At 40.0% G+C, this 144,179-nt stretch overlaps 3 protein-coding genes across 8 annotated transcripts in view; all 3 read left to right on the top strand.

Annotated features, from left to right (window-relative positions):
- The window catches only part of sorcs1 (sortilin-related VPS10 domain containing receptor 1), a 344,624-nt gene extending 317,329 nt beyond the window's left edge, over positions 1-27,295 (top strand). Inside the window, exons 21-28 of one of the 6 annotated variants that reach the window (XM_074686250.1) lie at positions 2,525-2,651; positions 6,304-6,416; positions 9,568-9,702; positions 15,424-15,523; positions 15,985-16,090; positions 18,381-18,406; positions 19,267-19,420; positions 22,479-27,295. In XM_074686250.1, the coding sequence (XP_074542351.1) occupies positions 2,525-2,651; positions 6,304-6,416; positions 9,568-9,702; positions 15,424-15,523; positions 15,985-16,090; positions 18,381-18,406; positions 19,267-19,406 (747 nt within the window). In that variant the 3' untranslated portion in view covers positions 19,407-19,420; positions 22,479-27,295. Of the gene's footprint in view, positions 1-2,524; positions 2,652-6,303; positions 6,417-9,567; positions 9,703-15,423; positions 15,524-15,720; positions 15,827-15,984; positions 16,095-18,380; positions 18,407-19,262; positions 19,421-22,478 lie in introns of those variants that run through there. The other 5 variants (XR_012599518.1, XM_074686239.1, XM_074686234.1 and 2 more) reach the window with 5 other exon arrangements.
- Positions 27,296-72,907: 45,612 nt separating this feature from the next.
- Positions 72,908-103,148, top strand: LOC141785256 (alpha-2-macroglobulin-like). The gene is made up of 36 exons (XM_074663446.1): positions 72,908-72,993; positions 73,164-73,344; positions 73,923-74,076; positions 75,424-75,476; positions 75,713-75,733; positions 75,840-76,005; positions 76,083-76,167; positions 78,155-78,299; positions 79,770-79,887; positions 80,028-80,137; positions 80,222-80,398; positions 84,345-84,545; positions 84,949-85,012; positions 86,698-86,843; positions 86,932-87,081; positions 87,230-87,379; positions 87,472-87,565; positions 89,566-89,719; positions 89,966-90,191; positions 92,018-92,144; positions 92,247-92,368; positions 92,798-92,849; positions 92,965-93,048; positions 93,927-94,103; positions 94,373-94,448; positions 95,674-95,830; positions 96,446-96,520; positions 97,114-97,276; positions 97,565-97,752; positions 100,184-100,396; positions 100,708-100,832; positions 101,929-102,019; positions 102,098-102,166; positions 102,253-102,358; positions 102,691-102,729; positions 103,126-103,148. The coding sequence occupies exons 1-36, from the start codon at positions 72,908-72,910 to the stop codon at positions 103,146-103,148; spliced, it is 4,368 nt and encodes a 1,455-aa protein (XP_074519547.1).
- A 5,956-nt stretch (positions 103,149-109,104) lies between these two features.
- LOC141802780 (alpha-2-macroglobulin-like protein 1) lies at positions 109,105-140,812 on the top strand. The gene is made up of 35 exons (XM_074686510.1): positions 109,105-109,206; positions 109,706-109,797; positions 109,973-110,153; positions 110,642-110,795; positions 112,040-112,092; positions 112,330-112,350; positions 112,458-112,623; positions 112,701-112,785; positions 114,271-114,415; positions 115,848-115,965; positions 116,238-116,347; positions 116,431-116,598; positions 121,019-121,264; positions 121,522-121,585; positions 123,173-123,318; positions 123,414-123,563; positions 123,712-123,861; positions 123,952-124,045; positions 126,008-126,158; positions 126,414-126,639; positions 129,376-129,502; positions 129,605-129,726; positions 130,485-130,536; positions 130,665-130,748; positions 131,970-132,146; positions 132,408-132,483; positions 133,686-133,842; positions 134,581-134,655; positions 136,269-136,431; positions 136,722-136,909; positions 138,629-138,841; positions 139,151-139,275; positions 140,374-140,464; positions 140,544-140,612; positions 140,699-140,812. The coding sequence occupies exons 2-35, from the start codon at positions 109,712-109,714 to the stop codon at positions 140,810-140,812; spliced, it is 4,347 nt and encodes a 1,448-aa protein (XP_074542611.1). The 5' UTR covers positions 109,105-109,206; positions 109,706-109,711.
- Positions 140,813-144,179: the final 3,367 nt, after the last annotated feature.

Here is a 144,179-nt window from a genome sequence, read left to right as displayed (position 1 = left end):
GCTGATCGACCCGACAGAGTTAGGGTTTCAGAAAATATCATTTTGGTATCTAACCTTCAAGAGCATATTGCAGGTCAATAATCTTTTTTGTAAATTTACACTAAAGATTGTCTGATAATGTCTGCAAATTACTCAAACATTGATTTTATGTTTTAGGACAGAAAAAGGCACAAATTTTGAGAAAGAAGTGACTTTTTTCAGATTACCTGTATAAAATCCCCTTTTTTTCAACACGGCGTCATATGACGGAACAAAGGGAACTTGTGTTCTCTGACTTGGGTTTAACCCAATGTGGGTAAGTGAGTTAGAGTGGGCATTGTATGTTTTTTCCTGTGTAGAAATAAGTTTGGAAGTTCATTAAGATGGTTAAATATTGCATTTGCAGCAGAATTACAAGATCAGAGTCATGCAACATGCGGCTCTTTGACTCTTTAGCAGTAGCTCCTTTTCGCTTAAAAAATGTCATTGCAATGGGGATTTCAATTCAGTATTTTTAATTTTTGAAAGTTCGGCAATTTTTTATAAAATAATACAAAATGATGCAATTTTTGAAGTTTGAGCAAATTTTTTAAAAATCCCATTTTTGGGATTTTGAATATTTCACAAACTTTTTCAATTTTTTTAATAATCTAGGAAACTTCATTTTTATTTTTGCAATTTTTGAATCTGCATTTTTTTTTAAGTTTCCCATTTTTCCCTTTTTTTTTTTACATTTTTGAAATTATTGCAAATTCATCAGGAGAGAAAAGATGTGACTTGTATAATTTGATAAATTAAAATAAATTAACTTCTGGTTAATTGAAAAAAATCTCTGATAACTTTTCACTAGATTTGAACTACGTGTAATTTTATACACTTTATACTTTTCATTTTGAAGATAAAGAAGATTTTCTCCAAAACTGCAGTCAAGGTGAGCTGTGGCAAAATGGCTCTTGTGAAAGTAAAGGTTGCAGACCTCTGTTCTAGGTTAACAGGAAATTGAGTTCTCTTTTCCCCAAAAGGAAGAAAAGTGGAGTAAGCAGTCCTACTCCGGCTTCTTTTGTGTAAATAAAAAGATGGGACTCTTTTTCTGTGTCGGTCATAGAAACGTGGCTGTCTGTGGTTCCGTTTTTTGGCAGGAAAATTATGTGCCTGGTGATAAGATGGAGTTCAGGATGGGATACCAGAGTCAGGTCTGGGTGAGACTGATGGCAGGTGAGGTCCTGTCAATAAAGACAGCTGCAGGTTCACCAGCAGCAGCCACAGCAGCCCCTAGCCTGGCTCCTGGTGGCAGATGTAAACAAGGATTTGAACGAGATTCAACCTATCAGAAACATGAGCTGAGTTTTTAGTTATGTTTTCTGCTCTTTGCCTACTGTGTCACGTTTTCTTCTTTTTTGGATTTATTAGTGGGGTACACTGTGTTGTGTTGCTATGGCGTCATACTATTATGTAACTCATGCAGCCATCAGCATCTGGCAAATGCAAACAGGACCAGGCTTAACCGAGCCAACCTGTACCAAACCGTACCGATCTAAACAAGACTGCTTGGTGGAAATAAGACTTTACACTTTCTATCTATTTTTTAAGTTAATGTTTCTCATGTCAAACTTTAAATATGTTAATGTGAACACAGCATTATGCTAAATATCACAGCGCTCACTCACTGGGACACCTGTTCCATTCTCCTCTGGTTCCCCTCACACCACAACTCCACTGCTCTCCTACGGCCGTTATGCCTCCTAATCCTGCCCTGTTCTGGTTCTCCATCTTTCCTAACAGGCTGATAATTATAACCCTGAGGACCATCATATGGAAAGGAACACAGATTTTCTTCCTCTTCATTGGCAGGAGTGACAGTCTTTTTATTGTTTTCTTATAAATGACTCAACTGTTGTCTTCAAGCAGCAACATGCTCTTTTAAGATTTTAAGCACATAAGTCAGAACGTATTCTGTCATTCAGCGACAAAGAACAAAAACAGAGTCATCTGTGGCACAGGTTTGTACGACAAGAGGAGGAAGAGGAATGTGCACAGTTTGCAGAGGCTGTTAGATGATGTTGAGACTCTAAAAGAGCGACCTCTATCTCTGTGGAGCAGCAGATTTAGATGCACCAACGACTGCAGGTTCTGAATATAGCTCTGCTGCACTCTCACTATCTGTCTTCATAATTGTGTAAATGTGTTTGTTCAGCACCATCAAAGGCCTTCCGCAAGGACAGCCTGTTATGTCAGGTGGTAATAAAGCACGGCAGCATTAGCATCTTATTGCTATTTGAAGAACAAATGGAGACGTGAGTAATGACAGGAAGGAGCTGCTGGTGTCACAGAGGGAACTCTCTGTGGGCCGCAGCACTGTATGAGGCGTGACACAGATTGTTGCAAAGCTCCTTGCGTGTGTGTGCCTGTGTGTGTGTGTGAGTGAGCCAGCAGGCTGACACCTCTGTAGTGTAAATAACATCAGCGTGAGACCAGCCGTTGATGAGGGTCCCTCACTGCCCCCCCCCAGACTCTCACACTCTCTGTCTCTCCCTCTTTCTCCTAGCAGCCTCTAATCACCCTAGAGGGAAGTGTGGCGTGCACGTTCTCCCGGGAAGGCATCAGTACCGTCACGGTGCAGGTGTCTGCAGGGAATACCATTCTGCAGGACAGGAAAACCATCGCTGTCCACGGTGAGCCAACTCTACAGCTGTATCTCCACAGGGATTCTGTTCTGTCCAATATATATCAATATATACCATGGAATAGAATATTTTTTTTCTTTTAAATTTTTTTGATTTTACCATACAGAACATCATTAAATCAGCCTGCTGATGTCACTCTTTCCCCTTCCCCTTTGTCCTTCCCCTTCATCTACCCCTTTACCTTGGCCCTCTGTTTTAAGAGCCAAGGGGAAGGGATGAAAAACTATCTCTCTGAAATGAGACCCCACTCAAACCCAGCTTCATCACCCCTAGATGCTCGCTGGCTGTTGTAGGCAGAGCAACTGTTTATCCACCCACAAACAAAACACATTTATACAAACTGATGATGAACTGATGTCAGATCAGGGTGACAAACTCACAGCAAACAGACACCACCAGGATGCACCACTTCCAAAAGCAACAAGACAGCTAAGCTATGGAAAGTGAACGTTAAATGAATGTTACAGTATGCAGAAGAAATATTTTGTAATTTTTGTAAAATATTTTACCATAACTTTTTCAAAGCTTGTGTAGCTGATGTAGCCCCTGAATGCAGCTTAGCTGTCTAATCAGTCATGAAACGCAGCCCACTGCAGTGAAGTCTGTTGGCTGAGTATCCAGCACCTGGTCTGACATTGGTGTAGTTATTAGCTATAGCTGTAGGTGTTGCTATAGCAGCATTAGCTAGATCATTAAAAAGAATGATTTTAAAATGAAACCAACAGTTCAAAACATGGCTAATATTTACTTGGATTAGCAAAGTATTGAATATATATATATATATATATATATATATATATATATGGAAATTATGGTAAATTTTTCATACCTTTGATTTCAGGTAAGGTCCTGGTTTGTCTTCATTTCAAGGGCTGTGTAGCTCTCCCTTTTGATCTTACAGAAAATTGGGACAATCCTTCACTACTTTGGCTTCACGAGTAAATCATAAGATAAATGAAACAACACAATTAACAACCAGACTAAAATACACTCAACACCAATGGTTATTGCATCATATTGTGTTACATCACAGAATCGTGCATCATCCTGTCGTATAATGTTTTATTTACTCATTCCTTATCAAATTGGTAGGTATCCTTTTATATTATAACACATCATGTCATGTCATATTCTTACCTGTCTCTAATGAATCATATTGTTTTGCATGATATTGTATCGACCATACCTACAACCTATTTCATTATAAAGATGCACATGCATTTTGGTAATGAGGCAGCATTTAGCTCCATTTATTCAGACAAGTTGGTTTTCTTAAAGTTCTGAATTTGAAAAGGGACCAGCATTAAAAGTTAGTCTTATTGGATTTTTTTCTTCCACTTGTTAATGTGGTCAGTCATCAATGTTCAGTGATTGTTGGCTAACAGTCTTCAGCGAACAGGGTCACACTTTACACTGAAACATCTGCAACATCTGTAGCTGTGAGCTGTTAAAGTTAATTTCTATATCAACTTCAGTTAACCAGGTTTGACTGTTAAGAGGTAATATTAACTGCTAATACTCTAAATTCAGTTTTGACTTTCTGCAGTTGATAAAAAAAATGGTTTGGATTTGAGATTAGGTCCAAATCTGACACTTTGGACTAAACACTGAGACTAAATGGTAAGAGGAAGTTTGGACAAACAGAAAGAGATTAAATGGCCACATTAAAACTACAGTGTGTTATCTACATTGTTGTCTGGACATAGTGTTTTGGCTCTTTTGACTCACTAAAGGCTTTTACAAAGATCTTGTTTCATTATTCAAAAAACGATATGGGTCTGCAGATTGACGCGTAGGCGACAAAGACCCACCGCAGCCCCCTACCACCAGTGGGCCTCTGAGCTCCTCTGATCACAGTTTGCTGCTTGTTGCTCGCTTCAGGCATTTAACTAAAAGAGAATCTGCAGCTGGAATCACATCTCCTAAACTTTGGAAGTCCCTCCCTTTGGGCTTCAGATCTGTGGATCCTGTAGAATACCTTGTAGAGTCGCTGAAGAGCCACCTGCTTGGCTTTACCTTTCTTTGGTGTTTGTATTATTTTCAGATTCACTGATCAGATCCACTGCACAAGAAGCAGATCTAGTTATGTGTAGAAGAATACCACCAAATGTATATTTTCTAACCGCTTTTCAGCTGTGATAGTCTGTTGACACCACATTTGTCGATTTATTTATCCAACATCTGTTTAATATCTACGGTTTCCACCTGGGATTTGTATTACACATTCAAAGCTGAGATTTTCCAAATACACACTATTGTATTTATCTTTAATTGAATCAAAGTGTTTTAGTGAGAAAAAAAAAGAAAAAGGGCAGTCATTTCTACAGAGTGGCTTTAGTTTCTTTAAGTAGAATAATTTACTGGTTACTGCCTTTCTGTTGATTTTGAATCGCTGTTCAGACAACAGTGCATGTTGTCAACTTCCTGTCGTCTAAAGATCAAATGTATTGTATATTGATTCGAGTTAGATTAAATTGTACAGGGTGCACATAGTCTTGTGGTCTAGGCCACACCCATAGACTTTGAAAAATTGGACTTATCTCACTCATCGCAAAGTGATGTCCGCACAAAAAAATGCCCCCCCCCTAGTGGCTGGCTGCAGTATACGTCAAAAACTCTATCACTCAGTCATTTCAGATGAGCTGTGGTTGGACTTAAAAAAATAGATAACCTTCTAGAAATGTTTCTTATACCCACATACTGTGGTAATATAAAGACATTATCGGGCTGCATTATGTTGAAGTTCTCTTTTTTTCTGGAAAGTTTGGAAAGTTAGTTGATAGAGTCAAAAATAGGGTTTACGTTGTGTTTAACTATGTTTGACAGCTATTGTTCTTATGTAGATTTTTCAGAAACGTAGGGAGAAACAAGTAGGGAGAGACAAGAAGAGATTAGGCTCTCAAAAGAAAAAACAAAACTTGTATTGTCTCCCAGCTCTTCACAAATTCTTTTCTGCGCAGACTCTGGCTGTGCAGTGGTGGCGGCTACTATCATGACTTCAAAACCAGACAGTAGTAAAAGGCAGAGCCACACCCTCCATTCTACTATACCCAGTCTGTGGCTGTGACTCAAGAGGTCTACCCTCAAACGCGTCACCCGGGTTCCTGTCCAGCCAGTGGCTGGTTTTCAGAATGTTATTTCACAATTTCACTGTCCTATTCTCTTGAGTTAAAAGCATAAAAGCTAAAAAAAATGGGTTAATTAAAAAATAATAAAGCAAGAAAAGAGAACAAAATGTACCAAAATTTGCCAAACTACAAGTAAAAATGAATCACAATCAGAATCAGAAGTAGTTTATTAATCCTAGGGTGAAATCTAGCTTTACCATTGCTCATCACACAAATACAACAGTTGGAAAAAAGAACAAAAACAAACAACCAAAAACAAAAAAAGGGTGCCAACAAGACAAGAATTAAGAATAAAAATAAAGAATAAAAATGAAATAGAAATGAAATTTATTGTGAATTTTACAAGATTCGTGTTTGACAGATATTACTTTGAGATGGAAAATACTCAATGTACTGACAAATGGGCAGACAAATATACACTTTCTTGAGTTACATTAATGTGTTCTGGTTAAATAAGTGTGTCCATATGTCAGATTAAAAATGAAGCCATGCATTATTTCTTCTCCATGCAGAATACTTTCAATCCCATCTGCTCGCCTTCTCATCAAACCTGGACGACCACAACCCTGATGTTGCAGAATGGAGACTGGACGTGAGCCGGGTCATCAAGAACTCCCTGATCCAGGTAGAGCTCTCTCCTAGGTCTCTTCTCACGGAAACCGCTCCTTTTACTCTGGTAAATACTGTCCGTGCTCTGACAGACCTCTGACACACTATGAGCACAGCGTGACCTCCCTGAGGCTTCGAGACATGAATTTGACTTTTATGATGACAAATGACAAGGCAAGAGGGAGGAGAGGGGGAGACAATCCAGTTCAAGAGCAATTTGATTGCTCACACATGCTCTGTGAGTTCATGGCCGTACAGAGGAGGGAAATGTCAGTAAGCTCCTCGTGTTTGATAGACTCTGACCAGGAGAGATGCTCAGAGAGGAGTGCTTTGTAACCTGTTAGCTGTAAGACCTGATCCCAGCCCACACAATATTTTTCCGAGGGAAGAAGCAATCTGCCGGCCTTGCGTCATATTTTCACACTTTTTGATCCTGCAAAATCAAAACTGATGCCAGAAATATTCCCCAGCTCTTCAGTCTTCAGTGAACATGTCTGTTTTGTTATTTGTTACTGACATCATCTTCTCATGACAACCCCGGCCTGGAAGGCAGAACATTAAAAAAAAGAGAAAGAGAAAGAGAAAAATTCAGATGAAAATATGACATGATCGCTTCAAACACTCGCAAGATTCACTGCAGCAAATCCACGCAAGAGCTGGGACCAGAGGCAGATGTAGCAGAAATCAGTGACAACACGGTAAAAAACATTAGCTTTCACACAGGAAGCACAACAACAACAACAACGTCAGTGCATCAAATCAGCTACAGGGCGCTGCTTCCAATTTAGTGTCAGGGTATCCAGAACAGGAAACTTTTGGCTGGAATGGCAGTTTTTTTTTATTTTATGGGTTTAAAAAGTGAAAAGATATCTGGTTTCACAAATAAATTGCAAATTACTAAAAGCAAATTATTTTAAACTGAACTAAAAATAGCATAACGGGGCTGCTTTTGTGTGGACAGATGGGAACCTCTATCATGTTATAAACTCCTCTTAACTCAGCAAAGAAAAGTAAATCAAGGCTCAGCCTTTCGATCCACTGCTTAAATCTGTTCTCTCTTTCACACAGTGTTTCCAAAAAACAGGAACGCCACGCTGTTCGCTCACAAAGAAAATGACAAGATTATCAGTCAACACCGCGTCTTTGCTCATCTGCTCCTTTTCTCCCATATGAGATTTTTTTCTAACACATCTTGCTTCAAAAATCAGCTTCTCACTCACCGTCTTACCAAAAGTGCCAAGGGGGAAAACGATACTGTGCATCATCAGTCTTTACCTTAAGGACATGTTCATTTACAGCAAGTTATCAGGGAGCATCTGTTTTCAGCCTGAACTGCTTCACTGCTGTCTTTGTGCTCAGGTTGGAGAACTCTGAAAATGACTCCAGTATTTAAGTAAAAGTTTTTTTAAGGGAGCAACTAGAAAGCTGAAAGGACAGGGATGGAGGAAATAGTTGAAGAAGGATAATGATTTTTTTGGTTTGTTTGTCAATATGCACTGTGAGCTTATCTATATGAGAGTGTACTGCCCCTATCTCTGCTGAAAAATTCATCCCAACTTCTTTTCACGAACACAGGTTGTAACATTTACAGGACTCCTACAGGACGTCCGCATTCATAAGGACATCTTGACACAATCATTGCAGAGTGGCTGCTGCATGAAGAGATTTTGTTCTAATGAGTGAAATATGAAACCTGAACTCAACTCCCAGATCTACTCAAACAACTCACGGCTTAGTCTATTTATAGATATCTGCCCTCAAGGCTTAAGCATTATACAGAAATGAAACTGGCTCAAATTTCAGTATTCACAAAGTAAAAATATATTGTTTTACACTTACATACCTTCATAGCCTGAATTTTACTAATTTTAACTAAAGAAACAAGAGGTCTGACTTGTAAGCATCATATTAATCTTAATTATCGTGACTTGCTGTTTGTTTGTCTGTATATTTGCAGTTATCTTTACCAGGGAGTCAGAACTTTTTCTAAAGAGGGCTACATTTGATTTTGTTAATCAAGACCAGCAGCTCTCACTTACATATACCAACCATGACAGTAACATTTAAATGATATATTATTCAACCATTCATTTTTGGGGATTTCTGTAAAAATCAGTCTGTCAGTGAGCTCAAACATCTTTGTTCCATCATCACAGACTGATGAAATTAAACCTCACCTGTCCTACAGGTGTCTCTAGATACTAAATGATGGTGGTCAGTTTTCTGCAGTGTTATGTGCTGTGTAAACATCATCATCATTAAATCAGGGACGGAGCCAGGATTTCAGACACATTATGGCTGGGCCTTAAGTTACAAAAGTTTGTAGATCATTAATTTAATCAATAAAAAAATGACTGACAATATACTGATGTTACTATGTGTGGTTGAAAGCAGGTTTGGGTCTTTTTTCACCTTTAATTTTCATTTTTGCATTGTAAATTGTAAGAGCAAGGATGTTAAATAGGATTAAACAGAATAAAATAAATAGAAAAACCAAAGTGTTTCCTGAAATAATGTTCTAATCCTGCCCACACTAAGATAAATGTTTAATGACATTTTTGTTTTTTTGTTTTTTCCCCACCAGGCTAAAAACATGTCTCATCTACAAAAACATTGCTCATCTACAAAAAAAAAAAAAAAAAAAAAAAAAAAAAAAAAAAAAATCAACTGACAAAATTTTACCATGCTCTTTTTAAATTGATTTAAAATGTGAAAATTATCAGAAAAGTTTAGGGTGGCCCTGGGACCTTTGGGCCCATCCATAACACCGCCCCTGCATCAAACTCTGCTTCAAGGAAAATCCACAAGTTGTTAAAGTTTCAGATTTCCTTTTTTTGTTTTTATCTTACTCTGAGTCCCATGATGGTGGAGGTTGTGCCTTTTTATTGCTTTATTCTATTGCTTGTGTTTATTTTTCATCACTGTCATCACTTTAACAAATTGGGTTTTGTAATCATTTCTGCAAACGTACTTTTAGTTCTGGTTCTGTTCTGATGAAAGGTTTAATATGAATGGAAGCAAACCCCATAGGACAGCTTTTCATGTTCCTTGTTTCCTGTTCTCTGTGTTGCAAATGATTCCTTTCACAGTTTGCTATCCCAAGAGCCCCTTACCTACTCATTTTTCCTGAACCCGCTCTTTGAAGCTTTCTCCTTTCTGCTCCTCAGGCCACGGCAGTGAGGGAGGATCAGCTGCTGGTCACCGTCCTCCCAGGTTTACCCACAGCCGCAGAGTTTTTCCTCCTCCCTGACAAACAGCTGACAGAAGGGAAACCAGAGAAGAGCTCGGCTCATTTAGATCAGGTAAGCCGACGACTGATCCGTCTGCCGCTGTGTGTGCATCGTTCTCCTCTTGAGCCCTAGACAGAATTTGTGTAGGTGGATGGATTTCAGCTTGTTATCCTCGTTCTTATTACACCCTGACCTCTTGTACAAGTCTGAAGCATTGGTGTGTGTTTTTTTTCTTGTTCTGTGAGTCATGGCTGATCCTTTTTCTAACAGCAGCAGCTTGTCCAGTAATTGCTCCCTAAGAAATAGTCCCTGTTTAGAATTCCTCCTTCCTCCAGCAGATGTCAGTCTTGATCCACTGAAGCATGTCCTGGTCTTTCCATGAGTCTAATTCGAGCGCACGCCTGAGGAATCTCTGCAATAGACTCATCAATAAGCCTGACAAGTATTAACAAGTTATCAGGGGGAACAGCTTTTTAACTCCCCGGAGTCACATCCTGTGGGGGGCTGAGATGGGAAAGAGCAAGAGAAAGAAATTTTCATGGTTGATCAGTCCACTAAATCACCAGCGTTTCAAGATGGACCAAATTAGCCCTGAGACTCATATAATAGATAATGACTGATAATAACGTGGGGTCCGTGGGAAGAATACTGCGAGGAACTGGGCTGGAAATCAATGTGAGTTTCCTCTTCCCCTTCCTGCTCTCACCTGGTTGATCGGCTGAAAAGATCCTCTCCTCTCACACGCCAGCGATAAATCTTCATTCAAGGCTGGCATCTGAAAGGTGAAGAGCTTGCTTCTGCTTATTAGAAGCTATAATAGATTTACTGACCCTGGTATACAGTGGGAAAGAGGAATTAGTCAGACCAGAGGCTAATTTTAAACTTTGAAGGAATGTAAAGGGGAGGATGAAGAGCTGCAGAAATTACTCACATCACAATTAATTTGGCAAATGAGGCAGATGAGATAGATGAAGCCTCTGCAGAAGAAAAAGGAAAAGATCCGTGGAGAGTTATGAGAGGATTGTTAAGTGTTTTGTCTTTTCTCTGCAGATTTTAATGTTTGTTTCATGAGTGCAAATTAAAGAGAGAAAATAAACATTTGAGTCAGTGTTTAAGGATCACAGCTCAGTTAAGAATTTTACAAAGGGTTAATGAGAACAACATTATTTAAGAAACAGGATGAGAGCAACATAGGTTGGACTTTAGCTTCTTTGACTTCACCTTGGGGTAAGGGTAATCAGCCTGATTTATATCAAAGGCAGACGCCCTTGTTGCAGAAGGCTACATGCCAGTCTGGAAAGCAGAGATCAAGTGTAACCTCTGCATTATGCATCATGGTGAGAAAGTCCTACAGACACTCCAACACAGACAGGAGGAAGAAGGAGGTCATTTATGAAGGGCTTGGCAGGACAGGGAAGTTACTTTGGGTCATGCTTCAAAATATTCAAAGCTAAAATAACCTTGAGATTATTGAAGCTGCTGGAAATATGGCGCAAAACTGTACAAACCCATGATGTTGAAATCCAGACTGTCAATTAGTATCCAAAACTATCTAAGAGATACTAAATGTTCCAGTAAAGTCTGAGTCAAAGACAGCTCTTTTCTGTTTTAAACAGTTTAATAAGACTTTTTCTGGTGTAGTAGAGCACCTTTAGTTTGACATCTCCCTGGCTCTGCATTCAACCCTGGCTCATGTAAGAGCAGAGTTCAACCCTGAAGGGTCTGAGGGAGTCAACTGAGACAGAATCAGAGGAGGAAGCAGGAGCCCTGCTGTATGCTGGACTGTTTCAGCTGGACTGGTTAAAGGGGCTGTGAGGAGTTTCAATGTTATTTTGAAAAAGTATGCCTCCTAGATGTATGCCTGATCGTAATCCACACTTTAAAACAGCATTTTCAGCGCCAATATATATATAATTTACTGCACATCTAAGTCTCTATGACAACACCACACTGGCTGAGAAAGTTTGGTCGAGAGGGTTAATCTGTTTGTGCTAATGTTTATTCCAACCCACAGCCAGCAGTTATTCTGCAGTGGTCTGTTCAAACTTGAGAGTCTATCAATAAAATGAAGAGTGAGGTTACGTTAACTCTGCTTGGTAGATGACTGGCAGGACATAAGCAGGATTCACTAACCAGACACATTACAGACATGTGTTAGAGCATCAGGCTAGTTAATCCAGCCTCGTACTAAACTATGGTACAAACTGAGTTTACAAAGTTCGACTTTTTTCATGGTTCCTACCTTACCTTGTCTCTTTGCAACCTGGGAAAAGTTGTCTTCAACAAAGAAACGTAGTGTCGCAAAGAAAACTTGCTCTCCAAAACAAATGCACGCCTAGGTAAGAACTATGTCTTATAGCCCCTTTACACTGGAACTGGGAAGTGGAGAGTGGGAATGACGTCACCTCCAAGTTAAATGCGTTCCAGTTGCCAAGTCTGAAAAACTTGCCAAGTCACCAATATTTCTATTGATAACCATCAAAAGGCACTTTGTAACAGCTGATTTAATATGACAAACACTAGTCTAAAATGCAAAAATAAACTGGATATTATAGGACCTTAATTACTGTTTACACCTGGTAGAGATGGGTACCTTTCATATTAACAATATGGTACTGATACCCGGTGCCTGGCAATGGGTACTCAACAGTACCAATTCTTGGTACTTTTGTGTGTGTTTATGTTGAAACAAATTCAAATTTTGTTAAATAATAATAATAAAAAAAATTCTCAATTTAACATATATATTCAGTAATAAATAAACTTGCAACGCTGTGTTCATGTCCAGCATGGAAAATAACCTACTCTTCCACTCTCTCACTGCCACAAGACCGTGATTAGGTACTTAAACATGATACCTTTTGATTTAATGTGAATCCATTTTGGTACTACAGATAGAATTTGGTTTGTACTAATAAAAGTTCCTAATTCGGTACCCATCCCCAGCACCCCATGCAGTCATCTTTGATTGTAAACTCCGGGTTGGTGTGAGTCCACCTACTTCCCAGTGGGAAAGTCCGACCTCATAATTCCCAACTTCTGAGTACAATGTACCCTTAATGACAGTGGGCAATGGTGCTCATGGAAAATTGAGTCTTTTTCTCTGAAAAACAGTATTGGCTCCAGCCAAAGGTGTCAGCAATCAGCTGGTCTAAAGCCGACTTTAATGGCAGAAATCCTGCAGATAGAAAATAAACAAGTGAGATCAAACATCAGCTAACCCAGATAGCTAACCTCAGGTTTGAGTAATCAACTTTGACTTCCAGTGGCTTTAACAGGAGCTGTGAATGACTCGTCACCAACATGTTTTACCTGAACCACATATTCAAATTTCATCTACTTCTGTTTTGTTTTGAGTACAAAACAGAAGTAGAGACTCTAACCATTATAAAACCTTTTTTTTTTTTTTTTTTTTGTCATGTGTGTGTTTATGCATCTTAACTGGTTTAACTCAAAAGAAGCCTGTTTGGTTTTAAAATCCTCTTTGGTCATCCTCTTAACTGGTAAAATATCAAAGAGTGTCCTGTTCTATCATCTAACTAGACGTGTGTGTTGAGTGACAGCAGCTTGCAGGCTGCCAGACAAGATGAAAAACAGGATGGAAAAACATTGTGTGGGGGGGGGGAATAGGAAACAAAATAAATAGGAAAAAAAAATAAATAGGAAACAAATTCAGTTTAATGATAAAGACATTCCGCAGTTGTGGTTTTAAGCTCTTCTGCTGCCTCCCAGTGGCTAAAATCTTGATTAATTCAGCTCTAGATTCAGATGTTTGCTGCTTTGACCCAAACCAACATCTTTGATTCATGATGTACTCCTATATTTTTTTTTAACCCAGCTTTGCCATCATTCACAAAGTGACAGGCAAATATTCAAAACAGAGCACTTCTCTGGACACTTTCAAGGGCAACTGATGTTTGGACTCAATTATTTTTCAATCTCGGGTACAAAATACGATCCATCTTTGTAAGCTGAGCAGGAAAACAGGCGTTTGTATTTTGAAAGGAACCAACAGATTAAGCAAATGACAAGTCAAGGCAAGAGATGGATGATTTTGTGGTTTGTAGATCTATGGAAGATAAAAAGGGACATAATTAAATGAATTTTAACAGCCACTGAATGGTGAATGCTGATATAAAAAACCACTGAATTCATGGCACTGAACTATCTTGATACGAAAACTATGTACCTGAAATTATTTGTCATGAATTCACCAATTATAAATTCAGATCCAAAATATTCACTTATTTAAAATTCAGATCCAAAAATTAAAGTTTCCTAACTCAACAAAAAGATTCAGGTCATTCAAACTCAACTTGTCAAAATTCAGATCTGAAAATTCAAATCGAAATTTTAGTTTGCAACATCCAGGCTACACAGGACAGAAAAGGCAATACATCTTTTTTCTTTTTAAATAGAATCTGAAAAATAAAGTCTGTGTTTCAAATGCAACTCTGATGACAGCTATGGTAATGGCCATACCTTCGCTATGTTTCTCAGTAAACTCACACACCCTTCTGTCAGTCTCTTGGTAACAGCCGCTTTAGGGGCCACGGTGAGTTTATAAAAGTTCATATTTTTCAGACGCTTCTTTTGGACATGTGATCTTCGGACATTACACTATGTAACTCTATATTTTTTGGCTTCCAGACAGTTGTTTAAGGTTTCTGCTGCATTGACCATCATAACTACGCCTCAGTTGTCAGTTTGGTCCACTCTCTGTTTTTCACCTCCTGTCTTTAGCTCCCAGCTCTGATAGCTCCTGCCACTGCGTCTCTGACAGGTCACCACGGCCGCAGTGAGGTCACTTGCTATACAGAAAGCTGGTGCCCTCTGCTGTTGCAGTCGTGTAGCAACCCTAGACAGCTAATAGCATGTATCAACGGTTAGACCTCGATTATAACGACCCTGTATTTCCACATTTTTTTCAACAGAAAACATTTCTTATATTTGTGTCAATACAGTATATTGAATTTCCTGTTCTGGGTAGCCCAGATGTTGCGAAATGAATGTTTCAACCTAAATATCTAGATCCAAATTTAGACGAGTTAGATTTAGAACTGAATTTGAGCGACCCAAATCTTTTTGTTGTTGAGTTATGAAACTTAAATCTTGGGATCTGAAATTTTAATAAGTGAATTTTTGGGGTCTAAATTTTCAAGAGGTGTATTCAGGACAAAAAATTCAGATACTGTTATGTCAGTTCAATATTTGGACCCAAAGATAGACACTGTCTGGAAACTGAATGGTTTTAGCCTCTTCTTTTTTTTTTTTTGCAGACAAACTGGTGGCAGGCAGGAAACTTGATTGGCTGAGGTAGACAGGGAACGATGAGCAGGACAGGTTGAGGAGTTGAAGGAGAAGAAAAACAAACAGGCTGCTGAGGGCTGAATCGAGACAGATTGAACTTGAATCAGGGTTGAACTGGCATGGAGGATCTGAATTACAGAGATAAAGTTAACTAAAGTCTAAGAGGAGCACCAAAAATGCAAAAACTGTCCAAAGTATTTGAGAAACAAGGCTTGTATGCCTTTCATAGCTAAATAATTCAGTGCCATTAATCCAGTGGTGTTGTTCAGTCTTCAGTATTTACATTCTGTGGCTGTTGAAATTCAAATAATTATGTCTCTTATTTGCCTCTGTATAGATCTTAACAGGGAGTCAAACCAGCAGCTGCTGTCTTCTTGGAGTGTCATACTTGAATCTGCGTCCCTGTGGTGACCTTTCTAAACAGTCATACCCTGTGCAAAATAAATATGTGTTGTTCTCACCCTCTCCCTCTTTTTCTTGCAGCTCTCTGAGGTTTTGCTCAGCGCCTTAAACCAAAACCTTGTGCAGTTCACGTTGCGGCCAGGGGTCCAAGTCACGGTTTATGCAGCGCACCTATCAGCAGGTAAACAAACACAGCTGAATGTGTGTTTAGGTTCGCCCAAGGGGAGGGGGTTGCTATTGTGTAGTAAATGGGACAGAACATTAAGCATGACTATCAGGAGACCTAGATACAGCAGACAGTCAGGAATATTTTTACTATTTCTGCTGCCCCCTTCAACTAATAACCACCCCTGTGTCTGATTGGCTCCCACCATGTAGCTACACAGGGACATTCAGAGAGTGAGCATCGTTACAAGTATGTGTGCCTCTTCCTTTTGGGGATGCTGCTACTGTCCTAATCCTAAAGGGGCTTATAAGATAAAGAGTAAGAGAAGTCCATATATTAAAATGATTCATCTGTGATTTACATAGGTCTCACTTATCCTTGACTGCTCATTGCATGACTCAGCTGGATGTAAATACAGCCTATGCAGGTTGATATGCTACTAATAACCTGTGCCTCATGTCTCCCTGTGTCTGCAGCGCCCCTAGTGGACACCAGTGAGAACCACAGTGGCTCTGCAATGCTAATGCTGCTATCAGTAGTGGTTGTGGGTTTAGCTGTATTTGTCATCTACAAATTCAAGAGGTAAAGTGTTCACGAAATGTCGTGTCTATAAAGCCTTCACGCTGTGCATGATAGGGAGGCGTTGAGGAGGTGTCAGTGCAGCCAGACAGCTCAGTAAACAAAAGCTGTCTGCAAGGCTACACGGAGGGTTGATAGCTGCCTGTCAAACAGCACTCTGAAAGAAAAAGAGAAAAAAAAAACAAGTGGTACTAAAAAGGAAACCAGCGTTTTACCCTCACACATCGGTGGAGCCTGAGTGGAAATTCTTTTTTTCAGGTCATTCTTTGCAAAAGAAATGTCAGTCAGCTGTCAGCTGCTATCAATATGAAGCCCTTTGAACGTCAGCAGTTGACCTTTCATCAAATGTTAAATCTTGTCTCCTCAGTGAGGTGAAGTTCTAAGGGAAAAGGGCATCAAGGGTTAGGAGCTCTAAAGACTGGCAGAGACAGAGTTGACCTGGACATCTACAGACCTAATTGCTTTTTTTGTTTGTCAATCCAGATTACTCACAGAAGGTCTTCATGATATCATCTAAAGTGGGGGGGATAAAAACATTCAGATTGAGGTAGCTGAGAAAATTACTCTTAATAACAAAGATGCACTTTTTTTAACAGGAAAACCATGAGGAGATTTTAACTCAGTCTAGAATACTTTCATTATACACTGATGCCTCTTCTGTTGAACATTCAAATGAGATTATCATTGATAAAATGGCCATTAACATCACATTATATCACATTATATCACAAACTCGTGAATTAATAGTTGTAGAGTGTGGCACAAACACACTGTAAACCCAAAAGTTTGAATTACTCAATTGGATGAAGTTATGAAAACTTAAAATCTGTTAGTAAGTTCAATTAAGTCAATGTCTGAGTTTTCAGTGTTGAAACTGATGATTTTTGAGTAGATTTAACTTTTGCTACTGTTTAAGTAAGCACAGCTTAAAATCATTAGTTTCTGAGACTGCATTTTGTAACCGTGAGTGAGAAGGGGACGCTGTTGATATGAGACACTGCTGTACTTCCAGATGTGCAGCAGTGGCACAGGCTGTCTGTGCTTCACATGACGCGGACTGTTTATCTGTGCGTCACAGCATAGACCAGCTGTCCGTGCTCCTTGTGGCACCATTCAGCTGTCTCTGCTATATGTGGTGTGGACTGGCTGCGTCAAAAATTAATAATGTCTCAAAAGTCAAAAGGTGCAAGACCCTGTGCCATGGAGCACGGACCACCAGTGCTGTGGGGCTCAGACAAACTGTGCCCCCTGATGAACAATATTTCAATGAACAGCAGGGTCTCATATCTGCTGCCTTCCCTCTTCACTCACAGTTTCTAATGCTATGAAATTAGAGCTGATTTTTGGTGTGACTGCGTTTGTAACCTTGAGTGAGGAGGAAACGCTGTGGACATGAGACCCAGCTGTACTTTCAAATTTTATTTAATTTAGTTGTTCTGATCTGCTTCAATTTTTTTTATTACATTTACTTACTTCATAAGGCAAATTTATTATCACATCTTTCTGTTTTAAGTAAGGTCAGCTTATTGTGTTTTACAGGGATGCGCAACGTTTTTTAACATGACTAAATATTTTAATTTGAAACAAAGAAGCATCAGGTTTATTTGATTAAAGACATTCAGTAAAACAATTTTCCATAATTATCGCACTTACTCAAGATGTCGAGTTATATTAACTTAAGTTTTCATATTTTATTGCTTAGTATTTTTTAAGGTAACTGGTTTACAAGCATTTTTAAAGTACACTCAACTTATCCGGGTTTTCAGTGCAGACTGTTCTTTATATTAAGGTTTTCAGCACACATCATCAGTCAGGGGAAATGCTTAGGCCTCTATGAATTTTTATTTTTGGGGGGAGACAAAGAACTGCTCCAGAGACCTGGAAGCTTTGGCTTTCATTAGGGTCCCGGGGCAAAGCAGAATCCCCTGTGTTACAAGGTTTCAGCTCCCACCTTTGAAGCGATCTCTCATGTGTCTTGTGGGTATGGAGTCAGATCAGTCTCAAATTTACAAATGCAAAATGTGTGTTTGTGTGTGTGTGTGTAAATGCATCCACAAATACGTGAACTGATCAGCAAATGTGTAAAATTTTTACAAATGCGTTCACCACTCCACAAATGCACATGGAAGGATTCACAAATGTAGAAAAAAAAAAAAAAAAGGAAAGGTTTATCATTTGCGAACCTCACTGCATTTGTGGCCTTTTGAGACTCCTCTGACATGCTTCAATCCACAATTGCATTTTTTTCTTCAGGGAAAGTCTGTAGCCAATCAGATGTCTCTCTCCTTTTCAGCCAATCACAGTCGCGTAGATTCGAGGGTATGTTTTAATGTGATCCCTGTTGCAGCATCAGTGCATACATAAATACTAACAACGGCATGTACTTCACCGTGAAATCACAACTAAAATCTGTCCATAAACTATATAACTTTAGACACACATCTTCAAAGTATTCTGTTTGACATTATTCAGTGGTATGATATGAATGCCATAACCCTTTCAGTACAAAAACAATAAATTATAGGGACAGAAATGAGCTTAGCACATGTAGCTAATGCTAATACAGGATAACACTGGTTGTTTGTCCTCAAATGAGGCGTCAGTGATCAGGTAGGATTTCTGTAAATAAAACAAAATAGAGAAGAATTGTTCAGCACTCACCCAGAAGTGGTCATTGTGACATCTCTGCTCAAGGAGGGTCCTTTTTGGACTTTTAAGACTAAAGACTCAGCTTTCCTGTACTTTAACGTTAGGCTGCCACAATATGAGAAATGCTGCTTTGATGTGACATTACCAAGGGCATGATAACAACACCAGGTCAGAACTGATCAAAACCAAGGTTAACAGATGACTGGGATTTTTTTTTTATGTTGAAGAAATTACCTGACATAGCCAAAAGACGTAATGTAAACCCATCTGTTGTGAAAGCAAGGTTGCACTTTTTTAAGCTTAATTCATTTGAAAGAGTAACATGTTCAACCCTCAGTCTTTACTAATAATATTCTCAAACTGTTTTTACGATACCTGTTTGTTGTCTTGCACAGCCTCATTCGAGAAAAGAAGTCATAAAGAAGTTGTCTCATCATGAAATGCATCCAGCTGCTTTTCAGGCTTTCTTTGTTTTAGTTAGGCTGTTGTCTTTATCCCCTTGCCTCACTGTAAATCTTTCCTCAAGGAAGATCCCAGGCCTCAACGTCTATGCGCAGATGCAGAACGAAAAAGAACAAGAAATGATGAGTCCAGCAAATCCAACAGAGGCCCCGCCCAGCTCACAGCAGGACATGGTGCATTCTTTGGAGATTCTGGACACAGAGTTTAACTCACGGCCCATTGGTGAATATCCTCCTTTTGGTCTGCATTTTCATTTCTATGTCTCCATCGTTCATTTCATACCCCACTGTGTGCAGTCTCATGAGTCATCTCGTGTTTTCTGTCATTTCCCAGAAGTGAAACAGTCTGGTCGAGCGGGGAAGGAGAACTTAACTAAAGAATAGGATGAAAGTAAAAAAAGTCCACACTGGCTTTTGTGACTTACTTCTTTTAATTAATACATCAAAATTCTTTTAATCCCCTGGAATTACAGATGGGTGACAGATGAAAGACATATCCAAGATTAAGAGTACAATGATCTGATTTACTTTGTGGAAGAATGAAGCAAACAAAAAAAATAATGTTGAGAAAATGTGTCCTGTAAAAGTTTAACTGAACTGATATCTTTCTCCATGTAGCCATCAAACCATCCAAAGTTCTCATTTCCATGAGTCACTTATTGAACCATTTTTCCTTTAATCTGTCACTCATCTGTGTATTTTAACATCTCTCTGTTAATGCACTAACATTTCTGCTTCCAGACCAACTCTTGAACTTTCCTGCAAATAACTTAATTTATTTTTTTTCAAAGATTGATACATTTTGTGTGTTCTTTCTACCTCTTTTTCATTCTTTGTGGTAGGTAATTGAGCAGTTTTGTAATCCACACTGGCTTCCAAAAAAGAAGACTTTAAATGATTAACTATAGAACACACATCACAAAGTCACCTCACTGACTTTATGTTTTTTCACTAACTAGACCTAAAAGCACAGCCTCAAAAAATGTAACTTATTTGTGATGGCTGATCTAAAGAAAGAAAAAAACGAGAAGGTCAAGATAAAAATCAAGAGCATTGTAATTGAAGACCTGTGAGATAGTTCTAAATGTTGAAAGTAGAAACAGACTGGATCAAATCAGGCAGGAGACCATGGAGAAGGGCAGCTGGTTGGTGGACCACGGAGGCTTAACTGGAGAGTGTTGATCCCAGAAACAGCTTGACAGGAAGATCCCAGTCCATTCCAAATCTTGAAACTATCTAACTATAATAAATTAATCATAAAGTGGACAGGAACACAATCAGGGTGGCTAAAGCTGACGTAATATTTTTCTTGTCTTGATTTGTGGTCTGGTCTGGTCACTTTTATTTTAGTACATGTTAGTACCCAACATGAGCTAACTTGGCTAAATAGGCTTTATTTTGTACTTGTTTATTATAGCATTAACCTAAATGGTGATTGAGATATATTTATCCACTGTTAAAAAACAAAACAAAACAAAACAAAAAAACAATACTGATGAACCCACAAACAGTTATAAAGACACACTTGCCACAGACATACAAAACTGATTAAGACACCAACAGGTTTCAGTTATACAGTGGTTATTTAGGAAGTGTCCCCTGCTTTTGTCAGAAGATTTATTCACACGTCCATCAAATGATCAAAGTGATCAGTGTTTCATACCTGTAGCAGCAAAAAGACCGCCTCACCAAGTGGTGCATCACATCTGTAGATCAAAGTCATAAATTCATAAATGTAGTGTATCAAACAACAGTTTTCACTGACTTAAAACAGCCTTTCAGTTTCAGTCAAGTGACATCTGATTTGAACAGTGCAGTTTCTTTCTAAGCTAAACTACAGCTACATCAATCACTCCTTCACAGCCCTCTACACAACCTCACATCAGGACAAAAAATACTCTGTCACAGTGAGAAACCAACCCACAGAACACAGTTTGTGACTGTGTACACAGAGCAGCTCCCCTCGTGTTTTAGACACTCCATTTTATAAATCTGTTATTAAATCTGTGACACCTGAACACCCCTGTTTATAGTTCCTGAAAGTGTGACGGCTCTTGAGACTACAGCTGTGGACATTTTTTGGGGGTAAAAACAAGAGCTGGATTTTAGAAAGCAGCAGAGACTTAAGGAAAAAAAAAAAAGCTTAATTCCCTGTGTGTTGACATTAAAGGGGCTGTGAGGAGTTTGAAAGTTATCTTGGAAAACGTCTCCTTTCTAGATATATGCCTGATCAAAATCCACATTTAAAGGAGAGATTATCAGCGCAAACATTGGTTATTTTAAAATGCTACTGCTTAGTTTCTTCATAGCCTCCCAATCGAGACTGAGTTGATGCACTGCACATCTAAGTCTCTTTGAAAACACCACATCGGCTGACAAAATGTATCAGTGAGAAAAGAAATTTGTGTTTTTCTGTGCTTGAAAAAGATTTTTTGGAATACTTTTGTAGTGATGGTGGATTCAGGAACTGACTGTCGAACAGAAAAAGGGCAGAAGAGCAGAAGAAAGATAAACAGGAGAGTGATACAGCCTGAGCTGAAGGCTAACACAGGGGCTAAACTGTTTGTGCTAATGTTCACTCCAACCCACAGTCAGCAGTTATTCTGCAGTGGTTTGTTCAAACTTGAGAGTCTATCAATAAAATGAAGAGTGAGGTTACGTTAGCTCTGCTTGGTAGATGACTGGCAGGACATGACTCACAGGATCGGGCTGTCAGTAGCATTACATATGGACAGCTGCTAAACTACTGTAAGAACTGAAAGTTAGCTCGTTGTCACGTTAGCCTACAGATACACCGTAGCACCAGGCTGCTATTAGCGCTACATTTAGCTGGCTCCTGACATATGGTACAAACAAACAATACCTTCTTGGCATCACATTTTAAACAACAGTGCTACCTAACTGTACTGATAAATACCTTACCTTGGTCGCGTTGTATCGAGTAAAAAGTTAACAAAGAAAATTTTTGTTGTTGCCACATCTTAACAACAGTATGTGTGAGGGCCAGAAGGTGGCAAGGCAGTACAAGGATCCTTCTCATAGCATATTTCATAAAAAGGTCAAAATGATCTCTTAAGCAGCCTGTGAAAGGACTTCATAATAAGCCTGGAACAGAAGATGATAACATGTCCACAAATGTTGCCATGTTCCTCTCTTTTCTCTTCATCTCAGCGCTCCTTGTTGTATGTTTGACTTGTTCAGAATCTAATCTGTAACATGATGTTTGCTCCAGGACAAATTATCCTCTGACAGCTGTTTCTTTTCCTCTTTTCTCCCCTCAGGGTGTATGAAACCTCATGTACATGTGAAATTCTCCACAGAACTCCCCACATACATCGTCTAAACTCTGGACTGGATTATGGCTCCAGCTGCATCATGGATATTTTTTTACCATTTGGGACACAATGGTTTTGAGCTTTATACCTGTGCATGTTGGACCCTGCTGACACATACTGTGCTCCGTTCAAACCAGAAGAAACTGTGTACAGGTTTTAACATACTGGATCTTTATTTTACCATACAGTACGTCTGATAAATCCAACCCATTTATTTATCGGGGTCAGATCATCGTTAGGAGGGGACGCCAGCATGAACTCCGGAGGGTAAAAAATAAGCAATGTTTGGGTTTGCTTTCAGTTCTGAGGTTGGTTTGCTGTGCGATGCTAACAGCAGTAGTGTATTATTTATTCATATGGATATACTTTTATGAAGTATGTTATCGAAGTGAATTACACATTTATTTTGTAGATCATGAATGTCTATGTTATAAATTTGTGTATTTTAATAACAAATGTTCAAATTAAGAGAAGTTCTGTTATAAAATATTAATAGGGTACTTTAAAAGCTTTTGGTCCATTGTCTGTTGGAAAGCTGATTTATGGCACAATACACATTTTCTACTGAATATTTCATTTTTTCTGATTTTGATTTATCCACAGAAATACAGGGTTTCTGGATTATTTTAACCTTCGCTGTTAATCAAACGCCTCTGGTACTATTTATGATACATACCAGTTTGTAAATGTTTTGTGCTCCAGATAAAGACACTTGATGGCTCAGGCGCTTCACTGCACCTTCCTCCTGCAAGTGATTTCCAAATATCACCAAACCCTACACCATTAACGATCAGAGCAATCCGGGAATGAGGAGGACTGTCCAACAGAGAAAAAGTGAAGTCCAATGTCAGCCACACCCCAACCACAGCTCACAGCCAGAGTCAGATTGCGATAATCAAGGCTCGGATTTAAAGGTGCCAGCTGGAATGAGAAGCAGGAGAATCCATGGAGAGGTTAAGAGAGACGGAAGAGTGCTTTTTGGGGTTGTCATGCATTAAGAGCATCCCGTTGGACGGAATAAGACGAGGTTGACTTCTTGAATACTCAATGTGGTCAGTCAAGCTCAAGGCTGGCTAAGGTTGGCGACACATCCAGGCTAATGTCCCCAACCCGCTCTTGGGTAGCACCCATTTTCATCCCGGCTCATTATACCGAGCTGTAGAAGCAGGAGAAGTAGAGCGCAGATGCTACGAGGCTACGCGGATGGTTAGCGTGTTCAGAGGACTGTCAAACCCTGTGGTTCTTTGCGTGGGAAATCTGACAGATGTAAATGTCTGATTGATGCCTTCAAGTCTGAAGAGGCAACTTTACCAGATCCTTTTGCTTCTTTTTAGTTTGAGGAGGTGTGGAAGAGGAAGGACTCAGTTGTTAGAAATAATACCACCACTGAAGTAAATCATAACTCTGACTGTCCCTTAGAGCAGTGAGAAACATGCTACAAATTTAAACTTGTGTATTCATAGAAAAGCCTCTTTTGACCACCATAAAAGTAAGGCTGTTGAAAGTCATTTCATGTGAGACACGGATTAAAACACTTGAAGAGTCATCGGATATCAAGGGGAGTGTCTCTGATCTGGGTGGAATAACAGAAAGAGGTCAAAAGTGGATAATTTTCCAAAGTTCAAATTTGTCTAACCAAAAATAAAACCCAAAGATTGTGACAGCAATGTGGGCAGATCGAACATTTTGACTTCTGAAGGAGAAGATCACAATAAACCCTTTTGGAAAAACTCTGCCTTTAGGGTAACATATTCTAAAACACACGTCACCTGGAAAAAAAAAAAGATTTTAAGATTATAATTTAAGAGAGTACACTCTTTTTTTAATAAAAAAAAAATTGTAAATTTATTAGAAAGTCATTTCAATTGTCAAAAACTTAAGCCTTCAGTTAGTCTGTGAGTCATTTTGAAGGGAAAAATCTGAAAAGCAATCAGCTGACTCATTACCTGGTTATTAGCTCGTTAGTACTACATTATCATGAGAATCAGGATCCTGCATGGACCATACTCGGAACTTAAAGTCTTATAAAGAAGTGCAAGTTTAAAGACGGCCTGTGTATGCCTCAACACCCATCAGTTGTCTTAGATGTTTACATGCAGGCAGCTGGCTGCACTTTGTTAGTTTGAGAGCAGCCTAGGTTCCCACTGCCCTATGTTCCAAGAGCCCTTTGTTCACACATTGTTGGGATTTTGTTCCACATTCTGGTTTTGTTTGTCTGACACCAGTAAAGAAAGCAAGCGTTTGGTATCTATAACTTCTGCTTCAGCCAAAACCCTTTTCAATCTTTCTGTTTTTTGTTTTGTTTTTTGTTTTTTTTCTTAGCATAATTATGGTTGTATTAATTTTTGTCCGGGCTAGGGGGATATAGAGCCAATTTGTCCAAGGGACAAAAAAAAAAAAAAAAGAAAAAAGTTTTTTTTTTGTTGTTTTTTTTTAGAAATGCGGGCATATAGAGTGGATCTTGTTAGTTTAATACATCGTAATACATAGCCTATAGTCTCAGACTTCTTCTGATCCAAAAAATGAATTGACATTATCTTGGATGTACAACTTTATTCATGAAATCGTTTTTGTCCTAAATTTGACAGTTTTTGCCTCATCTCCAAATACAAAGGAAGTTAAAGAATTTAGCTGGATTAAACCATTTGATTTATGTTAGAGATTATTTAATAAGATAGTATTTTTTTTGTCAGTAAAGAGATTGATAGTTTCCACTGGACTTGCCATTCTTTGGTCTACAGTTCTTGAGATTAGGGATTAGGGATAGCCACATAAAAACGGTCATGTGATTGTGACCGATCAAAAGAGGTGATACTTTGCTCACAGGGCAGACTGACCAGAAAACCTAGGGCCGCTTACACGACAACTGGTTTTAGATGAAATACAAAGGTAATGTTGCGTTTTCAGCCTCCCCTCCCTTTTTTTTGTAACACAGCTGCCACTGCAGCAGTTTAAACACCAAACTGGAGTTTACGGTGGACTCCACTAAACTTTCATTGTGGCAAATTAAATTACCATGAGCAAACCGGACAACAGCAGTAATGATGGCGGACTACCGAGTTGTGTTTGTGCTGCTGAATATGCTGACTGCCTTTCAACAAAATGTGCATCTGTTGCTCCACTTTTGCAATCAGAAAATACACATTATATACACCAGATGATCAGCTCACCTCTACTTCTGCAGAGGACTAACAGAAGCCTCTACCGCTATGTTGCCAACTACAGGTCTGGCATGCATACTACACTACTACACTATTAATGCAGATGTTTTTTCCCTCTATGTTTTTGTGTTTTTTCGGGTGAAACATTGTCATGTAAACACCCCTGAAGCCTTGTAATCTTACTTTAAAGTCAAACACAAATAATACTCTTTGCAACATTTATTGAAATTATAACAACTATAAAAATGTTGTTCGTACTTTGTGCAGCTTTTACTCTTAGATAAACTGAATTGAAGGGCCATGGTTTCAAGCTGAAGCAATCTTTGCAAGCTAACAAAAATAAGCTACCGACTATTTTGCAATCGCTAGCTTAAATGCTACAACTTTACCCTCACATAACACACAGTGCATGGACTGAAGAAGTCCTAATAGATCCCAACTGTTCAGATTCTGACATTTAAAGACCCTCAGAGCTTATGAGTACTCTGACTATTTACTACTCAAAGAAGTTACAATGAAAGAAAGAGCAGCTGACAACCACCTTGCTCTTTTTGTTTTTCTTAAACCAATAGTTTTAAATGGCAGTTTGTGTGTGAGCATGCCAGAAGGAATCCACATCCTGCTGAGTCTCTTTTGACTTTTCCAAGTTTTGTGCATTCTTCAGACTTTTTACTCTCTAAATGGTGAGTCTTTTTGGGGCGAAGTGTTAATGTTGTAAGCTGCATGATTCTGGTAACACTTTCCGACCATCCTCGTGTCCACTGCAGCGGTGTGAAATCCATCTGAGAACAGCATTTGCACTCAGGTACAAGCGGATTACTGGTGTCCCATTGCATGGTCTAATAGGGTCATTTTAATACCGGTGGTTGGATTTCTTTAAAAAAAGAGAGCATTAAGGATTAAAGTAATACCAAAAGCAATTTGATTTTTATGCTTTAGGTGGTTAAATGATTTCTTTTCTAGCTTTGCAAGCAGAGGTTGAAAGTCATATTTTGGGGGTATTGGGTCCCTGTTTCACACTAAGTGATCTGGCTCTGGTTCAACAGCCTGAGGGAGACTGACAGTCATAGCCGGAGCGCTAATCCTAACCTTAACCACAGGGAAGAAGGCATGACGCCAGCCAAACAAGATCAGCGGCTCAGTCCTGATAAAAGCACCGCCTGCTTTGAGTGTCACTGGGAGAATCACGGGTCAAACAGACGGGAACATGAGCGATCTTTTAGTCAGGCTGAGCTGTGACGTGACCGCAACCAAGGTTTTTTGGAAACAGTGTGAAGTTGCCGACTAGCTACGAGCTAAACAACCGTCCCTCTCTCCTTCTCTCCATCTCCCTGCAGACCTAGCCAGATTATTATTTTTGTAGAGAAATGAGAATAATGAAGAAAAAAAAAGAGTTTTATTATTGTACAGCTTTTGTATAAAAAACAGACGGTAAGGTGTTACAGTGTTTTTGTTTGACCTCAACTGTGCTGTGTGTAATTGTTTTATGCATTTATAATCATATTTATTAAATGGAAAGACGTCTGTTAACTGTGTTCTCATTTTCTTACAATATTTGTAAAGAAATACAATGTATTTGCGGAAGTAATATTCAACCTATAAAGAAACAAAAACAGCATGTGTTGGGCTTTTCTTCTTCATGCACTCTAATCAACGTTTTATACTATTTGTGTATAGTATAAGGCTGTTTGTTGGCCACCACAGAAGCAGCTCTGACCCACTGAGGAAAGAACTCCAGAAGACCTCTAAAGTGTCTGTTGGGACCTGAAACTGGGACATCAGCCATCTTTGTTTACATAATTTTATCTATGAAATGAGGACGTCCAGTATTAGACTTGTTGTTCCTTCACTTTCCATAAATGCTTGATCCACTTGAGAATTTGTGACCAGATCATAAGCATGATTGGGGATCCAGGAACTGGGGGTCCATCCCTGTGAGCTAGGGCCTATTTTATAATGGTTATTTCAGCTCTGAGTTGTGTTTCTTATCATGTACAATCTCAATTTGACATTGGAATGCAAATACAGTCAGTCAGTAAAGATGGTACAAACAAAGCAGAGAAAACACAAGATGAACATAAATATTAACAAATAAAACAGTTAAATAAAACTACACATATGGCATTCAAAGTACTCCACAGTCCTTCAAGTCTTAGCACAATTTTACATTCAGAGCACTGACTACTTTTCAGGTAATTTGCACACTATTAAAAGCCAAGTTTCTCAGTTCCATTTCTCAGTACCTATGGATGACCTATGACCTAGCTCCTCCTTCCACCGCAAACTCCCTTCAACAACACAACCCAGGCCAACAAAGTTTAGCAGTGAGATCAGTCTTTTTCCCTACATAAAAGGATTACTTGGATTTATTTTATTGTAATGTTGGACACAGGTGCTGGTCTGTCAAAAAGAAAAAAAATCAGAAGAGCAGGAAAAGAGCTGAACAACAGAGTGATAGAGCATGGGCTAAAACATGGGTTGAAGGGATTGTGAGGACTATCTGGGAAAAGCTGATGTTTTTCCAGGATAACGACCCCATTTTCCATGAGCCTTCAGAACGCGCTTTGCCGTCATGAATGGTGTATTCCATGTACATTGGAAGTGGGGAGTGGGAATGACGTCATCTCTGAGTTAAAAGCGCTCCAGCTGCAACGTTTGAAAAAAAAATTCATAACAGCAGTATATCTATGTATCAACATCCAACAAAACTATGTATACGGCTGATTTTGTGCAACAAACACTAGTAAAAATTGCTAAAACAAATGGAATGTTACTGTTAACACCTGGGGCAGCCATCTTTGATTGTAAACTTGGGAGTGGTGTGGATCTGCCAACTTCCCAGTAGGAAATTCCGACCTCAGGGGGGCATTCCATAACAGAAAGAGTCATGTGCAAGGCATGACTCTTACACAGGCATGCATTGTTTTAGGGCAAATCACAGAGAGGGATTCCTTTTTACGGCTAATTTTCTTTGTTCAAGACTCATTCCAGGATGCAAAGCAACAAGTTAAAGGTTTTTTTTGTTTGTTTGTTTCGTAGAGCTTTGTTTAAAATTTGACAACAGTCACACTCAGAGCTAATGTAACTAAATTAGTAAAATAAAAAAAGAAGGGAAAAAAAAGAAAATCAGTGACCTAAGTAGCCGCCCTTCTTTTAATGAACAATTTAGAGAGGTGCACTGTTTTTTCTTCACTGTAAAGCTCTCATTTCAGAAGGGCCCACAGGTTTTTACAAGTTTTAGGAGAAGGAGATATGTCATTATCCTTTTATCTGTAAGGTATTTTACTGGCCGACAATTTGGTAGAATACTTCAGTTAATGCTTTGGAGCACTATCCTGAATAAAATCATGTTCTCATTAAAAGATGCAGGCTTTTTCCTGCATGAAGGCTCTTTATCCACCAGCATTAAGGAAGTGTCTTGTAACCTGGCACTTGGTTTGGGCGTTGATGTCAAGTCCACTTTTATCAACCCCAAAAGGTCCAAGTAGCTCATCTTTATTTCTACAAGCTCAATCCAAGCCCCCATATTCAACTTACTGAGCTGAAGCTTGGAGCTTGGCCCATCCACCCAGCATAGCTAGCAAGTGTTTACCCCTTTCCTGCTATCCTCCTGTACAAGTATTCTTCCATAAATCTCTCGTATTGTAAAATTAAAAAGATAAAAATATAAATCCCTCTACCTCCCCAAACTGAACTCTGACACTAGATTCGAGACACCTGCCACTTGCAGTAGCCTGGCTGACAGTTGTTGTAAGGTTTGGGCTGACAGCAAACAAGCTAGCAACAATGATACACGGCTTCCTCAGCCATCAAAAAACTACCTGCAACAAGAAAAATTCATCACATGGAAACATCTCTTTGCGGATCATAATCATGTTTCTGCAATGGGCCACTGATGTGCCAGTGTTTCAGTCCAGCATCACCTCAGTTGGCTGAAACACAGATGTGGAGGTACAGGCTGAGGACAGCAGTGGACCATCAACTACAAGTAAAAACAGAGGACCTTAAGCAATGCTGTTGGAGGAAACGGAGCAGGTATGCTCATCATGAAGACGTTGAAGTGGAGTTTTTCCACCCACCTGGGCCCAACATTCACTTCCATCCAAGACCAGGCTTTGTACCAGCCAAAAATATTACCCTCAAACTGACGTAGCCATCATCACCAGGTCCTGCAAGCGGGGCAAAGAAGATCTACAACCTGTCTGATAGAGTCATGCACTTTATAGAAGAGGAGCATGTTGGTTGCCTACTTCTGCTAACGATACCTAAAGACATCTGGGATTCTTTCATCCAAGAGATCCATGGATTTCAGGGTTCTGTTGTTCACCCTTATGCTGCGGCCACACCAAACGCAAACTCGTGAATTTATTCGCGCGAATCGCCTGTCACGCACCACGTGAAGACCCAAGTCTTGACGCTGGACTATTTTGACAAGCTGAGGGGCAAACACGCGTTAGCACGTTCCTGCGCATGTGGAGTAGAGAGCTCGTTCATTTAAAGACTGAAAGTCCAAAAGAGCAGCTGAAAAACAATGAGCTGTGGTTTCAAAAGCACGACAGGAGAGTGTGTGAAAGCTTTAGAGATCACAATCAAGGTCTGCTGCCTCTCCCTGGTAATCCACCTCCACCAGCCCTGCCTGGCTGTTCCCTGCGATCTCATCCTCGATCCCCCGAACCTCCGACCCCCGACCCACGTTCTCTGAGGTCTCCCTGGGGATAATGAAGGGGTCGAGGAAAGAGAGGACCGCAGAGAACTTCCATCTTTTCCCTGGATCTGCCCCTGCCCCGCTCTTTCCTCCTCTCTATCAGGCTCAAAACTCCACTAAGGAAAACACAGTCGGACTCAGTGATGACCCGTGCAGGCAAATCCAGCTGGGAACGAATATTTACAGAACTTACCTTCATAACCTGTCTCCTTAGAGACTTTCAACCAAGCCTGCTCCTTTTTTTTCTGGTCTCTGTAGAGTACACACATCTTATCGTATAACTCTGGATGATGACACACCGCACAGATTATTTTCTCCTCCATCCTCTGGCGGAGTTGGAGCCAGAGCAGGTGGCGGTTTCCCCACGTCATCAAAATCGACGACGTTGTGGGGGAATGTCATCTCTGATTTGCGGCCACGGCAAGCCTTCACGCGAATTTGCGTCAAAAGTTCGATATTTTAACCTTGAGCGAATTTGCGTCTACTGCCAAAATGCGTAAACGTGTGAACGCTCCAAACGCACACCCGAGGCGAATTGGCGTCTAAACTCGTCTTTGCATTGACTTTGTATGTCATCGCGCCGCGAATTCGCCTTTGGTGTCGCCGTACCATTAGACATTGCTGTTATGATTGCTGATATTTATCATTTATGTTACACATACATTGTCCAGGGCAAAATGTAACATGTTGAGCAATATTGCATATGAAGTTGTTAAACAAATAAACTCATTTAAGAAGTGAAAAGATTTGGATATATTTGTTGTGCTTAGCCACTGACACTACCATCAGAACTGTGTCACCAATATCAGGTTTGAGTCACCACTGTCAAGTCATTTTTTTTTTTTTAATGAGAATTTTGACAATGGTTTATGTACATGCAGGATATTTGTTAAAATAACTTTTTTTTTTTTAAATTAAATAAATAAGAGTTTTTTATGTCCAAAATTGTCATTTTGAAAATTAAATGTAAAAAAAAAAAGGTTTTAGGAAACAACTGTTTTTAAAAGAGAATGAATGACACTTTATAGAATATCAACAAAAGTAAATATTTTACATTTAACAAAAAAGGTGTGTAATTATCATTGAAACAGAGTGATATAAAAGCTCCATAAAATTTACTGTTTATTATGTCTGACGGTGTTGACAAGACTTTTAAAAAATGGCAGGAAAAAAAACACTTTTGTGATCAAATTAAGGAATGTTATATAAATCATATTAACTTTTAAAACAAAAAAAGAAAATCAAAATTAAATCTTGTTTTATCCAAATATTCCGAATCAGTGGTTTGATGGTTTTTTGATCACATCTCAATAACTTTGCAAATTCAGAGGTGCTGCATCCCTCTGTAAGACTTATTAGAACTTTTGACTTTTCAGCATTAACAAATCTCTTTTTTGGTCATTGTACATGAGGAAAAATCTGCCTGACGCTTTAATCGAAACGAGGGAGCAGACAATACAAACACCACACAATGAGCAATATAGGGAGAGGATGCAGCGCTGCATTTGGCACACAAAACATGAATGATGGAGCACTTTTGGGGCACAAATGCAACTTTTTGGAGGATAATAAGAATTTACTTATACTTATATGGATTAGAAAAACTGTGAAACCTTGACTATTCGATTCAGGCCCCATCTTGTGGAGGAGTAGTCAATCCATGTTTGTCTTAAAGCTCAAGTCACAGGAAGTTGGAAAGTTCCTTTAAAGTTATTAAAACACTTAAAAAGAGCTATTCTTGTATATTCCCATGAATTATTCGTAGGCAACTTAGTTGGGGGAAACTTAAACAGCCCCAGCAGTAATTTAACTCAGAAAAAAAAGCTTGGTCCTTTTTTCTCTAATCGGCTCAGGAAAGTTTAGACCAGTTTGTCGAGCAGAAAGGATCCGCTCATAAATAGGGATGAGTGTCTGAGCTGGAGTCATTAAAGATGAAGATGTTAATTTCAGCATGGATATAACCTTAACAAGTCTCAGTGCAGAATATAATGATGCTGAAGTGAGTGATAGTGCATGAAGGATAGAAGTAATTATAGCTGGCGCTCTTACACTTATTTATGTGCTTCCTAAAATAGCTGTGGTGGGAGCAGCGGTGATAATAATGATGGCTACTGCAGTGGCAAAACCAACACAGACTGATGTTTGAGTGATTCATGCCGTGGCACGCGAGTGTACGAGATATATATCCCAGCCGAGGCATTCAGGGAACGTAAATCAGCTGAGGAAAGACGATGATGAGAGAGTTTCTCATGGCGAGGAGTCATGGTAGTTCACATGATGCACATTTCCGAAGGCCCACGTTGTCCTTAACAAAAGAGTAAAGGGACAGGCCACAGGGCAGTGTCATCGCTCGTGTGCACTGATGCTTCTGCTGCTGACGACAGTGGAGGGGGAAACAGATAGAGCTCCTGGGAGTGGAGCATAGGGAGGAAGACTCTTTAATAGTTCTTAGTCCGAATATGCTCGGCTGCCCCAGGGAGAAAGAAGATTACCAGGAGATCAATTCCCAAACAGGGCTGGCTCTGCTGACATCTCAAGGTAGTGCTCTGCAGTGCCCCCACGGGACCAGCTGCCAATACAGACTGGTATTACTGTGGATTTAGTGTGAAGGAGACTCAGAGAGAGCAGAGGAGAGGCTCTCTGTGGAAGTAAACAGGAGGAAGATTACATAAAACCGTTACAGTGCTAACAGGGGGAGGACTCCAGCCAGCAATACATTTATAGCCGCACAACATCAGCTCTGACAGAAGTGAGGACAGAAGCAGAACAGACGGAGGAAAATAACTGAGGTCATAACGCAGTAAATCTCCTTAGTAATGAAGAAGTGTGAAGGTTAAAGAGAGAAGGTGTAAAAGAGTTTGACAAGATCAAATCCATCAGAAGGTGAAAAATAAAATAAAATAAGATTCTGGATTTGAATCCACAGACTGATGGACAATCCCTCATCTATCATTGATTTATTTCAGTGCTTAATGTGTGTGAATTTATTTCGATGATATCTAACTGTAAAGAAGTTTCAAGTTTTGTCTCCATCATGTGAGTCACACTAGAAAGCCTGCACATCTACACAGGACAGAATGAAGGCCCATTTATGCTGAAAGTGAAATAGGACCGTATTTCCACGCATTTCTATAAAACTTATCCCTAATTCACACATAAAGTCTAAGTGCAGCGTCCATAGCAGTTGGATACCCAAGATCACAGGAGAACCACTGTTGCTGCAGGAATCCCACCCATGAGAACGTACTTCCACGGTGATTAACTAGCATGTTAAACTCACCTGGCCCTCCTAAAACTTCAGCAGCTTCAGTCCATGCCTTCTCCTGTCTGTTGGTGTCTTTATAGAAAGAATGTGATGTGTGTATAGAATCATGAACTTTTTCACCATATAGAATAATGTTTCCTCCGTAACATCAGTTTTCTTCCGGATCTGACCTGCTGATGACTTCTGGCCATGTGCCAGTGACGTAGTTTTGATAAAACAAGGATGAGATTTACGATCGGAAGCTGGAACATGGAGCTTCGTTTTGAAATAACCAGAGTCTCAGATTTTTTTTGTGTCTGATTTCCTGTTTGGGATGATCTGCTCTGCAGAGATTGACAGCGCACTCCAGCAAAAATAGACTTGCAGCTTAACAGCCGCACACAGTTAGTGATCACAGCGCTGGCGGACCACAGCGTGTGCTGTGTTGATGCAGTGATTGGCTAGAGTGGTTTCCAAGTTCAGCGTAGTGCGCAGCACTCATACTTTATGTGTGAAATGGGGGTTACAGATATGGGCCAAACTGACCAGTACCACCAAAAACCTTCGGGCCAGTGTTGTTGTTACTGCCAATACCTGGCCCTAGTGAGATATGAAGACGGAATAACAGTGGAGGTATTTTGTACAATAAAATTTGTGGGGGTTGGTGAGGAACTCCAGGGGCTCTAATTTCGTGGCGCAGCGCAGGGGGCGCAAGCCTGGCGCAGCCTGCGCAGTGCTAATTTCGTGCGGCGCACCGCCGTGCGCTGCCAATTTGACAATTTGGTAGACCGTCTGCGCAGTGATGGGTGTGACTGCGCGCCAGGGGGAGTTGACGGCGCACTAGGGGGAGGTGTCAGCAGATTCATGTTGGCGCAGTGACAATTTCGTGCCAAAAAAGTGCGCTGAAAGCTCGCCAGCTCCAACCTGGTCTATCCTCAGCGCAAGGCGGAGCGCACCCCACGCAGCTGTAATTTGGTGACAGGCGCACATGTGCGCACATGTCAACAAAGCCTCAGAGGCAGGTTTCCAGAGTGTCAGGCACATTTTAATGCAATAAACAATCACAGCAATCACTATTTACTGTAACTGTCTGAACCAGCATATACATTTGTATCTATATTAACTGTCCCGTCACATCTGATGTCAGATTAAAGCCGTTTGTCATAATGGAAAGTTAACCTGACGGCAGCTGGAAGTTTGATGCACATCTTACAATTAAACAATAAACAGCCTCAACATCTGATACTGAGTATATATCTGGCTTCTCTCATTTCATTTAATTCAAAGAAAAGAGGGAGAGAAAAGATGAAGAAAAAAGAGACAAAATAAATTTATGTCACTCAGGATTTACCCGTGATTTCCCAAATTTCTCTGTTTTAGTCTTTATTTTTAACGTGATCTAAAAAGATGGAGTACATTATTGTAAGGAGGATGAGGTGGAGACACTGGGAGAGTATACAGTATATCACCAAAGGCTCTGCTTGGCGATGACAAACCAGAAGTGCAGGTGGAATGGATAAGCCAGCTGTGTAACTGCCTCTTAATTTTTTACTCCGGATAAAGACAAAGGAACAGATTAAATCTGTCCTGGGAGCTGGCCCACAAGGTGACACGTGCCGTGTCCTCCGATGCGCCCCGCTGTTCATTGACCTGCAGCAGGCACAGCGGCTCTGACCGTCGCTACCTCTCTCCACGGTGCTGAAGATCACTCAGACCAATCAGACGCTGCGCCTCGGCCGCAGGGCATTTAAAGGCGAGGAGAGGCGCTCATTTGATTGGTGAAAACAGCGCTCGGCTGTGTTAAACCCACTCACGGCTTTTCTCCTCCCTCTCTGCCATTTGCGCAGAGGGAGGCGTGGACGCGCAGCTCTGCGCCTGGACTGGGCCTGGACTGCGCATCCCTTGGCACTGCAAGAAACTTGCAAAGTGCGCCGGTCACGCCCTGTGCGCACGGCGAAGGCCGGTGCAGGGCAGGTGCGCCTGCGCCTGGTCTACGAAATTAGAGCCCCAGGTGTGTCCTTACTATTTTCTCAACTGTTGAGCTTCATTGACAACACTGCCATGTACCTTTTCTTACAAATAAATGGTGAAATCAGCCTATTGCTGCTATCTGGGTTCATTTTAATGACAGACAGATCTGAAAGTATTGACCCTGTTTTGCCTCCAAAACATGATCATGAAACATGTTGCTCTGAGCTCAACAAATATCAGATGAAGTGACTTCTACTGTTGGTTCCAACTTTATCTACTTTGGTGGTTTGTCCACTTTTTACAGCAGTTACAGCAGCACATGTCTTTAGCATAGTGTCAGTATGAGAATTTCAACTTTAATCTTATCCCATGTCTTCTGCAACTCAAGCCAAAGGCTTTCCTTTGAATGTTCAATAGATCTGTGCAGTTTGTTTTACAACTCCTCTAAATCTGCTGGATAGGGTTGAGGTCTCGATTTCAGAGGATCAGTCCATTATTTTCTCTTTGAAAAGAAAGAATGGCCTAAATCTACTTATGATTGCTTTATTCTATCGAACTATCATGACACACTGATGACACATTTTAAAGTTCCAAGTGTACTAATAACCTTGGCCTCTGTTTAACTGAGCTTGACAAATAATATTAAAGAGAAGAAGCTTCTGCCTCTATGACAACAGTTTAATTTATCTCCATGAAAAAGTAGGCTCAAGATAAAGGTCCCATATTATGCAAAAATCACTTAATGGAGTCTTTTTGTGAAATTTATGGGTCCTTGGCTTTCCTCCCAGCCCCTAAAATGTGATATTCAATGACAAAACCTGTATTTAGTAGTGCTTGTGAATGTAAAATCCTGACCTAAAACGAGCTTTTTGGATTTTGGGGATTTGCCAACATCAGCGATTCCCTGTTTTGACCAATCAGGAGCAAGTCTGACCTGATTGGTCCACCAGAGCAGATACCCCCAAACTGATTTATTGGCTTTTTGGACCAAAACATGTTACTACCATTTCATGAAGACGTCAATGATCCATATTAAACTGCAGAAAAGGAGCAGAATACGGGACCTTTAAATTTCCCTAAAGCTGCTTTGATAAATTCATTCATTTGTGGTTATCTGATGGAGGAAAAATCATGAACAGTGACATATTTAAGAGTTGTTGGTTGGTGTTCTTTAGCTTAAAAACATCCTGTTATTCACAAAATAAAATCATTTATCCGTTATTGTTTTCTGTTTATTAGTATGTGAGTAAACTGCAAAAATATCTTAGACTTAGCTGTATTCTCACATTGACTTGCCCGTAAACTGTTTTGGTTAATGTCAAAAAAGAAAAAAAAAAAAAGAAAAAAAATCTGCATGATGTTGTGCGTCTATCATTTTGTGGAGCTGAGACGTTAAATCGATAAAAATAAGGTTCATGTGAGAGCAAGCAGAATAAATTCAGTACCTGACCTGAAAAGCTCAAATTGGAGCACAATGAGACTGCAATGGGACTGAACTAAAAGCATCATCACATTATTTTAGGTTGGGTAAGCTTGAAAAAAAAAAAGTTAAATCACCCAAAAAGAAAGCTGTCCTCTTGACCTCACTGTACCTTATATAACCGCTCCCTCATGCACGCGACTGTGCACCTGAGTCGCCATCTAACAGTCTGATTTTAAAACTGTTCAAAGGTATTTTTGAAGGTTAGAAGTAGAAAAAATTTCCCTTTAGGGAGCACTTTGTCCTTCCTGTAAACACACACAGGCTTTTATGTAGATCATTCTCAGGCTGGGGTCAAGATATTCCTCATGTTTGTTTTTAAATGCTCTGAACACTTACACCATGCGCTAATACCACAAGGATACCACTATCATTAACAGTGCATTTCTTCTCTCTGATCCAATTATCCCACTGAAACTGTCTGAAGGTAGTGCTCTTAATGTTTTTTGAAACACTTGGTAAAGCTGAGATAATAATTAAATCACTTCTTGATGGTTCTGAGGAGTTCCTGTGCAGCTCAGTGGCTTTGTTCATAAGCCACACTGAGCGCAGCTACAGCAGCCGCCGTCTGGATATTGGATATGGTAGCTGCCTCCAGCCTATAATGAACACTGAGCCTGTTTCTGTCCCCACATTCCTTAGGCCACCTCTGATAATGACAGATTCAATGGCCCATGACGTCATGTTCAATTAAAAGCTGAGCTTAATGACAGAGCTGAGAGGACTGCAGGAAGGAGAGCTAATTGCTCAAGGAGCAAACTTTGAGAGGGAAGGGCAAGAAGAGGACAGTGTGTCACTGAAGCTCGGGGTTCAGTGAGTGTCTGTTCTCAGGCTGTTTCTGTGTGTTGGTGGCTTTGGTGCTGATGCTCATGTATTCATGTGTGTGGGGGAAAAAACAGACTGCCTCAAGCTTTTGCCAAATTGCGTGTGTATCTGTCCGTGTGTGAGTGTGTTTGTGTCCTCTGCATTAGTCTCATTTCTTATGTAAGTCTCTTACTAAGGAAACATTGAAGGAATAATTTCAGGACCAAATTATTAAATTAAGGTCATCCGGTAAATGAATGCAACAAAGATAAAACTGGTTTGAGTTTGTTTGCAAACAGATATAAACAAAGAACCTTTGCAGACCGATCTCTTTGTTTTTTAGACAAAACCATTTGGGTGTGAGTTCCCAGGGTATTTTTTTAAGGATGTCTTTTAGTTGTTAATTTTACAGAGAAGTTGGCTAAAATCAGTTATGTGATGTCAAAGGCAGGAATATGATGCCATGATTCACATGAAACCCTTAGCAACTTAAAGATGCTGTATGTAGGATCTGTTTTAATTGGACTGCAGCGACACCTATTGGCCCAGTGACTCACGTACACTGTCATGAAGATGTGACTTTTAACAAGGGGTGTGTTTGTTTCAGAAATTAATGTTGATCAGATCTTGTTTTCAGAAGAAATTTTCTTTGTTCAAGACTCAACTTTTTAGCAGATACAACACAACAAGGTAAGGTATCTATCAATAAAGTTATAGAGCGCTGTTGTTTGAAATGTGACAAGTAAACACAAGTGTGTACCATAGTTTAGCTGCAGGCTATATGCAGCAGTGCTGGTAATCTGGTGCTACGAGGTATCTGTAGGCTAATATGCCAACAAACAAACTCTGTCAGTTACGCGTTATTATGGAACCCACATCAGTTCTAGGTAAACCCCATCCCCGCTGCTCTCCAGCCCTGGTGACACAGTCAAACCACGCCTGCAACACGCTAACGCCCAAGTGCAATAAAACAAACTGAGATGTCAAATGCTAAATTTGTCATGCAAGACGCAACGCACGGAAAATACACTAGTAAAGAGCCCCGGGGGACTCTGCTAAACTGTCTGTGGTTCAAGTGGTTAAATAAATGAGCTGATATTAGTCAAAATTAACTTGATATTTGTGTTAAAATTGCCTGTTTGTCTGAATTTACCTGCATATGCAATTGTGTTGATTCCCGCGCAACAATGTTGATTCCCGTTCACTCATATTGTTGTCTTGGCTTTGCAATGGAGTGGAATAATGTACATTTATGTGATAAGCATTCTGTCGGGATGCTTTCATAAATATATCCCACTTCTCTGCCTTGAAGGTAGGCTACTCATACTAGCAAAGCCGAAACATTTTACACAAAACTATTCATTCAATCTCACACACACACACACACACACACACACACACACACACACACACACACACACACACACACACACACACACACATCATCTTAACTTTAAATTCATAATAAAAATACAAAAGTCAATGTAACGTTCAGAATGGAGGTGTGTTCTGCTGCGGTCATGCAGTGAGAAAAATTTACTTTCAGAAGAAATGAACAACCTAACAAATGTATCAGATGCTGAAGTCTGTATGAGCAGCGATCAAAACACACAAGTGGAGTTTGGCTGCGTCACTCACGGTGTGGCCGGGGTTTGGCTGCATCACTAGGCCGGAGCAGTGGGGGCGGGGTTTACCTAGAACTGATGTAGGTTCCATAATAACGCGTCAGTTACGTAGCCATCTGTATTTTTGACTGGCCGTCTGTAATGTGTAACGTTAGTGGTTATCTATCAGAGATGACAGCAGTTGCCCATCATTCCCCTGTAAGCCACCACCTCCACAGGTGGTCTCCTGTATCCTGTCTGCTCACAGGTGAAGTTCCTCCAATGTGGCGTTCATGTCCAGTGATAGCTCTGTTAGCATGATGCTACTCTGCCTTCTGATTTAGGCAACACAAGAAGGTAAAGTTGTATGAAAGCCGTCTTGTTAAGTAATCTAAAAAACAATCAGGGGAGGCTGGAGCTGAGAGCTCTGCTGACATTATCCAAACTGTTGACATTGTTTACTCACAGACTTTATGATCCCTGGGCTTCTTCCATCATTACACCTCTTTACTGTGACCCTCGGACATGAACTGAGAAACATGGCCTGAAACTAGGTTTTGTTTTGTTTTTCTGTGAACTGGCTCACTCCCTCAGCGGAATAACAGAAACCCACTAACTTATAACACCTTTCAACCACAGTGACTTAAATGTTTCTGACTTAATGCTCCAGCACCTTTGATCAGACCTTGAACCCTCATTATGAGCCCTCTCATTCTTAATCTGCATTGTTTCAGCGCGTACAGGCACATCCTCTCTTCTGTTTTTAATGCATTATGTAAAGCAGCTTGAGTTGACTTTGCCTTTGTGGGCCGCTACACCCTTTTATGCTAATGGAGCGGTGACTGATGAGAACTTGTGTGCCCTCTCATATCACTGAGCTGCCTGACTGCACAGTCAAAATAAAACCTACTGAGCCCATGAACTCATAGTCGAAGTGCCACAGGTCACAAGTGGAAACCAGCCTGAGAACTACACAAATTTAATCACATCAAGCTGTCACACTCACCATCATGTGTCTCTGGGCTGATCTGCAACACATCTGACTGAATAACTTTGAACTGGGAGCTGCTGAAGCCAGGAGGACATCATTAACTTCATTTTTATGAAGCTGCCTGTTTTCGATTTCAAATTGACAGTCAGATCCTTGAGCTCTGCTGTTGGTTTACACTCTGTCATTACTCTAGAATGCATGCCTTCCATTTATTAAATATATGTTGGTCCTGACATTTAAATGGCACTACTCTGCACTACACCAAAGAGGGTCATTCTACAGAGGATGATCTTTGATGGAGGAGCTGAGTCAGGCAGAGTTGGGGACAGCAGCAGCAAGAAATAAAAACAGCTGCAAGTGATGGCACACCTGCACAGAGACAGTTGTGGAGCATATGGCAGCCTTAATGGCATATTTCCATGTTTCCTCTCCTTAGAGGACACTTTATCAGTGTCTCAACAGGAAGGGCATCCAAGAGGGCACATTATCAAACCCTCTCTACGGGAAGACCAAATGGTGTCTCCGTAGAGAGAGGACTGAGGGACACATCATCATGTTTTCAATGTAAGGGTGAATTATCAGTCTGGAGGTGCATTCACATATGCGATAACTCCTGAAACTTACAGAAATTGATAACATGGGGTGCATGTGTGAATGTAAATTTGTTGTATATTGACTTCACAAGGTTTGTCTCCCTGCCAGCCCGCATAGAAAAATCCCTGTCATAAATTTGATGAGCCAGTATAAGGATGCAGCAGGTATAAATATGAGATTACCACCAGGGAACAGGGGATTATCACATTCATATCACCTGTGTCACTGTTGTATATAATGTAATAAAGCTGCTTCATACCGCTCATCATCTCGTTTCCAAATCTAAAAACTTGTCAAAATTTTGGGTCGTTCATGTTAAAAGAGCTGCTCAAAGAATCACTTATGTAATGTTGATGTACTATACAATCATGCAGATGTACTGTTATATTTTTTTCATGTGAACCGTCTTCACCACAAAACAAATTCTGGTAGATCTACCAATCTTAGAAGATTTTAAAGGAAACATGTCACAATGCTTTTGATTCAAGGAGAAAATTAATAACATTCTCATCTTGAATCACAGGTGGAATCATCCTAGAAATGCAGGTGATCATTGCTACACTAATCCCTTTGGAAATCAAAAAAAATCAATAATTATTTAATAATATACATTTATCTCCTCTTTATGAAACAAGTTTGAACACAGAGGGACACTAAAGTGCACACATATAGCAACATTTAGGTTTATGTATTATACCTCCTTGTTTGTGCAGTATTAGATTTTTTATGAGTAACATTGATTACACCAACTGACATTTATCACTTTCACCAACTGACCACGTCTTTCAACCAAACATTTCTTTGCAACATTATTTTAATATCCCAATAGTTTGTGACACACTTAATGCACTTAATGTTTTCAAGTTAAGTGTTTGTATGAAACTCTGCTTCTGACTTTCATTATTTCAAACACAATAAAATAGAAAAGTTGTTTTCCATAAGTTAAATGTGTTGAATATTGCAATACTAAATCACAATATTGTGGTTTTGTGATATTATCGTATCATGAGGTTCTTGCTGATACCCACCCCTAAATGTCTCATATTCTCAGACTGGAGGTTGCTGCTTGGGTATGACACGTGGGAAAAGGGAAGTAAACATTGGTAGGCAACTTAGGGGCTGATGACACAACAACAGTTTTGGGTGAAACGCAAAAGTTTTGTTGCGTTTTGGCCTCGGGATAACACGGAAACGGCGTTCTAGCCGACCTAAAACTCAAACTATTGAAAACGGCCTCCAGAGTGGGATTTTTCTGAAACGCTGCCGACACTGTTGCTGTCTAAACAGTAAGCTGGTGTTTTCAGAGAAAACGCTGACATCCAGTTCCGCTCCTCACGAGCACATACAACAGTCTGACAGAACTGCTGTAACGATCGTCGGGGACTACTGTGTTGTGCATGTATACTGCTAAATCTGCTGAATCTGCTGACTGTCTTTTTACAAAATGTGCATCTGTTGCGCCACTCTGATCTTAGTTTTTACCCAAACATCAGATGATAGATGATAACTCTACTTCAGTGGAGCTCTACCAAAAGCGGTGTCCGAACAAGACGGTTAAAGCGCCAACTACGGGCCTGGCATGCTTTCTACAGTGTTTTCAGTCCCCCAGAGTTTTGGTGTAAACAAAGATTTTTTTAACTGCATTTTAGCTTTTTTAGATGGAATGTTATCTTGTAAACTGGGCCTTAACCAGTAAGACAAGCCCGCACACAGGTACATTTATTTCTAACATTTTTATTCATGTATCTTGCCCCAAAAGTCCCAGTGAGCAAGACAAAGCCCTGAACTGGGCTTAATCCAGAGTATGTGTGGCGCCTGGTTGGCTTAGCGGGTCAGTGAGGGTGAGCAGGGACCATCCAGTCTTTATTTATGTTGAAAGTAGAGTTACAGAAAGAGGCCGCGGCTAACAAGCCAGCCCTGCTTACAGTGTTCCCTGAGGACAGGGGGCACAGGGAAGGGAGATAGAGCTGAAGCCTGGGCATCTATCAAAGGAATGTCATTTTCCTCTCCAGGGTAATTTGCATGCTCTAATATTAATTGCTATTGGAAATGCTTGATTTGATTAAGGGAGGAGTCCCAGGGGGGGAGGGCATCTCTCCTTCTCTCTGCAGCTGCAGAACAGGGTGTGCTGCCTTTGCTCTTAACCTTGTAATGTTGAAAGGCAGCTGCTGCAGTCAATAATGCACTCAGCACACAGCTGTGTGTGTGTTTACACTTCCCTACATGTGTTTTTTTTACAGATCAATGGCACGCTCGCTGTTACATAGGAAAAACTTTACACACAGATGCACAGATATCCAAGCAGACTCGTGTTTAATGAATAATTTGCATCCGCTGAACTACATTAAAATTTTCGTCATATTATCACACTCATGCACATACAACAAATCCAACATTCAGACACAGCTGAGGAATTGATCACAGGGTTTGATATGGAAACGCAGCCTAAGCAGACTGTCTGAGCCGTGCGTTTACAATCTGCTGATCACTCCTTAATTCATCGCCAAGCTTTCCTCTATACATTTCCATTATTTCATTTGCAGCAGGCAGCTCGAAAGCATCTTTTGTTTTGCCTGCAGAGGGTGTATTTGCCCCATGGCCTCGGCATAAATAGGAGCTGACAATAAAATATAGCCCATAGAAGAATTTACCAGCAACGGAGAATGAGAAGCGTTGCTATTGTATTGCCACCGGCTCATTTGCATAACTGTGCATCTGTGCTGGTGTTTGTGTGTGTGGAGTATGTGTTTCAGTGAGACTTCTTTATGATGCAAACGAGCCAATGCATGTGAAACTGTAACAGACACGACTGAACTCCTGCTTCTGTGGAAAAAGATGCGATGGAACATTTCATGCAAACTTTCTAAGCGTGCCTCTTTCAGTTTTGACCTCTGCTTGTATTAGCGCACAGGATTTTGCAGGACTCCAGCAGGTTTGCCTTAATGGTCTTCTTCAGGGGAAACTTTTAGGTAGAGAGGCAGTGTTGAACTCACTGAACTTTCTTTGCAGAAAAGTTGAGTGAGTTATAGTTGTATAATTCTTCCAGGAGTCAGTAATTGTCTTAAAAAGGGCAGAGCATCCAGATTTAGGATTTTGAATTTAAAAGGCATCATCTGAAATAGATTTTCATGATTTAAAATTGAATTTATTCGCTTTGAAACTGTATTCAGCATTTCCTGTTTGCACAATTCGGATTTAGCTTTACATTCAGTTTCAGGTCAGCATGGTATGACTGTTACATCATCAGCGTCTGGCGAAGGAGAGTCATCGAGCACAGGTTCACGGAAATCCTTGGTCTGTGGCAGTACTCCTCACCTGAGCAGACTGAGTTGAGAAAGTGTCATTTTCATGACGTCTGACCTCCAGGGACTGAATTATCACATTTGCTTGAAACTCAAAATTATATAAACAACCATCCAGCTTTTTAGTGTAACACCTTTCAAAACACAGTTACAAGGGGAGGGATGACGTCATGATGCCGAGTTAGATGGCGGCTTAGGTTGGAGGCACCACTATCTACATTTCTTGTGAACATACTGGCTTTGGCTACTTTCTACATTGCTTTTCACTGACAAGTAGTCGGTTATGACCTTTTCTCAGAGAGGAAATGCCAAATCCCCAGGAAATCAATGCAAACACACCTCAACGACAGCACAGTGCCAGAGCCAGAGCTGGTTAGCCTGAAAGCTAACCAGGCCTCCTGTTCATCACCGGGTTGGGAGGCTGCGGACGAGTCCATCTCTACCGCTAAAATGCACAAACTTCTTCAAAGGAAAGTGGACGACCAAGCTAAAATCCTGCTCCCTGCATGATCAAGCCAAACATTTTGCAGCAGTTGTGGCGATTGAGGCTAAGCTAGCCAGAATGCGAACGCTGATAAATAGAGGAGGCTTGTCAGGATATGCTAGAGGAAGCAGAGTCAGCACCGTGACTCCCCTCCAGCTTTAGCTGCTGAGGTTGAAAAGCTGAACTCCAAACGAACTGAATACAAGGATCAGGATAGGTGAGTGAATCTTCATATGGTTCCCAAGAACATGTTGAAGACAACTATTCCATGTTGTTTCTGAAGGCTACTCTCTCCAAAAGTCTTCAGGCTGACAATCACGGAGGGCTGCATTTAGAGCATGCTCACCAGTCACTACTATCAGTCAAACCCAGAGCCACCCAAGGCCTTTCATTGTTTGCTTTCTGAGGTTCCAGCAGAAGGAGTGGGTGAGACAACTTGCTAGAGAAATCACAAGATAAGTTTCTTCTTACTAGAATGTTACTGCCTGCTTCGTTCAGCTAAAATCTTGGTTACCCTGCTGTTCTTTTATTTACAACGGTAAGCGGGAATAGCAATAACTTGACTTGGGTGAACAGCCTCAGTTGTGTCAAACATGACAGGACAACCTTAGTCACCTGGCATCAAAGGACAGCTGAAAATCACAGATTACCCCTAGGTTTGGGGCCTCTTCACAGACATAACTCAATATAGCATTGAGGGTAGAGGCAAGGGTGAAGGAGAGGGTATTTGCAATGCTCAAACCAAAGCTAGAGAGGATCATTTTGAGAACTTCAGATTTGGAGTTATCAAGTTGTAAAATAATTCTGGACATCCAGTTTTTGATGGCAGAGAGACGGGTCATTATGTTGGAAACATCTGTTGATCCAGGCTTAAGAGGAACATACAGTTGCATGTCATCAGCATAACAATGGAAATGTATACCATTGTTGCAATTTGCCCCGGGGGCAGCATATAAGCAGAAAAAAGAAGGGGATCCAAAATGGTCCCCCACAGGAAAGAGGAAGCACAAGAGGAGAACGACGGAGAATGATATGTTTAAAAGTGTGAAAGGAACCATTAAAGATATATAATTGTGTTAATTGGTAAATGTTGGATGGTTTGTTTTTTTTTTGTGTGTGTGTGTGTGTGTGTGTGTGTGTGTGTGTGTGTGTGTGTGTGTGTGTGTTTGTGTGTGTGTGTGTGTGTGTGTGTGTGTGTGTGTGTGTGTGTGTGTGTGTGTGTGTGTGTGCGTGTGTGTGTGTGTCGGTGTGTGTGTGTGTGTGTGTGTGTGTGTGTGTGTGTGTGTGTGTGTGTGTGTGTGTGTGTGTGTGTGTGCGTGTGTGTGAAGTTTCCCTTCTTTCTTTCCCCTGAGATTGGGTGACTCACTTCTGCACCGGCTCCTCCTGCACCTGCTCACCTGTTCCCTATTAAGGCAATCACCACCTGCACTTAAGCTCTGCTTAGAAACTGTTACAGTAAAAGAGTGCTCCAGCTTCTCAAGCGGTATTATGGTCGACTCACTTTAGAGTTCTTGTGCATCTGTACAATTGTATTTTCTAGTCTTTTCGAGTTGTTTTTTTTGTTTTGTTTTGTTTTATTTTTTTGTTCCTACTGAAATAATTGGTTGCTAACCTTAACAATAGGCGCAAGTAATACATTTATCTCATGTATAGGAGAAAAAACAAACAAACATAATAGTGACATAACTGTAAGCCCAAGTATTACTGGATTGATTGGGACTACTTACTAGTATGTTCGAGAACTCTAAAGAAACCTGGACAATCAGGTTAATAATTCAAATTCAGTTTCAAGTGGCAGGAATCTCAGCCCGTACCTGAGTGCCAGGTAGGCTGACAGGGTAAAGAACAAATCACAGAAAGAAGAACTAGTTTGCTGATATTTCATTATACAGACCTGATCAAAATCTCAATGACCAGTATAACAATTGCTAGGTATTACCTATTGGTTCTTAATGAGATTTTAATTAGAGCTACAATATGCAAAAGCAAGAAGGGGGGTGTGACGAAAACCACTTTGAAAAATGTATTGAAAACAACAAGTAAACTGACATAGGCTGTTTATCAGCTGATCAAAAGTTTAAGACCATCGCTCAAAAAATGACAAAAAATAAAACCTTCCCAGGACCAGAACAAAAGATTTTTTCAGTTGGAGTCAGTAATGAGTAGCTCCACCATTCTTGTTCATCACCTCAAAATTTGGGCATGCTTGATGTGAGTGTTTTCAGGAAGTTTTTGGAAACATTGCTCCAAGTGGTGGAGATGGCTTCACAAAGGGCATCAACTGTCTGGAATTGACGGCTATTTTTATAAACTTCCCTCGCCATCCATCCCCAAATGTTCTCTATTGGATTTAAATCAGGGGAACATGCGGGATGGTCCAAAGAGTGATGTTAGAAGTCCTTCATCTAGGCAGCATTGTGACCTGCAGCATTGTCCTGTTGAAAAACCAGCTGTTACCACACAGACCAGGGCCCTCAGTCATGAAGGATGCCCGCTGCAACATCTCCACAGAGCCAGCCGCAGTTTGACCACCCTGCCCCACCTGAAGCTCCGGTATTCACTGAATGAAAAAGCTCCAGATCATGATGGATCCCCCTCCACTGTGCCGGGTAAAAAACATCTCAGGTGGGATCTCCTCGTCACGCCAGTAATGTTGAAGCCATCTGGACCGTCAAGGTTCAGTTTTTTCTCATCAGGGAATCAAACTTTTTTCCACCTTTCAATGTCCCATGTTTGATGCTCCCTGGCAATGTCTAAACGGGCAGTTTTGTGACATTGAAGGAGACGAGGTCTTTGAATTTGTTTTTTATTTTTGAAACCCTTTTCCCACAGATGTCGTCTGATGGTTATTGCACTGCAGTCAGCATCAGTAAGGGCCTTTATTTGGGTCGAGGACGGCCCTGTGTCTTGACAGACAGCCAATTGGATCCCCCAGCTCAGTGCAGGTGTAATTAGTTTGGGTCTACTACTTGACTTTTTGTTCCATAATGCTCATGATTTATCAAAAAATGTAGAATGACTGTCTCACTGTGTCCAACCTCAGCAGCAATGGCACACTGCGAGAGGCCTTGCTTATGCAGCTTAATGATCCGACCATGTTCAAGGAGAAACAGCATCTTAGCTTTAGTTATCAAATGAGTGTCTGATAGGAAATTAACATTTTGAGCAAATTTTGGCTTTAATAGTCAGTGGTCTTAAACTTTTGATCAGCTGATAAACAACATTTTTCTTTTCTTTTTTTTAATTACAAGTGCCAAATATTTTTTGTCACACTCCCCCTTCTTGCTTTTGCATATTGTAGCTCTACTTAAAACGTCATTAAGGTCCAAATGTGCAAGAGGTCAATTCTAGCATTTTTTCAACTGGTCTTAAGATTCTGATCAGGTCTGTATTAGAAAATAAAGAATAAATCAATAAAACAAATAAAATGATTGGGTCAGTGTGATAGTCAGGAGGAGGAAGATTATTTTGAGTTTTCAAAATTGTGTTAGTGTTGGGAATAAAGTTCATCTTCAAGGGGAAAAAACATGTAACTAGTATAAATCCCAAGATGCAGATTTCCTTATTTATGCATTCAGTAGAGAGAGACCGGTAGAGCTGGATTAAAAGCGGCAGTAATACGAAAAGAAAAAATTAATAGGAGGGAGATGTTTCATGTTTGAAAATTAAAATAATGATGTTCAGCTTTTTTATGAGTTACTTGATGAAGAATGTGACAAAATGTTTTCTTAACAACAAACAGCAAACCAAGGCATAAGAAGAAGCAAACTAAAATGAATCACTTTCAGGAAGTCATCATTCTTCGAGAGGTTGCTGACCTCGTTTTGTTTGATGTGTCTGAAAGATATTTTTAAAATGCAAAGAGCGTGTTCATCTTTGTTTCTATTTTTTTTCTTCCTATTCTTCTCAGCAGGAATCACTTCAGTCAGCTTGTGTTTGTTTTCAAAGTGGATATGACGGGGATGCAGATGACGCCCACCCTCACTTCATCTGGGATGCAGACCTTATCTACCCTGAGTTTATGAATGAGCTGAGGAGGAGGAGGATGACATCCAGTGGCGTTTTCTCCCGGAGGCCAAGGGAAGCCATGCTTCCTCTCTTATTTTAGACTGTAGCTGTGATTTAAGGAAAATATTCCATTTTAACAGTTTCGATACTTCTTCTGTGTTTTGTCACCGTCATCTCTTCCTTATTCCTCTCCTCTAGTTATTGAGCATTTTACAATGTGTAAAACAGCGCCCTCATAAATGTTCTGTGGCGAATGTGTGGTGAAAATACGATACTGCACGCTGTTGTCCACAAGGAAGCCAAGCAGAGTTGGCATCCCTTGGTGAAAAAAAACAAGAATGATTAACCAATCAGATGAGGCCGTGGTCATGACACTGCTCATCTGTGATTGACCAAGACTGTGTCAAGGGAAACCACCCCGTCTTTGGCCTCAAACCAATGAAATCACAGTATAATCATCATCAAGCCACTGAATGAAATCAGGGAGGTTAGCACATCAGCAGTGTGCATGAAGCGGCCGGTTGTGTGTTTAAGTGGGCGGTTGAATTAATTAATACGATGTTTAAGCTAAGTCAAGAGGACAATGTACGAGTGTGAATGAGTGAGTGAGGGTGGGAGAGCTAAAGGGCGTGTCGGTGTTCAAAGTAAGTTAAACGAGCGCTCTCTGGGCGCTCTAACAGGTCCGTTACATGAAATAGCGATACAAACTGCAACACAGCCTTTTATGTAACCCACTCCCTAAAAAAAAATACAGATAACAGGCTTTGTCTCACTTGGCTTCCTCAAAAAAAAATCTCCACGCCACGCCACTGATGACATCACCTCTGATTCACCATCACTACTTGACTTCCTGACTCTTACACTTACTTCATTCATGTAACATAATAAGGCTACATAAAGCTCCTCTATGGTGGTTCAACAACGTGAAGTATTCAGCATCAGCTGAACTTGGGCTCACTGAGTGGACCTGCACAGATACCTGACTGAGACAATCATTTGAGAGATTGGAGTCAGTCTTTGGCTTTATTATTATGATAAAACTCATCTGGAAGCATTGCCTCGCTGGAAGTCATCCTGCTGATCATAATACTTTTTAAAGTAGAGGAAAGCTTTTAATGGATTTATTGTTAGTTGGTGCCAAGTGTCAAGGAGATGTTGGACAGAAGCAATGCTTAAAATACTCAACTCAACTCAAACTTTATTTATAGAGCACATTTACAACAACCAAAGTTGACCAAAGTGCAGTACATATTAAAAGCAGCTCAAATAGCAGGATACGATATTCAGATAATTAAAAACATATACCAGGGCAAATATAAAATGGAATAAAATAGAATTAATTTAATTAAAATTAATTAAAAATTATGCAGAGGGGATATGCAAAGGCAAGTTGTCGACACAAAAGATCTGTCACTTTTAGGACGTGGTCACACTGGCCATCGGAACCGTGCCGGGCTCAAGCTCGATTGCCCTATCAACCAGACTTTAGTAGGTATTACACATGCCCATGGCCCGCCTACATCATCGTGAAGCGTCTGTTTACATAAAACACAATCTCATCGTAGTCAGCACAATGAGACACAGAGAGCTGCTACAACTTTAGAGACTTTTAGAGTTATAGTGAGTTGTTTTGGCCCGACACAGCCCTCAAACATTATTCTTTAAAATTATTGTCGAGATATGCGCTCGTGGTGATCATACGGCATGGATCACACACTGTCTGCGTGCTTGTGCTCGTGCATGAAGTAAACCGTGCTGAAGCCCACCTCTCTGAAATGCAAAATCAGAGAAGTGAATCGTGCTCAAGCACAGCACAGTAGCAGTCACACTGACCATTCAAAACGTGCCTAGGGCTGAAGCGTGCTTCAGCACAGCATGGTTTGCCAGTGTGACTACGCCCTTAGTTTGATGTCAGGTTTTGGTAGTGACTAGAAGCAGCTGACCAGTTAATCTCACCCCTAATTCACACATAAAGCATGGGTACGGCGCCATGCACTGTACTTAGAAACTACTCTAGTCAATCATTGCATTCACACACCACGTGCTGCAGTCCACTGGCACCCTGATCACCAATTCCTGTTTTTGCCCGACTGCGGTGCAGAAATGCATTGATCTCTGCAGAGCAGATCGTCCCAAACAGGAAATCAGACACAAAAACGATCAGAGTATACAGTCCTTCAATAATAAAGCTTCATGTTCTCACTGCCAATCGTGAATCTCATCCTTGTTTATCAAAACTACATCACAAGCCAAGGTTACATGAGGAGTTTTTTGTCTTTCCGAAAGGATTTTTTTCTGAATGACTTTTCTGAAAACAATAGTATACATGGAAAGGAATATTCAAATCTCTCTTCTACATGCGCCGCTATAATCAAACAGAATAGTCAGAATGGGGCATGCGCCGAAAACATAAACATCACGTGATTTGTCAAAGTTGCGTCTTACTTCATATCTGACCATGCACTGACAGAATGCACCCTGACAACTTTCCGTTTGAGTGGATACATGATACCTCAATCGGTTTGGGGAAAGGAATATTCCACCCCTGTGAAACCGATTAAATGTCCATTCGGATTGGCACTTTTCTTTTGGAATGAGGTGAATACAAAGGTTGTCTTTCCATTTGAGCAAATAAACCGAATGCAAGCGGAATATTCGGGTCCATGTAAACGGGGCTACTGACACTTGGGCAGCAGTCATCAGCAGGTCAGATCCAGAGGAAATCTGACAATTTGGAGGTGAAAAACTTCATAAATCTATACGACACAGCACATCACCTCATCTTGTGATCGAGCATCCAGCTGCTATGGGTGCTGTCCTGAACTAGGTGGCGTGCTAGAGACACATCCAGTATGAACAGGCGTGTTCCCAAAAGCTGTGGCACTGGGCAGCGCAGCACTCACATGTTACGTGTTAATTAGGGGTTAGTGTCCTGGCAGGGACAGGAGGGCGAAGAAGTTTGGTAAGGTACTCCCAGCTGTCCCGAGCCTGTTAAGAGCTTTAGAAACCAACATTAAAGTTTTAAAATCTATTCCAAAAGCAACTGGAAGCCACTGCTACAAAGCTAAGACAAGTCTGTGACAGTCTTCCTTTAAAACAGACAAAATAATCTTCAGATAAGTTGTTTGTTTAATATCATTCCCTGAATAAACTGATATGGTGTGGCTATTAATTCTGCAAAGCTGCTAAACTCAACCAATCCCTACTGTGGAGCTATTGTGTTTGTAAAAGTGTCCTGTCATGTCTCAGCTCCCCTTTATTTCTCAGTTTTTAAATAAAACAGTTTATCATTGAATGATAGGTTTATTTTGGGTAATCAGTGTCTTATTTCTGTAAATCCATCTCACTGTTGTATTCTGTAAGCTTCATGTCACGTCCCCACTGTGAAGCTGAATGTGACTTATAACCACCCCCACTCCCATCTTCACAGTTTCACCTGCATCAGCTAAAGCTTGAGACATTACACACAGAGATCTGACAGGCAGTATACTTTTCCCTCAACAGGGGGAGATGTGGCTCTGTCACACCGGGGCTCAGCCCTGTGTCAGTGAAAGGTGCTCCTCGCTGAGAAGCCTCGACTCCCAGACGGTGACGAGTGCTCCCGTCCTGCCACACCACCCGCAGGCTGCTGATCTGGTTTGAACTTGCTGTTTTTATGTTATTTAATCGGATTTTCATAGCGATGTGTCACTCCCTGCAGTCTGTCACGTCCACTGGCTGAGAGCGTACCGATGCTGGGAGTTCATCATGGCTGTCTGAGGAGGAAAAACAGATTTCATGTGCCTTCTCAAGCTTATGTTGCATTGAAGTACCATGAAGGGCTTTCACTTCAGAAACAGGGTAAACCTCTGATACGGCCAGCATTATTCTGAGACAGTCTGCAGCACATGTGAGGAATGTAAAGCTTTTCAAACTCTTTAACTGGCTGGGTGACAGGTGAAATGAGAAAAGCAAACATGCTTTGATTGTTGAAGCAACAGATGAGCGTGAGGATTAACCTGTAGCTTAACATGTTTGTCATGAGGCTGGCTCTCTCCTCTCTTAATGTGGATAAATGTTTGTGAATACTAAGAGGAAGGTGACCTGACTGTGTAGAAACATCCTCATCTAAGCCTTCGTGTTTGTGTTGATTTTGGCGCCCCTCTGTGGACAAAGATTTACACGCCAGACCTGTTTGGTACATAGTAAGGTCACACTTTCTGTAAAAAAATATTTTACCTACTGTTTTCATAAGACGAGATTCAGCAGTGATAAGTTTAGAAACTCCAGGGTAAAGTTTTCTGCCTTGTGTTTTTGTTCGTGTTCTATCACTCTCCTGTTTAGCTTAGATTTAGTTTAGTTTTGATGTCTTTTCTTCTATTTACTAGTCCAACTCAAATGTTTTCCAAAAATGACGGGTTAAAGGTGCTGTAGGCAGTATTACCCAGGTAAGATGGCGATTTGAAAACCAGCACAGCCCCTCCCGTCCTGTGTCTGCCCTAATGCAAGTTTAGCCCCTCCCACAAGAATACAAACGCGAATGTGACACAATACCTGCCAGTATCAAAACACTCTGCACTCAAAGGCTTCACGACTTCTTCTTTGCGCTGTCCTTGTTTAACTCCTTGGTGTTTTGGGGGTTGGAAGTCCGACAAGGCAGGTAAATGTGCGAGCCAGGACTTCCTCATGTGCGTTCACGAGAACTAAGAGCTTTACAACTAATCGGGATGAAGGACAAAGCGCCGCCCCTCAACCAATCAGGACAGAGCCTCAGGGGCTCTTATGATTGGTCAAAGACACCTAGAGCAGTCAAGAATCCTTGTCAGCTCATAACAGAGACAGTTGTCACAGACATTGCTGGCAAAAAAATCGCCAACTCTGTGAACGCGTAAATTTCCAAAATGCTGATATTAATAGACTTATCTCATCATGTGACGACACGGGCAGTTAGGTCCTTATTCATTCATGTTGTCAGTCAGTGTGTGTGTGATCAGCATCATATCCGATCTTATAATTAGAAAGAGTCCACTTTCCTACAAATCCCAAGGAAAACCCTCATTAGAGGCAATTTGTATTGCAGATGCAATAGCAGTGGGGAAAAAAAGGCCTGGGAGCAAATAAAAAATAAATACAAAAACATATATAAAAACATCCTTCAAAGTGGTCAGTATGAAAGATTCCATTTGCACACATTTATTCTTTTCCCTGACAATGTCTCAGTTGTAATGATCAGTAAGATATTGTTTGTTCACAGCCCGTAAGAAAAAATGTTGGTCCAAACAGACAAGGGGTGGTCCCACGCCGGAGGACTTCACTCTGGCTGAGCAAATTGGTGACTGTGCGGTGTTTTATGCCCACCCGAGAGAACTGATTGGTCAGCGGGCAGTCTGTCACACCCCGTGAGCTCTTATCCTGGAACTTAACCTGCTCCAGACCAGGTTTGGCATTCAGCATCAGTTACTGGGGCAACGTGTCTGGATAAAAAGAGATCCACATTTGTAGTACGGAAAACCCGAAACTTATCCTGGAAGTTATCTCTCTAAGAGCTAATCCAGCTTCGTAGTACAGGCCCCAGGTCAAGTTGCATAGCCAGCAGCTTGCCTTTCAGAAGGCAGGGCTGGATGGTATTGAAAGCACTGGAGAAGTCAGAGAACATGACCCTCACGGTGCTCTCCTGCCTCTTCACGTGTAACAGAGACTTGTGGGTGAGAAAGATGATGGCATCCTCCACACCAGTATGTAGAATAGAATAGAATAGAAAATACTTTATTTATCCCCGAGGGGAAATTCAGGAGTCACCGCAGCATTTAAGAAAACAAAAGTAAGAAAGAGTATAGAAAGTGCAAAAAGGTCCATAAGAAATTAGATGACGACATCCCGTCCACCACTCGTCCACCACTCGTCCACCACTCTCCAGCCCAGCCAGTCTCCACCTCCACAGGGTCCAGGACTGAGCCTCCCCAGCAGTCTGTTCAGTCTCTGTCTCCTGGATCCTGTCTGCTCACAGCAGGCGAAGCTCCTCCGATGTGTCGCGGCGTCCAATGTCTGCTCCGTCAGCCACGTCCGTGAACAGCACGATGCCGCTGGGTTAGCACAGCTAGCTCATCCATCCCCCGGAGCGAGATCCCACGTTCCCAACAACGATAGATGGAAGGACAGGTCCACGTTGTCACCTCCCAGCTCACATCCGAGAACCAGCACGTCGTCCTCACCGCCTCCTCCTCAGCTCGAGGGAAATCATCAAGCCCTACACTAGTTAGCATTGACATGCTACAGGCTGCTAACAGCTAATTTCGCATGTAAACAATGCAGCCATGGTTACATGTAGGATCTCCAGACAAACACAGGAGAAAAGTAGTAAAAAATACCGCCGAAGCCACAAAAAGTTTGGTGTCCGTGACCGACAATGAATCATACAAAGTGATGATCCACTCCAAATACAAAGATTACGAAAAAGAGACGAAAAAATTACAAGAAACGGACAAAGACGAGAGAGCTGCTGCAACAGGCAGCTACTTGGGTAGCGCCTAGCATCCGAACCCCGGTTCACAGATGTGGCTGATATGCTACAATTCCTCAAGGGAAGGCAGTCAGAAGCATCCAAAAATCATGACACAGTGACTAGAATTAAAATTAAAAAACATACTCTGGTCAAAGAAATAAAGAAGTGGACAAACCTGAGGAATGAATCCACAACTGTTGGCATGAGGTACAGGACTAACTGGCACATGTGGAGGAGAGATTAAATAGGCTTAAATACACACTGGGAGAGGGGTTAACAAGACACAGGTGCAGCACATGAGGGTAATTAGGGGAGCAGGAAACTCAGGGATGGGATATCAATGAACCTGAAACTAGAGACAAGGGGAGGTGCAAAATAAAACAAGAAACAGGTTAGAAAAGAAAAAAACACAACTTGAGTTAAAAAATGCTCAAGCTGCAAGCTCCAGGACTAAAAAGTAAAGACAATGCAGTGAAGTCAAAACAGCAGAATCCTGGGATTCTTGGGAGATAAATCCATTAATGTCACAGAGATAGAAAAATTCCTTTGATGACACTTAGGAGAAATTACATTCTATTTACTTCGAAACCATAGGTTGGACTGAAACAGACTTTGCATTAAATCAGGAGACAGGATGGAAGAAGAACCAAGAGATGCTGCTATCGTCCCTTAGCTGAACAGATGATGTGTTGAAAATGAAGTGTTTATTTCACCTCAAGCAGAAAGGGGGAAAAAATGAAAGTCCTCCTTTTCCTCTCCTTTAGGTCAGAATCCATAAAGTCAACAGGAGGATAACAGCAGGTATTACACTCAATTAAAAGCTAAACGCATCGTTCCCAGTCTGGTTATGAGTCTGATCCAGTCAGGTCAAAGCTCTGAGTATGGTTGAGTGTCCCTGAGAGAGTTTTCCATGCAGACATGAGTCAGTCAACATGACAAAACAAATGTGAACTTCTGAAATGACTGGAGTAGTCTGGTGTGTTTTGCTCTCAGTTTACTGACTCCCTCCACCTGAAACATGTGTTATGATGGCAGCCTTGATGCTTGCAAATGAAACAAGTACTGGCTAGGGTGGCAATAATCTGAAAACCCCAAACAGAGGACAAAGTAGCTCTTTAAACCATATGTTTATTTGATCATTTCTCTGTTTTTTTGTTTTTGTTTTTTGTTTTTGTTTTTAATTGAAATGGTTCCATAACATAAACATAAATAATGCCTCTCAATCATAGACTGTATAATAAATGGACGTAGTCTCCTCGACGTCCCCCCTCTGTTTCTGAAACAGATTCTTGAAGCACATCGGCTATCACTGCCATCTTGGAAGTGGCTGGGGCTTTGAGTACAGATATAGGATGTCCATCAGTCATGTGACCTGAGCTGTGCCTCTGATTGGGCTTGCAATCTCAATATCCTCTGAACTGCAGAGTGAGAAAATAAATTCACCCCCGTACAGTGTGCGAGGATAGTAAAATTAGTGATTCGGAGAGGGGACATTTTTTGAATCAGGCTGTAAATAGGTTAATTTCTGCTGTGAGAACAGTTTTTTTTTTTTTTTTTTTTTTTTGGCTTGGTGTGTATGTGACTTCATGTTCTCCTGGAGACACCCACAAGTGGACACTCAAGAAACAGCAGATTTTAGCACTTCAGCATTGTCTCATATTTTCAGACTGGAGGTTACCGCTTGCTCCCAGCATGCTTCATTAAACAGAAAAAGAGAGGTAACCCATTGCTCAAATAAATGAATAGATATTTGATAGATAAAAATAAATTCTCCAAGGCAAAAGTAAAAGTAATTCCTTAAAATATAGGTCAAGTTTAGCCAAGAATTTTAGTTGTTCGAATAGAAGAACCTTTCGCAACTGACACATAGGAGCTAGCTTTTCAGATGGTACACAATGCATGCCATCAGTCACGACCATGATGAGAAGAAAGATACTTTTTCTGCAGGCCATTTGTAAAAGTTCTTCCTTCCTCTACCTCTATTTATAGCATTTATCCATTTATCTATATTTATAGCATTCCATTAACTCATCCATACATTCCTAATAATTTTCCTTTCTTTCTTTCTTTCTTTCTTTCTTTCTTTCTTTCTTTCTTTCTTTCTTTCTTTCTTTCTTTCTTTCTTTTCATATCTGTAAATAACTATAGTTACCCCTTGCATAACTTAAACATTTGCACTCCTACTTATTGATGGTGAGATGCCACATCTCATTTTGTTACTCTATACTTGTATATTTGTAATGACAAATTGAATCTCATGATGGCTATTGAGCAATAACAAACACTGTGTGGTGCACACATTCAATAAAATATGCTCATTTCCTTCTCAGACAAGGTTTTATTCATCAATAAATGTGACTTTGCCTCTGATGAGGTGATTTGACCAGGTAGCAGAAGATCATGGACTGAATCATCAGTTCACTGAGTAGGGTCATTGGTCCACTCTTTGATAAGATATGGACAGGAACACAATCCTGTTGGAGTGTTTTTTTCTTTTTTTGTGTGTATCTGTCCCTTTGAATTTCCTGTAATGAGTCAGCGTATGACATGTTAGCAGTTAGCATAAATATCAAATTTTAAAATCTGTGTGCTTACAATATTGCGGGTCAGGGGAAAAGGTTTGTTTTCCCCTCAAATGCCCCGCCCCCAACTGTGAAACTTCAGCAGGTAGGTACATAGGACTATTGCAAGTGCAGCGTTTCATTATGAATATCAATGGTCTGAAGAACTAGCAGAGAAAAACCCAGACATTTTAGGGAATTTCATGAAACATCATTCATTTCATTCATTTCATTCATTCATTCAGTTCATTTACATAATTTATTTCATGAGACACAATTTAACAACCAAGAAGGAGGACATGTCCAGGCAAAAGAGGACGTATAGTCACCCCAGCACTGACGGCAGACAAAGTAAGATCTCTCTAATGCTGGTGTAGTTTGTCATATCTGTCTGACCTTTAATAATCTGTCTCAGTATCTGTCTGTTGTTATCTGCCCACGGTCTGTAAAGAGTCATCCACAGCGTGTAGAGACAGAAAAGCAGTCTGAGGTGAGTCCATGTAACGCTGGTGTCGTTGGATGTGGGACAGCAGAGTGAACATTTGAAAAGTTATGTACCATCCACACAGAGATACATAACTGGCTCCACCAAATAATCATTGTGAAAAAGGCTCAGAAAACGTTTGTCACGACAGCAGCCATGAATCCAGCTTCTCATCATGCCCTGTAGCTGTTCTCTATATTTTGGGATCACGCCAGCTTTCACCCCGTGCACTGAAAATCCACATGATCAGTCAGAGACCCTGTTGTCTGACTGTGCATCTACGCAAGCCGCCTTTTAAAACATGATAACCGCATTTCAGATGTGGAACGCTGGCAGAGATGAATGACTCAACATGAGGAGCACAATTTTGTGCCCGGGTACAGTTTACGCTGCTGGATGATAAAACGCTTGGTCTTACAGAAGCTTGCTGGTATACAGGATTTAGAATGAAACAGTCACAGAGGAGAGGAGAAAAAGAACAGAAAGGAGAGAAGAAAAAGAATCTCACTGCAGTGATGTTCATAGCTTTCATCTGTTCCAACAATGACAAGAACCAAACAGTGGGTCAGAGAGGGAGTGTCCCTCTACGACCTGCCTCTCTGTCTCAGTCTGTCTCTGTCTGCTTGATGATAAATTCATCTCTACGAGGTGAACGACTGCGGATTATGAGCAACCTCTTATTGATGTGGAACAAAAAAGCAGCCGGTATTGCTCGTGGGTTAGACGCTAATTGTTTGGTATCCAAAATTGGAGCGTAGCGATGAAGATGAGAGAACAATGGCTGTTGTGGGGGCACAAGTCTTTGTATTTAGGAGTTGTTTTGACGCTCCCCTGCAGGTGGAGATAATAATGAGGTCTAAATTTAGATAGAGCAAGAGTTCAGGTGAGCTGGTGCTTTGAAAATATCAAAGCAATCAGAAAACTGTACTTCTCATCTTTTTTAAAAAAATGTGTTAAATGTCGTCTCTGCGTTTTTAATAGGCTCTTGTAAAGTTAAGTTTGGTGTGTGACACAGCAGAGATGATAACACTGACAGTCTGATCCGTGCTGGTGTTAAATATAAGTCAACAGACCGTGTGCATTCACATGTTTCATATGTGTTCCATGCTGAAATCCACACACAATCATTTCTCTAACTCCTGTGCCTGTTGGGTTTTCTGCACTAGATGGCACTGTGCACATGTGTGAGAAAATCTCCTGAACACTGTGACCGGATCAAAGTGCACAAACATCATTTATGATCAGTTATTGACACTGTTTTCTATTTAGACCTCACCTTAAAAGACCCGCTCTGTTGCTGTGGGAACACTTCTAAAAAGGGCTGCACCAATCCTCGCAGTGTAATTTACTCCCCATCTAAGGAGAGTCACTGTAATGCATACAGCAGCAGAGTTGAGTCAGCAAAGGTCACTGAAGATGACACTACACTCTGAGAGTGAATTAGCAAGGGGTCCCTGCCAGGGCCAGGTGCTGAGCCGTTAGCCCTCGTTGGCTTACAGCCAGGCAATAAAAGTCAAGTCTTGAAACTGATGTCCTGTAAAAGCCAAGTCTTACTCGAACACTGTGCGGCCCAGGTAATCCAGCAGTTGAATCAAATGTCAGCCCGGCGTGGACGTGCTCAGCACATCTGTTTGGAGCCACTGTGAGGCTCTTTTGCCCTTCGCTCCTTCATCCACCTGTGAGTAATGGCCTTTTTGTGGCTTTATATGGGCACTTGTACAAAGTTGAAACAAACAAAAGAAAATCTGTTCTTCTTTTCTCTAATGTCCAACCAAAGCAGAGAAACACAGACAGCTCTCTTAATCAGCAGCCTAGATGTTTCTGTTTTCCAATCTCCTGTACGTCTGCGTGCTTTAAGGTCCCATATCATGCAAAATTCACTTAAGTCTTTTAGTGAAATTTGTGGATCTTTGGCTTTCCTCCCAGCCCACAAAATGTGATATTTAATGACAAAACCTGTATTTAATAGTGCTTGTGAATGTAAAATCCTGACCTAAAACAAGCTGTATAGATTTTGGGGGATTTGCCAGTGTCAGCGATTCCCTTTTTTGACCAATCAGGAGCAAGTCTGACCTGATTGGTCCACAGGAGCAGATACCCTGAACCCTCTCCTGCCCACTCCCCTCCCTGCTGCTGGAGAGAAATCTCTCCTGCAGCAGGGAGGTGACTGTCAAAGTTGAAGAGCCATCACTGCTTTGTTTTTGGCTGTAAACAGCCACATAGTTCCATGCACAAGCTTCCCATCTTGGAAGAAGACAAGACTAAGTGGCTAGAGTTCATTTTTCAGGGAAATGTGCCAGCTACACTCAGTTAAACTGTGCATGTGTGTGCTTGTCACTTCACGGCCGACTGCTTTTCCAACTTTGGACGGTACAACAGAGGGCTAGCGAATAGACTGGTCCTGAATCCAGGCGCATTACCAACCATCCACCAACAAACCTCAGACCCTGGAAATGTGAGTATTTTAAATGCTGTGTGCTGTGGAGCAGATGGAAGAGCTTTTCCTCAGTGTCCCCCCTGTCTCTGTGTTAGCTTCAGGATGCTAACTTTAGCTGCGGTTAGCCTGTTGTTTTAGCCTGAAATAGTACGGTAAACGAGCCTTGTTGTTTTCTAAACACTGTGCACTCGGAGCTCTTGGCGCTGCTCTCAGTGACGTGGAAGAGGGGGGCGGTATCAGCAGTGGCTCGTTTACATATGAAGGCCATGCCCACTAAATCAGACTGTTCTGAACAGAGGGGCTATGAGAGCCTGGAAACATTGCTGCTGTTCTTGATTTATTGACTTTTTGTACCAAAACATGTTACTACCATTTCATGAGGACATCAATGATCCATATTAAACTGCAGAAAAGGAGTACAATATGGGACCTTTAAATGAGACATCACATTTTAGGTCAGCTGTTACTTTAACCCAGCTGTCTTTGACCTGCTGTCTTGAACATCAAAATATGTTCACTCTGTCTCCTACCGCTAGACTTTGTTTTAAATGTGTAAGCAAGATAGCTATCTATCCTTCCCCTAGACAGTATAAAACAGTCTTTTCACTGACAGACACGCCCCCATATGGAATATCACTCTCTGATTGGACGCTTCTGCGGCTCAGACTTCTCTACATGAAACCTCACAAACACAACAGAGTTTAATGAGAGAAAAGACGAGCTGAAAACAGGCACTGAAGATCGTTCAGAAACTAATAAAGTGTTTGTTGTGAGTTTGAAGCACAAAATACTGAACAGAACCATCATCAAATCAGTATAACAGAGGATTAACACAGAAAACTAAAATCTAATGAATAACATCTTCCTGAAACACAATGAACTAAGTTATATTAATAAGGTTCAGAGGTCACGATCAGATGGGCTCTAGATAAAGGATAAATAATTCATAAATAATCTAACAATTATGCATTTTACTGGTGAAGTGATCTGTGAGATTCTAAACAGCACACAGAATAAACAGAGAGCAGGTTTTCTTCATGGTAACGTGTTTGTTAAACGGGTTAAAGCAGTGTTTCACAATCCTGGTCCGGGGGACCCCCTGCCCTGCATGTTTTTGGATGTTACCCCACTCCAGCCATCATCAGCTAATGCCGTCATCACTGAAACACGTCGCTTCATGTGACGCTCCGGAGGAGAGGATGTCCCATTGCTCTAAAAACAAATCTCCTCCATCTTCTCTTCATTTCCTCTCATCTCTCTCATGCATCTCTGGTGGGAGGGACTAAGAAGCAAGTGAACGACGCAAGTGGAGGAAGGAAGGATGGAACTTTATTACTTTGAGACACACCCTTTGTAAAGTGCATGAATAAAGTTGAAAGAAGTCCTCCAAGCATCCACCTGTGGCTGCAACACACATTTTCTGTCAGGAGTCCAAAGAATGTTCAGTGCAATCCTTCAACTCATTAATGTGGGTGGAAGTGAACAAATAAGAGGTTGAGAGAAAAAGCAAACACTTTAAGATTAATTGATTTCTCAGACATTAGCAAGGTTCTTGTAGAGCTGCTCAAGAAATGACCTCTCTTTACAAAAACATGGAAGAATTCCCCATCATGCATTAGCTGAAGATAAAGATCACTACTTTAAAACTTCATGCATGCTAAAAATAAAGTTATCAGTTAGCTGCTTAGTTTAGACTTTCCTCAGATATCATCGCAACAATATGCAGATACTTTCATTTATAATTTTTTCATCAGTTTGTGGTTGTTTGGTATTTAAACGTCCGGAAATATCTCAATATGCTGTCATAGCTCTGTGTATAGCGTCTTTGAATAAAACCCACGGCCCAACACCGCACTTCTTTAATGTCACAAAATGAAATATTGGTCTAAATTGTGCTTCCAAAACAAGGTCTGCCAAGTAGCCAGCACCTTTTGTCGCACACTCATGAATAAAGATAGAAAATGGAAAACACAGCTCTCAGCATTCAGTGAGCTTTCCCACTTCAATGCACGAGGAGAAAAAAAAAAGTGTACGTTTCAAAGGACCGAAAACAGGTGGTGAGGGTTCAATGATACCATTGAATACTTGTCTTGAGAATAATAAAGCAGTGGCTTCCTGTTCAATACATCTGCGATATTGCTCCTGACTTCATATGCTCAAAAATAAGGGTTCATCCGCATATCAACGGCTCCATCTGTCTGTGCAGCCGCTTCTCCACAAATACACAAACACGCTCACACACACAAACACTTACAAGATCAGTGGAGTGGGCAGCCGTGCTGAGCCTCTCCAAACAAGTTATGGGAGCTGATGAATGTGTGAACAATCTGCAGCAGAATTGTTTCAGTTCCTCTCATGCCAAACCAATAAATGCATGGAAAAAAAAGTGACATAAAAAAAAGACATATGACATTCATCTGAGTTTATCTTTTCCTCCTTTTTTTTGTAGAATGGATACGGCTCTAAAGACAAAATACAACCCAGACAACTTTTTTTCCAAAAGTCACTCAAAAGATCTTCTCATCGTCCATGTCTGGCTGTTTATTTCCTGTTTATTGTTCCGCTGGTTAAAATCAAAGAGAAAAAGCAGAGTGCAAGAGTAAAATGAAGACATCAAACACTGAGCGTCCTCTGAAGTTTAGAGACTCATTGAATATTCTCTAACAAAAAAAAAAAGAGCAACTAAATGTTGATTCAGCTCCTTGCTGCTAAATGCTGTCAGGGGTTTCCTGTTCATCTCTGAAGGCTGAATTTGCATGCAGAAGCGTCTGTACGCTCCTTTGCTGAGCGTGCTTTGTTGTCTATTTATCAGATACATGAAAGCTAGAGAAATATTAACAAATGTCTGTACACAAACACACACAAACACCAATGTTTACTTGACTTGTAGGTCAAAACACAGTCTTGCAAATATGCCGCCTATGATATCTCAATATCTCCTAAAAAAAACAAGCTTCATTGTCTGCGTCTGTCTTAACCTTTATTATACAGGAGTTCTGCACACAGCAGTAAATACAGATGGAAATACATGTGGCAGCTGGGACCTCAATTTAAATTTAAAAAGGAAAAACAGCTTTCTGCTTGGGCATGTTTGGATACATATACATTAAAGAGAAGAGAATTCACACACTCCTCTCTCAGCTTCGTCTCATCAAAGCATTGTCACAAGAGAAGCAGGGCATTTTGCTTTTATTTTGAAGCCATGTGCATCTATTTTTCAGCTTTAAAGGGAAGATCCCTGGCAGCTTTGATGGGAAGCTTTGTAAGAAGTTGCCACAGTGAGCGGGACTAACAGGGTATTGCACATTTCCTCTACTGTGAGAGGGTAATTATCTTTCTCTATGGGAAATCAATTCCATGTCATGGAGGGCTTTCAGGAACCTGGCACCATGAGATGAAGCTTAATGTAAAAATCACTGCTGTACTCAAGAATAGGTACTTTTTGACTAAAAGTATCAGGAAATACATGGTTGGGATGTGGTGAAACAGGAGATTCTCATCATAAATGTGCAGCTGACAAACCTGCAGCAGCTGTGTGATGCTGTCATATCATATGGAGCAAATCTCTGAGGAAGGTTTACTGCAAATTGTTGAATTAGTGGAGCCCAAGCTGAAAAAAAAGCTCCATATTAACAACTCAATCAGAACAAATAGGCCAAAACCAAATGGAATTTCATTTGGCCACGCAGGGGTTCAACTCATTGCCACCACTGAGTGACTTTTTATTCAGCAGAACTTGGTGAAATGTTGATTTAGCCCTGCAAAGTCCAACCCATTAAGAAATAGCCAGAAAATTCTATTTTTTGGAACCAATATGTTTCTTAAGCCTTCTAGCAAAATCCACAAAATACTTGTTTTGCTTATGAGGTATTTTGCTGTGTCATATTTCATAAATTGGACTGTTTGAGCAACTTTTTTTTTTTTAGTAAAGTTTATGGTAAATTAGCATTCTTTCAGAAAATATGGATTTTTAAAAAACGGAGTAACAATTTAGACGTTGATTCAACCCAAACTTTTTGACAACGCTGAATGATTTTCTTGGGGGAAAAAAGTTGCTTGTAGGGTAGGGGTGTCAAACTCATTTTCACCGAGGGCCAAATCAGCATAATGATTGTCCTCAAAGGGCCAGACGTAACTGTTAGTATAAAATGTAACTAAATGTAATGTAAAATAACTACTGCTTCAGAAATGCACCCGCTATAAAATGAGAGATAGAGTGTACTCTCTGACAACTGCCATGGCCTCATAACATCTCCTTGAAACACAAAGACAGAGGGATTATCAGTCTACGTCATCATAAAGATGCGCACACATCTTGACCGCAGAAGCAGCGTTTAACTCCATTCATCTAGACGAGTTAGCATTTTTTAAACACCAAATTCAACCTGTTATCTGCATAAAAATGAACGGTTTTACTGTGGTCAGTTTTTAGAAGCGATACTACAGAACAGAGGCAACATCTATCAAGTTTTGACCGTCACAGAGCGACCAGTGTTTTGGAGTTAATAGTGAGTGACCATGCTAACTGGTGACTCTCAGTCACAGTATCAGTGATTAATGATGAGAGCCACGAGTTAACAGGGTCACACTTTACACTGAAACATCAGTGACATCTGCGGGTAAATAATTAACTCTGGACGTAGTTTTCTGGTTCTTTTATTATAAACCGGGTCTCAGACTCAGCAGTCTGTGTGCTTTTTTTTTTGTCTTGGAGGGTTTCTGACACGTCATTGACACATTTACATCCTGGTCTGTCACAGCCTGGTAAGTGTCTATGGATAATGCAGTCATAAGCATCGAGTGACAGTTGTGTGTTTAATGCTCTCTGGGTACACACCGGATTTCTCCGGATTTCTCTGTTTACCATACATAAAAGTAATGATGTTTAGTGTTATTTTATTTTATTTTATTTTATGGCTAGCTTGGAAATTTAGGGATCATTGTTTTTATTTCTCAGTTCCACCAGTTTGGAAAATGGTACTGATGTGAAAACACTGCAATCTTGTGGTGAGATGCCGTCACTTTGTGGTTAACATATTTCGTAGGTATCAGGGGAAAAGTAGTTTGTGGTCAATGCACCCTTTAGACCTCTTAAATATAAAACAGTGAGATCTCTTAAGCTCCAGCAGGCCTCATAAAATGGTACCGAGGACCACATTTGGCCAATGGGCCTTGAATTTGTCTTGTGTGTTGTAGTGATATGATAATCCTCAAGGGTGTAGAAGGTTTTTAAGTGTAACTTCTTGGAAACTCATACATCAAATGTGATTTGTTTGGCAATGTTAATGAAGGAACAGCTAATTAGCTCATATCTTTACTACATGTTAAGTCTTCTCTCATTGGTCCTCCTTTCAGTGAGGATGTTTTACCTCCTTTTGTACCCCTGTATCAAAGATTAATATCAGTCACTTTTTGATAGTGATTTAACGATTCAATAAACCAATCTTTAATTGTAAAGCGGCAGATCACAACTGTTATCTTGAGTTGTGTTCCAAAAACATCTGCTGGTCATATTTTACTTATTCTTGCTTGTTTGTGCTGGCTAGTTAGCTCAGTTTGAGTCCAGAGAGAGAGAAACTCTCGCATTGAAAAGACCCACTGGTGGGGTATTGTATCATCTTCTGAGACACTGTTGGATAGATGGTATACTGGTGAGTTGGTAAAAGGGATAAATTCGTTTAACCCTGCTGTGCAGATTGAAGCTGCAGCCATGTTGACATGTGGTACAGCTGGCTTTGTTCTTCATTTTCTGCTAAATTAAAGATCATTGGCAAGTTAAGGAGCTAACTGTTGATGCAGATGTTTGCTGTTCCTTTTCCTTTCAGCCTTCTCCATCAGCACAAGATAGGATGCATTTTGAATAATTGATACAACCATATGATGATGTTTCAAATTATTCATGCAAAAAAAAAAAAAAAAAGCCTTTATCACAACTTGACTTTGAATAGGTTTCTTTTTCAAGCTTCTATTAAAAAATGTAGATGTTGATTTAAAAACAAACAAACAAATGAAAAAAATCAGCTTTAAAGAATATAAATACTATTTAATTCAAACACCCAATGGTAAAAAAAAAAAACATATGATTGAACTTTTTACACCTAAATTATTTTTTAGAAAGTTTTTGATATTTGAACAACTTTAATATTTAAAGTTATCAAGAAACTATAACTTCTGATGTAAAATAAACACCAAGTTATTAATCTCTCAAACATTTAATGTTATAATAGTATATTTTAAAGTGTATAAATGTATGTACTGGGGTATTGGTCATGGAAACACAGCTTCTGACAGGGGGTGGATGTACTCATGGGAAATTATGTTTTTCCAGCAATAGTTGTCACTGCAATCAATGTCTACTGGGTCATTCTCACAGAAGAGTTCATCTGTTTTCATTGAACTGGGATATAAACACATTTCTATCTTGAGTCTTTTCTAATTGCTGATAAAAGGTCCCATCAAAAGATTTGGCCTTTTTATATGTGGTTTATATTTCATCTTAAAGTGATACTCCGGGATGGAACAAGTTGGGTCCTATCACAAGGTTTAGGGCAGAAATTACCCCTACAGCAGTGATTTTGTGCAGCAGAAGCCCAGGGCGTACGCACCAAATACCCCCTCCCTGCTCCTCTGCTGGTTTCCTGTGCACTCAGACGGGACCAATTTTTACTTGACCAAAAACACAAATAAACAGACTCCCACCAAAAAAAAAATCTGAAAAAATCACGCGCGCAGCGTGCCAAATATAAACAAACGCAGGTAGTACGACACAATGAGAACTAGAGCCTTATTTAGCGGTGTTTTAGTGTGAAAGTAACACGCTGAAAATTCTCTAAATAAAGGGTGAATGGAGACCGATATCAGACTTTTTCGGTGGGAGTCCATTTATTTGTGTTTTTGGTCAAGTAAAATATGGCCCCGTCTGAGTGCAGAGGAAACCGGCAGAGGAGCAGGGAGGGGGTGTTTGGTGTGAGCGCCCTGGGCTTCTGCTGCACAAAATCACTGCTGTAGGGGTAATTTCTGCCCTAAACCTTGTGATAGGACCCAACTTGTTCCATCCTGGAGTATCACTTTCAAGCTCTGGAGAGCCCACAAGACAACAAGATCTCCTCACATCTGATTTAACCCTTACTGTTTCAGTGTTTCAGTCAAATTTGAAACAGTATCCTAAAAAAGATTTTAGCTCTATCACCATAGGTGAATGGTTCTTTTTTGGTAATATAGAAACCTTACAGGCCATGTTAATGTGTATTTTTTTATAGGACATGGGTGAAAGAGTTCCAGGTTGGCCTCAACACCGTCACACGTAAACATGTATGTAAGGTTGAAAGCTCATTTCCTGTCACTTTTCACACACTTCCCACTAAAGGAAAAATGTCAAAGGACTCACCAGGTCTCTTTTACTGCAGCTCTTATACAAGTACTTGTCTGATGGCATGTACTGTACTGTCTTAATCAAAAAAAGCACACTGTGGATTGTTTTCTATGATTGTGTTCAGGTGCTTTTTACTGAACTAAAGCGGAGATGCAGTTTGGACAAGAGGCTCCTCCTGCAGGTACAGTATGTGAATCATTTATATACAACACTGCATGTCTGTATGAAAATTTCATGTAAGGAAAAAAAAGGATCAGTAATAGCTAAGACTTCAGAGCAGTTGCCTCTGACTGAACTAATCAACAGTGACTTTTGCTTCCCATTGAAGGGAAATTCTAATTATCTCTGCAGCACTCCAAATTACATGAAAACCGGCTCTACGGTGCTTTGGGTTGGTAATTACTGCAGATTAATGTGTGACATTAATCGTTAAGTATTCAGTATTTTGGTCTAAAAAGCATGCATCACTGAGCAGGGTTTTTTTTTTTGTTTGCACAAACACTTCATTAGTGCTTCTCCAGCAGCAGGTGGTTTGTGTGAAAAAACCCAGATGATGATCAGTTTGCATTAGTGAAAAGGTTCATAAGACCATTAGGAGAACAGGCTGCACAAGTGACAAAATGGCACTGCACAAACTAAGTGTATGCAAAGAGGGCAACATATACCATTAGCTCTCATGCCTGTTGAAGTAAGTCTGAAACTGTGAGTGTTAAAACTTCGACAAAGGCAGATAAATATAATGTTTATCCATGCATATGCAAGAAAACAGTGTGTTCATTATGCAATGTGATGAATTGAATGCCATTTATTTATGCATTCAGTTAAAAATAACCATCTTTTGCTATTTATGGATGCCCAGAACAAACAGGTCACATATACAGTGGTAGCCAGAATTATTGTACCGCTTGGCACAGCTAGGCGCTGCCCTGTGGGCTATGGCTGCCTTTTGCAGCAGCTCTCTCTTCTTTGTCCGTTTATTGTAATTTTTGTCATCTCTTTTTCGTAATCTTTGTATTTGGAGTAGATCATTTGTTGGTCATGGGCACCAAACTTTTTGTGGCCTCAGCGATATTTTTACTAATTTTGCTGCTGTATTTGTCTGGAGATCCTACATGTAACCATGGCTGTATTGTTTACATGATGTGAACTCAGCTGTTAGCAGCCTGTAGCATGTCAATGCTAACTGGTGTAAGGCCTGATGTCTTCCCACAAGGTGAGGAGAAGGAGGTGATATACAGACTTTCAGTCTCCCCTGCCACCTGTTTGACGCTGGTGATTTGAGGTTGTAATCTCCAGAGGGAGGTGGAGCACCAACCTGCAGAGGAAAACAGAGCAACACCACAAGAACAACCCATAACACCTCCCCCCATAAAACCAAAAGCATTAAGTTTTGGATCCACTTTATCACAAACTCAGAAATATTAAATCTCTTATTAAGACTTCATGTTACATACTACAACAGGCTTGCCATTATCATCACTGGTAGAAAACATGAACACCTATTTTGTTTTGTTTTTCCCTTCACCCACTGGACAGAGCATCAGCCACCACGTTGTCAGCCCCTCTCTTGTTGTTCCTGGGAAGCTTACTTCAAGGACTTCAGCCTAAATACGTGGGACACACTGTATAACTTCTGAGCTAAACTGGAGTCCCAGAAGTACTTTCACTAATGTGCTGACATTACACTTTCTATGAATGATGTGATTGGACTCTTAAATCTAGAGTCTTCATCATCAGACCTGCTTTATTGGTTCATCATTCATAGAACCATGAACTACGTTGTTCAAACCCAGAAGACTAATGAAGATTTAACCAACCAACCATATCTGGATCACAATCCCAAGCAGTGAAATGATTACTGTTAGGGTTACTAGCAAAGCCCACCACACCTTAAACATTTTTAACGTGTCCAAACCACAACTAATCCCTCATCTTAACCACATCTTAACCACACCAGTTCCAGCCTTTGGTTATATTTGCTCTTTATTTCATTCCTGTTTCGTATCACTGTTTTCCTCCCAGAATCCAACATTCTCATTGTTTTGCTTCACTGCTCTTTGCCAGATTTCAGCAGAACCATTTCTGCTCTGCAAGCCAAAGAAAACACCCACAGGTACTCCATGGCTGATGAGACCCACAACTGCAGTGGATGTTTGTTCCCCCGACAACCACGAGAGACAACAACACAAGTAATGTTCAGAGCATAAATGTGTTGCATGAAACAGCTTTTTGAACTGAACAGGGAGTGAGCTTTTGAAAACACTTGCATCAACACGTTAAATAATTCAGCATTCTGGAAGCAATACTGGGCTTTTAACCGCTGCTACTAAAGTGTGTACAATCCTCAAAACCAGGCTTCCTCTCTGCTTTTTGGCACTGGAAAGGTCTCTGTCACTTGAAATGCAAACACTGCAGTGACACACCTCCAGCTGCTCTAGAGTGCACTCCATCTCTGTGAGATTGGCAGAAGTAACGGATAATCATTAGAGGTGTCATCCAAACGCAGTGATTAAAAGACCCAACTTCATTTTCCTGAGGGTCAGTTGTCATTGAACTGTGGCAGCAGTCCAGCACTCCGGATCTCAAACGGCCCTTCTTTCCTCAGCATCAGCAGGCCGAGCTGATGGTTTCAAGGCATGGATTCAGTCAAAACCTTCTCTTAGAGCAATAAAACTGATTGTGCGGTTATGTTATCTAATGTATTAACAATGATGTAACACAGGGAAGGTATCTGAATTTGATATCAACACATCATCTTTTCAACGGAGAGGTAACTCAAAATGCATAACATAACATCACATCAATCAAGTAGTGGATCAGATTCAAAGCTGCGTTAATTTATTTTAGATTTAAGCTTGGTTGATACTTCTGCATTGACTCTACACTGTACCTACGTCGTAAGGCCTGATGCCTCCCACATACTTTTACATCAGTGTCTGGGTTGTCCTGTATTACTCCTCCAAAACACACAAGGGCACTGCTATGTTTTTTTTTTTTTATTTAACCTTTATTCAACCAGGAAGGTCCCATTGAAATTAAGAACCTCTTTTTCAAGGGAGTCCTGGCCAGGAGGCAGTGAAGTTACACAGTAAAATTATGGCAATTTACAATCAAACATTAATATTACAAAAAACAGGTAAAATTTGAGGAGGCTGTCTCAAGTGCTCTCAGTCTGGATTTAAATGCATTTATAGAAACAAGATCAGTTAATTTCCAGTATTTTTGCAACATGTGCCATGCAGAAGGAGCAGAGTATACAAATGCCCTTTTACCCTGTTCTGTGCAGGCAATTGGAACTGAAAGCAACTACTGGTCGTGTGAGCGCAAACCATAGGAATCAACACATCTCCAAGTGATCAGATTACAAATGTAGGAAGGTAGTAGTCCAAGGATGGCCTTATAAATGAAAGTGTCCCAATGTCCCAGCCTCCTGGTGGATAAAGAAGGCCATCCCCACTCGAGAATACAGGTGGTAATGAACCTCAGAGAGGCATGATACACAGTGTCAATCTATCTAAGACATTGTTATCTGTATGACTGTTGGATCACCTGTTTACAGGCTGCTACCTTTCTGATTTTGAGCAGGTCACGTTATGTTGAAGTTGATACGTGTTGCAGTTAATCATACAGCAACTATGAAATTAAAGTTAAAGGTAAGAAATTGGAAGTGACAAAAATATATGACAGATGTGCAGCAGTTTCAGATGTTTAAATACAGAGAGTAGGCTCCCGCTAAGCGAACCAATCATAGTTTACATTGTTTTGAGACTGAGTTCCACTTAGGGCAGGCCTCAAACGCCAAGGTCTGCCCATAACTCTGCGCTTAAATCTGCTCCCAACAAGCCTCCAGAGAGCTGGCCAATCAGAGGGGCGGGGATTTGTAGAGTGGGGGGTCTTAAAGAGACAGCAGCTTATATGAAGCTTTGAATACAGGTAATAAGAGTCAGTTTCTCTATTATGTTTTTTTTTTTTTTTTTTTGTTTGATTGTTTTAAAACACCAATGTGACCAAAGGGGAAATTTTAAAAAGTCATTTATTAATTCATTTAATTTTTAACCTTATCATATTAAGCAAACCCATGATTCTAGCTTTAAGACACCTTGATTTATTTATGGTAAGGATTATTTAAATTGTGACTTCATGAATGTGTTGACCTTTTTCAGAACATTTTATAGGTCAGGTTTTTTGTGTGTCAATCTGATCTGTGAGGAAAAATCAAATGAGCTTTAGACCGTGAGCTAACCTGACCCCACAGGGAAGACGAGTTTACTCAATTTCAACAACTGTGATTCCTGCAGCTTTCAGCACACCAAGGACTACTCTGACTAATCAGGATTTTAAAAAAATCCTTAGATTTATTTTATTTTTTATTTTTTGGGGTTTTTTATATTTACTTTTTAAAGCCTAATTTATTCATTTATTTATTTATTTATTTATTTATTTTTTGAACTATATTTTAAAATTTCCCCTCGAGTCAGTCTCCTTTATATTTGCAAATTACATAAAATGTTTTAACACTTTATTTTGAAAAGTTGAAAAAAGTAAGTTATTTGTTTTTGTCCTTACAGTAACTGACTGATGCAGAGGTTACCCAGAAATGCTGAGTGGGTTTGTGTGACATGGGTGAAAGGTTTATTGATTTTTGGCAGTTTATTTAACACAGGCTGTCTCTGGGACTCGTCACAGTTAGCCATGGATCGTCCTGCTGTTCAGATGTGGACATGGACACTGTTTGTTTACCTGAGTTGGATGTGCGTGGTTGGAGCCACTGCTGGGCCGTGAGTTGACCAAATTAGACATTAACTTCTTCATACAAATGTAAAACATTTGTTTGTTAAACATGGTAAAAATAATTCCAAAAAAAGTTTTTAGCGCCTGTAGTGAAAATATTTAGTATAAGCGGTGTATGTATGTGTGTGTGTGTGTGTGTGTGTTTGTGTGTGTGTAGGCAGTACATGGTAGCCATTCCTGCGGTCCTTGAAGCTGGAGCTGAAACATCATTTTGTGCGAGTCTCCTAAAACCCAACGAGACTCTGGTCATGACCGTCACTTTGAGGTCCCAAGATCAAACTCTGACCCTGATGGAGGAGACTTCCAGTCAGGAGTTTCACACCTGCATCAAGTTTCAGGTTGGCTGATTCATTTACCCATTGATTTTCTGAATATCTCTGTGCATGGTTAATCAAAAGCAGTCCTTAGTTTAAACTCTGCAAAACACAACTCATACAAGTTAGCTCAAGCAATGGATGCTTGTTTTTCCCATGAAAAAAGAATGCATCAAAAGAATGCTGTAAGCTTTTATTGCTTTAAGCTGTCATGACCATCAGTGGCTTAAAATTCTTGACAAATGTCTTCTGCAAATTTAAAGTCAGAATACAAGATCAGCATTAAAAAAATGAAAGCATCCATACGTTTCCTGAAGGTGTTAAGACATTATTTTTCTTCTTCTTTTTTTTTGTAGCTTGAGTTGTGGGATCACCTGGCAAAATGAACTTGTGTAAAGACAGAAAAAAAATAATCTAAGACCTGTTAACTTATAAGAGAACTTCCTTGGCATGGTAGCAACAAATTAATAGATTAATAGATAACCCAGTTGAACACATTAAATGGCAAACAAGTATGCCCCTTATATGTTTTGAATTGTTTACATTAAGAACAAAGTCACTTTAAGAGTTTAAAAAAAAAAAAACACATCTTTCTTTCACAGCCTCCTCTAGTGCATAATGAAGTTTGGAACTTGGAGGTGGAGGTGCGAGGACAAACATTTACCTCAAAAGACGTCAGAAGAGTCGTGATTAAAATCTACGGACCCAGCACATTTGTCCAAACTGACAAACCAATCTACCTCCCAGGACAAACAGGTAAATTTTATTACTTTATCTACTGTAACAACAACAGAGCTGAGAGACATGAGATTTCTTTTTTCAGTGTAGATTCAAACATTTGGACAGATTTGTCCTAAATTAAGTCATTTTTCATGACTAAGACAACATATTGTGTTTCTTTTTTTTTTCATTGCTTGTTACTAAAACAGAAAGTCAAACAGCGGCAGCGCACACACTATGAGAACACACTCACCATCCCAGCAACCACCTGTAGCATCATGTGTCTGTGTGGGAGAGACTCAAGGGCCGTGCACCTGACTTGACATGTTAGCACAAGCAAACCACGGGTATTTGATACATGCCTGGTTGGCAGAAAGCTTCTTCCAGTTGCTATTCAACACTTGCGCTCTGGGTGCGCTGTGATTGGTTGACGTGACCACAGTGACTCTCCGCTCAGAAATGTCCCAATTCAACCAAAACATCATACAGGCTAAGGAGAGGGACGCTGACACACTTGTATAGAGGCCTATAGGACATGATTGAGCCTGATAATTCCAGTTAAAGTTGACATTTCCTTTTTTCATGGAAAATCCTGCAGACTCCCCCTTAAATAAAGGTTAAATGAATACATTAAATAAATCATGTTGTATACTTAATATGCAATCATCATGGGTGATCCCTGGAGTTGAGAAATGGTACCATTCTGGGCATAGCACTGTGGTTTCCATGTGTCCACTCGAGGCTGGCCAAAAAGCCAAGAAATCCCCACTGGAGCTTGAGTAAAATGTCCTTTCCAAAGCACAGACAAACATGTTTACAGCCTGGATTGGAAACAATTTTAGTCTCAACATTCCTTCATTCTATTAAAACAAACTGTACAGGGTTTTATTTGTTTATTTTTTATTATATATATATATATATATATATATATATATATATATATATATATATATATATATATATATATATATATATATTTTACACATCCATTTGATCATCTAGAAAAAGAGTTTTGTCCAAATTTGCTAAATTTGAGGCACAGCTGACCTGACACACAGGCCAGTCCTTTTCCATGTTTGCTAAGGGCTAAAGTCTATATCAACCCAAGCTCTTAGTTTGTTTGTAGATTCATCCAAATATGACTTTAAGTAGCTTTTTCAATATGTTGAATGTCATTGATTCTATCATTGTACTATTAACAACTATCCCTGCTTGGCTAAAACCTTTAGATTGAATTTTTGCAGCTTATTTCCACATTCATGATGTAACTTGTTCATGCCAATATTTGAGGTCCATCAAGATTTTTTTTTTTTTAATTATCATCATTTTTAACTTAACTGGATGTATTTGCAAGTTACAAGTAATCGTTTTGTCATTTCGCAGTGCATTTCAGGGTCATCTCACTAGATAGCAAGCTCAGACCTGCCAATCAGTGGGTGAGTATTTGACCAAATAAAGAATCTTATAACAGTCATTGCTAAGTTGTGAAACACTTGATGGCTGGCCTGATCAATGTGGCTGTGCTGAAAGTGCCCTCTATGCAGTCTGTGCCTGTTGTCCATAATATTTGCCTTATAGTGTTTGCAGTTTAATTTAACATGGAAGGCCAAGCGTCATAGAAACACTGCAAACCTAAACCTGTAACATTCTGTTTGTCCTTTTTCTCCTACAGTATAATGTAATTGAAATTGAGGTGAGACAACTCATATTATTTAAAAAAAAAAATGCCCAAAATGTGGCGAGCTTTAGAATGGGAGAAAAGGTAATATTGATCTCCCACATTTTCCCCCCAAATACAGGATTCTTCAAATAACAGGGTTGGTCAGTGGTTAAATGAGAGCTCCAATGGCAAAATACTGCAGCTGTCTTATCCGCTGAGCTCTGAGGCTCGTGAAGGAACCTACAAAATTGTTGTGCATATTGATGGACGGAAAATTGAATCCAGTTTTAAGGTGGAGAAATACGGTGAGTTATAGTTTATTATACAACTTTTCATTTTTATTACACAACTTAAATCCTAACACATAAAAGTTTGTCTGCAGTTTTGCCAAGATTTGAGGTGAAAATAGAAACTCCTGATGAAGTTAGTTATTGGCAGGAAGACTTCAAGGTGCAAATATGTGCAAAGTAAGTAAAATTCGCTCAGTCCTCCCACGATTCCATAATTAAAATGAATGTTATACACACCTGTTATCTGATTAACGATAATTATTCTGATACAGAAATATTAACTCTCCCTCTCTTCTATTTATCAGTCCCTAAACACTGCTGTTACTTTGTATGTAATCACTGATTCAGTAGATTTCTGTTCAAACCTCCAGCTTTTGTGCCTGTAATCTTTTTTTTATTTCTTTCCAGTTTATTTATTTCATCTGTTTACATCATTTTAGTGTGAATTTTAGCTGTACAGTGTGGAAAATAAGTATTGAACGTGTCAACTTTTTTCTCACTTTATTTATTTCCAAAGCTGCAGTTCAAAAGAAATTTCAACCAGACATTGGTATTAACCCAAATAATCCCAAATGAAAAGAAATCATGACATTCAGGTCCATAAATAATGATTATGTGGATTTAACTACAATAACACAGGAAAAAAAGTATTGAACACACCATGGAAAGGCTGTATACTTTGGCAAGGAAATGCACCACACCACCTGAAACCTGTCAGTAATTATTACTTGAACTTCCAATTAGTGCAAACCAACATCAGCTGGGCTAGAGCAAATTGATGGTCCTATAAAAAAGGTTGTTTTTTCACCAAGCAGTTAAATATGACACACTTCATGATGGGTAAAGGTAAAGAGCTCTCTGAAGACAATCACAACCTGATTGTTGCTCAGCATCAGAATGAAACTGGTTACAGACTTATATCAAAGCACCTGAATATTCCAGTCAGCACCGTTGGGGCCATTATTCACAAGTGGAAGAATCACCACCTTACCATCAACAGGCCGCGCACAGGAGCTCCTTGCAAGATTTCTGATCAGGGAGTCAGAAAGATAGTCAGAAGAGTACTCAATGAGCCAATGACCACCCTGAAAGTGCTCCAGAAAGACTTGGAGGCAGCAGGTGCAATTGTTACAGAGAAAACAATAGGCAATGCACTCCGCTGCCATGGCCTCTATGGACGCTCAGCCCGCAAGACTCCATTCCTCAAGAAAAGGCATGTTGCAGCTGGTTTAAAGTTTGCTAAACAGCATCTTGACAAGCCTGTAGAATACTGGGAGAATGTTGTCTGGTCAGATGAGACCAAAATTGTACTTTTGGGTTGTCATACTACATACCATGTTTGGAGGAGAAATGGCACTGCACATCACCCAAAAAAACACTTTCCCAACAGTGAAGTTTGGAGGTGGAAGCATCATGGCATGGGGTTGTTTCTCATCTCATGGTATTGGCAAACTTCATATAATTGACTGAGCAATGAATGGAGCCATGTATGGGGAAATTCTTGATATGAATCTGCTGCCATCCACCAGGATGATGAAGATGAGACGTGGCTGGACCTTCCAGCAGGACAACAATCCAAAGCACACGGCAAAGTTGACTCTCAAATGGTTTCAAAAAAAGAAAATTAATCTGCTAGAATGACCCAGTCAGTCACCTGACTTAAATCCAATTGAACATCAATGGAAAGAACTAAAGAAAAGGGTTCACTAGAGGGCACCAAAGAATATTCAAGATTTAAAGACAATCTGTGCAGAGGAATGGGCCAAAATCACACCTGAGCAGAGTGGGCAAACATACAACAAGCGTCTGGAAGCTGTCATTGCAAACAAAGGCTCCTCCACTAAGTATTAGATGAATTTCAGTTAGTGTGTTCAATACTTGTTATCGCACTTAATTCCACATAATCATTATTTATGGACCTGAATGTTGTGATTTCTTTTTATGTGTGGATTATTTGAGTTAATACCAATGTCTGGTAGAAATTTTGTTTTAATTTCATCTTTGGAAATAAATTTGATGAGAAAAAAGTTGACGCGTTCAATATTTATTGTCCCAACTCTATGTACCCGCTTTAAGCTGATACAAACCCATTGCCCTCAAAGGGTCAAACTGATCTGATGTCATAGTTTTGTGATAAATTGACTGTTTTTCTTTATCTATGTAGGTATACCTATGGACAGCCTGTGGCAGGCAATGTAAAAATTGAGTTGCAACGACCTTCCAAGCGCACAAGGTACACAATGAGACTCTTTTTTTATCCAAGGGAGGCCATTGATACACCCCCACTGTCCTACACGGAGATACGACAGGTACGGTTTCTAAACACTCAAGGACATTTTACAGAAGATGAAAACATCACACAATAATAAAACATGAAAAAGTACAAAAAAAGTACATTTAAAGGCAATCATACATGAAAAGTGTTTCTTAAAAAGTGGTTTTGGTGAGTTTTTTGTAAGTGGAAAGGTCGGGACAGTCACAGATAGACGTGGTAAAGCATTCCAGAGGGTGGGGATGGTGACAGAGCTTTCTCTGTCACCCCAGATTTATGTAAGCTTATTCAGGAAAAAAAAATCAAATGAAAATGAAAATTCAGTACGGGAAATACATTTTCATTTCAAGGCACAATGTTTGGGCCATAATTAAAACTAAGTGTCAAATATCCAATTTTGATTTTCATCTCCAAGACTGCTCTTTATGTGAAATTATTCAAATTAAAGAGAAAGGGGGTTTGCATTTTGATTTTCAAAAAATGGTCTGCTAAATACTGTACATAATTCAAATGAAAATGCCTGATTCACAAGCACAGCTGCGGTGGGTGGGTGAGGGTGTTTGTCTTCTTCTACTGTTGGGGATGAGGTACAACCAAAGGTCCACATTTCAATTTTATTTTCACATTGGTCTGAGGGCGAGTTTGAAAATGAAAATGAAATTGGTCTTTTCCTTGTCATTTGGGTTATTTTATACATTGTGCTTGCTGAAATTGATTATGTAAATGTAGTTTCTTTATTCTATTTTCATGTTTGCATTTTCATTTGAACTATGTCCAGTATTCAGTGGATCATTTCTTGAAAATTACAGTATTTTTTTTTTTTCACTTTATTTTGAATAATGTTACAAAAAAGTGCAGCCTTGAAGATGAAAATGAAAATGATACTTAGAAGTTTGACATTCAATTTACAGTTTGACTCAAATATTTCCTTTTTTTTCCCTGGAAATTGAAATGTAATTTCTTGATTGCATTTTCATTTTTATGTTTTCTTTTTATTTTAATTTTGTCCCATCATTTTAATACAGGACAACATTTACAATAACTGTAAATCATTATTTCTTTTAAATTTTGAGGTCAATTTTTGCACCTGAGTGAAAATTGACTAAAACACATATTTAATTGGCTCATATCAGGAGTCAAGCTTGGGATGTGATCTCTAGTGACAGATGAGGCTTCTGCACGTTGAGTAGAAATGTCATAAACACAGACACGTGGTTCAGTCAATGGTCTGTAACTGTGAGCGTACTTTGCACTTACACTGCAGCCAAGAGGTGCAACAGACCACAACCCTCAAGTAAAATCATCTCTTCTGAAATGTGTTTCAGGAAAAGTTGTACTGAGGAAAACAAATTGTGTTTTTATCACTGGGTCTCTGTTAAAACATGTAAATTGTTGTGGGTAGTTCTAATATTTTTCCATGCAGTTCCAGGTAGAGAAGATCAAAACATCCCTGAATTTAATACAACTGTTATATTTGAATTTAATTGATCTTATTTGAACTTTCCAGATGGATAACACAGGCTGTGCTACATTTATCATCGAGATGTCCACTTTTACAAACCCTGCTATGACAGGGATGCATGACTCTCTGGTGCTGACTGCAAGTGTGGAAGAGGAAGGCACAGGCAAGTCTCAGTTAGCTTAGCATATTGGAGCCATATAAAATACTAACAGGTTTTACACAGTAAAGGAAGGATTGTGCAAAAAAGAACTCCGACAGGGTCAGCAAGACACTGTCTCACCCTGAAATCATCTTAATGTGCAGGTATTTCACACCAAAATCAGAAGATGATGGCGATCACCTATGTTGTTGGAAAGCTCATCTTTATGGACACACCTAGTGTTTACGAGAAGGGCTCAGCTGTGGAAGGAAAAGTAAGCGAAAAAAAAAAAAAAACACTTTTTACTCTGACCGTTTACACATCCCAACCTAGTCCTAAAACTCTGTGCTGTTCTCAGATCAAAGCAGTTCGTCGTGACGACACACCCATTGCTAACATGACGGTGCACTTGTTGGAGGGTGAGAAGAGGGCAATTCGTCAGCTGCAGGTTCTCACAACTAACGATGAGGGTATCGCCACTTTCAATATTAGTACAGCAGGGTTCTATGGAGACATCCATCTCAAGGTAAGTGCAGTGTGAAAGTTTGTACAATTATAACTGTAAGATGGCATCAACTCTGAAAATGATTTCTTATAAAAGGGGCTGTGAGGAGTTTTTTAGTGAACTTGAAAAAGTCTTCCTTCTAGATTGTAATCCACAATTTAAAATGGGATTATCAGTGCCAATATTGCAAGTTGGTTATTTGGAATTGCTACTTCTGAGCTTCCCAAGTAGAAGCTTGGGGAGATTTACAGCACGTCTAGGTCTCTTTGATAACACCACACCAACAGACAGTTTAGCAGTGAGAAGAGATATCTGTGTTTTTCTCTGCTAAAAACGATTTCTGTGATAAATTTTGTAGTCATGGCGGACACAGGAGCCTAACTGTCAGACAGAAAAAAGACAAAAGAGCAGAAGAAAGATAAACAGGAGAGAGGTAGAGCCTGAGCTGAAGGCTAACACAAGAGCCAAGCTGTTAGTGGTAATGTTTATTCCGACCCACAGTCAGCAGTTACTCTGCAGTGGTCTGTTCAAACTTGAGAGTCTATCAATAAAATGAAGAGTGAGGTTACGTTAGCTCTGATTGGTAGATGACTGGCAGGACATAACCAGGATTTACCAACGTCACACATTACAGACACATCTTAGAGCACTGGCCTGCCGGTAGCGCTACATATAGATGGCTGCTTCAATGTTTGCTTAATGTAACATGTCAAACCATAGCGCTACATAACTGTACTGGCAAGTACCTTACCTCAGCGTGTTGTGTCCTGTTAAACGTTGTCTTTAACGAAAAATAAAAAATAAAAATCCCCATTTAATTCCAAAAGAAACAAATGCCTCGCTAAAAGCAATTTATAACAGTGTGCGGTGACTCCAGTCCAATTAAAACAGATCCTCCTCACAGTATCTTTAGGACCAAAACCCTCTGCAAATCGTGCTCGCACTAGATAAATCTGTCACTTAACTAAATACTTGTGCAGTTAAAAGAAAAAGTGTGTGAACCCTTTGGACTAAGTTAGATTTTTGTGTTGATTGGCCAAAAAAATGTGTTCTCAGAACACTTAAAACTAAGAATTGTTGATGTGCATAAAGCTGGTTAGGATTATAAAAGTACCTGAAAAGGCAGTGATGCCCTTCAATTTATGGTCAGACAAACTGTTTAAAACTGGAGAAAGTTCAGACAGTTTGCTATTCTCCTTCCAAGTGACTGTCCTGTTAAGATGACTGCAAGAGTAGAGCGCAGAGTGTTCAGTGGGATGAAGGAAGAAAGAATCATAGAGTGTCAGCTAGAACCATAAATCTGTGGCACATGCTAACGTCAGTGAACCTACGATACGTAAAACACTAAACAAGTTCATGGAGTTCATGGGAGGACACCACAAAAGATGCCACTGCTGTCAAAAAAATAAAAAAACAAACCATTGCTGCAAGTTTGAAGTTTGCAAAAGAACACTTGGTCGTTCCACAACACTACTGGCAAAATATTCTGCAGATAGCTGAAACTCAATTTGAGTTGTTATAAAGCATCAAACAACACTATGTATGGAGTTAAAAAAGGCACAGGTGGCTGGACAGATTGGAAAAATGAATCATCACGTTTATTGAGATGTTTAGCAGGAGAACTGATAGCCACTTGTCCACCAACTGAAGCTCAACAAAGGATGGGTGATCCAAGAGGGCAATGACCCAAAGCACAAAAATAAATCAACAACAGAGTTCAGTGTCAACAGAAGAAAACAGAGTCCTGGGGGGTATTCCACGAAGCTGGCTTAGCTCAAAGCCTGGCTTATTTGGGTTAGCCGCGCTAACTTTAGCGAGAGTTGGGTTCCACAAACGAGGCTTAGGGCTAGCGTGGCTTGGTAACCATGGTAAATTAGCCAGTGCGACTAGCCTGGTCCCGGTCAGGCTAAACGTCAGGCTTACCTTAGCTGCGTCTCAGAGAAGGTCTGACCGGCTTCTAAAAGACGCCTTGTGAACTGCAGGTGTCACATTAAATTAATCTATACCTGTAATATTTGATGTTTTTGTTCAGAACCATAAACTGAGACCTTTTGGTAACTTTTCTGACACCTGCTTAAAACCCAAAAAGTCAGAAGGATCGTGAGGCTCCGCTTTCACGGTCCGTATTCATACTGAAAATCAAGATCAAGCGAGCTTTTGTCCTTCAGCTCCACGGGAGGTTTCCGTCCTCCCTGAGTTCGCTTTAGGACACCTGCGTGATCCTTTGACAGATGAACCGCCCCAGTTATACTAGACTGGAATAACCGTGAGTTAAGACATGTCAGATACTAGACTGTCTGTCCATATGGTAAGAAAGTTGGTGGCTGAGAGGTTAGAGAGTAGGGCACAGCCGCACGGTGATCCACGTTTTATTTGCGGCGTGGGTTCGATCCCACCAGAGGTAACTATTTGAAAATAATTGATTTTCTTTCTTCTGTCTCTCTCGAAGTACAGTCAACATATAACAGAATAAAGGCAGAAATTGTCTTATGATATAAAAGGTGACAACAGCCACAATTTTCCATAGAAATACCCTTCTTTACCGGCAGTCCGTTCTGATCATGATGATAATGTAAAGGTGATTCCACATGGTGAGATAACTTTGTGTCTTCCTCCTTATTTAAATATAGGGCACTGTATCACTGACACATCTCATCTGACAGCTGAATCATCTCTAATGAAAAAAAATGACATCTCATCTACATGTCTTTTTCTGCTGTTTTAGTCAGTGTTTGATGAAACATCACCCCATGAAGTATATAGCCCTATATATATGAACAGCTTTAATTTAATCAAGAAGAATCTCCTCTGGGCCACAGCAGTGTGAGGAGCTTCAGAGTGAGAAGAAAAAGGTCATCAAACTCAGCAGAAACAGTCAGTGTTGATTTGACACAAAAGCATGATATTCTTGAACCAGCAGCGTCTCTGGCTTTAATTATTGCCACCGTGTTACCCTTTTTATGTGATTTTCACCTTGTAGTCATGATACGACTCTATGAGGGGTGTTTTCTCCGCTGAGGGAAACGTCTCCGCTCTCGGTTTTGACATGATTTGGTCATTTCGACAATCGACACGTCGGGGCTTTTTATCTACCGCGGACGCGCGCTTAGCCGCAGCTTGGATCAGCCTGGCATGAATAAGCGTCTCTGAAAATCAGCTGAGCCTCGTTAGTGGAACGACTTGCAGCTAAGATTGAAGTGGCAGCTTATTCAAGCCACGCTTACCGGCGATAGCCCAGCCTTCTTTAGCCAGCTTTGTGGAATACCCCCCTGATCTCACCCTGATTGAAACGTTGTGACATGATCCCAAAATACAGATTCGCACTAGACATCCTGAGAATCCTGCTGAACTAAAACAGTTTCTTTTTTTAAGGAGGAATGGTCCAGAATTACTCCTGACTGTTGTGCAGGTCTGATCTACAACTTCAGGAAACATCTGGTTGAGGGTTTTGCAGCCAAAGGAGAGTTAGCCTGTAAAATCCAAAGGTTTACATACTTCATCCACCCTGCACTGTGAATGCTGACATGGTGTCTCCAACAAGATCATAACAACAAATGATTGTTTGTGTGGTAGCAGTTTGTTGTTGATGTTGTGAGATGAAGACTAGAACATTTTTTGACCCATTTATGCAGAAACCCAGCTCTTTCCAAAGGCCTCACAAACTTTTTCTTGCAACTGTATTTCACAATAATTGAGGCTCTTGTTTCCTTCTGTTATAGTTGTTTCTAGATGTATTTTCTTCTTCGTCTAGTGTTCACATGAAGTCATTGCATGCTTGTTTCTCGTAGTTAATTTGATCTGATCAAACAAATGGCCAGGCCCTCTCAATGGATTCTTCCAATCATACAATCTCACTTCATAAAAACTCAAACCTCTTTTTTTTTTTTTAAACTTGATTCTAGTACGGCTGACATAAACCAACATCTTTATTTATTACATCCTAATCTAGGCAAGCAGCAAATCCCATTTTCGGCAGGCACAGCGCCTGACTCCGATTTATCAAACTGGGCAGCACACAGTGTCGTTGGTCAAACCTGTTACTCCAGATGCTAAAACACTCAGCACCCTGGAGGTGCAGAAGAAGGACAAACAACTTGCCTGCGACACAGAGGAAGACATCCACATCAAGTATTTTGTAGTCGGGGAATCTCAGGGCACTGCAGACCTCATGTATCTGGTAAGTTGTTGTTGTTGATGCAATGTATTCCAAGCAGAAAATAAATAAATAAATACATAAATAAATATTAATAAAACAACAACAACAACAACAACAACAACAACAACAACAACAACAACAACAATAACAATGATACTACTACTACTACTATTACTACTACTACTACTACTACTACTAATAATAATAATAATAACAATTATTATTATTATTATTATTATTATTATTATTATTATTATTATTATTATTATTATTATTATTATTATTCATAGATACATAAATAAATAGATGAATTAATTAATTAAATACATAAATAATATTACTGCACCTGCTTCTCTTCTACTGATGAAGATATTGAGGTGTCACGGTGGATTATTTTATTCTCTTTGTCTTTTCAACTCTGCAGGTCTTATCTAGAGGAGCCATTGTGATGCAAGGATTCAAACAGATTGATGTCCAGAATATACCTGGTAAGAAGACACGGGCTTTAGTTATGGATTCAGGAATCCAACTTAATGGGAAGGATCAAATATAAATTCTCTTCTGAGTGAACTGAGGTTTTTCACTTAGCCAACATCATGAACTTTGGTTTAAAGCAATTAAAGACAAAATCCACTTGTCTTTGTATGGTGACTGATAAGGGAAGGTACAATAAGTATCTGCAGGAAAAAAAAAACTACAACAACAAAAACAACAATTTTGTTGTACTTGTTACAATGACAATAAAGTTCTTTGTTTCTTTTCTATTAATCAGAGGTTGTGTATACAGAAAAACCTGATCAAAATTCCAAGACCAGATGGACATTTTTATAAATACACATTTTTCACTGTTGGATCTTAAGAAGGTTCTACATAGAGTTTTAAATGTAAAAAGAATAAATGAAAGTGACATGAAAGCAATTTATTGAAAACAATTAAGTTGGAATAGGCTGTTGATTATTAATTAAATGTTAAGGACCACAGCCTTTTAAAAAAAAAATCTTTTATCATTGATCTGCTCAAGCAAGGCCTCGGGCAACACACCATCTGTGCTAAGGTTGGACGCAGTAAGACAGACATTTCTTTAAAGATTCTGAGGGCTATGGGACAAAAAAGTCAAGTGGTAGACCCCCAAAAAAATTTCAATGGCGCCGAGTTGGAGGATCTGGTTGGCTGTGAAGACACGGGATGATCTTCGACCCAAATAAAGGCCGATCTTGGAGCCGACTGCAACCCAATAACCATCAGGTGACATCTGAGAGAGAAGAGCTTTAAGAATATAAATCGTCTTCAAAGGCCTCATCTCTTACAACGCCACACACTCGCCTGTTTGGACTTTTTCAGAGAGCAGCAAACATGGGACACTGAAAGGTGAAGAAAGTTTGATTCTATGAGGAGAAAAAACTGAACCTTGACGTCCTGATGGCTTCAACATTACTGACATGACCAGGAGATCCCACTGGAGATGTTTTCACGGCGGCACAGTGGAGGGGGCGCCATCATGATCTGGGGCTTTTTCCTTCGATGGACCAATGGAGCTTCAGGTTGGTCAGGGCGTCAAACGGCGGCTGGCTCTGTGGAGATGTTGCAGGGGGCCTCCTTCATGACTGAGGGCCCTGGTCTGTGTGGTAATGACTGGGTTTTTCAACAGGACAACGCTGCAGGTCACAATGGGCGCCTGACAAAGGACTTCTTCCAGAGGAATCAGCTCACTCTTTGGACCATCCTGATGTTCCTCTGATCTAAATCACTCTGAGAACATTTGGGGATGGATGGAGAGGGACGTTTACAGAAATGAACATCAGGTCCAGACAGTGGATGAAGACATCTTCAAAACTTTGAGCAACGTTCACACTAGCCATAGCCAGATCCTGATTGCTGAGTCCATTTTTCAAACTTTTGTTTCTATTTTAGTTTTTTTTTTAGCTGTGGTCTGAAACTTTTGATTTGCTGACGAACAGACTATTTTTTAGTTTAATTGTTGTTAGCCAGAAAATTCTTTTTTTTTTTTTAGCTCTTTATTTAATTGTGTCCCTCACATTCTTTTTGCATTATGAAGCTCTATCTTTTTAAGACCCAACAGTTTAAAATGTAAGTTTGTGCAATTTTTCAGCTGGTCTTCAAATTGTGATTAGGTTTTATTATTAATGATGTATATGATGGTTTTCTGTTTCAGTGACTGAGGGCCAGGTGTCCTTTAAGCTGAGAGTATCTCCAGAGATCGCCCCAGAAGTCCAGGTGGTGGCTTACGCCGTCCTCCCCAGTGAGACGGTGATAGCACACAGTGCTGACTTCACAACTGAGAAATGCTTCAGTAACAAGGTCAGTGTGTCAGTGGACAACAGTCTCAAACAACACAGGGTAGAGGTGCGATACACAGTCGAATCACATTGATTTATCTTTGCATCAGGTGTCCCTGGAGTTTTCTCCATCCTCAGCTGTCCCAGGTGAGGAAAACACCCTGCAGGTGACCGCCAATCCTCACTCTCTGTGTGGTCTGAGCGCTGTTGACCAGAGCGTCCTCATCAAGGAGTCGGGGAAAACTCTGAACGAAGAAAAGGTCAGCGCTGGGATCAACTTCAGATGCTTTTTAACCGTATTTGACATCCAGGGTGCTTGCTTGAGTCCCAGTTTGACCATGACGTCACACAGACAAACAGATAGTAACCTTTCTTTCATCACAGCTGTTACTGTTTCTGTCTTTTCAGATATTCAATCTTTTGCCTGTGAGAAAAATGACTTCAATCCCAGATGCAGCTGAAGACCCTGAAGAGTGTCTTCATTGGAGATGGAGAAGATCTATCCGGCATCACCGGCATAGACACCTGGGCAGAGATGAAGCTTCTAAAATTTTTCGAGTAAATTTTATTTAGGTTTTTTAAATGTATGTGGTCTGTTTAAAAAAAAAAAAGATGAACTAATCTTTTTTTGTTCTTTTTGGATTATCTAGAATTTAGGGCTGAAGATGGCAACCAATTTGATTATTCCTTCATCTCTTTGTGAAATCATCATGTATAGAGGCCCGGTATACAGCAGTATAAATGGTATTTAGCTTTTCTTAAATTAATCATTTTTACAACACTCTTAGCTTTTAATCTGCTGAATATTGTTTTTTAAATATTATTTTGGCTTTTGGTCTTCACTAGATAGGACAGACAAAGAGATAGGAAATGTGGGAGTAGAGTGAGTCACAAAATTTATGTCATGAATGGAGAGCCTGCTCGCACTCCATTGTCATGTAGGGGTCTATGTAAGGAGGGGGCTTGATCTGATTATTTTGATACCAATCGATCCAATTCTTCTCAATTACCTCATGAATACAATGTGAGTACTAGCTCTAGGCCTGTCACGATAACAAATTTTGCTAGACAGTAATTTTCCTAAAAAAATAAACAATATTATTGTCAATATTATTTTGATTTTTTTTCCATTTTTCATTGATGTAATGGGATAATAAAGTGAATCATATCAAAAGCAAGAAACTTTAATCTATTGAGTATTTAACTGTTATTAAAAGGTCAGGATCTTTTAAATAAAACAAATTAAACAAAAACTATAATCAATTTAGCAAACAAGAAAGAGAAAAAAAATACAATGAAAATGAAATAGACTCTCTTTTAGAAAAAAATACATGTCAATGAAAATAATTAATACTTATCAAAAACAATAAAACATAGACCCTGTCTCTAAAGAAAAAACAAAACTCAAAAAAAAATAAAAATTAAAAATTAAAAAATCTAGCCTAAATAAAAGGGAGTTTATACAGTTCCTGAATTGTTTGTAACATGTACTTTTTCCCAGTGAATCCGTACCGTCTGTCAAACATTTTTAACATTTCTGGCATTCAACCGTATTGAAGGGCTGCATTTCTTTGGCAATGTATCTGTCTTTGAGCATCCACCATTTGGAGCTTTTATCTCTATTTACTTTGCCGACCAAAAGCCTCAGTAAGAGCGGATTGTCAAAGAACAAGGCTCCGCTGCACCTCCCCTTCTTCTTCTTCGTTGCCACTATTTTCAAACAAATGCGACATATCAGCTCGTTGGTGTTCATGAGGTCACACTTTGTTCATTTTGATGATAAACAAAATACTCCCACACTGGGACTGTGGCAGGCGGCTTAAGAACTGTATCTTTCGTGCCATCACTCATATTAGCGTGTGTTTCCTCCTTATGTCTAGTTCACACAGGACGCGCCGCGGGCATGGCGCTTGGCTGTTCACACATGAAGCGTTTTCTGCTGCGCTCTGACGTGCTGATCAGTCATCGACTCAGCTCGGCAGTGATCGGACGTGTCCGTCTGCGCGCTTGCAGCGTGCGCGGCTCACAGAAAAAATAGAAAGAAGTGGAGAGGAGGCGCTCCAGAGCACAAGCTGTGTGAACAGTTGCATCGGTTAACCCCAGCGCCGATCCGAAACTGCTGTGCGCGGCGCGTCCTGTGTGAACACTGCTTTACCCGTCAGGTACGCTCGCTTCAGCTCTCTCCGTGTGTACGTGCGAGGAGCTCAAACTTCACCCCGAAGATCGCGTTTTTGACAGATGCTCACTCCGCTATAAATCCGCTAAATCAACTACAGAACCTATGCACCCCGATGTTAGGAAAGATAGACGTAGTGAGCCATCTTCTCATTCAGCCTCTTTGGTTGAAAGAGAGGAGGAAAACAAACATGCATGCACGTGTCAGTTTATCGAGGCTGGCAAACGTACCAAGGACGTTTTTATTTATCGTTCAGTTAATTGATTTATTGATTATCATGACAGGCCTAACTAGCTCCATCTGTTTTATCTATTGTGACTGAGAGTAAAGTATCCCTCCTTCATTCCTCATCTTGCACCAGCCTCAGTCTTTTTTATAGAAGCTGTTAATGAGTGAATGAAAGCATCTTTTATCAGATGTTATAATCTGTTATATTTCTATTATTGAATAGTAGAAAGAAAAAAAAAAGTTCACTGCAGATTAATCAGACAGTACATTCCTGATATAAGCTGTTGATTTTGTGGATTCTCTGTTGTATTCTGATGAAATTTTTGTGGTTTTGTGACAGAATTTGACCGACCAGTGAAAATTCTTAGAAAGATAGAGAGTACACCACGTACAAAGGTTATGTCTACACATGAGGTGGTAGAGGCTCCACCCAGGGTGGAGACGATCCGCAGTTTTTTCCCTGAGACTTGGATATGGGACCTGGTGGAAGTTGGGTAAGCGTCTGTCATGTCAAAGGTTTTTCCCCTTTTGCAAATGATTGTTTGTTTGATCTTTTTTTTGTGTAAAATATTTTTGCTGTACTTTGAAAGCGCACTCTTCATAAGGCACTTAAATGTTTCAACTGTTTGATCTGGTTAGGTTGATAATTCAATCATATTTTTAAACACATCTGTGTGTCTGGAGGGTTTGCCTATCTCACCACAGAGGATTCTTTTTTTTCTGTGTTTCTGCTTATTCAGAGCGTCCGGAAATCAAAACGTGCCCTACACCGTCCCTGACACCATCACAACCTGGGAGACGGAGGCTTTCTGTTTGTCCTCTCAAGGTTTTGGTTTAGCTCCTCGTAAAGCGCTCACTGTCTTCCAGCCCTTCTTCCTGGAGCTAAGTCTCCCATACTCCATCATCCGAGGGGAGAACTTTGAGCTGAAGGCCACCGTCTTCAACTACCTGGGCAGCTGCATCATGGTAAAGAATGACTTCTCACACTTTTTGGTTTTCAAACATATGAAAAGGAGTATTTTATGTCCCTATATAGTTTTTTATTTGGAAGAAAAATATCATAATCCACTTGAATACAGTGCGTTGAAAATAGTACGGTGAATTAACTAGTGTGGCCAACACCAGTTAATTTACTGGTACCATGTGCAGAGAAGTTTCAAGTTCCGCCGTTCAAAGCACACTGGAATCATATGTACAGTATATTTTAAATCAACTGTTACCAATCTGGGTTTTAAGTTGGACAGTGATTCTTTTTAAACCAGAGAGCCAAATTAAAACTGTTGGTAAGTCTTGTTTTTATCACTTTTATGTTGGAGTGAGTCAGTCCCTGCTCTCCCGTCTGCAGCTGGTCCAGAGTGCTGCTGCATAACTTTTAACTGGTACACAAAAGAGAGCACATCAGCCAATACTGGCTTCACTGGCTGCATGTGACTTTTAGAGTTGATTTTAAAATTCTTATGCTTGTTCTAAATGTTTAAATGGTCTTTGCCTGCCTTACCTTTCTGAGCATCTTCACCCTTACTCACCCTCTCAGTCCCTCAAGTTGGGACCAGGAAGGGGTCCAGGAAGAAGCTCAGAGGGGACTGGGCCTTCTCTAATGTTGTCCCTGGATTGTGAAACAGTCTTCTCCTGCACATTAGAGAGGCCCCCTTTCCTGTCCGATTTTAAAAATCGTCCTAAACCCATTTTTATTCTTTGGCACTTCACTCCGACAAGACTAAGTTTCTTTGCTTGGTCTCATTCCCTTTAATTGGTTTTTATTTGTTTTTAGTTGTTTTACTGTGTTTTCTTTTCTGTGTCTGTTTTTTCTGATCTGGTTTTTCTGATCTGTTTTTATCCTTTTAACTTAATCTACCTGTACAGCACTTTGTTAACAGCTGTGGTTGTTTTTAAAAGTGCTTTATAAATTAAGTTGGTATGGTATGGTATGGTATGGTATGGTATGGTATGGTATGGTATGGTATGGTATGGTATGGTATGGTATGGATATGGATATGGACTGGTAGGTCATAACCATGTATTCAAAGATAATAAAGGTTCATTATTAAATGAACAATTACACCTGGTGGAGCAGTGGTTTGATGTAATGACTTCTCAATTTTAAGGTATGCTACATGTGCAAAGCCAGAGGGTCCAGGCCTCACAGCGATCAAAGTCAGGCTGAGTTTGACCACAGCTACCAGTAGCTAGCAGTATGACAAGTTGTTCTAGAAAGTTAGCTACACAGCTGCATAAATTCTGCACATTGTGGACAAAGCTGAACCTTTTGATAAAACTTCTGCTCTTCATGTAAAGTTTGTATTGTATTGTTGTGTTATTATGGAAACATTTTATAGTTAAGAGAATCTTTTATGGAAGCACTCAGAAGTATAGTACTCCACCAGCAGTGTTTCTGCAAAGCTAGCTGCAGCAGGCAAATTGAAAATAGTATAATTTTGATGACAAAAACTTTACTCTGAAATGATTTTTGGTCATCTTTTATAACAAATTTGTTGTGCAACATATGTCCGAAAAAGCCTGATAGGTAGTCCTCTAACTCTGTTTTTTTTTTTTTTAAGCCAGAGTAAAACAGGACTCCTACTTTTATGCCTCCACTCAGAGATGCCACAACAGTGGGTAGAGCAGAAAACAGGGGGAGTGCTGGCAGTGGCGTGCACAACTGCCTGCCTCATGGGGTGCACACCCTGAACCACTAGGCCATACTGGCACCCCACTTCTTCAACCTCTTTTTATATCAGTTACTAGTGTGCATTTTGAATATCATTTAAAACACATTTATCTCCTTTGAACAGGTCACTGTGACTCCAACCCCCTCCTTAGAGTTTACCCTCACCCCTCTCTCTGGTGACCAGTATACATCCTGTTTGTGTGGCAATGAACGCAGGACCCTCAGCTGGATCATGGAACCCTCAGCCTTAGGTGAGGGTCAGGGTTTGTCCTCATCTGTACCTTGACTTACACAGTAGAAGATTGAATACCAACACTGTGTCTTTACAATTTATGCTGTTTGCTCTTCTTTAGGGGTTGTAAATGTGACTATGACTGCTGAGGCGGTGGCGTCCCACACTTCCTGCAACAATGAGATTGTAAACGTCCCAGAGAGAGGTCGTGTAGATGTGGTCACAAAGTCCCTCATAATAAAGGTTGGTACCTTTCAAACTGTATATTGCATCACAGGAGGATGACATGACAGGTCCCACAAAGTGATGCTGAAACATGTGCAAAGTCCTCTGACTGGCTGCAGTATGAACACACCTTAACAAAGATCATTTGAAGCATGTTTGAAATCTTTATTGGAGCAAATATTGCATGTGTGATGACGCTATTCTTATGACCAATTTGCACGAGTTCAGACTGGGGTAGAGTTTTTGAACGGTAGTACTATGTATTTCCATAGGGTGGTGCAATGACAGTGTACAATGGCTGTACGTTGAGCTGTATTGTGGGGCTTCATGTCTAGAATTTAAAAATTGAAAGGAGTGCTATTGAAAAATTTGAGGGAAGCTTCACAGGACCAACAAATTATCAACGTTTCAATGGGACTCAAGAGAGATTATTTTCTCTCCTCTCAGGCTGAAGGAACGGAGGTGACGAAGACCCACAACTGGCTGCTCTGTCCTAAAGGTTAGTGTAGTTCATGTAGAAGTTCATCCATATCACACCAATGTTCATTTAACGTCTTTGTTTCAGTAACGGACTATGCTTTGATTCCTCTGAATGATCTGTTCTTTCTTCACAGATGAGGCTTTGAAGGAGGAAATAGACATACAGCTTCCTGACAATGTGATTGATGGATCTGCCCGTACTCTTGTCTCAGTCCTGGGTAAACTGATGGTTTTGTTTTAAGTGACCAAATGTTGATTCCAATACCTTAGGATATAACTGATTGTATGCTTCATTTAGACAGTTGAAAAATCTGAAAAAATAATTTAATTCACTAAAATAGTAAGAAAATAATATGTACATTTTTATAATACTTATTATCTTTCTGGAAAAAATGCAAAGCTTTCTTACTTTTGCCTTTTTTTAAACTTTTGACTTGTCTTGTACAGCCTTGTACAGAGGATAAGAGCCACTAAACAAAATATTGGTAATATATTTATTTTTTATAACTTATTTTTTTTTAGAAAAACAGGAGGAATTCTGACTTTTTTCTCAGAATTTAGGCTTTTGTCCCCCTTGACTTGTCTTGTACTGGATTGTACAGAGGAGGATAAGAGCCACTAAAAAAACAAAACAATATAATATGTTTATGTTTTTGAAACTTATTTCGCTGAGAGAAAAAAAAGTATTATTTCTGACTTTTCTTCATAGAAATTTGACTTTTTTCTTTCCTTTGACTTGTCTTGTACAGCACTGCACAAATAAGGATAAGTGCCACTGGAAAAAAAAAAAAGAAAAAACTTGAAATATATCAAATCTTTTTATTACTATTTTTTCTGAGAAAAAAAAAGTAAGATTTTTGAGTTGTTTCTTAGAATTTTGATTCTTTTCTTAAAATTGTGACTTTGACTTTAGAATTCTGACTTTTTTTTTTTTCCACAGTGGCCCTAATCCTCTTCTGTAGCATCATAATGTCTCTTACACATGTTGCTAAATGGATCTGTAAAGGCATGACTGCAACTAGTGAAGATTTTGCAGCTGAGGAAGCACCATCAGTGCTTCCCACACATGCTCTACATAAGAAATGTATCTGTGCAGGTGACATCCTGGGCCGAGCTCTGAAGAACCTGGACGGGCTGCTGCAGATGCCTTATGGGTGTGGAGAGCAGAACATGGTGCTCTTGGCCCCCAACATCTACATCCTCCAATACCTGAAAAACACCCAGCAGCTAACTCCAAAAATCATGGATAAGGCAGCCAAATTCCTGACCAGTGGTGTGTATGAGTACTTTTTATACGGGGGGGGGGGGGGGGGGGGGGGGGAATAACGCTTTGATATTAGAGATTAGCTATCCATTGACTTTATTCAAACTTATCAATTACTTTGGTTACTTTTGAACTTGTTTATTCACCTTCAGGGCTCCTATACAACCTTGTGATGCATGAATAATGAACACTGATGTATGGCCTCAGTAAGACAATCTGCTTCAGTTTTGAAGATGTGAATCTGACAGTTGTAACAAGTACTTATTCTAATTACACAGGCTACCAGAGACAGCTCAACTACAAACACTCTGATGGTGCTTACAGCGCTTTTGGAAAAGGATCAGGAAACACCTGGTGAGAACATGTCTGAGTCTCATTCACGTTTATGTTGCTTATGTGTGGCACCCCAACAAGGATTCAATTTGCAGATGGGACAGAGTCATTTTGGTGCATGAACTTTGCAGGCTTGACTATATGAACTTCACTTTGTGCTACCTAAGGTGTGCAGATTAGTCCACTTATGTTATCTCTGATTAAATAAATTCAGGGAGAATGTCCAGTATTCCTTTATGTTGGTAATGGTGTTGCCAACTTTGCAGCTTTGTTGTTATATTTTACAATTTTTCAGACCCTTCAGTGACTCTTTTACAAAACAGGGACTCTTTGTGGAGTTTGGAGACCCTCTGTCACTCAGCTGTCAGTCCCTCTTAGCTAGAGCCAGAGCAGGCCAATGAATCTTGCATGTGTGCATCTCTTTTAGGTCACTTTTGCCAGTCCCAAGCTCAGATAAAGGGGGACGGGTGTTATTTTGAAAAAAAAAAAAAAAAGGGGAAACTCATGGAAAGGTAAATGGCTCTTGTGTTAGTGGTTGCTCTTCACTACTGCTCTCATAATCTGGTGCACACAGGAGCTCCATTTGTCAATAGACCCATCCATCATGTTGCCTTCCAAAGCATCAAATCACAGATTACGACTAAACTTCTCAGAAAAATAAACTCAGAACACAAATTTGCGTGATATCAATGAACTTCAGGGCCCGTGCACATGACATTTTTTAGGGTGAAACGCAAAAGTTTTGTTGCGTTTTGGCCTCATGTTTACACGGAAACAGTGTTTTAGCCGACCTACACCCCAAACGTTAGAAAATGGTCTCCAGAGTGGGATTTTTTTTTAAACGCTGCTGCCACCATTGCAGTGCAAACAGTAAGCTGGCATTTGAACCAGATGATCTGCTCAATCCTTCTTCTATGGAGAAGTCCCAAAAGGGGTAACTGGACAATACATTTATAGCGCCACCTACAGGCCTGGCATGCTTACTACAGCTTTTTCAGTCCATCAGCGTTTCCATGTAAACGCAGATTTTTTTCACTGCGAAACTTAGTGTAAACGAGGTCTCAGAGACAAAAACTGATTTAGTGTGTTTTGTGATTTTAAAGTTTGACCCATGTCCCGTGTTTTAACATGGAGGAGCCCAGCTCCATGACTGAAAGTACAGCCAGTCAGGCCAATCAACCACAGCCAGTCAGAATCAGCTTTTTACTTAGACCATTTTATGTTTTTATATGATTCTTGTTTTCAGGCTCACAGCTTTTGTGGTGAGATCCTTTGCCAAAGCACAGTCCTTTGTCTTCATCGACCCAAAAAAGATCCAAGAATCAAAGTCCTGGCTGGAAAGCAAGCAACAGCAAAACGGCTGTTTCCAAAAATTGGGAGAACTTTTCAACAACAGAATGAAGGTAAGCAGAAACAGTGCAGGTATAAATACTACATGACCTAAAATGACTGGGTTGGTTATTTTTCAGTCACAAAAAAGACGACTCTTACAGGTTCTGTTTCTTTTTATTTAAAGATTTTCATTTTTCATTATGCAACAGGATTTTGTGATTAGCAGACAAAGGGTCAGGAAAACGTTTTCTTGAGATTTAAGAGTGATGTACTTTGTAAAGGGGTCTTGGAGAGCCAAAATCTCAGTTAACCAGACGTAAAATGCTAGAGCTGATAATGCCACTGGTGATCGGCTTTAATGTTACATGTGGTTGCAGCATGCAGGACAATGTTGGCAACAGTGACTTTGTTGCCATATTTAGCGACTTTTTAGACCACTCAATCAACTTTTTTCAAAAAAAATGATCAGCGACAAATCTAGTGACTTTTCTGGAGTTTGGAGACTGACATGAAAGCATCACTTATTGATGCTCATTGAGAAGCAGCAGGCCCTGAGCCTCTCCTCTATCCAAAACACAAATACAGGCCACACACCTTTCACTCATGGCTACATATACAAAGGGTTTTAGTCAGTCTGTTGAAGGTCTGCTAATGATGTGTACTTGTTCAAAACTTTCTCTCTGCAGGGCGGTGTGTCTGATGAAGTCACTCTCACTGCATACATCATTGCTGGCTTCTTGGAGATGAACTCGTCTGTTAGTGTGAGTAGACTCTTAGAGATGACTCTGTTTTTTTTCTGTTTGAAAGAGGGACCTCTGAATCCAAACATATCGAACGAGAGCCTCCATACCGTTTTTTTTTTTTTTTTTTTTTTAAGTTATCATGATTAATTGCATAATCATCAGTCGTTAACTCAAGATAAATCTTTTATTAATCACTACTTACTTAACAACAGTGTTGAAAATGTAACCTTCAGGGGTAGTTTTCAAGTCTTGATAGTCCAAAAACATACTACAAACATGGCATGACAAACCCAAGCTAAACTGGCAAGACCTGATGTGTATAAACTACAAACAGTTTAATTTTACATCATTCAAAGATCATTCATTGGATCCTTCCCTGGTAGAGTAATTAATCTCACACAGTTTGAGTGCATGATTGATAGTTTGTAACAAAGCTGTGAGCCCAGCTAACAGGCAGCATACTAAAAACTTCATTCACATCAACAGTAGCTCCAGATAACTTCAGACTTCTTACTGTCTGGGTACTTATGGGTATTTTAAAACTGTATAGTGTCAATGAAATTATATATCATTTATTTTAATGATTGCTTCATGATCGTTTCTGATATTAGAGTCCTGTTGTGAGCAACGGCCTGACCTGCCTCAGGGAATCTTTGGGTGACCTCAGCAACACCTACGCCACAGCTCTGATGGCCTACGTCTTCACCCTGGCAGGAGACATGGAGACGCGAGGCCGGCTCCTGGGGCACCTTGATACAGTGGCAACTCGCACAGGTAGGTCATCTGCTTACAGCTCTTTAAAAACTAATCTTTTATGGCCTATAGAGGCAAACAAGCTCATTAGGAAGTGAAACACGTTTCTCTATCATTACTTTTAATGTCTGAAAGCAGTCGGAGGGTGTAGGTGTCAGATGCCTGATGTCAGGAGTCAGAAAGCAGCACTTTTGCATGCACTGGACAAAATGAGCTCAGACCATAATTTACAGGAGCTCCAAATAATCCCCTTTTCTCTGTGAATGTAGCTCAGCCTGTGCACATCTTTCTGTTTGTGGTTGTTTTTAGGAAGTTACATCCACTGGTCTCAGACATCGACAGACACCTCCAGTTCTCTGTCAGTGGAGATCAGCTCTTATGTGCTGCTGGCTGTGCTCAGCGCCCCTACTTCTGCTGAACAACTGGCATACTCCACCAGCATCGCCAAATGGCTGACCACCCAACAGAACCATCGTGGAGGTTTCTCCTCCACACAGGTACCCCTCAAACAAAGCTGACAAAGTCTGGGGCGATAACCTTTCAAAGAGAGGTCTTTGACAAGTATGTCGCTTGAGATTCTCTTTTACAAACAAATGGAAAAAAAAACAAAAAAAACAATGGCATGGAAAAGTAGGAGGAGGTAGAGCTAACAACCTACTCTGGAAGATTTGAGAGGTCACTCTTTTTTGTGTGTATGGTGGTTTATGAGTATGCTATGAGGTGAAAGTTAGCATGGAGGGGAAAGTTCTAATGGTGAAAGCTGTTAAAGGCTCATTTATGCTTATATACATCCACTAGAGGGCGCACCTCAGGGTCAGAAGTTAGGTCAAAGGGGTCAAAACTTTGACCACAACTAACCTTACAACGATGGAGGAAAAAAAACACATCTGCAAGGAAATGGATGTGACAAACCAAACTGCATTAGTTTCAAACATTTGATTTTCACATCTTTTGGTTATACTTAAATTAATTAATTTGTGGTGTCTCACCACAAGATGCAACATACGATTATTTCTATTCAGATACAGAAATGTGAAAAGATGTCTGTTAAAAAAAAAAATGTTGATGTTAAAAAAAAAAAGTGTAGCAGGTCTGAAAGAAGCTGCAGTCAGACTCCAGCCTGAACCTGTCACAGACTGAGGAGGAGTGGAGCTCTTACCAAACATGTGTCAGTGACAGGGAAACAGACAAACGTGCACCATGTCCAGACAGTGAAACATTTTCAATGTGCAGGACCAAAAACTGGTTAACCTACAAACTTTCATTAACTTTTTATTAGTGATTGCTTTGGAGCCTGGCCAAAAAGTGTGTCGCTTGTTCGCAATTGTGCAGGGGTAGACTGGAGTTTTATGATTATTAGTACTATAAGACGAACCAACTGGTGTGATCTCAAAGAAATGAATGTCTTTTGTTATTATTCAGCTGACACACCGAATTTGCACTGCACTGCTTACACAAACTCAGACCTCAGGTGGGATTTGAGCATACCATCTGCCAAAACTCAGATTAATAGATGTTGGTTTGTGCATGGATATGAATGAACTACGGTGGCCGGTGGGTGCCAGACAATTTGCAAAAGCCGCAACACGAATGCAGGGGTAATGCAAACGCTACATCTTGATGCAAGTACAGCCACAATGGAAGTTAAAAGAGGTTAGTGATTGCAACCAACACAGAAAAGTTGCAAAAGATGATCATGTTTGGTCTCACCTTGTTATTTATATCATAGTAATTGTACTTCTTTACCAGACAAAAAAAAAAAAAGTCATTTAATATTCAGCTTGATGAATCAATAACGTTAGCATTAAAGCTATATTTGTCATAGCTGAAGGTAAAAAAAAAAAAGCAAACAATCATTTACTTACTCTCACAACTTTTCTCTTGACTTCCATTGTGGCTGTACTTCCATTGTGTTGTGGTGCCTGCACTCGTGTTGTAGCTTTTGCATTCATGTTTTAGCGTTTGCAAATTGTCTGACATCTACTGGCCACCATAGCAAACACCCATTTTTAGTTCATAAACACTTTTGATAAATTAGGACCTATAGGTGGATCTGAACTTCTTTTTGTTGTTCTTGGTTTGATTGACTTCAAAATGACACAACCATTTAGTAATGCTCATAAGATCCGCTATTGATGGGGTGTGTATGTTGTAAAGTGATGTTATGATGAGGTTAATTGGGTTTAATGAGCATGTTTTCCTGCCTGGCTCTGACTTGTTGATAGTGTTGCCAACAGAAATGATTTTGGAGGCTGTGAGACAATTCCGATGAGAATTCTTCTGTTCTGAAAAACATGATGTTGTGTTTTGTGTTTTGTACACTCTATGGTTTGAACTTTTGGCACTATGAGCTCCTAGTAAGCATTTGGAAATAGACAAAATCAACACAGAGCACAGAAGGGATCTGTCATTCATATCTGGATGTGTGTTAGTTAATTAGAGCACAAAAAGCTCGTTTGTTTAAAACAGAGCAAACAAAAGACGCAGGAGACTTTCAACATAGACATTAAAAAACAGAGATATTAAAAGGCTCAATTCCCACCTGATTGATTCAGACAGAAAATAATTATGAAATAATGAGTGTTCCCTTTTGTAATGGTCGATGAAATCCAGGAACTGAATTTCTCATAATAATTGTATGCCTTTTAAGTGAAATTGATCAAAACATACAGAAGTCTTAACATATTTTCCAGTGAGAAAGCAATAAAACAAAGATGTGGAACCGTAGGTGAAGCAATTTAGCATTAGTTTTTTTTCTGAAAAGTGTACTTTGTTAATCAGGTATTCATGGATTTAATATTATTGATTGATTTGATCTCGGGGTCAGGTTGTATTTTTTTTAAGCATCCTTTCATTGTTTTTCCAGCTTCTCTCATCAGTAAAATATCACCCCTCCTGTATAATGTTATTTCTGTCTGCATGTTTTAGGACACTGTGGTGGCTCTTCAGGCTCTGGCTCTCTACTCTACTCGTGTTTTCAGTCCAGAAGGTTCTAGCACAGTGATGGTCAAGTCTTCAAGCGGTCAGCTGATGTTTGACATCAACCAGGACAACAGGCTGCTCTACCAGGAGGAGCTGCTGAAGGACGGGACAGGAAAGTATGAGGTGGAGGTGAAAGGAACTTCATGTGCTTCAGTTCAGGTCAGTGAACATGTTCTTTGTGTCCCTGGGGCTCTTGTGAGTTGAATTTCAAGAGCACCTTTTGTTCTTTGACATTTTTCATGAGATCTTTTTAAAAACATAAAAACACAAACTTTTCACACTGTGATCCACTGGCAAAATGTTGAAATGCAGTTCAGTTTCATCTCACTGGGGTAGACTTTGAGTGTATAAAAATGTACTGTGATGTCTACAGGATTTGGTCCAGAGGGGTGATCATGGTGGTTTTGCCCCCTTAAAATGTGATTGTCCATTATCAATTCTTACATCATGGTTATTAACCTGTTATCCAGATTTCTCTTCACTACAACATCCCCACACCAACCGATGGCACCACACTCAGAGTGGAGGTCCAACCAGAAGCCGACTGTAAAGTCACTTCTAACAGACAGAGGCTTACTCTGAAGACCAGGACAGAGTGAGTTTAACTCAACTCTGCCTCTACTCTCATATCTGTATCCTTACTACTTTGCTAATCTGATGCATCTCCACCGCATTTGTCAACAGTGCTGGAAATTATGGTGTTATATCCATTTTCCATTACAGCTTACTAAAACCAAACGTCTTCTCACCAAACTCCCCCTAGTGGCTGGCTGCAGCATAGGTCAAAAAATCCATCTCTCCAGTCATTCCAGATGAGCTGTGGTCAAATTTGAAAAAACTAATACACCTCGTAAATATGTTTCTCACGTCTGATTACTGTGGTGGTGGTTTGAAGATACCATTTGGCTGCCTTTATTCTGGTCTTCTTATATTTGAAGAGTTTTGTTTTCATTAATTATAAGAGGTTAAAAATGAGGTTTTACATCACGTTTATATTGATGATTGACAGCTGTCGTTGTGTGTATTTTTATCAGGGATTGTAAAATATGTCGGGAGAGCCATGGAAGTGATTAAACTCTCGAAAGAAAAAAAAAAATCTTATTTTTGTCACTCAGATTCTCCCAGAATCGCTCACAGTGTCTATTGCGCAGACTCTGGCTGCACAATGGCTGCACCCGAGACAGGGGTATTTTGGCTTCAAAACCGTACAATAGTACATGTACTCTATGGTTGTTACATACTGTGTAACTTTCAAACTATCATGGCTCATCTGTTTTCTGGAGGAGTGGGACAGTGTGTCCTGCACTGGAGTCAGTCAGTCAGTAGGGGGAGCTCTAAATGTTTTGGCCTCTCTTCTCTAAGCTGTCATGTCGTCCATTACTCAACACTTTTTTTACTCAGCACTAATTGAATATCTCTTCTCCAATCAGATTGCTCGGTCTTGACTAAAACTTGTAGATAGGCACTTTCAAAGTAACAGTCTGTGATGTTTGGGTAAAGGAGCAGACAGTATTACTGTCATGTTGGCACCCCAACAAAAGGGTATCAAAAAGTGGGGCGGTACGGGTCACTAATTTGAGCACTTTTCCCAGTTTTAGTCAAAAGAAACACCACAAAATGTGTCCCGTTCTGAGACGATCTGAACTGAACCACTCGGGCTTTAGTGACTCATTTATGACCTTCTGTTTCAGATACTTTGGTGAGGAGATGAAGACGAACATGGTGATCCTGGATATTAAAATGCTCTCTGGATTTGTCCCAGACCCCGAGTCTTTAAAGAAGGTAAGTTGTTTCAAAGTTATGATCTGTTATGTCTTCAGGAAGGTGATGATAATTCACCTGGCTGTGGTCTTTTTACAGCTCAAAGGGGCCCTGCTGGTGGATCGTGTTGAAGAGAAGAATGACCATGTTGTGGTGTATCTAAATGAGGTGAGAGAAATCACGGCGAGGGAAAAAGAAGGGGGACAGATGTCCAGACTTGTTACAGATCATGTCATCTGTTTGTCTTCCACCAGTTGCCCAAAGACACACCCATCAATCATGAGCTGGAGCTCATACAGGAGCTGCCAGTGCAGAACCTGAAGCCAGCTGTGGTGCACGTCTACGACTACTATCAGCCAAGTAAATAAGATACTCTGACTTACACACACTGTGAAGCTCCATATCTGGTATAAGTTTCTAACATTCAAACTGATTATTTATCAATGAGAAATTATGTAACCAGTGCATCTCCACAAAGGTGAGAGCTCTTGGGGCAGCCATACTGGAAATGCTAACAGTTCATCACCACAACCAGAGACAGAGAAAGAGAAAGCTAAATAGAGATGGCAAATTTTGCTACATGCCCTCTGTTCTCAGGGAATCTGACTGTTCTTGAAAGAAAACTTCACAGTTTTATTGGTTTAATTCCTCTTCAAAGTCTGATCTCTCCTCTTTTTTTTTTTTCCTCTCAGATGACCAGGCTGAAACTCAGTATATCTTCCCCTGTGCAGGTAACCTTCTTTGAGAGGGCAAATGACCCCGCATTGATCCTTAAATCACCTTCCTGATTATATTACATCAATGAGAATACAATTTACAACATCATGCAAGTTATTTATTCAGGTTTTGGTGAGCTTACCCTTTTTTTAAATGTCTGTGGGTTCATGCCAATACAAGCTATTCACTGGACTTGAACTTCTTGAATTGTAACAAAAGATGCAGAAACTGGACTGTTCTCAACCTTTTAACTCATAGTGTATTACATATAGCAGTATGGTGGACATATTCTAACACTTTCCCTGAAAGTCATTCAGGATTCACTCTGACCAAAGACATACAAAAGAAGACCTTGGTTAAAAAGAGAGAAAAAAAAGTGGCTCATTTATCTTTTTCCTCTTCATTTGCAGCTGGACCACCGCTGTTGTTTTGATGGACTCAGGATGATCCTGAATAAAACTAAATTTTCTCAAAGTTTCAGTGAGTTGTTTTTTTGTTTTTTTGCTGTTTATTTTACTTGTAATGGTGAACTCATCTCACTCCTACAGCAAAATAAGTTCAGGTTCAGATTAGAAGAAAAACAAGTATTACTAGATTGTTTTCTATTAAGCTAAAGACATTTTTAAAGTCCCTGTGGGGAGTTTGTAAGTGACCTTGAAAGAGTCTACTTTCTAGATATATGCATGATGTAATCCACACTTTAGTGCGGGATTATTAGCGCCAATGTTACAGGTTGAAGGTTATTTTAAAATGCTACCTCTTAGCTTCCAGTTCGGGTCTAGCATGACCGGAGTGATTTACAGCACAACAAAGTCTCTATGACACCACCACGCCGGCCGACGAAGTTGAGTAGCGTGAAGAGAAATCTGTGTTTTTCTCTACTGAAAACGATTTCTGAGATTAATTTTGTAGTGATGGTGGACACTGGAGCCTAATTGTCAGACAGAAAAAGAACAGAAGAGCAGAAGAAAGATTGACAGTAGAGACATAGAGCACGAGCTAAAGGCTAAAACAGGAGCTAAGCTGTTTGTGCTAATGTTGATTCCAACCCACAGTTATTCTGCAGTGGTCCATTCAAACTTGAGAGTCTATCAACGAAATAAAGAGGGAGGTTACATTAGCTCAGTTTGGTAGATGACTGGCAGGACATAACCAGGTTTCACTGACATTACCTCCAATTCTTACACAAAGCCTGAGTGCTGCGCTACGCTGTACTTAGAAACCACTCTAGTCAATCATTGCACTGACACAGCACATGCTGCGGTCTCCCAGCGCCGTGATCACCAACGACTGAGTGCAGCTGTTTCACTGCAAGTCTATTCAATCTCTTCAGTACAGATCAAACCAAACAGGAAATCAGACGCAAAAAAGATCAGAGTATCTGGTAATTTCAAAATATGTGTAACCCACACACATCCAGTGTGAATTGGCGCACACCCCAAAACTGTGGGGATGCACAGCACGGTGCTCACACTTTATGTGTGTGGGTTACACATTACGGACACATCTCAGTAACAGTACATATGGATGGCTACTCAGCTATTGGATGAGCTGAGAATCTGCTTGTTGTTACATTAGCCTATGAAAACGTGGTAGCACTACGCTACTAGAAGCGTTACTTGTAGCTGATGTACTGTCCAGACTTACATTTTCTTTAAGTACATATGTTGAAACCAAAAAAATAAATTAAAAAAATAAACGCTAAAAAAAGTGTGCAGAAGGGCATTTGATTTTGTATGACCAAAAAGCTATGTTGGAAGGTTCTTTGGGGTAAATTATTCTATCAATAGACATAATTACTCTCATCCTCTCATTTACTGGGGCCATTTCTCCAAGTTTGAATACAATATATATTTTTAATATGCTTGGCACTGTTACATCAGTTTTTTTTAATACTTGGTTGAAAAGCAAGACAAGATGTGGGAGTGATAACAGGGAAGTAAGAATGTTCACCCAGCTGAGATGTTTATTCTTACAGAATTAGAATTTCTCAGTGTCCACCCCCTTAGGAGTTTCCATGAGTACCCAGGTAGCAAGTCTTCATCCTCCTATCACTACACATACACCCTGATACGAGATATGGTTGAGAATTACAATGTACAGCTAAACCATTTGGGCAACGTAGTTTGTACAAACACACACACACACACACACACACACACACACACACACACACACACACACACACACACACACACAGAAAGAAAAATCAAGTACAGACATATTCTTAAGCTGAGTCAGTGCAAACGCGGCACTTTTCAAAACACAAACAAACACCAAGTGCAAAAGGGTTGAAAATGGTAGAACTTTCCACAGCCCAATGGAAATGTGACATTTAAATGTCATATTTTTTTTAACAGGATATCCCAAATGTCCCTTGCGATGGCTACATGCCAGGGGCTAGGCATGAGGGTTTAGCCCAAAACTTTTGATGGCTGTAGCTCAAAGTAGCTGGATGGGCTGCAGATTTGAGCCCCTGGGTGGCACTCTGGAGCATTAATGTTAGTGCAGCCAGTGATAGAAATGCACAGAAGCTGTGACACTGAACCTCTGTGTGCATTTTGGTCCCGATCCAACACTGTACTAGAGAGCTATTAAGGTTTTCATAAAACAGCTAAGATGGTCAACTTTGACGGTCATCTGTGGCCACGCCCATTGAGGTAGCAAAAGTCCATTTGGAACTTATCATTGTCAGTGCATGTAGTGTACACAAGCCAAGTTTGGAGTTGATTTGATGAAAAACCAGGGAATTGATCCATATAGTCTGAGGCTAAAAATCATCAAAATTTGATGTTTACGTCCAAATAGCAAGCTTCCAGTTCTGAATTGACTATGGTCATTGTAGGCTTTTTTTGTAGGTCTAGGCATGCTTGTTATGCCCACCAAATTTCAGGCCTGTAGTTTAAAGTAGTCGGAGAGGCTGAAATTTTGAGCCCCTTGGTGGCGCTATGGAGCATTAATGTTAACGCAACCAGCGATAGAAATGCTCTCAGGCTGTGACAGTGAACGTGTGTGTGTACATTTAAACTAAATTAATTTAGATTTTAAATACTGAACCATAAATAACAGTTTGTTGATTAGGTGTAAACTGAGGACATGCAACCCTGTTACTCAAATCATGGTAACAGGATTGCAAGTAACAGGATTGCAAATCTATGCTAATTGTAGCTTTTTCTCAGTAATCCATGCTAGCTTTTTGGCTAGCTGTTTGCATTTACCAATGGGACAAACCTACATGAGTAAATAAGTAGTTTTTTTGTCTAAATATTTATATTTTTCTAGAAATATGGGTAACAGGATTGCTTTAGGTAAGTGAGACATTCAAACAAGGCTGACAATCTTATAAAGATGTGAAAAAAAGAAGACTGCACATACCTTTGCTCTAACCATGCAGTTGGGAGACTGTCTAATGATGTCAGTTCCAGTGTGTTATGTGACTCACACATTTCTTCTTCTTCTACCATGCTAACAGGTTTAAGGTAACAGGGTTGCGTGCAAGTTGGGGGACACTGGTTTCTTGCACAATAATACTTATTAAAATTATTATGTTGATTGACAAACATGTTTCCACATCTACAAGAGACATCTGGGAATAAAATAATACAGAAGAAATTAGTTTTATAAGCCACTTTAACAGTTTTAACAGGAGTTCAATTTGGTCACCAAGGGCGGGGGACAAGTGAAAAAGCACATATTAGAGGGGTACCCCAAACTTTTTTGGTATTTTCAGAAAAGAATTTAAACTATTTTTTCTCTCAATTTATGTAAATTTGGTCTCAGGACAAGTAAATCTTACAACAACTGCATGATTTTGTATTTTGTTCAGGGATTATTGAAATTTCAGGGGGGGACGTAAAAAGTCCTCCAATATGATAATGACCCATAAAGCCTTGGATTAATTTTGTAGTGATGTTGGACACTGGGTCTGAGCTGTCAAAAAGAAAAAGCATGTCAGAGCAGAAGAAAGATAAACAACAGGAGAAGGACAGAGCACAGGCTAAAACATGAGTTAAACCGTGGTAGTGCTCATTTCAAAGTTCGATATCAAAACCTCTGCAAAACCACCTTAAGAGCATAAAACATTTCATTGAAACTTAAGAGATATTTCGAAAATGTGGTGTTTCCATTACCAAGTCTTTATTGGGATATTTACCTTTTGTGTTCTAGGTGTAATGGAAACACAGCTTCTGACAGTGTGTGAATGTAGTCATGGGAAATGATGTTTTTCCAGCAATAGTTGTCAATGCAATCAATGTCTAATGGATCAGCCTCACAGAAGGTTTGCTCTGTTTTCATGGAACTAGGATATAAATATACTTCCATCTTGAGCCTTTTCTAATAGCTGATAAAAGGTCCCATCAAAAGATTTGGCCTTTTCATCATATATCATATATATCATATTAAAGCTCTGGAGAGCCCACAAGACAACAAGATCTCCTCAAATCTGATTAAACCCTTACACACTGTTTCAGTCAAATTTGACACAGTATCCCAAAATTATGGTGGCCCTAAAGGTCAATGCGAAAAAACATTTCAAAATACACATAAACATTTACGAATGCGCAAAAACATTTCAAAATCTGAAAAAACATTTGTAAATCAGAAAAAACATTTCACAATCTGAAAAAAAAGAACATTTCACAATCTGGAAAAAACGTGTGAATGCACAAAAACATTTCAAAATCTGAAAAAAAAAACATTTCAAAATCTGAAAAAAATGTATGAATGCGCAAAAACATTTCAAAATCTGAAAAAAACATTTCAAAATCTGAAAAAAATGTATGAATGCGCAAAAACATTTCAAAATCTGAAAAAAATGTATGAATGCGCAAAAACATTTCAAAATCTGAAAAAAACATTTCAAAATCTGAAAAAAATGTATGAATGCGCAAAAACATTTCAAAATCTGAAAAAAAAAAACATTTAACAATCTGAAAAACATTTATGAATGCACAAAAACATTTATGAATGCACAAAAACATTTGTGGGATCATGAAATACAATTGAGGAATCATGAAAAACATTTCGAGAAACCAGAAAGGGTAGGACCATGCTACGTGTCTCTGAATGGCTTAACTGAAGCCCATCAGGCATCAATCGTACATTACTCTCCCTCGAGTCAGTCTCCCTTGCACATTTACATAATGTTCTAAAATTTTATTTTTAAAAGTTGAAAAAAAAGTAAGTTATTTGTTTTTGTCCTTACAGTAACTGAATGATGCAGAGGTTACCCAGAAATGATGAGTGGGTTTGTATGACATGGGTGAAAGGTGTATTGATTTTTGGCAGTTAATTTAACACAGGCTGTCTCTTTGACTCGTCACAGTTAGCCATCAGGCATCAATCTTACATTACTTTCTGTTTATGCTGGATGACCGTTTAAGCTCAGCCCCTGCGAAAATTTAGGTGTTTTCCAGGACGGAAGAGCAGGTTGCATTGATGGAACATTACTTTAATAAGAGACATTAATATAGTGTGATACTACAAATGCTTTCCACACATCACGACATACACATGTCTATTGGAACTCTTAAATCACACTTGAAGCACCGTGGACTACAGAGAAGGGGTGGATATTCCTCATTGGTGGCCGTTATGAGGGCAATATCATCAGAGCTGCTGGGACCTGGGGGGTATTCCACGAAGCTGGCTAAAGAAGGCTGGGCTATCCCCAGTAAGCGTGGCTTGAATAAGCGGCCACTTTAATCTTAGCTGCAACTCGTTCCACTAATGAGGCTCAGCTGATTGTCAGAGAGGCTTATTCAAGTCAGGCTGATCCAAGGGGTGGGGATTTGTAGAGTGGGGAGTCTTAAAGAGACAGCAGCTAATATGAAGCTTTGAAGCTTTTATGTTTTCTTTATTTGTTATTTTGTTTGTTTCAAAACACCAGTGTGACAAATTTTTAAAAAGGACAAAATTTTAAAAAGTCATTTATTAATTCATTTAATTTTAATCTTATCACATTAAGTGAGCCCATGATTGTAGCTTTAAAACACCTTGATTTATTTATGGTAAGGATTATTTAAACTGAGACTTCATAAATGTGTTGATCTTTTCCATAACATGTTATAGGTCAGGTTTTTGTGTGTCCTAAAATCTGCTTTGTGAGGAAAAATCAAAGGAACTATTGACAGTGAGCCAACTGTTATGTCTCGTCTTATATGTTAACTCACATCCTTAGTTCAGTGTGATATTTTGTTGTCCTGTCTGGTTTTTATGTTGTAGTAATGGCTCTCCTCTTGTTTCAGATTACTTCACTTCCTGTCCTGGTGTGTTTCCCGCTCTTGTGATTGTTGACCCCGCCCTCATTGTCTCCACCTGTGGCTCATTACCTCATGTATATATAGTCTGCGTCTCCCTTTGTCCTGTGTCTGTCTTGTCATGCCAGATAGTTTTGCTGTTGTATCAAGTCGAGTATTTTGTTTCCAAGTGTGTTTAGGCCAGGCTCTCCTGTGATTTTCAGTTTTTGTGGTTTTCCAGCACCTGCTGAGGTTTTTGTTCATTTTTGTTCTATACATCTTTTTGTAATAAAACCTTCAAAGCTCATACAAGTCGTGCTCCTGGGTCCTTGTAGATAAGCTTTGTCACCAACCCAGGATTAAAGAAAAAAATATATATATATACACTTAGATTTATTTTCTTTTTTCTTTTTTTTTAATTTAGGTATAATTAGTATTTTTTCTTAGAAGAAAAATAAACTGATTTACGCTTGTATGCTGAGAATTTATTAATCTGTGTTCATAACTTTGAACTACATTTTAACATTTTCCCTCAAGTCAGTCTCCCTTATATCTGCACATTTACATAATGTTCTAAAATTTTATTTTTAAAAGTTGAAAAAAAAAGGAGGTTATTTGTTTTTGTCTTTACAGTAACTGGCTGATGCAGAGGTTACCCAGAAATGATGAGTGGGTTTGTGTGACATGGGTGAAAGGTGTATTGATTTTTGTCAGTTTATTTAACACAGGCTGTCTCTGGGACTCGTCACAGTTAGCCATGGATCGTCCTGCAGTTCAGATGTGGACATGGACACTGTTTGTTTACCTGAGTTGGATGTGCGTGGTTGGAGCCACTGCAGGGCCGTGAGTTGACCAAATTAGACATTAACTTTTTTCATACAAATGTAAAACATTTGTTTGTTAAACATGGTAAAAATAATTCCAAACAATGTTTTTAGCCCCGTAGTGAAAATTATTTTATATAATCTGTGTGTGTGTGTGTGTGTGTGTGTGTGTGTGTGTGTGTGTGTGTGTGTAGGCAGTACATGGTAGCCATTCCTGCGGTCCTTGAAGCTGGAGCTGAAACATCATTTTGTGCGAGTCTCCTAAAACCCAACGAGACTCTGGTCATGACCGTCACTTTGAGGTCCCAAGATCAAACTCTGACCCTGATGGAGGAGACTTCCAGTCAAGAGTTTCACACCTGCATCAAGTTTCAGGTTGGCTGATTCATTTACCCATTGATTTTCTGAATATCTCTGTGCATGATTAATCAAAAGCAGTCCTTAGTTTAAACTCTGCAAAACATAACTCATACAAGTTAGCTCAAGCAATGGAAGTTTGTTTTTCCCATGAAAAAAATGCATCATGCATCAGGCTGTAAGCTTTTATTGTTTTAAGCTGTCATGACCATTATTGGCTTAAAATTCTTGACAAATGTTTTCTTCAAATTTAATGTCAGAACACAAGATCAGCATGAAAAAAAACGAAAGTGCCAATAAGTTTTCCAAAGGTGTTAAGAAATTATTTATTTATTCTATTTTTCTTCTATTTTTAGCTTAAGTTGTGAGATCACCTGACAAAATTAACTTGTGTAAAGACAGAAAAAAAAAACTAAGACCTGTTAACTTATAAGAAGACTGTCTTGACATGGAAGCAACAAATGAATAGATTAATAGATAACCTAGATTATCACATTCTTTCACAGCCTCCTCTAGTGCATAATGAAGTTTGGAACTTGGAGGTGGAGGTACGAGGACAAACATTTACCTCAAAAGACGTCAGAAGAGTCATGATCAAAATCTATGGACCCAGCACATTCGTCCAAACTGACAAACCAATCTACCTCCCAGGACAAACAGGTAACTTTTATTACTTTATCTACCGTGACAACAGAGATGAGATTTCGTTTTTCAGATTAGATTTAAAAGGTTAGATAGATTTGTCCTCACTTAAGTCGTTTTTCATAACTAAGACAGCATATTGTCCTTAATTTCGTTACTTGTTGGTAAAACAGAAAATCAAATTGGGCTCCTCCTCCTTGGCTCAGTACCAGCAGCAGCGCACACCCACAGCTTCTGACAATGACACTCACAAGTCCAGCAATCACCCTCACCGTCGTGTGTCTTTGTGGGAGAGCCGTGCACCTGACTTGACCCGTTAGCACAAGCTAACCACGGGTAGTTGACACATACCTGGTTAGCAGAAAGCTTCCTTCAGTTACTATTCAACACTTGCGTTCTGGGCGCGCTGTGATTGGTTGACCATTGGTAACCATGCTGACTCTCCGCCCAGAAATGTCCCAACACAACCAAAACATCATACACGCTAAGGAGAGGGTTTGAGGCAGACATAGACACTGACACACATGTACAGATCCCTAGAGTTGAGAAATGATACCATTCTGGGCATAGCACTGTGGTTTCCATGTGTCCACTCGAGGCTGGCCCAAAAAGCCAAGAAATTCTCACTGAAGCCTAAGTGAAATGTCCAAAGCACATGTTTACAGACATGTTTACAGCCTGGAGTGGAAAAGATTTTAGTCTCAACATTCCTTCATGCTATTAAAACAAACAGTATTGGGTTCGATTAGTTTATTTATTTTTATATACATTTTTTTTACACACCCATTTGATAATTCAGCAAAAGAGTTTAATCCAAATTTGCTAAATTTGAGGCACAGCTGACCTGACACACAGGCCAGTCCTTTTCCATGTTTGCTAAGGGCTAAATTCTATCTCAACCCAAGCTCTTAGTTTGTTTGTAGATTCATCCAAATATGACTTTAAGTAGCTTTTTCAATACGCTGAATGTCATTGTTTCTGCCATTGTACTATTAACAACTATCCCTGCTTGGCTAAAACCTTCCGATTGAATTTTTGCAACTTATTTCCAATTCATGATGTAACTTCTTGATGCCAGTTTCTGGGGTCCATGAGGATCTTCTTCTTCTTTTTTTAATTCAATTTTATTTTTTTGTACTCTTTTATTTTATTTTATTTTATTTTATTTTATTTTATTTTATATTATTTTATTTTATTTTATTTTATTTAACTTACTGGATATATTTGCAAGTTGCACGTAATCATTTTTTGTTGTTTCACAGTGCATTTCAGGGTCATCTCACTAGACAGCAAGCTCAGACCTGCCAATCAGTGGGTGAGTATTTGACCAAATAAGGAATCATCTAATGGTCATTGCTAAGTTGTGAAACACGTGATGGCTGGCCTGATCAATATGGCTGTGCTGGAAGTGCCCTCTGTGCAGTCTGTGCCTGTTGTCCAAAATATTTGCCTAATAGCATTTGGGGTTTCATTCAACATGAAGAACCAAGCGTCATAAAAACACTGAAAACCTAAACCTGCTACATTCTGTTTTTCCTTTTTTCTCCTACAGTATAATGTCATTGAAATTGAGGTAAGACAACTAATATTTTTTGAAAAAAAAAAAAAGCCCAAAATGTGGCGAGCTTTGGAATGGAAGGAAGGTAATATCAATCTCTCACATTTCCCCCTCAAATACAGGATTCCTCAAATAACAGGGTTGGTCAGTGGTTAAATGAGAGCTCCAATGGCAAAATACTGCAGCTGTCTTATCCACTGAGCTCTGAGGCTCGTGAAGGAACCTACAAAATCGTTGTGCATATTGATGGATGGAAAATTAAATCTACTTTTAAGGTGGAGAAATACGGTGAGTTAAAGTTTACTATATAACTTTTCATTTTTATTACACAACAAAAATTTTAAAACATCAAATTTTGTCTGCAGTTTTGCCAAGATTTGAGGTGAAAATAGAAACTCCTGATGAAGTTAGTTATTGGCAGGAAGACTTCAAGGCTCAAATATGTGCAAAGTAAGTCAAATCTTGCTAAGTCCTCAAATGATAACATAATAAAAACTAATGTTATATATACTTATTATCTGATTTCAGATAATTATTTTGATGCAGGAATAGTCACTCTTCTTCTCTTTTGTTTATCAGTCCCTAAACACTTCCGTTACTTTATGGGCTCTAATTTCGGGGCGCAGCACAGGGGGCGCAAGCCTGGCACACCCTGCACAGTGCTAATTTCGTGCAGCACACCACCATGCGCTGCCAATTTGACAATTTGGTAGACCGTCTGCGCAGAGATGGGTGTGACTGCATGCCAGAGGGAGTTGATGGCGCACCAGGGGGAGGTGTCAGCAGATTCATGTTGGCGCAGTGACAACATGAATCTGTAAATCTTAGCAGTACAGTGGAGGAAATAAGTATTGAATGCGTAACTCAAATAATCCACTCATAGAAAGAAATCATGACATTCAAGTCCATAAAAAAATGATTACGTGGATTTAAGTACGATAACACAGGAAAAAAAGTATTGAACTCACCATGGAAAGGCTGTATACTTTGGCAAGGAAATGCACCATACCACCTGGAATCTGTCAGTAATCATTACTTGAACTTCCAATTAGTGCAAACCAATAGCAGCTGAGCTAGAGCAAATTGATGGCCCTATAAAAAAAGTTGTTTTTTTCACCAAGCAGTTAAATACGTCACACCTCATGATGGGTAAAGGTCAAGAGCTCTCTGAAGAGTGCAATTGTTACGAGAAAACAATAGGCAACGCACTCCACCGCCATGGCCTCTATGGACGCTCAGCCCACGCTCAGCATCATGGCATGGGTTTGTTTTTCATTTCATGGTATTGGCAAACTTCATTTAATTGACGAAGAAATGAATGGAGCCATGTATGGGGAAATTCTTTATATGAATCTGCTGCCATTCACCAGGATGATGAAGATGAGACGTGGCTGGACCTTCCAGCAGGACAACGATCCAATGCACACGGCAAAGTTGACTCTCAAATGGTTTTAAAAAAAAGAAAATGAATCTGTTAGAATGGCCTAGTCAATCACCTGACTTAAATCTAATTGAACATTTGTGGAAAGAACTAAAGAAAAGGGTTCACCAGAGGGCACCAAAGAATATTCAAGATTTAAAGACAATCTGTGCAGAGGAATGGGCCGAAATCACACCTGAGAAATGCGAGCGATTAGTTCAAACAAACAAGAAGCTTCTGGAAGCTGTCAATGCAAAAAAAAGGCTCCTCCATGAAGTATTGGATGAGTCTCAGTTAGTGTGGTCAATACGAGTTAATAGCAATGTCTGGTAGAAATTTTGTTTTAATTTCATCTTTGGAAATAAATGTGATGAGAAAAAAGTTGACGCATTCAATTTATTTTCCCAACTCTATGTACCCACTTTAAGCTGATACAACCCCATCGCCCTCAAAGGGTCAAACTGATCTGATGTCATTGTTTTGAGATAAATTGACTGTTTTCTTTATCTATGTAGGTATACCTATGGACAGCCTGTGGCAGGCAATGTAAAAATTGAGTTGCAACGACCTTCCAAGCGCACAAGGTACACAATGGGACCCTTTTTTAATCCAAGGGATGCCATTGATACACCCCCACTGTCCTACACGGCGATACGACAGGTACGGTTTCTAAACACTCAAGGACACTTTACAGAGGATAAAAACATCAAACAATAATGAAACATAAAAAAATACAAAAAAATACATTTAAAGGCAATCATACATGAAAAGTGTTTCTCAAAAAGTGGTTTTGGTGAGTTTTTTGGAAGTGGAAAGGTCGGGACAGTCACAGATAGACGTGGTAAAGTATTCCAGAGGGTGGGGGCAGTGACAGAGAAAGCTCTGTCACCCCAGATTTATGTAAGCTTATTCAGGAAAAAAAATCAAATGGAAATGCAAAAATGAAAAATGAAAATGCAATACGGGAAATACATTTTCATTTCAAGGCACAATGTTTGGGTCATAATTAAAACTAAGTGTCCAATTTTGATTTTCATCTCCAAGACTGCTCTTTATGTGACATTATTCAAATCAAAGAGAAAGGGGGTTTGCATTTTGATTTTCAAAAAATGGTCTGCTAAATACTGTACATAATTCAGATGAAAATGCCTGATTCACAAGCACAGCTGCGGTGGGTGGGTGGGGTGTTTGTCTTCTTCTACTGTTGGGGATGAGGTACAACCAAAGGTCCACATTTCCATTTTATTTTTATATTGGTCTGAGGGCGAGTTTGAAAATGAAAATGAAATTGGTCTTTTCCTTGTCATTTGGGTTATTTCATACATTGTGCTTGCTGAAATTGATTATGTAAATGTAGTTTCTTTATTCTATTTTCATGTTTGCATTTTCATTTGAAATATGTCCAGTATTCAGTGGATCATTTCTTGAAAATTACACAGTAAACTTTTTTTTCACTTTATTTTGAATAATGTTACAAAAAAGTGCAGTCTTGAAGATGAAAATGAAAATGAAAAATGAAAATTTTCCTGGAAATGAAAATGTAATTTCTTGATTGCATTTTCATTTTTATGTTTTCTTTTTAATTTTGTCCCAAATACGCTTCAATACAGGACCACGTTTACAATAAATGTAAATCATTATTTCTTTTAAATTTTGAGGTCAATTTTTGCTCCTGAGTGAAAATTGACTAAAACACATATTTAAGTGGCTCATATCAGGAGTCAAGCTTGGGGTGTGATTTCTGGTGACAGATGAGGCTTCTGCACGTTGAGTAGAAATGTCATAAACACAGACACGTGGTTCAGTCAATGGTCTGTAACTGTGAGCGTACTTTACACTTACACTGCAGCCAAGAGGTGCAACAGACCACAACCCTCATGTAAAATCATCTCTTCTGAAATGTGTTTCAGGAAAAGTTGTACTGAGGAAAACAAATTGTGTTTTTATCACTGGGTCTCTGTTAAAATGTGTAAATTGTAGTGGGTAGATATAATATTTTTCCATGCAGTGCCAGGTAGGGAAGATCAAAACATCCCTGAATTTAATATAACTGTTATACTTGAATTTAATTGATCTTATTTGAACTTTCCAGATGGATAACACAGGCTGTGCTACATTTATCATCGAGATGTCCACTTTTACAAACCCTGCTATGACAGGGATGCATGACTCTCTGGTGCTGACTGCAAGTGTGGAAGAGGAAGGCACAGGCAAGTCTCAGTTAGCTTAGCATATGCATATATGGAGCCATGAAAAATACTAATGTGCTTTACACAGTAAAGGAAGGATTGCGCAATGAAGAACTCCAACAGGGTCAGCAAGACACTGTCTCACCCTGAAATCATCTTAATGTGCATCACTAAATATCGTCTTTCTTATTATCTGGCTACAGGCTGATTCAACATGGATTTCATTGAAATAACATCACCTTGTTAATCGTTTCTGGCCCACACAGAGTTTTAACACAAAAGCTTTTGTGCAGGTATTTCACACCAAAATCAGAAGATGATGGCGATCACCTATGTTGTTGGAAAGCTCATCTTTATGGACACACCTAGTGTTTACGAGAAGGGCTCAGCTGTGGAAGGAAAAGTAAGCGAAAAAAAAACAAAACACTTTTTACTCTGACCGTTTACACATCCCAACCTAGTCCTCAAACTCTGTGCTGTTCTCAGATAAAAGCAGTTCGTCGTGACGACACACCCATTGCTAACATGACGGTGCACTTGTTGGAGGGAGAGACGTGGGCAATTCGTCAGCTGCAGGTTCTCACAACTAACGATGAGGGCATTGCCACTTTCAATATTAGTACAGCAGGGTTCAATGGAGACATCCATCTCAAGGTAAGTGCAGTGTGCAAGTTTGTACAATTATAACTGTAAGATGGCATCAACTCTGAAAATGATTTCTTATAAAAGGGGCTGTGAGGAGTTTTTTAGTGAACTTGAAAAAGTCTTCCTTCTAGATTGTAATCCACAATTTAAAATGGGATTATCAGTGCCAATATCGCAAGTTAAAGGTTATTTAGAATTGCTACTTACGAGCTTCCCAAGCAGAAGCGGATTGATTTGCAGGACGTCTGGGTCTCTATGATAACACCACACCGACTAACAAAGTCTAGCAGTGAGAAGAGATATCTGCTAAAAACGATTTCTGTGATTAATTTTGCAGTCATGGTGGACACTGGAGCCTAGAGAGGTAGAGCCCAAGCTAAAAGCAAACACAGGAGCTAAGCTGTTATTGCTAATGTCCTTTCCAACCCACAGTCAGCAGTTATTCTGCAGTGGTCTGTTCAAACTTGAGTCTATCAATAAAATGAAGAGTGAGGTTACATTAGCTCTGATTGGTAGATGACTGGCAGGACATAACCAGGATTTACCAATGTCACACATTATAGACACGTCTTAGAGCACTGGGCTGCCAATAGCGCTTCATATAGCCGGCTGCTACAATGTGTGCTTAATGTAACATGTCAAACCGTAGCGCTACATATCAGTGTGTTGTGTCCTGGGAAAAGTTATCTTGAACAAAGAAAATTTGTTTTTCAATTTACTTCCAAGAGAAACAGATGCCTGGCTTAAAGTCATTAATGACAGTGTGCGGAGACTCCGGGCCAGAGGGTGGCGAGGCAGTCCAATTAAAACAGATCCTCCTCACACCATCTTTAAGACCAAAAGCCTCTGCAAAGTGTGCTCACACTAGATAAACCTGTTACTTAATAAAACACTTGCGCAGTGTACCGTGAATCGGTGTCAAATAATGACTAATTAATTATTAAGTAAGTAATACTTAAGTAAGTATAACTTTCAAAAGACATCTACACTTACAATATGTGAGTTAAAATATAAGTCGGGGCACCACCCAGTTATGGAGAAAACAGGGAAACGCTAGAAAGGTTTACTGTAAGAATTTGTGATTTAATAATTCATAAAATTATTAATTACCAAGTCTTACAAAAGTTTTGAGGCCGAGGGGTGAGAGCTGAAGCGGCGACAGCCATGGCTGGGTCCCGCTGCAGATGTCTGTGGATGTCCGTTGAGGGGTGATGGAGAGGCTGGAGGCCTGCTGCAGGTCATCTGAGGATCACAGAGGTGATGTCCGATGAGTTGAGTCCGTAGAGTCGATTCTAACAGTGGCAGTAGCGGCTGGAACAGCAGCGACGATGCCGGCATCGGGTTGAAATTTTGGCAGAGTTTCAAAGTTGACTCACGCAGGGAAAGCAGTGAGCAGCGCTCGTCTCCTGACGTCAGCGCATGAGGGGGAATCCCGTCGATCAGCTGGGTGTCTCAGGGAGAGACCCAGGCACAGATAGATGACTGGATGCAGTTGGGCTGAGGTGACTTGCATCTCAGCCTGTAGAGTCTGGAGCCAGTAATGAGTTTGGAGCTAGAAGATGCGGTGTCAGATGAAGACGTGTGAAGGTTAAGGAGAAAGATCCTTCTGGATGAAGGAAGGAGGAAGAGCCTTCGTGTAAAAGGATGAAGGGAGAGAGCCTTCATGTAGAAGGAGGAAGGAAGAGAGCCACTGTTCTTGTCCTGGAGTGGAGTTTTACTCAGCTTTTCCCGCCGAGTCAGTGAGATCACTTTAGGCTGACGCCCCTCAATGTCTCATCTTTCTGCACGTGGATCAGATTGTCCCAGAGATCACTAACTAATTATAACTTTAAACTGTAAAGAGATTCCCACATGTAATAGTCAAAATCACATTTCTTATGATTCAAGCTTCACATCAAGACTAAACATGATAGGTTTTCCTCTTTATGAACCCAATAAAATAAAAATCAAGATGTTACAATGGAAAGACAGCAGTTTTCACGCACACATTATCAATGATTGTCATTACACAGTACATGTTCGCAAAGGTGAAGATGTACATGTAAGTCTTAGTGTAAAAACATCATTTTTGTGCTGTTCTCAACTGTGTGAATCAAAGAGGTGTTAAAGTTTAAGACCAGGTCAGAGCTGCGAAACCAGGTCCCAGCCTGACTTATGTTACAGCAGTTACAAGAAAAAGTATGTGAACTCTTTGAACTAAGTTAGATTTCTGTGTTGATTGGCCATAAAATGTGCTCTTAGAACAGTTAGGATTAAGAATTGTTGATGTGCATAAAGCTGGTTTATAAAAAGTACCTGAGAAGGCAGTGATGCCTGTCAGTTCACAGTAAGACAAGCTGTTTGCTACTCTCCTTCCAAGTCCTGTTCAGATGACTGCAAGAGTAGATCGCAGTGTTCAGTGGGATGAAAGAAGAACCATAAAGAGATCTGTGGCACATGCTAACATATCTGAATCTACAATACGTATAACACAAGTTCATGGAGTTCACGGGAGGACACCACAGAGGATGCCACTGCTGTCAAAAATAAACCCCCCCCCAAAAAAAAAACATTGCTGCAAGTTTGAAGTTTGCAAAAGAACACCTGGTCGTTCCACGGCACTACTGGCAAAATATTCTGCAGATAGTTGAAACCCAATTTGAGTTGATATAAAGGATCCAACAACACTATGTATGGAGATTAAAAAAAGGCACAGGTAGCTGGACAGATTGGAAAAATGAATTCCCAAGTTTATCAAGATGTTTAGCAGAAGAACTGATAGCCACTTGTCCACCAACTGAAGCTCAACAAAGGATGGGTGATCCAGACAAGAGCACCCATCTGCAGGGACAGAGCGTCGCCATATCGTCAACACATAGCGGAAAAGACAAACCGGAAGTTGTTTTTTTTGTCACTCACTGAAATGATAAATTCAACCTGAGGTATCCTGCATCACGTAGACAATTGTTTTTACCGAGGTGAAGACAGTTTCATTTTTAATTTTCGCCTTTGTTCTGTAAAAGTTGTGAGAGGATGACCAGGACACATTAAAGATGATTTCTTTGTCATAAGTAATAAAAAAAAAAAGCAACTGAAATTCCAAGTTGAAAAAACATAACATGACATGTATTATGCACGTTTCAAATGAAATGGTAATTCATGGAAGAAACAAAACAGAAAACAAAAATTTAAACCAAAAATACAACAAAAAATGGTTAAGAAACACAACCTGGGGTATAGCGCTAGTCTGACTTCCGTTAACCATAAACGGGAAAATAAAAACACATTTTGTTATGGAACCCCGAATAAAATCTCGACATTCAGTTTAATGAGAGCACCGTAGCGCCAAAATAGTCAAAAAGAACACGAAGAATATTTTAACTTTTCTTTTTCTTGTGTTGTTATGTGTATATTTTTGTGCATCTTTGTTGGATGATTGCTGTATCTTAGCCCCTGGCTGCAACTCTGTGTTTATCGTTAATGGTACTTTGGTAATACTAAAGAAAGGAAAAAAAAAAAAAAAAAAAAACACTCCAAAAACAAAAGAATCTTCAGTACTGTGGGGTACTTATATCGAAAAAAAAAAAAAAAAAAAAAAAAAAAAAAACACTAAGAAGACCAACTTCCGGTTTGCCTTTTTCCTCTATGTGTTGACGATATGGCGACGCTCAGTCCCTGCAGATGGGTGCCTCTCGATCCAGCAGGACAATGACCCAAAGCACCAAAATAAATCAACAACAGAGTTCAGTGTCAACCAAAGAAAACAGAGTCCTGATCTCACCCTGATTGAAATTTTGTGACATGGTCCCAAAACAGAGACTCACACTAGACATCCTGAGAATCCTGCTGAACTAAAACAGTTTCTTTTTTTTTAAGGAAGAATGGTCCAGAATTAATCCTGACTGTTCTGCAGGTCTGATCTACAACTTCAGGAAACATCTGGTTGAGGGTTTTGCAGCCAAAGGAGAGTTGGCCTGTAAAATCCAAATATTTATATACTTTTTCCCACCCTGCACTGTGAATGCTGACATGGTGTCTTCAACAAGATCATAACAACAAATGATTGTTTGTGTGGTATCAGTTTGTTGTTGATGTTGTGACTTAGATGAAGATCAAAACATTTTTTGACCCATTTATGCAGAAACCCAGCTCATTTCAAAGGGCCACATACTTTTTCTTACGACTGTATTTCACAATAATTGAGGCTCTTGTTTCCTTCTGTTGTAGTTATTTCTTGATGTATTTTCTTCTTTGTCTAGTGTTCACATGAAGTCATTGCGTGCTTGCTCCTCATAGTTGATTTGCTCTGATCAAACAAATGACCAGGCCCTCTTAATGGATTCTACCAATCATACAATCTCACTTCATAAAAACTCAAACGTCTTTTTAAAACGTAATTCTAGTACGACAGACATAAACCAACATCTGCATTTGTTACTTCCTAATCTAGGCAAGCAGCAAATCCCAGTTTCGGCTCTTACAGTTTCGGCTGACACAGCACCTGACTCCGATTTATCAAACTGGGCAGCACACAGTGTCGTTGGTCAAACCTGTTACTCCAGATGCTGAAACACTCAGCACCCTGGAGGTGCAGAAGAAGGACAAACAACTTGCCTGCGATACAGAGGAAGACATCCACATCAAGTATTTTGTAGTCGGGGAATCTTTTGTAGGCACTGCAGACCTCATGTATCTGGTGAGTAAGTTATTCTTGATGCAATGTATTTCAAACAAATAATAATAATAATAATAATAATAATAATAATAATAATAATAATAATAATAATAATAATAATAATAATAATAATAATAATATAAACCTATAGATAAGTTAATTAATAAAAATAAATAATAATGCTGGACTTGTTTCTCTTCTCGTCTCTCTTCTTCTGATGGAGATATTGAGGTGTCACAGTGGTTTATTTTATTCTCTTTGTCTTTTCAACTCTGCAGGTCTTATCTAGAGGAGCCATTGTGATGCAAGGATTCAAACAGATTGAAGTCCAGAATATACCTGGTAAGAAGATACAGGCTTTAGTTATGGATTCAGGAATCCAACTAAATGGGAAGGATCAAATATAAATTCTCTTCTGAGTGAACTGAGGTTTTTCACTAAGCCAACATCATGAACTTTTGTTTAAAGCAATTAAAGACAAATCCAACAGTCTTTGTACTTTGACTGACAAGAAAAGGTCAAATAAGTATCAGCAGGAACAAAAAAATACAAAAAACAAAACAAAACAGAACAAAAACACTGTTTTAATTGGAGGTTGTGTATACAGAAAACCTGATCAAAATTCCGAGACCAGTTGGACATTTTCACAAATACACATTTTGCACAGTTTCATCTTAAGAAAAAGAAGTTCTAAACAGATTTTTAAATGTGAAAAGAAGAAATAGTAGTGACATGAAAGCAATTTAATTTGAAAAAGGCTGCTCATTATCAATTAAAATTTAGGACTACAGCCACTAAAAACCAAAATCTTAGGTTGTTGATCTGCTCAAGCAAGGCCCCAGGCAACACACCATCTGTGCTAAGGTTGGACGCACAAAGACAGACATTTCTTTAAAGATTCTGAGGGTTATGGGACAAAAAAGTCAAGTGGTAGACCCCAAAAATTTCATTGGCGCTGAGTTGGAGGATCTGCTTGGGTGTCCTCGACCCAAATAAAGGCCGATCTTGGAGTCGACTGCAGCCCAATAACCATCAGACAACATCTGAGAGAGAAGAGCTTCAAGAACAGAAAACTTCTTCAAAGGCCTCGTCTCCTTCAACGCCACACAATTGTCCCTGAGAGAAGCAAACATGGGACATTGAAAGGTGAAAGAAAGTTTGATTCTCTGAGAAAAAATTTAACCCTGATGGTCCAGATGGCTTCCAGCACTACTGGCACGATATGGCCCCATCGTGATCTGGGTCTTTTTCCTTCAATGGACCAATGGAGCTTCAGGTTGGTCAGGGCGTCAAACGGCGGCTGGCTCTGTGGAGATGTTGCAGGGGGCCTCCTTCAAGACTGAGGCCCTGGTCTGTGTGGGAATGACTGGGTTTTTCAACAGGACAACACTGCAGGTCACAATGGGCGCCTGACAAAGGACTTCTTCCAGAGGAATCAGCTCACTCTTTGGACCATCCTGATGTTCCCCTGATCTAAATCACTCTGACAACATTTGTGGATGGATGGAGAGGGACGTTTACAGAAATAGACATCAGGTCCAGACAGAGGATGATCCCCCACAAAGACATCTTCAAAACTTTGAGCAACGTTCACACTAGCCATAGCCAGATCCTGATTGCTGAGTCCATTTTTCAAACTTTTGTTTCTATTTTAGGTTTTTTTTTTAGCTGTGGTCTGAAACTTTTGATTTGCTGACGAACAGACTATTTTTTTAGTTTAATTGTTGTTAGCTAGAAAATTCTTTTTTTTTTTTTTTTAGCTCTTTATTTAATTGTGTCCCTCACATTCTTTTTGCATTATGAAGCTCTACTTAGAACCTTATTAAGACCCAACAGTTTAAAATGTATATTTGTGCTATTTTTTAGCTGGTCTTCAAATTGTGATTAGGTTTTATTATAAATGATGTATATGATGGTTTTCTGTTTCAGTGACTGAGGGCCAGGTGTCCTTTAAGCTGAGAGTATCTCCAGAGATCGCCCCAGAAGTCCAGGTGGTGGCTTACGCCGTCCTCCCCAGTGAGACGGTGATAGCACACAGTGCTGACTTCACAACTGAGAAATGCTTCAGTAACAAGGTCAGTGTGTCAGTGGACAACAGTCTCAAACAACACAAGAGTAGAGGTGCAATACACAGTCGTATCATACTGAAGTTGATTTGTTTTTGCGTCAGGTGTCCCTGGAGTTTTCTCCATCCTCAGCTGTCCCAGGTGAGGAAAACACCCTGCAGGTGACCGCCAATCCTCACTCTCTGTGTGGTCTGAGCGCTGTTGACCAGAGCGTCCTCATCAAGGAGTCGGGGAAAACTCTGAATGAAGAAAAGGTCAGCGCTGGGATCAACTTCAGATGCTTTTTAACCGTATTTGACATCCAGGGTGCTTGCTTGAGTCCCAGTTTGACCATGACGTCACACAGACAAACAGACAGTAACTTTTCTTTCATCACAGCTGTTACTGTTTCTGTCTTTTCAGATATTCAATCTTTTGCCTGTGAGAAAAATGACTTCAATCCCAGATGCAGTTGAAGACCCTGAAGAGTGTCCTCATTGGAGATGGAGAAGATCTATCCGGCATCACCGGCATAGACACCTGGGCAGAGATGAAGCTTCTAAAATTTTTCGAGTAAATTTTATTTAGGTTTTTTAAATGTATGTGCTCTGTTTAAAAAAAAAAGATGAACTAATCTTTTTTTGTTCTTTTTGGATTATCTAGAATTTAGGGCTGAAGATGGCAACCAATTTGGTTATTCCTTCATCTCTTTGTGAAATCATCATGTATAGAGGCCCGGTATACAGCAGTATAAATGGTATTTAGCTTTTCTTAAATTCATCATTTTTACAACACTCTTAGCTTTTAATCAGCTGAATATTGTTTTTTAAATATTATTTTGGCTTTTGGTCTTCACTAGATAGGACAGACAGAGAGATAGGAAATGTGGGAGTAGAGTGAGTCACAAAATTTATGTCATGAATGGAGAGCCTGCTCGCACTCCATTGTCATGTAGGGGTCTATGTAATGAGGGGGCTTGATCTGATTATTTTGATACCAATCGATCCAATTCTTCTCAATTACCTCATGAATACAATGTGAGTACTAGCTCTAGGCCTGTCACGATAACAAATTTTGCTAGACAGTAATTTTCCTAAAAAAAAAAACAATACTATTGTCAATATTATTTTGATTTTTTTTTTCCATTTTCATTGATGTAATGGGATAATAAAGTGAATCATATCAAAAGCAAGAAAACTTTAATCTATTAAGTATTTAACTGTTATTAAAAGGTCAGGATCTTTTAAATAAAACAAATTAAACAAAAACTATAATCAATTTAGCAAACAAGAAAGAGAAAAAAATACAATGAAAATGAAAATAATGAATACTAATCAAAAACAATAAAACATAGACCCTGTCTCTAAAGAAAAAACAAAACTCCAAAAAAAAATAAAAATAAAAAAAATAAAAATCTAGCCTAAATAAAAGGGAGTTCATACAGTTCCTGAATTTTTCGTAACATGTACTTTTTCCCAGTCAATCCGTACCGTCTGTCAAACATTTTTAACATTTCTGGCTTTCAACCGTATTGAAGGGCTGCATTTCTTTGGCAATGTATCTGTCTTTGAGCGTCCACCATTTGGCGCTTTTATTTCTATTTACTTTGCAGACCAAAAGCCTCAGTAAGAGCGGATTGTCAAAGAACAAGGCTCCGCTGCCTTCTTCTTCTTTGTCGCCACTATTTTCAAACAAATGCGACATATCAGCTCGTTGGTGTTCATGAGGTCACACTTTGTTCATTCTGATAAAAAACAAAATACTCCCACACTGGGACTGTGGCAGGCGGCTTAAGAACTGTATCTTTCGTGCCATCACTCATATTAGCGTGTGTTTCCTCCTTATGTCTAGTTCACACAGGACGCGCCGCGGGCATGGCGCTTGGCTGTTCACACATGAAGCGTTTTCTGCTGCGCTCTGACGTGCTGATCAGTCATCGACTCAGCTCGGCAGTGATCGGACGTGTCCGTCTGCGCGCTTGCAGCGTGCGCGGCTCACAGAAAAAATAGAAAGAAGCGGAGAGGAGGCGCTCCAGAGCACAAGCTGTGTGAACAGTTGCATCGGTTAACCCCGGCGCCGATCCGAAACTGCTGTGCGCGGCGCGTCCTGTGTGAACACTGCTTTACCCGTCAGGTACGCTCGCTTCAGCTCTCTCCGTGTGTACGTGCGAGGAGCTCAAACTGCACCCCGAAGATCGCGTTTTTGACAGATGCTCACTCCGCTATAAATCCGCTAAATCAACTACAGAATCTATGCACCCCGATGTTAGGAAAGATAGACGTAGTGAGCCATCTTCTCATTCAGCCTCTTTGGTTGAAAGAGAGGAGGAAAACAAACATGCATGCATGTGTCAGTTTATCGAGGCTGGCAAACGTACCGAGGACGTTTTTATTTATCGTTCAGTTAATTGATTTATTGATTATCATGACAGGCCTAACTAGCTCCATCTGTTTTATTCATTGTGACTGAGAGTAAAGTATCCCTCCTTCATTCCTCATCTTGCACCAGCCTCAGTCTTTTTTATAGAAGCTGTTAATGAGTGAATGAAAGCATCTTTTATCAGATGTTATAATCTGTTATATTTCTATTATTAAATAGTAGAAAGCAAAAAAAAAGTTCACTGCAGATTAATCAGACAGTACATTCCTGATATAAGCTGTTGATTTTGTTGATTCTTTGTTATAGTCTGATTTTTTTTTTAAATTGTGGTTTTTGACAGAATTTGACAGTCCAGTGACATTTCATAGAAAGAAAGTGTGTCCAGGTGCAACGGTTATGTCTACATATGAGGTGGTAGAGGCTCCACCCAGGGTAGAGACGGTCCGCAGTTTTTTCCCTGAGACTTGGATATGGGACCTGGTGGAAGTTGGGTAAGCGTCTGTCATGTCAAAGGTTTTTCCCCTTTAGCACATGATTGTGTGTTTGATCTTTTTTTTTGTAAAATGTTTTTGCTGTACTTTGAAAGCGCACTCTTCATAAGGCACTTACATTTTTCAACTGTGTGAACTGGTTAGGTTGATAATTCAGTGCAGCAATCATATTTTTAAACACATCTGTGTGTCTGGAGGGTTTGCCTATCTCACCAGAGAGATTTTTTTTTTGTGTGTGTGTTTCTGCTTATTTAGAGCCTCCGGGAATCAAAACGTGCCCTACACCGTCCCTGACACCATCACGACCTGGGAGACGGAGGCTTTCTGTTTGTCCTCTCAAGGTTTTGGTTTGGCTCCTCGTAAAGAGCTCACTGTCTTCCAGCCCTTCTTCCTGGAGCTAAGTCTCCCGTACTCCATCATCCGAGGGGAGAACTTTGAGCTGAAGGCCACCGTCTTCAACTACCTGAGCAACTGCATCATGGTAAAGAATGTCGCTTTCAACTGGTACACACAAAAGAGAGCACATCAGCCGGTACTGGCTTCACTTCACTGGCTGCCTGTGACTTATTGGGCTCTAATTTCGTAGACCAGGCACAGGCACAGGCGCACCTGCCCTGCGCCGGCCTTCGCCGTGCCCACAAGGCGTGCCCGGCGCACTTTCCAAGTTTCCTGCAGTGCCAAGAGAGGCGCATTACAGGCACACATGAGCGCAGAGCTGCGCGTCCACGCCTCCCTCCGCGCAAATGGCAGAGAGGGAGGAGAAAAGCCATGAGTGGGTTTAACACAGCCGAGCGCTGTTTTCACCAATCAAATGAGCGCCTCTCCTCGCCTTTAAATGCCCTGCGACTGAGGCGCAGTGTCTGATTGGTCTGAGTGATCTCCAGCGCCGCAGAGAGAGTGTTGGTAGCGGAGACGGTCAGAGCCGCTGTGCCTGCAGCAGGTCAATGGACAGCGGGGCGCATCGGAGGACACGAAGCGCGTCACCATGTGGGCCAGCTCCCGGGACAGATTTAATCTGTTCCTTAGTCATTATCTGGAGTGAAAAATTAAGAGGCAGTTACACAGCTGGTTTATCCATTCAGAATACTTTTGATCCACCTGCACTCCTGGTTTGTCATCGCCAAGCAGAGCCTTTGGTGATATACTGTATACTCTCCCAGTGTCTCCACCTCATCCTCCTTACAACAATGTACTCCATCTTTTTAGATCACGTTAAAAATAAAGACTGAAACAGAGGAATATGGGAAATCACAGGTAAATCCTGAGTGACATACATTTATTTTGTCTGTTTTTTTCTTCGTCTTTTCTCTCCCTCTTTTCTTTGACTTAAATGAAATGAGAGAACCAGCTATACTCAGTATCAGATGTTAAGGCTGTTTATTGTTTAATTGTAAGATGTGCATCAAACTTCCAGCTGCCGTCAGGCTAACTTTCCATTATGACAAACGGCTTTAATCTGACATCAGATGTGTAGGGACAGTTAATATAGATATAAATGTATATGCTGGTTCAGACAGTTACATTAAATAGTGATTGCTGTGATTGTTTATAGCATTAAAATGTGCCTGACACTCTGGAAACCTGCCTCTGAGGCTTTGTTGACATGTGCGCACATGTGTGCCTGTCACCAAATTACAGCTGCGTGGGGTGCGCTCCGCCTTGCGCCGAGGATAGACTAGGTTGGAGCTGGCAAGCTTTCACAGACTTTTTTGGCACAAAATTGTCACTGCGCCAACATGAATCTGCTGACACCTCCCCCTGGTGCGCCGTCAACTCCCCCTGGCGCGCCGTCACACCCATCTCTGTGCAGATGGTCTACCAAATTGTCAAATTGGCAGCGCACGGCGGTGCGCTGCACGAAATTAGCACTGCGCAGGCTGCGCCAGGCTTGCGCCCTCTGCGCTGCGCCATGAAATTAGAGCCCTTAGAGTTGATTTTAAAAATCTTATGCTTGTTTTAAATGTTTAAATGGTCTTTGCCCGCCTTACCTTTCTGAGCTTCTTCACCCTTACTCACCCTCTCAGTCCCTCAAGTTGGGACCAGGAAGGGGTCCAGGAAGAAGCTCAGAGGGGACTGGGCCTTCTCTAATGTTGTCCCCCGATTGTGGAACAGTCTTCTCCTGCACATTAGAGAGGCCCTCTTTGCTGTCCGTTTTTAAAAATCGTCCTAAACCCATTTTTATTCTTTGGCACTTCACTCCGACAAGACTAAGTTTCTTTGCTTGGTCTCATTCCCTTTAATTGGTTTTTATTTGTTTTCAGTTGTTTTTACTGTGTTTCCTTTTCTGATCTGTTTTTATCCTTTTAAGTTAATCTACCTGTACAGCACTTTGTTTACAGCTGTGGTTGTTTTTAAAAGTGCTTTATGAACAAAGTTTGCATGGCAAGGCATGGCATGGCATGGCATTGCATGGCATGGCAGGTCGTAACCATGTATTCAAAGATAATAAAGGTTCATTATTAAATAAACAATTACACCTGGTGGAGCAGTGGTTTGATGTCATGACTCCTCAATTATAAGGTATGCTGCTTGTGCAAAGCCAGAGGGTCCAGGCCTCACATCGATCAAAGTCAGGCTGAGTTTGACCACAGCTACCAGTAGCTAGCAGTATGACAAGTTGTTCTAGAAAGTTAGCTACACAGCTGCATAAATTCTGCACATTGTGGACTAAGCTGAACCTTTTGCTTAAACTTCTGCTCTTCATTTAAAGTTTGTATTGCATTGTTGTGTTATTATTGAAATATTTTGTAGTTAAGAGAACCTTTCATGGAAGCAGTCAGAAGTATAGTACTCCACCAGCAGTGTTTCTGCAAAGCTAGCTGCAGCAGGCAAATTGAAAATAGTATAATTTTGATGACAAAAACTTTACTCTGAAATGATTTTTGGTCATCTTTTATAACAACTTTGTTGTGCAACATATGTCCGAAAAAGCCTGATAGGTAGTCCTCTAACTCTGTTTTTTTTTTTTTTTTTTTTTTTTAAGCCAGAGTAAAACAGGACTCCTACTTTTATGCCTCCACTCAGAGATGCCACAACAGTGGGTAGAGCAGAAAACAGGGGGATGTGCTGGCAGTGGCGTGCAAAACTGCCTGCCTCATGGGGTGCACAGCCTGAACCACTAGGCCATACTGGCACCTCACTTCTTCAACCTCTTTTTATATCAGTTACTAGTTTGCATTTTGAATATCATTTAAAACACATTTGTCTCTCTGAACAGATCACTGTGACTCCAACCCCCTCCTTAGAGTTTACCCTCACCCCTCTCTCTGGTGACCAGTATACATCCTGTTTGTGTGGCAATGAACGCAAGACCCTCAGCTGGATCATGGAACCCTCAGCCTTAGGTGAGGATCAGGGTTTGTCCTCATCTGTACCTTGACTTACACAGTAGAAGATTGAATACCAATACTGTGTCTTTACAACTTATGCTGTTTGCTCTTCTTTAGGGGTTGTAAATGTGACTATGACTGCTGAGGCGGTGGCGTCCCACACTTCCTGCAACAATGAGATTGTAAACGTCCCAGAGAGAGGTCGTGTAGATGTGGTCACAAAGTCCCTCATAATAAAGGTTGGTATCTTTCAAACTATATATTGCATCACAGGAGGATGACATGACAGGTCCCCCAAAGTGATGCTGAAACATGTGCAAAGTCCTCTGTTGACTGGCTGCAGTTTGAACACACCTTAACAAAGATAATTTGAAGCATGTTTGAGATGTTTATTGGAGTAAATGTATGTGTGATGACGCTATTCTCATGACCAATTCATATGAGTTCAGACTGGGGTAGTGTTTTTAAACGGTAGTACTATGTATTTCCATAGGGTGGTGCAATGACAGTGTCAGAGATTGGGTTTACAAATGTGTTAGGAGGTGGACCTTGATCATGTATATTCAATTTAAAGCAGATGGGACCTCATTTTGTGGAGTTACAATTATTTCTTGGTTCATGGTGAGATATCAGAGTTTAATGGGGCGCCAGCGAAACACAGAAATCCTTTTTGGAGCTGACTTGATAAAAAAAAACCTAGGACAAGTTTGTTCTCATACTTACCATGTGAATTAGGCGATTGCTATTCCAGATCAAAATGACCAACTTCTTGTTGGGTTTCGGATGTTGGTGCAAGAAGCTTTTTTTCTAGGTCTTAGCATGGTATATATGCTTACCTATTTTCATGGCTGTACATTGAACTATATTGAGGGGCTTTATGTTTTGAATTTAAAAATTGAAGGGAGTGCTTAGAAAAATTTTGGGGGAAGCTTCATGGGACCAACAAATTATCAACATTTCAATGGCACTCAAGTGGGATTATTTTCTCTCCTCTCAGGCTGAAGGAACAGAGGTAACAAAGACCCATAACTGGCTGCTCTGTCCTAAAGGTCAGTGTGGTTGATGTAGAAGTCACCATCAACATTTCATCCATATCACATCAATGTTCATTTAACCTCTTTGTTTCAGTAACAGACTCTGCTTTGATTCCTCTGAATGATCGGTTATCTCTTCACAGATGAGGCTTTGAAGGAGGAAATAGACATACAGCTTCCTGACAATGTGATTGATGGATCTGCCCTTACTCTTGTCTCAGTCCTGGGTAAACTGATGGTTTTGTTTTAAGTGACCAAATGTTGTTTCCAACACCTTAGGATATGACTGATTCAGACAGTGGAAAATCTGAACAAATAATTTTTTTTACTAAAATTAAAAGAAAATAATGTGTTCCTTTTTTTAAATACCTATTTTTTTCTGGGAAAAAAAAGTAAGTTTTTCTCACTTAAGACCTTTTTGTATTACTTTTGACTTGTCTTGTACAGCATTGTACAGAGGATAAGAGCCACTTAAATAATAAAAATGATATGTTAAATTTTTAATTCTTATTTTTTTTTTAGAAAAAAAAGTAAAAGTAGCAAGTTTTTTCTCAGAATTTTGACTTTTTTCTTTCTCTTGACTTGTCTTGTACAGCAATGTACAAAGGAGGATAAGAGCCACTAAAAAAAGCCATGTAATATATTTCAGTCAGACAACTCACGTTTGAATTGTTTATTTAGCAGCAAATATATTTTATGTTTGGCGTCCAGGCTCCGGCCTCATCACCCCTCACAATAAATTTACATGGTGACATTGAGGAGTGATGAGCAAAACATAGAGAACATAATCCCCCCCGGAGCCTGCAGGTGGTTGCTGGGGTGGTGGTGGTGGGGGCAAAGAAACATGCAGCATTACAATCGCAGGGCAGCCAAGGCATTGACAGGCAGAGAGGGATGAGAGACTCCCGGTTTAAATAGACCGCCCAATTGAGAGAGTGTGATTGCAAGATGGTTATGACGTGTGAGACACGTGGTATGTGTATAGCAGTGCTGCTCGAGTTGACTGCCTGAACTAGCTCGCGGGCTCGCCCCATTAATGTATTTAAAAGTTATTCCTCTGAGAAAAAAGTAACAATTCTGACTTTTTTCATAGAAATTAGATTTTTTCCTTCCTTTGACAGCATTGCAAAAATAAGGATAAGTGCCACAGGGAAAAAAATTGAATATGTCAAATTTTTTTTTTTACTGTTTTTTATGAGAACAAAAGTAAGATTTCCGACTTGTTCCTTAGAATTTTGATTATTTTCTTAAAATTCTGACTTTGATTTGAGAATTCTGATTTTTTTTCTCAGTGGCCCTAATCCTCTTCTGTAGCATCATAATGTCTCTTACACATGTTGCTAAATGGATCTGTATAGGCACGACTGCAACAAGTGAAGATTTTGCAGCTGAGGAAGCACCATCAGTGTTTCTCACACATGCTCTACATAAGAAATGTATCTGTGCAGGTGACATCCTGGGCCGAGCTCTGAAGAACCTGGACGGGCTGCTACAGATGCCTTATGGGTGTGGAGAGCAGAACATGGTGCTCTTGGCCCCCAACATCTACATCCTCCAATACCTGAAAAACACCCAGCAGCTGACCCCAAAAATCATGGATAAGGCGGCCAAATTCCTGACCAGTGGTGTGTATGAGTACTTTTATACTGGGGGAAAAAAAGCGAGGATAACGCTTTGATATTAGAGATTAGCTATCAATTGACTTTATTCAAACTTATCAATTACTTTGGTTACTTTTGAACTTGTTTATTCACCTTCTCGGCTCCTATACAACCTTGTGAAGCATGAATAATGAACACTGAAGTATGGCCTCAGTAAGACAATCTGCTTCAGTTTGGAAGACGTGAATCTGACAGTTGTAACAAGTACTTATTCTAATTACACAGGCTACCAGAGACAGCTCAACTACAAACACTCTGATGGTGCTTACAGCGCTTTTGGAAAAGGATCAGGAAACACCTGGTGAGAACATGTCTGAGTCTCATTCACGTTTATGTTGCTTATGTGTGGCACCCCAACAAGGATTCAATTTGCAGATGGGACGGAGTCATTTTGGTGCATGAACTTTGCAGGCTTGACTATATGAACTTCACTTTGTGCTACCTAAGGTGTGCAGATTAGTCCACTTATGTTATATCTGATTAAATGAATTCAGGGAGAATGTCCAGTATTCCTTTATATTGGTAATGGTGTCGCCAACTTTGCAGCTTTGTTGTTATATTTTACAATTTTTCAGACCCCTTCAGTGACTCTTTTACAAAACAGGGACTCTTTGTGGAGTTTGGAGACCCTCTGTCACTCAGCTGTCTGTCCCTCTTAGCTAGAGCCAGAGCAGGCCAATGAATCTTGCACGTGTGCATCTCTTTTGGGTCACTTTTGCCAGTCCCAAGCTCAGATAAAGTGTTATTTGACAAAAAAAAAAGGAAAAAAAGGAAACTCATGGAAAGGTAAATGGCTCTTGTGTTAGTGGTTGCTCTCCACCCCTGCTCCCATAATCTGGTGCACACAGGAGCTCCATTTATCAATAAAGCTGTCCATCATGTTGCCTTCCAAAGCATCAAATCACAGATTAAAGCGAAACTTCTCCAAAAAATAAACTCACAGCACAAATTGGCACAATTCATATCAATGAACTTCAGGGGACGTTTACATGACACCGGTTTTAGGGGGAAACGCAAACATTTTGTTGCGTTTTAGCCTCGCGTTTACACGGAAACAGCGTTTTAGCTGACCTACAATGCAAACTTTTGAAAATGGCCTCCATAGTGTGAATTTTTTTTAAAACGCTTTCATCACCATTGCCATGTAAACAGTGAGCCGGCATTTTTCACCAGATGATCAACTCAACTCTACTTCGGTGGAGATCTCCCAAAGGTGGCGTCTGGACAAGACAGTTATAGCACCACCCACAGGCCTGGCATGCTTATTATAGCACTTTCAGTCCCTCAGCGTTTCCATTTAAGCACAGATTTTTTCACTGCCAAAGGTTGTAGTGTAAACAAGGTCTCAGAGACTAAACTTATGTAGTGTGTTTTGTTTTAAAGTTTGACCCATGTCCTGTCTGTTAACATGGAAGAGCCCAGCTCCATGACTGAAACCACAGCCAATCAGAACCAGCTTTTTACTTAGACTGTTTCATATATTTATGGGATTCTTGTCTTCAGGCTTACAGCTTTTGTGGTGAGATCCTTTGCCAAAGCACAGTCCTTTGTCTTCATCGACCCAAAAAAGATCCAAGAATCAAAGTCCTGGCTGGAAAGCAAGCAACAGCAAAACGGCTGTTTCCAAAAATTGGGAGAACTTTTCAACAACAGAATGAAGGTAAGCAGAAACAGTGCAGGTATAAATACTACATGACCTAAAATGACTGGGTTGGTTATTTTTCAGTCACAAAAAAGACGACTCCTACAGGATATGTTTCTTTTTATTTAAAGATTTTCATTTTTCATTATGCAACAGGATTTTGTGATTAGCAGACAAAGGGTCAGGAAAATGTTTTCTTGAGATTTAAGATTGATGTACTTTGTAAAGGGGTCTTGGAGAGCCAAAATCTCAGTCAACCAGACGTAAAATGCTAATGCATCATCAGTAGGGCTGAGTACTTTAGTTCTTACATGGCACTGATGGAATTGAGTAATGAGTATCAATATATGCTTGGTGCCAAGTTTTGATACTCAAAGGGTTAATCATGTGATCAAGAGCTGATAATGCCACTAGTGATCGGCTGTAATGTTACATGTGGTTGCAGCATGCAGGACAATGTTGGCAACAGTGACTTTGTTGCCATATTTAGCGACTTTTTAGACCACTCAATCAACTTTTAAAAAAAAAAATGATCAGCGACAAATCTAGTGACTTTTCTGGAGTTTGGAGACTGACATGAAAGCATCACTTATTGATGCTCATTGAGAAGCAGCAGGCCCTGAGCCTCTCCTCTATCCAAAACACAAATACAGGCCACACACACCTTTCACTCATGGCTACATAAACAAAGGGTTTTAGTCAGCCTGTTGAAGGTCTGCTAATGATGTGTACTTGTTCAAAACTTTCTCTCTGCAGGGCGGTGTGTCCGATGAAGTCACTCTCACTGCATACATCATCGCTGGCTTCTTGGAGATGAACTCGTCTGTTAGTGTGAGTACATTATTAGAGACGGCTCAGTCTTTGTATATTTTTTTCCCTGTTTGAAAGAGTGACTTCTGAATCCAAACAAATCAAACTAGAGCTTTCATACAAGTTTTTTTTTTTTTTTAAGTTATCATGATTAATTGCATGACCATCAGTCGTTAACTCAAGGTAAATCTTTTATTAATCACTACTTTCTAAACAACAATGTTGAAAATGTAACCTTCAGGGGCAGTTTTCAAGTCTTGGTATTCCAAAAACATTCTACAAACATGGCATGACAAACCCAAGCTCATCTGGCAAGACCTGATGGGTATAAACTATAAACAGTTTAATTTTACATCATTCAAAGATCATTCGTTGGATCCTTCCCTGGTAGAGTAATTAATCTCACACAGTTTGAGTGCATTATGCATAGTTTGTATCACAGCTGTGAGCCCAGCTAACAGGTGGTATTTGCAGCATACTGGAAACTTCATTCACATCAACAGTAGCTCCAGATAACTTCAGACTTCTTACTGGCACCATCTTGCAGGGCTTTGAAGCTGAACTTTCTGACTGCTTCTTTATCCGTTTCTGCTTAATGAAGTTTGATGCTAGCAGCATTAGCAGTTAGCAGGCTAGCATACAAGGGTCCCCATAGGCAAGAGGATGAAGATTTTCACACAGCAGTCTAATCTGAGAGCTGAACATCAGAATCAGAAGACAAGTTTGTAGGAGTCAACAGCTTTAAGCTTTAAGTGGTGTCAGTTTCAGTCAGTGCAAAGAGAAGACTTTGAGCTGCAGCTTTGACAGGTCAGACTGCAGACAGAAAGACATTCAACACTAAGACAGAGTCAGGAGAAAAATAAGAGGTTTGACCATCAAACACAGTCAATGGACTACTGAAAACAGGAAGATGGAGCTATGGACCGATGAATCAAAGCTGAAAATCTTTGCTCCATCACGCAGGATTTCTGTACGCGGTACATAGAGTACATTAAGGAAAAGATAGTTCCTCAGTGTGTGACGTCACATATAGAGGAGAAGAAAGCATGATGGTCCCTACTGTTTTGCTGGATCCAGGGTCTATGAAATGGACTCCCCCCCATTCTGCATGCAGTACCCTCTGGAATGAGCCTTGTTGATCAGGGTTTCATCCTACAGCGAGATAATGAGCCAAAACATCAGTCCGAGCTCTGACAGAACCACTTTGAGATTAAAGAAGATCATAGTCAGCTTGAAAACATGGAGGGCCCTGCCAGCACAGTCTCAGTCTGGACACTGAAACCCTGTGGAGCTGGTCTGGGATGAACTTGTCAGAAGAGTAAAAGCAAAGAAAGCAACAAATGACCAACATTTAGAGGAACTTCTGCTGGAACAGAGCTGACATTTGATTCCTGATGTACAAAGAATGCTAGGACTGTACCCAAGGGTGGCTGGTTCACAACTCCATGATTTATTTTGTTACTTCAAATGCTAATTTGATCTATACTCAAATTCAGATCACAATGATAAATTAAACTGCATCATTTGCAATAATGAAATAAAATGGGAAAATGGGTACTTTAAAACTGTATAGTGCAAATGAAATTATATATCATTTATTTTAATGATTGCTTCATGATCGTTTCTGATATTAGAGTCCTGTTGTGAGCAACGGCCTGACCTGCCTCAGGGAATCTTTGGGTGACCTCAGCAACACCTACGCCACAGCTCTGATGGCCTATGTCTTCACCCTGGCAGGAGACATGGAGACGCGAGGCCGGCTCCTGGGGCACCTTGATACAGTGGCAACTCGCACAGGTGGGTCATCTGTTTACAGCTCTTTAAAAACGAATCTTTTATGGCCTATAGAGGCAAACAAGCTCATTAGGAAGTGAAACACATGTTTCTCTATCATTACTTTTAATGTCTGAAAGCAGTGGGAGGGTGTAGGTGTCAGATGTCTGATGTCAGGAGTCAGAAAGCAGCACTTTTGCATGCACTGGACAAAACGAGCTCAGACCATAATTTACAGGAGCTCCAAATAATCCCCTTTTCTCTGTGAATGTAGCTCAGCCTGTGCACATCTTTCTGTTTGTGGTTGTTTTTAGGAAGTTACATCCACTGGTCTCAGACATCGACAGACACCTCCAGCTCTCTGTCAGTGGAGATCAGCTCTTATGTGCTGCTGGCTGTGCTCAGCGCCCCTACTTCTGCTGAACAACTGGCATACTCCACCAGCATCGCCAAATGGCTGACCACCCAACAGAATCATCGAGGAGGTTTCTCCTCCACACAGGTACCCCTCAAACAAAGCTGACAAAGTCTGGGGCGATACCCTTCAAAAGAGAGTTCTTTGACAAGTCTGTTGCTTGAGATTCTCTTTTAAAAATAAGTGTGTCGCTTGTGCGCAATTGTGCAGGGGTAGACTGGAGTTTTATGATTATTAGTACTACAAGACAAACCAACTGGTGTGATCTCAAATGAATATCTTGTGCTATTATTCAGCTAACTCACTGAATTTTCACTGTGCTGCTTTCACAAACTCAGACCTGGCATGGGATTTGAGCGTACCCTTGGCCAATGTTCAGATTGATAGATGTTGGTTTGTGCATGGCTATAAAGGTACTACAGTGCCCAGTGGGTGTCAGAGGATTTGCAAAAGCCGCAACATGAATGCAGGGGCAACAATAATGCAAAAGCTACAACACAGTGGAACTACAGCCACAACAGAAGTTAAAAGAGGTAAGTTATCGCAACCAACACAGAGAAGTTGCAAAAGATGATTTTGTTTGGTCTCACCTTGTTATATCTATCATAGTAATTATACTTCTTTACCAGAAAAAAAAGTCATTTAATATTTAGCTTTATGAATCAATAACGTTAGCATTATATTTGTCATAGCTGAAGGTAAAAAAAAAAAAAAAAAGAAAAAAAAAAGCAAACAATCATTTACTTACTCTCACAACTTTTCTCTTGACTTCCATTGTGGCCGCACTTCCATTGTGTTGTGGTGTCTGCACTCGTGTTGTAGCCTTTGCATTTATGTTTTAACGTTTGCAAATTGTCTGACTCCTATGGCCACCCAAACGAACACCCACTTTTAGTTCATGAGCACATTCCATAAATGAGGACCTAAAGCTGGAATCAATCATGGAATCTTTTTTGTTGTTCTTGGTTTGATTTGTTCAAAATGATGCAACTGACCCAACCAGCTATTGATGGTATGTGTCTGTTGTAAAGCGGTGTTATGATGAGGTTTACTGTGTTTAATAAGCATGTTTTCCTGCCAGGCTCTGACTTGTTGATAGTGTTGCCAACAGAAGTGATTTTGGAGGCTGTGAGACATTTCCACTGAGAATTCTTCTGTTCTGAAAAACATGATGTTGTGTTTTGTGTTTCGTACATTCTATGGTTTGAACTTTTGGCACTATGAGCTCTTAGTAAGCATTCGGAAATAGAGACAAAATCAACACAGAGCACAGAAGGGATCTGTCATTCATATCTGAATGTGTGTGTTAGCTAATTAAAGCACAAAAAGCTTGTTTGTTTAAAACAGAGCAAACAAAAGACGCAGGAGACTTTCAACATAGACATTAAAAGACAGAGATATTAAAAGGCTCAATTCCCACCTGATTGATTCAGACAGACAATAATTATGAAATAATGAGTGTTCCCTTTTGTAATGGTCGATGAAATCCAGGAACTGTATTTCTCATAATGATGTTATGCCTTTTAAGTGAAATTGATCAAAACATACAGAAGTCTTAACATATTTTATAGTGAGAAAGCAATACAACAAAGATGTGGAACTGTAGGTGAAGCAATTAAACATTTTTTTTTTCTGAAAAGTGTACTTTGTTAATCAGGTTTTCATGGATTTAATATTAAATGTGGGATTTGATAAACGGGGTCAGGTTGTGTTTCTTTCAAGCATCCTTTCATTGTTTTTCCAGCTTCTCTCATCAGTAAAATATCGCCCCTCCTGTATAATGTTATTTCTGTCTGCATGTTTTAGGACACTGTGGTGGCTCTTCAGGCTCTGGCTCTCTACTCTACTCGTGTTTTCAGTCCAGAAGGTTCTAGCACAGTGATGGTCAAGTCTTCTAGTGGTCAGCTGATGTTTGACATCAACCAGGACAACAGGCTGCTCTACCAGGAGGAGCTGCTGAAGGACGGGACAGGAAAGTATGAGGTGGAGGTGAAAGGAACTTCATGTGCTTCAGTTCAGGTCAGTGAACATGTTCTTTGTGTCCCTGGGGCTCGTAAGTTGAATTTCAAGAGCACCTTTTGTTCTTTGACATTTTTCATGTGATCTTTTTAAAAACATAAAAACACAAACTTTTCACACTTTGATCCACTGGCAAAATGTTGAAATTCAGTTCAATTTCATCCCACTGGGGTAGACTTTGAGTGTTTAAAAATGTACTGTTATGTCTACAGGATTTGGTCCAGAGGGGTGATCATGGTGGTTTTGCCCCCTTTGCATGTGATTGTCCATTACAAATTCTTACATCATGGTTATTAACCTGTTATCCAGATTTCTCTTCACTACAACATCCCAACACCAACCGATGGCACCACACTCAGAGTGGAGGTCCAACCAGAAGCCGACTGTAAAGTCACTTCTAACAGACAGAGGCTTACTCTGAAGACCAGGACAGAGTGAGTTTAACTCAACTCTGCCTCTAGTCTCATATCTGTATCCTTACTACTTTGCTAATCTGATGCATCTCCACTGCATTTGTCAACAGTGCTGGAAATTACGGTGTTATACCCATTTTCCGTTACAGCTGACTAAAACCAAACGTCTTCTCACCAAACTCCCCCTAGTGGCTGGCTGCAGCATTGGTCAAAAAATCCATCTCTCCAGTCATTCCAGATGAGCTGTGGTCAAATTTGAAAAAACTAATACACCTCGTAAATATGTTTCTCACGTCTGATTACTGTGGTGGTGGTTTGAAGATACCATTTGGCTGCCTTTATTCTGGTCTTCTTATATTTGAAGAGTTTTGTTTTCATTAATTATAGGAGGTTAAAAATGAGGTTTTACATCACGTTTATATTGATGATTGACAGCTGTCGTTGTGTGTATTTTTATCAGGGATTGTAAAATATGTTGGGAGAGCCATGGAAGTGATTAAACTCTCGAAAGAAAAAAAAAATCTTATTTTTGTCACTCAGATTCTCCCAGAATCGCTCACAGTGTCTATTGCGCAGACTCTGGCTGCACAATGGCTGCACCCGAGACAGGGGTATTTTGGCTTCAAAACCGTACAATAGTACATGTACTCTATGATTGTTACACACTGATGTGTAACTTTCAAACTATCATGGCTCATCTGTTTTCTGGAGGAGTGGGACAGTGTGTCCTGCACTGGAGTCAGTCAGTCAGTAGGGGGAGCTCTAAATGTTTTGGCCTCTCTTCTCTAAGCTGTCATGTCGTCCATTACTCAACACTTTTTTTACTCAGCACTAATTGAATATCTCTTCTCCAATCAGATTGCTCGGTCTTGACTAACACTTGTAGATAGGCACTCTCAAAGTAACAGTCTGTGATGTTTGGGTAAAGGAGCAGACAGCATTACTGTCATGTTGGCACCCCAACAAAAGGGTATCAAAAAGTGGGGCGGTACGGGTCACTAATTTGAGCACTTTTCCCAGTTTTAGTCAAAAGAAACACCACAAAATGTGTCCCGTACTGAGACGATCTGAACTGAACCACTTGGGCTTTAGTGACTCATTTATGACCTTCTGTTTCAGATACTTTGGTGAGGAGATGAAGACAAACATGGTGATCCTGGATATTAAAATGCTCTCTGGATTTGTCCCAGACCCCGAGTCTTTAAAGAAGGTAAGTTGTTTCAAAGTTATTGATCTGTTATGTCTTCAGGAAGGTGATGATAATTCACCTGGCTGTGGTCTTTTTACAGCTCAAAGGGGCCCTGCTGGTGGATCGTGTTGAAGAGAAGAATGACCATGTTGTGGTGTATCTAAATGAGGTGAGAGAAATCACAGCGAGGGAAAAAGAAGGGGGACAGATGTCCAGACTTGTTACAGATCATGTCATCTGTTTGTCTTCCACCAGTTGCCCAAAGACACACCCATCAATCATGAGCTGGAGCTCATACAGGAGCTGCCAGTGCAGAACCTGAAGCCAGCTGTGGTGCACGTCTACGACTACTATCAGCCAAGTAAATAAGATACTCTGACTTACACACACTGTGAAGCTCCATATCTGGTATAAGTTTCTAACATTCAAACTGATTATTTATCAATGAGAAATTCTGTAACCAGTGCATCTCCACAAAGGTGAGAGCTCTTGGGGCAGCCATACTGGAAATGCTAACAGTTCATCGCCACAATCAGAGACAGAGAAAGAGAAAGCTAAATACAGATGGAAATTTTTGCTACATGCCCTCTGTTCTCAGGGAATCTGACTGTTCTTGAAAGAAAACTTCACAGTTTTATTGGTTTAATTCCTCTTCAAAGTCTGATCTCTCCTCTTTTTTTTTTTTTCCTCTCAGATGACCAGGCTGAAACTCAGTATATCTTCCCCTGTGCAGGTAACCTTCTTTGAGAGGGCAAATGACCCCGCATTGATCCTTAAATCACCTTCCTGATTATATTACATCAATGAGAATACAATTTACAACATCATGCAAGTTATTTATTCAGGTTTTGGTGACCTTACCCTTTTTTTAAATGTCTGTGGGTTCATGCCAATACAAGCTATTCACTGGACTTAAACTTTTTGAATTGTAGTAAAAAATGCTGAAACTGACCTGTTCTCAAGCTTTTAACTCATAGTGTATTACATATTACAGTATGGTGGACATATTCCAACACTTTCCCTAAAAGTCATTCAGAATTCACTCTTACCAAAGACATAAAAAAAGACCTTGGTTAAAAAAAGAAAAAAAAAATCATGAAGTGGCTCATTTATCTTTTTCCTCTTCATTTGCAGCTGGACCACCGCTGTTGTTTTGATGGACTCAGGATGATCCTAAATAAAACTAAATCTTCTCAAAGTTTCAGTGAGTTGTTTTTTTCCTCCTTGTGTTTATTTGTCATACTACCCAGAACTACTTTTTCTTTTACTTGTAATGGTGAACTCATCTCACTCTTTCAGCAAAATAAGTTCAGGTTCAGGTTAGAAGAAAAACAATTATTACTAGATTGTTTTCTATTAAGCTAAAGACATTTTTAAAGTCCCTGTGGGGAGTTTGTAAGTGACCTTGAAAGAGTCTACTTTCTAGATATATGCATGATGTAATCCACACTTTAGTGCGGGATTATTAGCGCCAATGTTACAGGTTGAAGGTTATTTTAAAATGCTATCGCTTAGCTTCCAGTTCGGGTCTAGCATGACCGGAGTGATTCACAGCACAACAAAGTCTCTATGACACCACCACATCAGCCGACGAAGTTGAGTAGCGTGAAGAGAAATCTGTGTTTTTCTCTACTGAAAAGATTTCTGAGATTAATTTTGTAGTGATGGTGGACACTGGAGCCTAATTGTCAGACAGAAAAAGGACAGAAGAGCAGAAGAAAGATTGACAGTAGAGAGATAGAGCACGAGCTAAAGGCTAAAACAGGAGCTAAGCTGTTTGTGCTAATGTTGATTCCAACCCACAGTTATTCTGCCGTGGTCCATTCAAACTTGAGAGTCTATTAAAGAAATAAAGAGGGAGGTTACATTAGCTCTGTTTGGTAGATGACTGGCAGGACATGACCAGGTCCCACTGACATTACCACCAATTCTTACACAAAGCCTGAGTGCTGCGCTATGCTATTCTTAGAAACCACTCTAGTCAATCATTGCACTCACACAGCACATGCTGCGATCTCCCAGCGCCGTGATCACCAACGACTGAGTGCAGCTGTTTCGCTGCAAGTCTATTCAATCTCTTCAGTACAGATCAAACCAAACAGGAAATCAAACGCAAAAAAGATCAGAGTATCTGGTAATTTCAAAATATGTGTAACCCACACACATCCAGTGTGAATTGGCGCACACCCCAAAACTGTGGGGATGCACAGCACGGTGCTCACACTTTATGTGTGTGGGTTACACATTATGGACACATCTCAGTAACAGTACATATGGATGGCTACTCAGCTACTGGATGAGCGGAGAATCTTCTTGTTGTCAAATTAGCCTATGACAAACGTGGTAGCGCTAGGCTACTAGTAGCGCTACTTGTAGCTGATGTACAGTCCAGACTTACATTTTCTTTAAGTACATATGTTGAAACCAAAAAAATAAATAAAAAATATAAACACTAAAAAAAGTGTGCAGAAGGGCATTTGATTTTGTGTCTGACCAAAAAGCTATGTTGGAAGGTTCTTTGGGGTAAATTCTTCAGAAATTGTTCTATCAATAGACATAATTACTCTCATCCTCTCATTCACTGGAGCCATTTCTCCAAGTTTGAATTTAATATATATTTTTTAATATGCTTGGCACTATTACATCAGTTGTTTAACACTTGGTTGAAAAGCAAGACAAGATGTGGGAGTGATAACAGGGAAGTAAGAATGTTCACCCAGCTGAGATGTTTATTCTTGCAGTATTAGAATTTCACAGTGTCCACCCCCTTAGGAGTTTCCATGAGAACCCAGGTAGAAAGTCTTCATCCTCCTATCACTACACATACACCCTGATACGAGATATGGTTGAGAATTACAATGTACAGCTAAACCATTTGGGCAACGTAGTTTATACACACACACACACACACACACACACACACACACACACACACACACACACACACACACACAGAGCTGATTTTGGAACAAGAGGCAAAAACAAAATATTTATCTTTGAAATGTAGAGGGGGGAACATTTCTTCCTAAAATGTTTTTCTGCTGTTGGTATTTCACCAGAAATTCATATTCTAAATCTCCTCTGCAGTGATTGGACAATCATGTAGGTTATGAAACAGACATTCTTTCTCAAATAATATTCCAAAATGACATGAGGTTATTCATTTCAGGACTCTTTCTTCGAGTTGTTCGTATCAAGAGAAGCATTTAAAAACGAACCTCCAGCAGAGTCTTGCTGTTACTGAGTGCAAAAATGTCAGTCATGTACTGAAGTAGACGGCATTTGTCCCAGCATGGTGTCTGTGCCGCTGAGTCCAAGCCACGTATGAATTCATCTTTTCAAACTTATTTTCAGGATAGCTGCAGATGGCGTCCAAAAGATTACAGTTTAAAAATGACACTCCATGGGACTGTTTGTGTGGTGTTCTTACAAAACACACACACACACACACACACACACACACACACACACACACACACACGCACACACATATATTTGCATTTTTTCAGTCTGTCCATAAGGTGTAAGAAACGAAGCCTGGAGAGTGACATGCCGACTTTATATTTGTAACGTGATTAACTTGTTCTTCTGTTTATTTTCAGAGGTGATTACAGTATATGTTCATTTTGTCATATAAGACAAATCTCTATAGGCAACCTAAATAACGCACCTCAGAGGTGAGATAATATCAATACTAATGTTGTTATTGATATGGAATGATACCGGTGTAAAAAGA

This window comes from Halichoeres trimaculatus, unplaced genomic scaffold, assembly GCF_033239565.1.
Source record: "Halichoeres trimaculatus isolate MK-OKI-2021-1 unplaced genomic scaffold, fHalTri1.1 fHalTri1_scaffold_2, whole genome shotgun sequence".
NCBI classification, from domain to species: domain Eukaryota; kingdom Metazoa; phylum Chordata; class Actinopteri; order Labriformes; family Labridae; genus Halichoeres; species Halichoeres trimaculatus.
The sequence above is the reverse complement of the archived record's forward strand: the minus strand, read 5'-3'. Positions and strand labels throughout refer to the sequence as shown.

Coding starts and splice junctions, on each gene's coding strand:
- LOC141802780 (XM_074686510.1), top strand. CDS start 109,712: ATGGATCGTCCTGCAGTTCAGATGTGGACATGGACACTGTTTGTTTAC. Junction 112,624..112,700: donor TTTTAAGGTGGAGAAATACG/GTGAGTTAAAGT, acceptor TTTTGTCTGCAG/TTTTGCCAAGATTTGAGGTG. Junction 123,862..123,951: donor AAGCTTCTAAAATTTTTCGA/GTAAATTTTATT, acceptor TGGATTATCTAG/AATTTAGGGCTGAAGATGGC.
- LOC141785256 (XM_074663446.1), top strand. CDS start 72,908: ATGGATCGTCCTGCTGTTCAGATGTGGACATGGACACTGTTTGTTTAC. Junction 76,006..76,082: donor TTTTAAGGTGGAGAAATACG/GTGAGTTATAGT, acceptor GTTTGTCTGCAG/TTTTGCCAAGATTTGAGGTG. Junction 92,145..92,246: donor CATGGAACCCTCAGCCTTAG/GTGAGGGTCAGG, acceptor GCTCTTCTTTAG/GGGTTGTAAATGTGACTATG.